This window comes from Schistocerca nitens, chromosome 9 (assembly GCF_023898315.1).
Source record: "Schistocerca nitens isolate TAMUIC-IGC-003100 chromosome 9, iqSchNite1.1, whole genome shotgun sequence".
Classification (NCBI taxonomy): domain Eukaryota; kingdom Metazoa; phylum Arthropoda; class Insecta; order Orthoptera; family Acrididae; genus Schistocerca; species Schistocerca nitens.
The window spans coordinates 262,684,649-262,828,827 of NC_064622.1; the positions used below are offsets into that span (position 1 = coordinate 262,684,649).

At 43.9% G+C, this 144,179-nt stretch overlaps 1 protein-coding gene and 1 pseudogene across 1 annotated transcript; both read left to right on the top strand.

The window, feature by feature from the left end:
* The first annotated feature begins 10,528 nt into the window (after nucleotides 1-10,528).
* On the top strand, nucleotides 10,529-76,022 carry LOC126203633 (uncharacterized). Its single transcript, XM_049938006.1, has 3 exons — nucleotides 10,529-10,690; nucleotides 58,466-58,705; nucleotides 72,381-76,022. Exons 1-3 carry the CDS (start codon nucleotides 10,529-10,531, stop codon nucleotides 73,071-73,073), a joined length of 1,095 nt encoding a protein of 364 aa, XP_049793963.1. The 3' UTR covers nucleotides 73,074-76,022.
* A 60,140-nt stretch (nucleotides 76,023-136,162) lies between these two features.
* On the top strand, nucleotides 136,163-136,280 carry LOC126204499 (5S ribosomal RNA; annotated as a pseudogene).
* Nucleotides 136,281-144,179: the final 7,899 nt, after the last annotated feature.

Below are 144,179 nucleotides of genomic sequence, written 5' to 3' on the forward strand. Positions count from 1 at the left end.
CATGGGGATGGGGTACAGTGTCCCAATAACGTTGACCAGTGAGCTTACCGTCTTCAAAAATATGGAGATCAATACGCCCTTGCAACATTATGCCTCCGCACACCATAACACCTGGACATGAAAACGATCATGTTCGACAATGTACCTGTTCCCACCTCTCGCCATATGAGGGCACGTCCAGCATCTTTGAACATGATGGTTTCGGTTGGCCAGGTGTTATGGTATGTGGAGGCATAATTTTACATGGGAGCGTTGACCTCCATAATCTTCGAACACGGTACACTCACTGCTCAACGTTGTTGTGACGATGTACTCCTTCCCCATAAGGGACTTCTCAGGACTGCATTCGGCCCTGACTTCATTTTTATGGATGACACAGCGCAGGTTGTGAGGAGCTCTTGGAACGAGAGTATGTTCGGTGAATGGACTGGCTTGGCTTGCCCATTCTCCGGACTTAAGTCTCTTCGTGAACATTTGGGGTGCGCTGAGGAGACGTATTGCAGTACATCGACAGACACCAATGAGCGTCCTGCAGTTGTGAATCGTCCTGGTGGAGCAATGGAACGTCCTGCCACAAGAACTCCTTGCCAACGTCGTAGCCACCATAGGAGCAAGCTGCAGAGCATGCATTGCCGTCCCTATTAAGAACCATGTTCCGCCTTTTCTAATGTCCAGATGCCCATGATAAATCACGATGACTTCAGCGCAATTGTTGCCTTTGAATAAAAGTTTCATTTATGTTCGTCTCATTGCGTATTTATTTCAGTTATCCGCTGTATCATGCTTTAGCAGTTCTTTCGGTACACATGCAGAAACATGCGCCGTTTGTTTTTTCAGAACTCATACCTCGGGTTCTGTTGGTGATAGGTAGGACCAGATGGTTTAGATAGCCTTTGGACTCGCACAGTTCGTATGCCCAACAGAAGGATCTTCTTACTGTAACCATCCCACAGAAAAGACTAAAACTATGAATATTACACACTTCCTGCAGCTTATGCATATGGTGCAAATCGGGTGGTTCTTTTTGCCTTATATGCGGTCTATGTTGCGCTTTAAGGGACTAATGGAGGCACCATTTAGTTCATGGGCGATTACTGAAAAAACACGAAAAACATGGGTTTTCGTTACCAAAACTCAACCGAGGTTACAAAAACGGCTACGCACAGAAAATAACTATAATTTTTACAATATTTTTCTAAGATTCCGATCTCGAATAAAGTTGAAAATTTTCTTGATATATTTATCCGTTTCCGACGTACAGAGATGCGCAGTAACCTTACTTGCACACGTAAAATACGTACCTAATACCCGGTGTGGAGCGAAATGTTGATAAACTGACGTGGCACGGAGAAATAAGCTGTAAAGTGTTGTGCTGAAGCACGTGAAAAATTTTTATGCATGTAAAATCCAATCTTAGGCGTAAAATTAATTTTGTGATATTTCAATTTGACATAAGAAAAGTATCAAAATTTTACTGACCCATACATTTCTTTTGATAAGAGTGACATGCCCTGCTGTGGAAAAGACAGGAGTCAGCGGTAAAGTGCTCCTATCGAAGCACAAAAAAGGTGAATGTGGTCCTGTTTAAAAGGTTGATTGAAAAGTGGGGTACCAGCTGCCTCATTTGCCCTTCTCAGCGCCTTTAAAAAATTTCCCAAAAAATCTGCCATGCGAACATATTCGCGCTTTTTTATGCTGAGACAGAAGGACACAGTGGCAGTGGGGAAGAGACGGAAAAATAATAAATATTGGAAAATAATAGACATTGGCTGAGGTATAGAAAGAGGATGAGACGATAGCAGACTGAGAGAAAGACGGTGACACAGTGGCAGTCGGAAATAGTTTATAGAGAGAGAACAGTGCTCGGAAAAAAGCAGAAGACAGTGACAGTGGGAAGGGAATAAGGAGAAAGTGGAAGAGGGTGAGGGCCAGTAACAATGAGGGACAGAGTCTGTGGCAATGACAAGGTGGAAGAGAGAGATAGTGACAATGAGCAGAGCCAGAAGCAGTGACAAGGAATGAATGAAATAAAAGCAGTAAGAGAGAGCAAGAGGGAGACAGCGACAGTGAGAGGAGACTGTAGTATAGGACAGAACGAAGGAGACTGTGGCTGAGTGACAGGAGATAGTGACAGTTACACCTACATCTACATGATTACGCTGCAATTCACAATTAAGTGCTTGGCAGAGGGTTCGTCGAACCACCTTTAAGCTACTTCTCTACCGTTCCACACTCGAACAGAGCGCCGGAAAAACGAACGCGTTCCTTTCCGTACGAGCTCTGATTTCTCTTATTTTATTATGATGATCATTTCTCCCTGTGTAGGTGGGCGCCAACAAAATATTTTCACACTCTGAGGAGAAAGTTGGTGATAGGTCTTGCCACAGCAAAAAACGCCTTTGTTTTAGTGACAGCCACCCCAGTTCGTGTACCACAAACAACGACAATTAAGAATAGCTTAAATTGGAACGATCACATAAATAGTATTGTGGGGAAGGCAAACCAAAAAGTGCCGTTTATTGACAGAACACTTAGAAAATAAGATATGTTTACTAAGGAGACTGCTTCCACTACGCTCTTCTGGAGTATTATTGCTGTGCGGTGTGGGATCGTCATCAGATAGGATTGACGGAAGACATCGAAAATGTTAAGAGAGGGGCAGCTCGTTTTATATTATCGCGAAGTAAGTGAGAGAGTGCCACGGATATGATACACTAATTTTAGTGGCAATCATTAAAACAAAGGCGGGTTTCGTTATGGCAGAGGCTTTTCATGAAATTGCAATCGCCAATTTTCTCCCCAGAGTGTGGAAATGTTGTGTTGGCTGCAATCTACATAGAGAGAAATGATCATCATAATAAAATAAGAGAAATCATAGCTCGTACGGTAAAATTGAAGCGTTCGTTCTTCCTGCGCGCTGTGGAACGGTAGAGAAGTAGCTTCAAAGTGGTTCGATGAACCCTCTGTCAGGCGCTTAGTTGTGACTTGCAATGTAATCATGTAGATTACACAGCCACAGTCTCCTTCGTTCGGTCGTACCACTACTTCTACTACTACTACTACTACTACTACTACTACTGTCTCCCTTCACTGTCGCTGTCTCCCACTTCGTCTCTCTTACTGCTACCCTTTCATTCATTCCTTCTCACTGCTTCTATCTCTTCTCATTTTCATTATCTCTCTCTTCCACCTTGTCATTGTCATAGGTTCTGTCTCATTATTAGTGGCTCTCACCCACGTTTACTTTTACCTTCTCCTCATTGCTCTCCCACTGCCACCATCTTCATTTTTTTCCCTAGCTCTCTTCTGTATCTGTCAACTATTTTCCACTGCCAGTGCGTCCTTTTCTTTCTCTCAGTCTCCTATCGTCCACTTCTCTTTCTACACTGAAGAGCCCAAGAAACTGGTACACCTACGTAATATCGTGTATGGCTCCCACGAGCATGCAGAAGTGCCGCAACACGACGTGGCATGGACTCGACTAACGTCTGAAATACTGCTCAAGTGAATTAAGTCCATGAATCCTGCAGGGCTGCCTATAAATCCGTAAGGGTACGAGGGGATGGAGAGCTCTTTTGAACAGCACGTTGCAAGGCATCCCAGACATGCTGAATAATGTTCATGTCTGGGGACTTTGGTGGCCAGTGGAACTGTTTAAACTAAGAACAATGTTCCTGGAGCCAGTCTGTAGCAATTCTGGATGTGTGGGGTGTCGCATTGCCCTGCTGGAACTGCCCAAGTCCGCTGGAATGCACAATGAACATGAATGGATGCAGGTTATCAGACAGGATGCTTACGTACGTGTTATCTGTCAGTCATATTTAGACACATCAGGGGTCAACTATACACGCCTCACATCATTACAGAGCCTCCACCAGCTTTAACAGTCCACTCCTGACATGCAGGATCCATAGATTCATGAGGTTGTCTCCATACCCGTACATGACCATCCGCTTGCTTCAATATGCATCGAGACTCGTCCGACCAGGAATTATGTTTCCAGTGATCAACAGTCCAATGTCGGCGGTGACAGTCCCAGGCGAGGCGTAAAGCTTTGTGTCGTGCTGTCATCAAGGACACACGAGTGAGCCCTCGGCTCGAAAAGCCCATATCGATGATGTTTCGTTGAATTTTCTGATATTGCCTGTTAGATGTAGAATTGAGCAGTTTCAAACAACGACTGTAATTCGTATAAAATGGTACTGGGTGAAATGAGAGCAGAGAAATACAGCGGTACGTACCGGGTGCTGCTGGGAGCAGCTGCAGCTGACGACTGACTGACGCAGCATTTTTGATGGCCCATTATTGAAATCTGCAGAAATTTGCCGGAGGGTTACACTTCTGTCACGTTGAACGATTCTCTTCAGTCGCCGTTGGTCTCGTTCTTGCAGGTTGTTTTTCCGGCCGCAGCGATGTCGGAGATTTGATGTTTTACCGGATTCCTGAGATTCACGGTACACTCGTGAAATGGTCGTATGGGAAATTCCCCACTTCATCGCTGCCTTGGAGCTGCTGTGTCGCATCGCTCGTGCGCCGACTGTAACACCACGTTCAAATTCACTTGAATTCTGGGAACGTGCCATTGTAGCAGCAGCAACCGATCTAACAACTGTGCCAGACACTTGTTTTATATAGGCGTTGCCGACCGCATCGCCGTATTCTGCCTGTTTACGATTCTCTGTATTTTAATACGCATGCCTATACCAGTTTCTTTGACACTTCATTGTATATCGCAGCCAGTGTCTACTATTTTCCAGTATTTATTACTTTTCCACCACTCTTCCATTGGCACTGTGTCCTTGTGTGTCAGAATAAAAAAGCGCGAATGTGTTCGTATGGCAAAATTTTTGAGAAAAAGTTTAAAGGTAATGAGAAAGGCAAATGAGGCAGCTGGTAGCCCACTTTTCAGTCAGAGTCTTTTAAAACTGCAGTATTTTCGTCTTTTTTGTGCTCCGACAGGAGCATTATTCCTATGGCGTATACAGGGTGGTCCATTCATAGTGACCGGACCAAATACCTCACGAAATAAGCATCAAACGGAAAAACTACAAAGAACGAAACTCGTCTAGCTTGCAGGGGGAAACCAGATGGCGCTAAGGTTGGCACGCTAGATGGTGCTGCCATAGGTCAAACAGATATCAACTGCGTTTTTTTTTTAAATAGGAACCCCGTTTTTTTACATATTCGTGTAGTACGTAAAGAAATATGAATGTTTTAGTTGGACCACTTTTTCCGCTTTGTGAAAGATGGCGCTGTAATAGCCACAAATGTATAAGTACTGTACGTGGTATCACGTAACATTCCGCCAGTGCGGACGGTATTTGCTTCGTGATACATTACCCGTGTTAAAATGGACCGTTTACCAATTGCGGAAAAGGTCGATATCGTGTTGATGTATGGCTATTGTGATCAAAATGCCCAACTGGCGAGTGCTATGTATGCTGCTCGGTATCCTGGACGACATCATCCAAGTGTCCGGACCGTTCGCCATATAGTTACATTATTTAAGGAAGCAGGAGGTGTTCAGCCACATGTGAAACGTCAACCACGACCTGCAACAAATGATGATGCCCAAGTAGGTGTTTTAGCTGCTGTCGCGGATAATCCGCACATCAGTAGCAGACAAATTGCGCGAGAATCGGGAATCTCAAAAACGTTGGTGTTGAAAATGCTACATAAACATCGATTGCACCCGTACCATATTTCTATGCACCAGAAATTGCATGGCGACGACTTTGAACGTCGTGTACAGTTCTGCCACTGGGCACATGAGAAATTACGGGACGATGACAGATTAGTTGCACGCGTTCTATTTAGCGACGAAGCGTCATTCACCAACAGCGGTAACGTAAACCGGCATAATATGCACTATTGGGCAACGGAAAATCCACGATGGCTGCGGCAAGTGGAACATCAGCGACCTTGGCGGGTTAATGTATGGTACGGCATTATGGGAGGAAGGATAATTGGCCCCCATTTTATCGATGGCAATCTAAATGGTGCAGTGTATGCTGATTTCCTACGTAATGTTCTACCGATGTATCACTGCATGAAAGAATGGCGATGTACGTCCAACATGATGGATGTCCGGCACATAGCTCGCGAGCGGTTGAAGCGGTATTGAATAGCATATTTCATGACAGGTGGATTGGTCGTCGAAGCACCATACCATGGCCTGCACGTTCACCGGATCTGACGTCTCCGGATTTCTTTCTGTGGGGAAAGTTGAAGGATATTTCCTATCGTGATCCAACGACAACGCCTGACAACATGCGTCAGCGAATTCTCAATGCATGTGCGAACATTACGAAAGGCGAATTACTCGCTGTTGAGAGGAATGTCGTTACACGTATTGCCAAATCCATTGAGGTTGACGGACATCATTTTGAGCATTTATTGCAGTAATGTGGCATTTACAGGTAATCACGCTGTAACAACACGTGTTCTCAGAAATGACAGGTTCAAAAAGGTACATTTATCACATTGAAACAACCGAAATAAAATGTTCAAACGTACGTACGTTCTGTATTTTTAATTTAAAAAACCTACCTGTTACCAACTGTTCGTCTAAAATTGTGAGCCATATGTTTGTGAGTATTACAGCGCCATCTATCACATAGCGAAAAAAGTGGTCCAACTAAAACATTCATATTTCTTTACGTACTACACGAATATGTAATAAAAAATGGGGGTTCCTTTTAAAAAAAACACAGTTGATATCCGTTTGAACTATGGCAGCGCCATCTAGCGGGCCAACTATAGCGCCATCTGGTTTCCCCCTTCAATCTAGACAAGTTTCGTTCTGTGTAGTTTTTTTGTTTGACCCTTATTTCGTGATATATTTGGCCCGGTCCCTATCAATGAACCGCCCTGTATAAGGCCCTTGTTTCACAGTGCTATGGTATCTGGCAGCGCCACATGAAGCGAAAGTTACTTTCGTCCTTACGTTTTGCACACAAGTGTACTACTTTAGCCATGTTATCTGGTCGCAGCTGATACACTGATCGGCCAGAACACCGTCTACTATCCATACCCGTCCATGTGATAGCAGGCTCAGCTGGCGAGGAATGACTGCTTCTCAGACACACACACAGGGATCGTGATGTCCGTGTGATGAATAGGGAAGGCGCGCTATCTATTTGAGTTTGACCGAGGACATATTGTGATGGCCCGAGGCTCGGCACGAGGATTTCGGAAACTGCACGACTTGTCTGGAGTTCGAGGATTGCTGTGGTGAGTGTCTTCAACACGTGGCGAAACCAAGGTGATACCACATCTAGACGTCGTCCGGTTGGGTGGCCACCCCTCATTAGAGATGTCGGACGCCGTAGGCTGTTCAGACTGGTAGAACAGGAGAGGTGGCGAACTGTACCGGAACTAACACCAGACTTTAATGCTGGGCAGAGTACAAGCTGGTCCAAACACACAGTGCACCGAACACTCCTAAAGATGGGCCTCCGCAGCCGATGACCCATGCATGTGCCAGTGTTAATAGTACGACATCGGCATCTACGACTGAAATGGGCAGGTTGCGAGGTGCTGGGGTGGAGAAGAGTTTGTACCTCTTTAATTCAGACGAATTTTGCATGAGAACGGGACATCCACTCGACCCCATCCTTATCTACCACATAATAATCATGCACACAAAGGTAACATACGGAAATTATGGTAGACCTGCTAGTTGGTAAAATAAGGAGTGCACACTCGCAATAATTTAATAAAAATCTTAATCTACTCAGAAAAAAAGAGAACTTTATCTTAATAAACAACAGGAAATGGGTTTCCTTTACTTTACGTCTATGGTCACAAACTTTTTGTTAACAGATTACCGGTTTCGGTCTTTAAAGACCATCATAAGATCTGCAGCAAAAATGGGAAAAACATAAATACACTCGTTAACTGTCTACAGCTTAAGAACAATACATAGACCATAATGAATAGTAGTCCAGACAAAATTTACATTTGTGTGCTTTAAATATGAAGAGGCATACCTGTTTCATAAAAACAAAGTCCTAATGTACTGCAGCCATAGTGGCATCGTCAAATGTTAAATGCGGAATCAGCACCAGCATCATCAAATACAAATAAATAACATCAAATGCACGTGTCATGTTGTCAGTAGCACTACTAGAATGAGATTTTCACTCTGCAGCGGAGTGTGCGCTGATATGAAACATCCTGGCAGATTAAAACTGTGTGCCCCACCGAGACTTGAAATCGGGACCTTTGCCTTTCGCGGGCAAGTGCTCTACCATTCTTTCTTTTTCTTTTTTTCTTTTTTTTAATCTCATTTTGTTCGTTTTAGTTCGTTATATCTGCTCGGGGCGGACGTCACAAGACACCCGTTTCAGTTCGTTGTTGATCCATTAACTCAATTTTTTTATTACAGAGGGCAGCTAACCCTCTGACCGAACACGCTGAGTTACCGAGCCGATATCCATCTGAGCTACCGAAGCACGACCCACGCCCGGCCCTCATAGCTCTACTTTTGCCAGTATCTCGTCTCCTACCTTCCAAACTTTCCAGAAGCTCTCCTGCGAACCTTGCAGAACTAGCACTCCTGAAAGAAAGGATACTGTGGAGACATGGCTTAGCCACAGCCTGGGGGATGTTTCCAGAATGAGATTTTCACTCTGCAGCGGAGTGTGCGCTGATATGAAAATTCCTGGCACATTATAACTGTGAGCCCGACCGAGACTCGTACTCGGGACCTTTACATTTAGCGGGCAAGTGCTCTACCATCTGAGCTACCGAAGCACAACTCACGCCTGGTCCTCACAGCTCTACTTCTGCCAGTATCTCGTCTCCTACCTTCCAAACTTTCCAGAAGCTCTCCTGCAAACCTTGCAGAACAAGCACTCCTGAAAGAAAGGATACTGCGGAGACATGGCTTAGCCACAGCCTGGGGGATGTTTCCAGAATGAGATTTTCACACTGCAGGGGAGTGTGCTCTGATATGAAACTTCCTGGCAGATTAAAATTATGTGCCCGACCAAGACTCGAACTCGGGACCTATGCCTTTCGCGGGCTAGTGCTCTACCATCTGAGCTACCAAAGCACGACTCACGCCCGCTCCTTACAGCTCTACTTCCACCAGTATCTTGTCTCTTACCTTCCAAACTATACTGAAACTCCTGCGAATCTTGCAGAACTAGCACTCCTGAAAGAAAGGATACTGCGGAGACATGGCTTAGCCACAGCCTGTAGGATGTTTCCAGAATGAGATTTTCACCCTGCAGCGGAGTGTGCGCTGATATGAAACTTCCTGGCAGATTAAAACTGTGTGCCCGACCGAAACTCGAACTCGAGACCTTTGGTTTTCGCGGGCAAGTGCTCTATCATCTGAGCTACCAAAGCACGACTCACGCCCGCTCCTCATAGCTCTACTTCTGCCAGTATCTTGTCTCTCACCTTCCAAACTTTACAGAAGCTCTCCTGCGAGCCTTGCAGAACCAGCACTCCTGAATGAAGGGATACTGCGGAGACATGGCTTAGCCACAGCCTGGGGGATGTTTCCAGACTGAGATTTTCACTCTTCTGCGGAGTGTGCGCTGATATGATACTTCCTGGCAGATTAAAACTGTGTGCCCCACCTCTCAAGGTGACCATCGGCACTGGACGTTGGCACAGGGGCAGAGTGTTGCACGGTCTGATGTATCCCAATACCTTCTTCATCATGCCATTGAGACTGCGTGAATGCTTCGTCTTCTAAGCCAATGCTCCTTGACACCTTTACTGCAGGACAGAGACAAGCTCGGAGCGGCTCCAATATGCCCTGGGGAATATTGTGTTGCTACATGTGGGTTCAGCGGAGCTCGTGCAAGGCACCCTGATGGCCAAGGAGTATCGCACATAGGCTGCAGTCCATGTACACCGTTTCATGAGGATCAAGTTTCCCAACGGCAGTGGCATTTTGAAACAAGATAATACAGCATGTCACAAGGCCAGGAGTGTGATGGAGTGGTTCGAGGAAAAGCAGTAGCGAGTTCCAGTTGTTGTGCTGGCCCCCCAACTCGCCAGATCTGAACCCGCTCGAACACATTTAGGATGTGATTGAATTTGGCGTCAGCGCTCATCGCCCCCCTCACCAGAACTTACGGGAGTTAGTTGACTTGTGAGTGCAGATATGGTGCTATCTCCCATCAGCGACCTGTCAAGGCCTCATTGCTTCCGGGGCACGACGCGTCACAGCTGTTATTTATGCCAAAGGTGGTCATAATGTTCTGGCTCAATAGCGAATGTTGTGGCAAGAAATCGCCCTGCGTTGCCAGCGGGACATGTTCGCAGAGTGACGAGGAAAGCCTCTGCCTTTGTGCTCACGTGCCACAGGTAGTCGACTGAGACGAGACAGTCGCCCTTTGAAAAGGGGCTTCACAGAGCGGACGTAGACGCGGTAGGCTGGCGCGCGCCGTGTGGTTCCCAGGGAGTGGTGACGAAAGGGGGCCGGAGATGGCGCGCAGGAAGCGGCGGGCGGCAGTGGAACGGCTATCTGGCCGCGGTGGTGCCTGCTGCGTCAGTCGTGTTGAGGATGCGCCGCCCGCAGCAGCAGGTGCCGGGGACCGCGCCGCTGGCCGTGCTTCTGGCGGCCGCTGGTTGCGTCGCCCTGGCCGCCGCTGAGCCGCCCAGGCTGCAGGATGTCTGCTCCCGCCAGCAGGGCAACGTCAGCTGCACCTGCTCCCAGCAGCACCCGGTACGTACCGTTGTATTTCTCTGCTCTCATTTCACCCACTGCCATTTCAGAGGAATTACAGTCGTTGTGTTTGAAACTGCCCAGTTCTACATCTAAGAGATAAGATTCGAAAACAGCGCACTATAATTTTACTAGCAAAAAGTTTAGAAGCTAATAAAACAAAAGAAGTCACAAATGAACATACATCTTTTACCGGCTTTTATACCCAGTCACCAACGTTCTCTACACGTTTCTGCCATCACGGAACCAGTTTACTGTGCCCTATTCGTAGAAGTCAGTTTGGTTGAAGTACAGCCATCTGCGGACTGCTGATTTCACTTCCGTACCTGTCGCAAAGCATTGGCTGGCCGGGAATTTCTTCGTGGGACCGAAGAGAAGAAAGTCCGACGGTGTAAGGTCCAGACAGTATGGTGGATTCTGAGGCACCTCTCACCCAAAATTGTCCATTTTCTCAAGAACAGGAGTAGCAACATGGGGGCGAGCATTGTCATGAAGACGCAACTTAATTCAAGTTTTAATATAGGCTGCAGAATTCACAGTGGTCCTGTGCTCAGCAAAGTCCACCACACACCATGCATATCCCAGAACACTGTCACAAACACTTTCTTAGCAGACTGAGTGAAATGGTTCAAATGGCTCTGAACACTATGGGACTTAACATCTGAGGTCATCAGTCCCCTAGAACTTAGAACTACTTAAAACTAGCTAACCTAAGGACATACAAATCCATGCCCGAGGCAGGATCACAAATCCATGCCCGAGGCACGATCCGAACCTGCGACCGTAGCGGTCGCGCGTTTCCAGACTGAAGCGCCTAGAACCGCTCGGCCACACCGGCCGGCAGACGGAGTGACTTTTAATTTTTTTCGTATTGGATAATCAGCATGTTTCCCCTCCTTAGAGGCCTGTTTGATTTGGGGCGTGCCATGGTAGGACCACGACTCATCATTAGTGACGATTGCTTTCAGAAAGTCATGCCCTTCTACGGCGTAAAGCGTTAAGTGATCGAACCTTGTTGTCATTTGTTGGCCCTTGTGGTTGTCTGTCAAGTTCTCAGGCACCCAATGAGCACTAACTTTATGAAATTTCGACGTGTCACGAACATTATCGAACACCGCACCACAGGAAACGTTGAACTGCTGCGAAAAGGTTCGCAGTTGCACACGCCAATCGATCAAAATTGCTGCTTCAATGGCTCCGACATTGTACGGGATTGCTGCTGTTACAGGCCGCCCGGAACGTGGCAAATCGCTATGGTACACTTGGAAGAATGCACACGAACTGGAGACATTGCTACGGTCCATATAGTCATCAGCATACACGCCACGCATGTCCCTGTGAATTTCACTCGATTTATGCCCTTTGCCCCACAATTATCGAACTATACTTCGCTGCTCTTCACAAGTTGACGACAGTAACATGCGCGCTGTGTTTGGTTTTGTGGTTCGGGCTTCTCTCGCTAGAGTTGCACACGAAAACAAAATACCCTCTGCAGCGCAATCTTCAAACTTTATCGTCGTGAAATTTTGGAATTTCAGCAGCAATCTGTCCAGAAAAAATTATTGTGCGTTACTTTCCAATACTCACTAGTACATCTACATCAATATTCCGCAAGCCACCTGTCCGTCTGTGGCACAGGGTACTTCTGTTACCACCAACTCATTCCCCTTCCACGTTCCACCAGCGAATATAGCGTGGGAAAACTGACTGTCGGTAAGCCTCTGTATTAGTTCTAATTTTTCAAATGTTTTCATCGTGGTTGTTCGCGAGAATTATGTTACGGGAAGTACACTACTGGCCATTAAAATTGCTACACCACGAAGATGACGTGCTACAGACACGAAATTTAACCGACAGGAAGAACATGGTATGATAAGCAAATGATTAGCTTTTCAGAGCACTCACACTAGGTTGGCGCCGGTGGCGACATCTATAATGTGCTGACATGAGGAAAGTTTCCAATCGATTTCTCATACACAAACAGCAGTTGACCAGCGTTTGCCTGGTGAAACGTTGTTGTGATGCCTCGTGTAAGGAGGGGAAATGCGTACCATCACGTTTCCGACTTTGATAAAGGTCGGATTGTAGCCTATCGCGATTGCGGTTTATCGTATCACGACATTGCTGCTCGCGTTGGTCGAGATTCAATGACTGTTAGCAGAATATGGAATCGATGGGTTCAGGAAGGTAATACGGAACGCCGTGCTGTATCCCAACGGCCTCGTATCACTAGCAGTCGAGATGACAGGCACCTTATCCGCATGACTGTAACGGATCGTGCAGCCACGTGTCGATCTCTGAGTTAACAGATGGGGACGTTTGCAAGACAACAACCATCTGCACGAACAGTTCGACGACGTTTGCAGCACCATTGACTATCAGCTCGGAGACCATGGCGGCGGTTACCCTTGACGCTGCATCACAGACAGGAGCGCCTGTCATGGTGTACTCAACGACGGACCTGGGTGCACGAATGGCAAAACGTCATTTTTTCGGATGAATACACGTTCTTTTTACAGCATCATGATGATCGCATCCGTGTTTGGCGACATCGCGGTGAACGCACATTGGAAGCGTTTATTCGTCATCGCCATACTGGCGTATCACCTGGCGTGATGGTACGGGGTGCCATTGGTTACACGTCTCGATTACCTGTTGTTCGCATGACGGCACTTTGAACAGTGGACGTTACATTTCAGATGTGTTACGACCCGTGCCTCTACCCTTCATTCGATCCCTGCGAAACCCTACATTTCAGCAGGAGACTGCACGACCGCTATTTGCAGGTCCTGTACGGGCCTTTCTGGATACAGAAAATGTTCGACTGATGCCCTGGCCAGCACATTCCCCAGATCTCTCACCAATTGAAAACGTCTGGTCAATGGTGGCCGAGCAACTGGCTCGTCACGATAGGCCAGTCACTATTGTTTATGAACTGTGGTATCGTGTTGAAGCAGCATGGGCAGCTGTACCTGTACACGCCATCCAAGCTCTGTTTGACTCAATGCCCAGTCGTATCAAGGCCGTTATTACGGCCAGAGGTGGTTGTTCTGGGTACGGTACTGATTTCTCAGGATCTATGCACCCAAATTGCGTGAAAATGTAATCACATGTCAGTTCTAGTATAATATATCTGTCCAATGAATACCCGTTTATCATCTGTATTTCTTCTTGGTGTAGCAATTTTAATGGCCATTAGTGTATTTATTTTATATGGTCATTCCACTTAAGCTCGCACTAGATAGTTACTCCCAGATACTTTATGGCAGATACCGTTTCCAGAAATTTCTCATCAACAGCATAGTTGCACAGTAGTAGATTTTTTCCCCTATGTATGCGCAATATGTTACATTTATTTACGTTCAGGGTCGGCTACCAGAGACTGTACCATTCATCAATCTTCTGCTGGTCATTTTTCGAATCGATACCGCCTTCTGCTGATGCAGCCTTCTTATACACAACCGCATCATCTGCGAACAGCCTTAAATAGCTTCCAACGCTTTCTTCTAGATCATTTACATACATTGTAAGCAGTATCGGTCCTATCACACTTCCATGGGGAACTCCGGAAACTACCTTTACAGAAATGGTTCAAATGGCTCTGGGCACTATGGGACTTAACAGCTGAGGTCATCAGTCCCCTAGAACTTGGAACTACTTAAACCTAACTAACCTAAGGACAGCACACACATCCATGCCTTTGGCAGGATTCGAACCTGCGACCGTAGCGGTCGCGCGTTTCCAGACTGGAGTGCCTAGAACCGCTCGGCCACACCAAACTACCTTTACACCTGTCGATTTTATCCCGCTAAGAGCGACGTGTTTGGTTCTGTCTACAAGGAAGTTCTGAATCCATTTGCAAATGTGGTCCGAAAATCGGTAAGATCGTAATTTTTTCAGTAGACGGCAGCACGGGACGGAGTCAAATGTCTTCCTGAAGTCAAGGAACACGGCGTCACCTGATTTCCGTTGTCTACATTGCTGTGGATATCGTGAAAGAGCAGAAGGAGCTGTCTTTCGCAAGATTTCTGTTTTTGGAATCCATGATGATTTTTAGAGACGAGATTTTCGTTCTCGAAAAACGTCATAATTTTTGAACACTAAATATATTCCTTAATTCTACAACAGATTGACGTCAACGATGTAGGCCTACAATTACGAGGGTTGGAACTTTAATAGTGGCAACTAAGTGTTTCAAAGTTTTCCTGACCTTCAAAGTAGTCACCAGCATTGTGTATAACCCGTTGACAGCGATGTGGAAGTCGTAGGATACTCTTAGCAGTGCCAGTTGTGTTGACAGCTAGCGGCGCGGTCTATTGGCCGACGAATTTGTAGCAGTTCTGAAGCGAATGCCGTGAAGTGTTTCCTTCAGTTTAGAAACCGAGTGGAACTTACGAGGGCTTAAGTCAGGGGAGTGCAGTAGGTGGTATAGAACTTAGCAGCCCCGTCAGTCAAACAAATCAGTAACAGCTTGCACTGTACGTGCTTCAGCATTGTCCTGCAAAATGGTGGTCAGGCCCTGCAGAAAGTGTCATCACTTCTGTCTATATGCTGTTCAGTTTTGGAACACAATATACGACCAGCTTAGAGCAGAAGTGATATCCCAAAGCTCATTTTAACTACGTTCAGCTTTTGTTTGTCTGCCAGCTTTTGACTTCTCTTGAATGTGTGGCGAAGATGGCCCTGTTCCCATAGCAGCTTCCTAACACGGATATTACGTGACGGTGGGTCTTTCCCAAACCTTAAGATCTTGCTCGGAATATATTGTCTAAGGCATACTGAACGATGCTTTTGAATTTTTTCCATTTGCAATTTGTATTCCCATTTGCTCCTCAGAACAGTTTCCAGGTGTTGCATTTCTCGTTTGAGGTGTTGCGGCTCACATATTCGCCCTGCTGTCGTTACGAGCGTACTAATCATACCTCTTTTCTGGCTCGGGTGGTGGTTTGACAGTTTGTGCAGGTATCGGTGCGTGTGTGTCGGTTTTCGATACAAGCTGTGTCCCAGGTTTTCGCCGTCCCTTGTGACCAGCACATCTAGAAATGGCAGTTTCTTGTCCTTTTCTACTTCCATGGTAAATGTTATGTTGGCATGGAGGCTGTTCAAGTGTCTTAGGAAGTCACCGACCTGTTCTTCACCATGGCTCCACACCACGAAAGTATCATCGACGTACCTGTACCACACCTTAGGTTTGCAAGTCGCCACGTCCAGTGCCTGTGCTTCGAATTGTTCCATGAAGAGGTTGGCCACCACTGGACTAAGAGGACTACCCATGGCGACGCCTTCCAGCTGTTCATAGAAATCGCCATTCCACGTGAAATAGTTCGTGGTGAGACTTGCATGGAAGAGCTTTTTGATGTCTTGCGGGAAAATGGAACCGATGTGCTCCAGAGCGTCACTGAGTGGCACTTTCGTAAATAATGAAACAACATCAAAGCTGACCAGGATGTCGTTTGGTGCAAGTTTCAGTTTCTTCAGCTTCTCAATGAAATGTCCTGAGTCCTTAATGTATGTGTCGGTCTTCCCATGGGTAACAGCTAGTAAAACACGCGCGCGCGCACACACACACACACACACACACACACACACACACACACACACACACACATATATATATATATATATATATATATATATATATATATATATATATATATATATATATCGTTTGTACCTGTAACAGTCAAGCGATATAAAAATTACATGGATATTCATAGGATTCTTTGTAAGGTTGGTTGTCTCTCTTGGTCAGACGGTCAATAAAGAATCTCATCTAAGACGTTTAAAGGAGGACATGATGAGAAAACGTCCACTGACGTGGTGTGGGAATGAAATGGGTACTCCACCATTTCAACACACAATAGCATACAGCCTACATTATTTAGGAATTTTTGACTAAAACCAAGATGGCAGTTGTTCCCCACCCGCCGCACTCACCATACTAAACTCCGTATGACCTCTTCCTATTACTTGAAATACAAATTGAGTTCAATGGGCAAATATTTGATACCCTGGAGGAGATAAAAGCGGAAACTCGGAGAGTACTAAACACCCCAACGAAGACAGACTTCAAGGATTCACGTATCAAAAGTGGCAGAAATACTGAGATCTGTTTATTCTCTCCCATGAGCAATACTCTGAAGGTGACGGTGCAGTAAAGATCTAGGTAAGACGTAATAATTTTAATTAATATACGTGGGAAGCGTTTGAATGCCACCTCATTATTACCTGGGAAGCGTTGTGAGAAAGTGAATCTTTAATATACGGTCATGTGAGAGCATGGCCTGAGTTCTCTTTTGTACAGGGTGATTTTTCCGCATTGCACAAACTCTAGGGATTGATTGATGAAAGGATACGGAACAAAGAGGATCTAATGAACTTATGTCCGGAAATGTATCGATTCCACGCTAGAGACCATTTATTCAATCATACATTTTTACAGAGACTGGGGTCTAATTCGCGCTGTACTAGGCAGCCACAGTTGGCGTATGTGTTGAAAATGGTTTCCATGTTCCTACACGCACGCGTGTACGCGCCATAGCATGTTCTGTCTCACACGTTCACATCGGCCAAGCTGCGTCTGAACAGTGTCACAAACAGCATGAATACGCTGCTCCAGTGTCCCCATATCTGGAATGGGCTCTGCTTACGCGATACATTTGAGACGGGCCCATAACCAGAAATCGCACGGGTTGAGATCCGGTGAACGAGCAGGCTATGCAACTGGACCCCCTCGTCCGATCCATCGACCAGGGAGGACACTATTGAGATGCGTCCGGACGTTAACGGCGAAGCGGGATGGAGCATCATCACGTAGCAGCCACATAACCCTCTGAATCATCAGTGGCACTTCTCCTACATGGGAGGCAAAGTCATCCGCAAGAAACGCCGATTCTTCCGGCCTGTTAGGCGACGTGGAAGGATGGCCGGTCCCAAAATACTGTCGCCAATTATCCCAGCCTACACATTCCGGCTACACCGATGTTGGTGATTCGCTGTCACCATACCATAGGGGTTCTTCGTACTATCCCATAGATGACTGCCATGAAGACTGGAGATACCACTTCGCGTAAAGGTGGCCTCATCTGTGAATAGGATGGATGACACAAATCCCGGAATTGTGGTTGCCTGGTGAAGAAACCAGTGACAAAACTGCTCCCGACGTGGAAAGCCTGTCTCTAGTAAGCCCTGCACACGGTATAAGTGATAAGAATAGCAACAATTGTGAGGGAGAGTGTTGCACACGGTCGTCTGGCTTACCCTATACTGGCGGGCCAACTGCCTGTTACTGACACGGCGGTCACTTTCCACAATGTTAATCACATTTGTCTCAACACTTCGGGTACGTCCTACACGATTTCCTGCTTCCTGAAACGACCCTGACTCAGACAAACGGCAAAACCTTGCTGCCAGCCGCCCATTGCCGTTTGCCTTCCGTAAGTAAACACCATGTCGGCAAGCTCTCGATTCGAATATTGTGTACAATGCTGTATCACATCGACTACAAGGTGAGTGAGAAGTGATTCGGGCGCAACATTACCAATTACTATGACGGGAGAGGGTGATAGGGCATGACGTATGAGGAACAGTACCACACTCTAGGAGGAAACTATGCATACTGTAACTGCGATTGCATGGTATAGCGGGCGTTAGACCGCTGACTCTGTAACACAGTATGATTGAATAAATGGTCTGTTGGATGGAAAGCATGCCCATCATGACATAAGTTCACTAGATCTTTTCTGTTACTTATTCGCTCATCGATCTGTCTCTAGAGTTCGCACACGGTGGAAAAAATCACCCTGCAAATTACCGTTGTGTGTGTTATGATGCGGCTTGTTTCTTCCTGTCGACGCACATGTTATTGTTCTGTCATGCTGCGTGGTCTATACGGCTTCACTGGCATGAAAGAGAAGTAATGAAACATTCGAACGGAAGCAAATTGTCATCGTTCAAGGTGTGAAGCGTTGAGTCACAGAGATGTTGCTCAATATACTAAGAAGTAAGGTTAGAGATATAATAAGACGATTTTAAGAGGAGGATCGCATAGAATCTGTCTCTCACGAAGGACAGCAAAGGAAAACTAAATAAATAGAATGACTTGTAACCATTAGAACGATTAAGCGTAGTCACTGATTAAGCGCACTCAAAATTACAATACACCTGCAGCAAAAATGTAAGGTGGAAGTAAGTGACTCAGCTGTTCTTAAGGTTACCAGAGAAGAAGGGTATAACGGAAGAATCTAAAGGAAAAAGCCATAAATTAGAAAGTGGATCGAGGCAAAACCCTCCAGTTCGCAAGGGACCACTTTCACATAGGGTCAAAGTGATAGCATAATGATATATTAGCTGATGAGAACAAATTCAGCATTTTTTTATCGAACGAAATGCTATACTGTTGCGAAAGTCAAACGACGAACTGTAGGCTACACATTTGCAACCTGTCGTAAAATAGGACGGTGAGAGTGTTCTGGAATTTTGGAATGGGGCTGTATTTTGCCATCTGGTGTGTGAGATATTATTTTCATTGGCAGCACATTAAACAACGATGGAACTCTGAGAATCCTGAAGCAAAATTTGCACATGAGTGCAGAAAGGTTGGGAATTAAATCTACACTCAAAATTTTCCAAGACAATGGCGAGAAACACAGACCATACCTTGTAAAAGAACTGCTTCTTTTGAACCATCCTGTCATTCAGACACTACCTTAGTTGCTACACGTTAACTCCGTAGAGAATTAACGGGACGTACTCAACAGAAGGGTCAGAAGAAATGCAATCAACGTGAGGAAAAGAAACTCACCAGGGACGTATTTTGAATCTATAAACCTGTAAACTAAAGCTATGGTGCAAATCCTACAAGGGATTTTTTTTGGCAACAAAGTCGCGCATACAGCATTTTAGAGCAACTTTTCAATTAAAAGCTGATAACGCTGCATTTAAGGTCTAGTATTTAATTCTGTAAGATTTTACTACACAATTTATGATTTTATATGTTACAGACATTCTGGAATATTTGAAGAAACACTTCAGAGCCAAGATCGTATTTAAATATTTATTTTGAATTTATGAACAGTTTCAACAATATTTTGCTGTTATCTTCGGATCTGCGGTACGACACAGACGCACACTGTATTTGTAAACATATTTTCTATAGTAGTAGTAATGAAATACGTAAGTATAATATTTTACATTTTGGTAACATACCTCATCTTTTTCAAAATTGTGGCATATATTTTGACATTGTGAAGAGTTAAATAGTTTGGTAATGCAGCCCCTACCAGCAGATAAATCACAACCAATCTCAGCCATGTCTTCCAAGCCAAGATGTTAGCATCTGGAAATGCTTCAAGGCCACCATAATATGCTTGGTTGCCCCATACAACTTTCACCGATCACGCGCACCCACACACGTGCTCGTCTGGACCTGTGTTGAGTCGGTCGCTGTAACAAGCAAGCTATCTCCTATGTCCGCTAGGTGGCATCATGGTAACAGATGTTATAATTCGAATTTGCGTTAGATAACTATACAAAACGCTTATAAGGAACATGTACAGAAGTCCAAATCTGAAGTTAAAGAAACTTACAGACATTTAGTAAAGACTACACAGTAATAATAGTTGTCAATATGCAACCTTTCATAAAGAAGCAATATCGTCATTTAAGTAATGCATTGCTAAAAAATTTTGTTCTGCAACGTACATGCCACATTCATTGGAATTAAAAGCAATCCAGTTAAAGTTTTTTTTAAAATGTTTTAATATTTAAAATTTTATTTTCATTGCACATCGCAACATCGCAAGTTCTGTGCGAAAACATTTAAAAAATGATGAGCACTATTGTATAAGGCACGAAATATTTATTCTCACGATTTCTTAGTTTTATTTCTAAAGCAATATTTTCAGGACAATTAACTAATTTATGGGTAACGTATTTGATTGTGAAATCACTATTTTTTATCACGCTACCTGGCGTCACAAACTTACAAATCACCAACGTAGTAACATCAGTGTACAATAACAACAACCTGACGTAACATTTCAACTTATAAAATATGCGCGGTTACCTTGGAACAACCTCCAAGATTACACATCACATAGTGTCTAGATGGCATCATACAATCCGTAAAAAAAAAAATCTTAGTATGACCTTGCCATAGGATTTTACATGAATGTCATGTTTTCTCGTTTATCTGTATATTTATTTTAAAAACTGCTGTCACCTAACAGGCATAAAAGGTAGCTTACCTGTCACAGTACCTGACTCAGTACAGCTACAGATGAGCACGTGTGTGGTCGCAAGTAATTGGCGAAAGTTGCATGGCAACATGATTACATAATAAATAGTATTTTTATTAATGACATAATAATTGATAGTGGTTTACCTGCTGATAGGTCTCGCATTTCCAAGCTATTTAACTTTTTAACAATGCCAAAGTATACACCACAATTTTGAAAAAGGTGATGCACGTTACAAATATGTAAAATATCATACTTGCGTATTTCATTGTTGCTGACATAGAAAACATGTTTAAATATGTAATGTGCGTCCATGTCATATATCAGTTCAAAGACGACAGCAAAGTACTGTTGAAACTGATCATCAATTCAGATTAAATATTTAAAAGCGATGTGGCTCTGAAGTATTTCAAATGACATCATTTATAATTTTATAAATTGATAGGATTAAAAAATGAAAAGAATTAAAATTATTAAGACATTTTCTACGATTTATCAACATCATTATGAACAACTATATTTGTTTGTAATGAAAAAGCATTTGAGATTCGTATCCAAACAAAAAGCAATATTTTAGTTTTATAAATTGTAAGCTGTGTGAAAATTCCTAGCAGATTAAAAATGTGTGCCGGACTGAGATCCGAACTCGGGACCTTTGCCTTTCGCGGGCAAGTGCTCTACCATCTGAGCTATCCAAGCACGACCCACGACCCGTCTTCACAGCTTCAATTTTGCCAGTACCTTGTCTCCTACCTAACCAAATTCACAGAAGCTCTTCTGCGAACCTTGCACAACTAGAACTCCTGGAAGAAAGGATATTACGGAGACATGGCTTAGCCACAGCCTGGGGGATGTTTCCAGAATGAGATTTTCACTCTGCATCGGAGTGTGCGCCGATATGAAACTTCCTGGCAGATTAAAACTGTGTGCCGGACCGAGACTCTAACTCGGGACCTTTGCCTTTCGCGGGAAAGTGCTCTACCATCTGAGCTACCCAAGCACGACTCACGAGCAGTTCTCACAGCTTCAGTTCTGCCAGTACCTCGTCTCCTACCTTCCCAACTTCACAGAAGCACATAAGTAATGTGCAACGTTGGGTTGCTCGTGCTCGTAATGGATGAAACGGTGTTGCTAACCTCAACGTGCTTAACTGAGCTCGGAATGGACGATCACATATGGCTACCGACAAGGCTCATCGAAATCGGACTGATCAACTCATCAGAGACAATCGCCGCATAACAGCTCTCAGATACGTGATGCATCTCTCGAGAGCATGTACAGGCCATCATTGCAGAAATGCGGCACAGGAAACTGTGTCCACTGTGGGTGCCTCGAATGCTCACTTCTGACATGAATCGAACGAGACTGGACTAAGTCAAATGCTTGAAGATGACGGGTTCCTTAACAACTTCACGTCGGCTGATAAAAGCTGGGTGCACCATTTTGACGGCGAAAACAAGAGAGCGTCAATGACGTTCCGTCACGAAGGAACATCAACGCCAAAAAAGTTCAGGACAGCATGCATGGTCATGCTCGCGGAGTTCTGGATCTTGAAGTTGTGGTGCATTTGAAATTCAAGCCTAAAGGCACCAACGTAAACTCCGCAAGGTACTGCGAGACCCTCAGAAAACTGAAAGCTCGTCCACACATGGGGCACCCTTTCCTTCAGCACTGCAATGTCATACCACACGCCAGCGCTGCGACGTCTGTAATGATCTGACCCTTTGCGTTCACTGTTATCGATTGATCCTCAATACAGTCCCGACATGGCGCCATCCGATTTTCGTCTGTCTCCAAAATTTAAAAAAACGCGGTCCAGGACTACACTTTGATAGTGATGGGGCGGAGCAAGCAGAGATGAGGGTGAAGCTCCGCCAACGAAGAAAAACATTCTACAGTGACGGTATCAGCAAACTATTCTATCGTTGGGAGAAATGTGTTGATCGCCAGGGTGAGTATGTTGAGAAATAAAAAGGATGTAGAAGAATGTTAATGACTATTGTTTTGCTTAAAAAGCATTAAGGGCTTTCACATAAAGAATTCGGAGGCATCACTTTTCAGCATGCCCTCGTATTAAACACGCGAACAAAAGTTACGTGCCTCATCCATATTATCAATATATATACACTGTGATCAAAAGTATCCGAACACCAGGCTGAAAATGACTAACGAGTTTTTGGCGCCCTCCATTGGTAACGCTGTAATTCAATATGGTGTTGGCCCACCTTTAGCCTTGATAACAGCATCCACACTCTCAGGCATACGTTTAAGTAGGTGCTGGAACGTTTCTTGGGGAATGGCAGCCCGTTCTTCACGAAGTGCTGCCCTGAGGAGAGGTATCAATATCGTTCGGTGAGGTCTGGCAGGAAGTCGGCGTTCCAAAACATCCCAGATTTTTCCTATAGGATTCAGGTCAGGACTCTGTGCAGGCCAGTCCATTACAGGGATGTTATTGTCATGTAGCCACTCCGCCACAGGCCGTGCGTTATGAACAGGTGCTCGATCGTGTTGCTCTTCAACAGTGGGAAGCAAGAAGGTGCTTAAAACATCAATGTAGGCCTGTGCTGTGATAGTGCCACGCAGAACAACAAGGGGTGCTCCATGAAAAACACGACCACACCAAAACACCACCGCCTCCGAATTTTATTGTTGGCACTACACACGCTAGCAGATGACGTTCACCGGGCATTCGCCATAATCACACGCTGCCATCGGTTTGCCACATTGTGTACCGCGATTCGTCACTCCATTCAACGGTTTTCCACTGTTCAATAGTTCAATGTTTACGCTCCTTACAACAAGCGAGGCGTCGTTTGGCATTTACCGGCGTGATGTGTGGCGTATGAGCAGCTGCTCGACCATGAAATTCAAGTTTTCTCACCTCTTGCCTAACTGTAGTAGTACTTGCAGTGGATCCTGGTGCAGTTTGGAATTCCTGTGTGATGGTCTGGATAGATGTCTGCCTATTACACATTACGACTCTCATCAATTGTCGGCGGTCTCTGTCAGTCAACAGACGAGGTCGGCCTGTACGCTTTTGTGCTGTACGTGCCGTTTCTCGTTTCTACTTCACTATCACATCAGAAACAGTGGACCTAGGGATGGTTAGGGGTTTGGAAATCTCGCTTACAGACATATGACACAAGTGGCACCCAATCACCTGACCACGTTCGAAGTCCGAGAGTTCCGTGGAACACCCTATTCGGCTCTCTCACGATGTGAGGCCGCTGATATGGAGTACCTGGCAGTAGGTGGCAGCACAATGCACTCATTATGGGGGTGTCCGGATACTTTTGATCACATTGTCTACACACACACACGCACACACACACACACACACACACACACACACACACACACACACACACACACACACACACACACACACACACACACACACATTGGTGTGCAAAGCTAAGAGAAAAAAAGTAGCTTTCACATGATGTGTCACTGCCGGGTAACATTGCTCGAAACTTGGACCACATATAGAAAGAGCTGCTACAGTATAGTACAGAAGGTAAGTGAAAGGAAACGCAATGAGATGATCAGAAATGACACTTTTATTCAAAGACAATAGTTACACCGAAGCTAGGGTATGTTACCACCATGGACGGCAATAAATGCTGAGCAGCTTTCTGGCCACAAGGTTAGGTGTTCTTGTGGCAGGGCGTTCCGGTCCTCCACCAGCGCGGCTGACGACTGCTGGATGCTTTTTTTTTTTTTAAATCTCATTCTGTTCGCTCTTTTTCGTTGCATCTGCTCGGGGCGGACGTCGTAAGACACCCGTTGAATTTCGTTGTTGATCGATTAGCTCAGTTTTTTTATTACAGAGGGCTGCTAACCCTCTGACCGAACGCGCTGAGCTACCGTGCCGGCTTACTCATTGATGCATGTGGACGTGCCGCAATATCTCTCCGCAACGTATTCCACACGTGCTCGACGGGATTATAGTCGGGGGAACGGACAGGCCAGTTCATTCGCCGAACTCGTTCAAAGAGTTCCGCCACCTGCGTAGTCCGACGCGGTCACGCATTGTCACCCACGACAATGAAGAGAGGGTCGACTGCACCTTTCAGATGTTCAATGTCAAAATAACGTTGGCCGGCGAGTGTGCTGTTTTCACAGATTTGGAGGTCAGTACTCCTTGCAACAGTATATCCTCAACGAAACTCGGAAAACGAACTGAAATCGGCGTAACACACCATAAACTACGTACCAAGCACCCGGATATAATTGTACTCAGTTCCTTTGGAACTTAAACACATTAAGTTACAAATAATTTCTCGTTTTAAATGATTTCAATCGTACGATTACGACTTTGCTACGATTAATCGTATATACCGCGAAGGAGGATTGGGGGGGGGGGGGAATTATCATTAAAGTGTAGTTACCCACAGGGGTCCATTGTGGGCTGTAGTTATCGTATGGCAGAGAATCTTGGTAGATATTCTAATGCTTTAATGCGAAGGCGATTTACATTTTTAAAAAATTAGTTCCAATTTTGCTCACCAGGTGTAAATCTAATGCTGTACAGCATCTTCTCGACATCTCTGGTGCTCATACTGAACAAACTGTTAAAGCAGAGGTTAATAATATCACCTTTATCACTTGTTTTATCTTTTCTGGCCATGTCCTGTTCCTAATCTGTTACATACACAAATATTTCTATACGTCTTTCTTGTATTCACAGCACCATATTTGTACCTGGTGGCTAAAACTGGAACTAATTTTTTTCTTACGTTAAACGGTTCTGCATTAATGCATTCGAATATCTACGAAATTTCGCATCCATACGATAATTGCAGCCCACATTGGACCTCTGCAAGAAGGTGCACATCACTTGGTGTTACATTTCACTGAGACTTTATAATTGTAGCCTATGTGGACATTAATACTTTAATCATGTTTTCCTATTCGTATTAGAAGAATCACCTCCATGTTTCGTGACTGGGATGTCTGGAAGCTACAGCATTAAAAATAAAAAGTTCTCAGTTTGCCACGTCATTATTCTGTTAATAAATATCAGCCTCTTGGAGCGCTAGTTTCATTTCAGCTGTCAACAGGTTCCTTTTTATTTTGGCCTGTAGAGTTCCACGACTTTTTATGGTAGACTTTGGTACTTCTTGGAAAGTGGATGAGAAGCGAAGCAGCAATGGGCCGGACAGCACGGAGTCTCTAGATGCTGTTGCCGAGTTAAAAGACATGTTTGAACTTCTGCAACGGCAGCCATTGTCTTATGCTCATTACTGACTGACGTCAATCTCTTATTGCGCCAGGTCAGATTACTGAATACTGTCTGGTTTTTGTGAACGGTAGGTAAAGGGACATGGCATATTGAATGTGTTTATGGAATATATTCAAGATTTGCTCTTGTAGAGTACTTTAGTATTTTTCTTTCACGTGATGAGAGGATTTGTGTGGTAGTGTGATGAATTTATTCCAAAATGAAGGCAGTTCAATTTTTCTTTTCATTAAATGCTTGATACGCCAACGGCCTTGTCGCAGTGGTAACACCAGTTCGCCGCGCGGGATTAGCCGAACGGTCTCGGGCAATGCAGTCATGGACTGTGCTGCTGGTCCCGGCGGAGGTTCGAGTCCTTCCTTGGGGATGGGTGTGTGTGTTTGTTCTTAAGATAATTTAGGTTAAGTAGTGTGTAAGCTTAGGGACAGATGACCTTAAGCCGGCCGCGGTGGTCTAGCGGTTCTGGCGCTGCAGTCCGGAACCGCGGGACTGCTGCGGTCGCAGGTTCGAATCCTGCCTCGGGCATGGGTGTGTGTGATGTCCTTAGGTTAGTTAGGTTTAAGTAGTTCTAAGTTCTAGGGGACTTATGACCTAAGATGTTGAGTCCCATAGTGCTCAGAGCCATTTGATGACCTTAGCAGTTAAGTCCCATAAGATTTCTCACACATTTGAACATTTTTGAACACCGGTTCCCGTCAGAAAACAGAAGTGAAACGCTGCCGGGCTTGGCTAGCACCAGGATGGATGATCGTCGATATCTGCCAAGGGCTGTCGGCAAGCGGGGTGCACTGAGCCCTTGTGAGACCAATTGAGGAGCTACTTGTTTGAGAAGTTGCGGCTCCGGTCGCGAAAACTGGCAACGATCAGGAGAGCAGTGTGTTGAGTACATGCTAGTCCATATCTGCATCCTCTGGCGCTTGTCAACTGAGGATGACTCGGCGGCCGGTTGTTAGCGTTGGGCCTCCCGAGGCCTGTTTGTACGGAATTTGATACGTTTTTTTAGGCAAAACTGTTTATTCCTTGGATTTACGCTGTCTACTCTTTGGAACTCTCTTGCGCCCGGAACGGCAGAAATTTAACTGTCGGAAGAAGTTGGATGTAACGGTCAGAGCGCAACTTTTAAGGCCCCAGTAGGACTTTATGTTCTCAATAAGTTACGATAGTCAGGAATTTTTACGTTAGGCCTCTATTGCATACGAGCCAACTTAGCAGAACTGATATTATTAAGAGACTAGCACTCGGGAACTGAATGCTACATTTCTGTCAGTTAAATCTCATCTTTAACCATATAAACGTGAACAGCGGCAAACTATTGGGAGTCTTTTTTCTCGCCGAATTGAGGTTGTTGTCAGGGCGGTGTTACGTGGTATGATCGTGTTGTATCCTGCGTGTAGCTAATTTTTTGCCCCATTTGCTTATGTAGAGCTACCATTATATTTCAGCCAGTTAAGAACAATGTTTTGAAACGAACTGTAGTTGTAGTCTCAGTCAGCCGACAGTGGTGCTGATTGTAGATCAACTAACAGTAGAACTTCGCCGCTCCGTGACAAATATTTGTCAGATGAGTTACAAGCTGGTGAAGCACATTGTTCGTGAGATAAATGAAATATTTATCTGTCGCCGGCCGAAGTGGCGGAGCGGTTCTACGCGCTTCAGTCTGGAACCGCGCGACCGCTACGGTTGCAGGTTCGAATCCTTAGGTTAGTGATGTGATGTCCTTAGGTTAGTTAGGTTTAAGTAGTTCTACGTTCTAGGGGACTGATGACCTCCGCTGTTAAGTCCCATAGTGCTCAGAGCCATTTGAACAATTTTTGTCATTCAGCACTCCGCAAGGGGTAGGTTATAGTTTTGTGTAGAAATATATTATTAAGGAATAGTGTAACTTGTTTTTTGACTGCAGTGAAACAAAAAGACGAAAACAGTAGTAAGTAATGCTCTTCCAGTAATGGAGCGGCTCTCATAACATTTTGATTACATTACTTTTTACGTTATAACGTGGCATATTCCGTCTGTAGGCCTAAATTATTCGGTGTGCGAACATACATTTCTTGCTCGTACTTACCACGCAGCGACACTTTCGTCTAGTGATTACGCCACGAGTAGCAGCTTTTTCTAGCGGGATGATTCAGATGCTTGCTAATGGACCTGGGCTCTCTCTCGTGTTGCGTGGCCGGAAGGTCCATATATGAAAAACAGGACGGTTTGACATTAGGACCGCTATTTAGTCTTCCAGCTCTGACGCATATGCCTGACCATCACGGAATATTCCGTAATCTCAAGGGAATTTTGACACTAGCATGTACTGTGGCGTCATCTCGAACAGGGAGCTGTCAAAACTGAGAAGCTGGTCAGTAAAGAAGACGTTTACTATTTCCATCTTAATCTATTCCCTGGAAGGACATATAAATTCATTACTCGTATGTAGAATATGGGAACATTTTTGGCCACTTGATAGGCCATCTGCAGCGGCTATATCAGTGTGGATGACTCACGTGCGTGGCTGTGGGCCTGGTTTCACCAAATTGGTAGCCGGAAGGCTCTCACATGGAAGAAACGACAGTAATTTTGGTACTTTCAACATTGCAGCTCAGTCAGCAATCGTGATACTCTAGTATATAAGAAACTATCACCCTCGATTGCGGTAAAGAAACCAACCTTTACCTGGGTTGCAACCCAAGTAATATAGCCTTCTTCAGAAGATATACCTGATTCTATAATATGTCTACGAGGGCATGGTCTAGAAATAAAACTAAAACAGCTTGAACCTATGTACCCCATTTTTAAAATGTGACTACGCCTATACAAGCTGTTTTAGTTTTATTTCTAGACCATGCCCTCGTAGACATATTATAGAATCAGCTATATCTTCTGAAGAAGGCTCAATTACTTGGGCTGAAACGTAGGTAAAGGATGGTTTCAATACCGCAATCGAGGCTGACAGTTTCTTATATAACGAGAATAATGTTTGCTTCTGTGTATTCATTCGCCACTGGCTCTTCTCTTCTTCCATGAGGCTCTGATATATGGGTTTAACCGTTATGGAATATTCTGTTTTGTCAATCAACATATGACACCAGTCAGTTTTTAAAATTGTAGGAAAGGCAGAAGAATAAACTAAATAATGTTTTGGATGTGTCCCACTTTGTTCGGTCTTCTGTCAACTAAAGCAAGACGTGCGTGATCGTAAGAGTAAAATGGTTTCTAGAATCCAGAAGGCAGTGACACCTTAAGTCCGGTAACTTTCGCAGTTATTTAAAATTTTCCACTGGTACAGTTACCACTTTATGAGGATATCAACAACGTAGGATCTGAAGTTACCTCCATGACTCCAGTGAGGACTTGTGCTGCAACGACGGCGAGTGCCCAGTCTTCTGTGTTCCTTTTGTCGCTGTATTGCAACATACCGCGGACTACCGCCCCAGGATCGACAGTACTGACTGTTGGCAGTCCTCAATGTTTACCAACCCGCCACATGCAGCTAATAGATGTCTGCATCAGGATCTTATTTCTCTGTGAAGAATAAAAGTTATTCCTCTCTTGCCTTTAAAGATAACTTTCCAGCTATCTTCCGGATCCCTTTTCGGCTATTTTGTTTAACTTAAGTCGTTTCGATTCGTCTCTTATGATTTTAAGTACTTTTTCTCTCTTTTGGGCCGGCCGCTGTGGCCGAGCGGTTCTAGGCGCTTCAGTCCGGAACCACGCGACTGCTACGGTCGCAGGTTCGAATCTTGCCTCGGGCATGGATGTGTGTGATGTCCTTAGGTTACTTAGGTTTCAGTAGTTCTAAGTTCTAGGTGACTGATGACCTCAGATGTTAAGTCCCATAGTGCTCAGATCCATTTTTTCTCTCTCTTTCGGATTGAGCGACGTCTCTGAACTGAATACAGTGCCTAGTAATATGGGCCGGCGTCCCAATTTCTCCTCAGTCACAATCACCGTTAAGTCGACGCCCTGTTCTCTTCAGATAGGTGGACTGAGGTCTACGTCCTGCAAGAGAATGGATCAAACTAGTCAAGAGTAGAACACACTTCATTTGAAGTGTTTCCCAAACATTTGGAAAGAACTCGTAGACGAATCGTCCTGTTGTTCTTTTAAACAAGTCTCCTGCGACTTTCGCATTATGCATGCAGTGAGTTGCTGCTTGGTGTTTGCTTTTTATCATAATATCTCTCTGAATGTACCATCATCACCTCCTATTAATCAATACTGTCTGCCTTTTTTCTGATTACTAGGTCTAGGGGATGTATTTCTAATATTACGAGAAGAGCTTTTGGCGTACACGGTTTAGTCACCTTAATGTGGCCACCTATAAAAACCAGAATAATCACCATTTTGCAACGTGGACGTGCAGGAAAAGAGTCAGTGAGGTTCTGGAAGGTACCGACAGGGATGTGGAACCATGCCGACTTCAGAGCTGTGGCCAGATGCGCTAGGTTTCACCAATGCGGATCCATGCCGCAAACAGCCCGATGGAGGCTCAAAAATGGCTCTGAGCACTATGGGACTTAACATCTATGGTCATCAGTCCCCTAGAACTTAGAACTACTTAAACCTAACTAACCTAAGGACGTCACACAACACCCAGTCATCACAAGGCAGAGAAAATCCCTGACCCCGATGGAGGTGATCCACCACATTTTCTATTGGGTTTAAATTCTAGGAGTTTGATGTGCAGGAGATATGGTGAACTCATCCTGGTGCTCTTCGAACCATGCACATACTGAGTTGCGTGAGACGTTGCATTATCCTGCTGATAGATGCCATCGTGGAAAAACAAACTGCATATAGGGGAGGACATGGTCCCAACGGTAGATGCACACTTGTGTAGATCCACTGTGTTTCCAGATTGCCCCCAGACCATAATTCTCCCTCCTGTGGCCCGTAACCTTCCTATGATCTACAAGACTGTACATGACAAAGGTCATCTGTCCTTTGTTTTTTCTTTCTTTCACTGGTGCCATGTCCCGCGCTGACGCAGGGTCGGCATTGTTAGGAACGAATTTGGCAAGCTTAGTGGAAAGGGGTGGCCGGATGCCCTTCCTGCCGCCACCCCATACCCCCCGGGATGGAATTAGTGTACCCCTGCTGTCTGCGTCTAGTGTTATTCATGCAATAGTGCGAACGTGTTCAGATGTCTGCGAGTCGTGTAACTGAGGCGGAACTTGGGGACCAGCCCGGTATTCACCTAGTGGGATGTGGAAAACCGCCTAAAAGCCACATCCAGGCTGGCCGGCACACCGACCGACGGCGGTAATCTGCCGGGCGGATTCGATCCGGGGCCGGTGCGCCTACCTGAGTCCAGGAAGCAGCGCATTAGCGCCCTCGGCTAACCTGGTGGGTCGACAAAGGTCATCTGTCCGATGGAGTATAAACTGTGAGTCATCTGAAAAGGTCATCTGTCGTCACTCAGTGGACGTCCATTTGTGGAACTGGTGTGCAGATTCCGGCCTTCGTCGCTGATAAAAATGTAGTCAGCACGAGTGTGTGAACCAGGCGCCTGCTGCGGAGACGCATATGCAGCAACGTTCGCTGAACGGCCGTTGAGAAGACACTGTTGATATCTCTTTGGTTCATCTGGGCTGTCAGTTCAACAACTGCAAACGTCGTCGTCCTCTGTGATATATGGTTCGTCGTGCACCACAGCTACCTCGGGGCCTGTTTTGGACAGTGCCATTTTGCCACGCACGGCATACTTTAACCACGGCAGCACGCGGACATTTTACAAACTTAGCCGTTTCGGAAATGCTTCCATCCTTAGACCGAAAGCCAATGATCGTGCCGTCTTGGGTGTCGGACGACTGCAGTGTTTTCCCACGTCCTCCCGAAATGCTTTACATGCCGTCCAATGCTAGTGCTGCCACCTGCCGTCTGCGAGTGCTTATTGCATGTTGATGTCAACATAGGCGCTGGGCACATTAATGTGTCTGGACCCTGTAGAAATTATATTTTATCAAGAGCGGCTCGTAGTAAAATTGCGTGCTTATGGAATATCGTCTCAGTTATGTGACTGGATTTGCGATTTCCTGTCAGAGAGGCCACAGTTCGTAGTAATTGAGGGAAAGTCATCGAATAAAACAGAAGTGATTTCTGGCGGTCCCCGAGGTAGTGTTATAGGCCCTTTGCTGTTCCTTATCTATATAAACGATTTGGGAGACAATATGAGCAGCCGTCTTCGGTTGTTTGCAGATGACGCTGTCGTTTGTCAACTAATAAAGTAATCAGAAGATCAAAACAAACTGCAAAACGATTTAGAAAAAACATCTGAATGGTGCGAAAAGTGGCAGTTGACCCTAAATAACGAAAAGTGTGAGGTCATCCACATGAGTGCGAAAAGGAACTCGTTAAACTTGGGTTACACGATAAATCAGTCTAATCTAAAAGCCGTAAATTCAACTAAATACCTAGGTATTACACTTACGAACAACTTAAATTGGAAAGAAGACATAAAGAATGTTGTGGGGAAGGCTAACCAAAGGCTGCGTTTTATTGGCAGGACACTTAGAAAATGTAACAGACCTACTAAGGAGACTGCCTACACTACGCTTGTCCGTTCTCTTTTAGAATACTGCTGCGCGGTGTGGGATCCTTACCATGTAGGACTGACGGAGTACATCGAAAAAGTTCAAAGAAAGGCAGCGCGTTTTGTATTATCGCGAAATGGGGGAGAGAGTGTCACAGAAATGATACAGGATTTGGGCTGGACATCATTAAAAAGAAAGGCGTTTTTCGTTGCGACGGGTCTTCTCACGAAATTCCAATCACCAACTTTCTCCTCCGAATGCAAAAATATTTTGTTGACACCGACCTACATAGGGATTAACGATCACCACGATAAAATAAGGGAAATCAGAGCTCGTACGGAAAGATATAGGTGTTCGTTCTTTCCGCGCGCTGTACGAGACTGGAATAATAGAAAATTGTGAAGGTGGTTCGATGAACCCTCTGCCAGGCACTTAAATGTGATTTGCAAGGTATCCGTGTAGACGTAGATGTAGATGTAGATGTAGAAGAGCGCCGCCTTGAGGAGAACGTTTCAAAACAGAACCACAGTAGTTCGATGATGGTGATGATGATTGGTTTGTGGGGCGCTTAACTGCGCGGTTATCAGCGCCCGTACAAATTCCCAACCTTTGCTCAGTCCAAAATCGCCACTTTCATGAATGATGATGAAATGACGAGGACAACACAAACAGTAGTTCGAGGCAGAGCTGTTGTTCGCTCCTGTAGCCGCCCGCTAAGGTCGGTCGCGAGCAGGAAGGAGGAAGGATGTGGCAGACCGCCGACACTTTGCCTTGCGGAGGGAAGCGGGGCGGCCACAGCGTCGGTAGGCGCTGTCTTTGTGGGCTGTTCAACAAACAGGCAGATGGAGTTTAAATTTGCCACCTTTCCGCCACATCGGAACTTAGGAATTCCTCGTTGCATTTACACTGATACACGCTGATGAACGTTACCACTGTGTTTCGTGTAGATGATCATCGCTGCTCGAGCGTACTGCTGTATAGGTCTATTATCTTAGTATTCGATTTTTCACGGTATGCCAAACCAGACGTTCTCTGATTTTTATTTTCTTGGTCACCCATAAGCGTTTCTTTCCCCTGAAGGGTGCTCTGTAGTTTGCCAGCGACTTTGCATGTATTATAGAGAATCAGATGAATACTGTTTCACATTTGGGAGAAGTATTCATAGGACAGAGAGGAAGAAAAGGATGATTAAAGTTTAAGGACCTGTCGACGGCGAGTTCATCGGAGACAGAGCGTAAACTTCGATTCGACATGGATGTTGAACGAAAGTGGGCCCGTCTTTTTCAAAGGAACCATCAGGAATTATGGTTAAGTGGTTTAGGGAATAAACAGTAACCCTCCCTCCACACTCCCACTCGATTCTTTAAAAGATCGAACTCGCGTGTATAAGACGCCATGTCTCCCGAGATATGTGTCGTACAATGACATAATTTTGCAAATGGTTCAAATGGCTCTGAGCACTATGCGACTTAACTTATAAGGTCATCAGTCGCCTAGAACTTAGAACTACTTAAACCTAACTAACCTAAGGACATCACACACATCCATGCCCGAGGCAGGCTTCGAACCTGCGACCGTAGCGGCCGCTCGGCTCCAGACTGTAACGCCTAGAACCGCACGGCCACTCCGGCCGGCCCATAATTTTGCAGCTACGTTCGGTGGTATAAATGGTAAGTCAGGAGGAAAAAAATGGTTCAAATGGCTCTGAACACTATGGGACTCAACTGCTGTGGTCATCAGTCCCCTAGAACTTAGAACTACTTAAACCTAACTAACCTAAGAACATCACACACATCCATGCCCGAGGCAGTCAGGAGGAAAGGTGTATGCTTTAATATCTGAAAGTATTACTGGTTCTGCGCAAAGAACTTCGTACGGACATATGCCCTCTTCCGAATGCTTTCCGCGATTACACATCTAATATTAGTTTTGTACGTTTGTCTTGAATAACTCGTAAACCGCACATTTCAGCGTAGACATGTCACAGTACGAAATTGAACTATATTAAATTTCCTACAAAGAAGGGTTATTAATTTTTTCTCTGGAACTAATAGTTTGCGCTAAGAGAGAGCGAGAATACTGGATATCTCGCTCTCTCTTCGCGTTGTAGCTTATGTAGCTTTTGTAGGCCAGTCTGAGATACCGTAACTCCCCGACTTTATAGGCCGCAAGTATCCTGTATCAAGTAATCATCCTGGGGTTGAAGCTCTTTTTTTCCGTGTTTGCTTTAACAATGTTTTTGGATAGGGTCCGCCTTTAGCAAAACATAGTTTTGTTTTTTAACCCAAACATGTTTCACTGCAGTTGCAGCATCTTCAGTGGGCGTTTATTTTTCATCTGTTAAAGATAAAGAATGTTATTTACTGTTTGTATACATGTAACTATTAGTTTTTAAATCGTAATTACAGATATTTGAAAAAAAAAAAACAAATTATAAATTAATACCTTTTTATCACATGATGTGGTTTTTCTGATGTGTTGATGTTTCTATAGTGACTGTTTTGTTCCACAGTTTGTCATCTGCAACCACTTACACCTTAAAGTAGATAAATTGCTTAAGCCAAAATTACGATTTGAAAATTGTTATTTCTATGCCTGAAATTAAGAAATTCTATGTGTGTGTGTGTGTGTTTGTGTGTATTTACACAATGTTTCACATACGTTTTCTTTTTCCTCATCTGCAGCACTGTCAAACACGATATATTGAGTTGCCACTGTCACTGTCACTATTTTTTTTTTTTTTTTTTTTTTTTTTTTTGAGTCACCGGTAGTTTTAGTGTTAAGTACTGAAGGTCATTTTATCTTCTGGTGTAGCAGCTGCGGATATGACAGTTCTGTTCACATCGTAATGGATCATTTATGTTGTATTTTATTGGCGATGCACTGTGCTGCCTGTCGGTAGCGGCAGGAGGCCAGCAGCCTTGTCACCGACTGAGGTTTGCAGACAGGAGCGAAACAGTGAAAAGGGATCAGCGCAATGCTGGCACCATACCACGCTTTTTGCTTATAGAAATGACACTCGCCAAAATAATGACAGCGCTATGAGCCAAATGAATATCTCCCAATTAGCGCCAAGTTTTTTCCGCTACTGGTAGCAATTTGTCCTGGACAAACAGCTGTGGCATCCGGCGGCATTAGGATTGAAATCGTCATCTGGTCCTCTACATTTGGATATTCCGTGGTTTCGCTACCGCCTACAGCTCCCTATAGTACCATGGACTTTATTCCCGGATGCTTTAACACTATTACCAACATCCTGTCTCTTCTTATTGTCAGTGTTTTCTATATGTTTCTTTCTTCGCAGATTCGGCGGATAATATCCTCATTCCTTATCTTATCATTCTGCTTAATTTTCTACGTACTTCCGCAGTACCACGCTTTGATTCTCTTCTGTTCCCGTTGGAACGTGCTATTTGGGTCGAATAATACGACAGAAAGCGGCAGGGCCAAACATGCATAATTTGTGTTAAACAATGTTTATTAGCTTGCCAATTTAAATACAATAAAACAGATAAATTTAACAACCTCACAGGAGCACAATAAAATTTTTTCTTAAACCCCTGATGAAATCTGTACAACAAATGCACAAAACATTAACAAAATTTCTGTTGGTGTAAATAATTAACACAACCAAAACTTGCCAAACACTGAATCCGCAGGACTATCTTGTACAATGACCTCTCTTTTGCAATATAAATTCATACTAAGGTATAACATTAAGGCATAATATAAGGCATACAAATAGCGATCAGGCAACTTGTAAAACTTCAGCGCTCGGCAGTGGAGACACCGGGGACACTAACTTCTGACTAAGGAACAATCCAGTTGATGCCAGTAATTAAATAAGAAACAATTAATAAAAAACAGCGCCTCAGCATCTAAACATTCTCTGAGAACACGCGCACATGGAACCCTCCTTTATAAAATTAAACTTCACAATCAGCGTACAAGGAAAAAATACACACATCAAAAAGAGTTTTGCATCACTTCGGTTCCGAGAGTTCCGGAACCTGTACAGAAAATTGGAGTAGAGATCAACATAAACATCATTTCCGCTCTTTATATTGCTCATGAAAACCACACATTGCATGTTGTACCATCATACAGCGAGACCTTCAGTGGTAGTAGTCCAGATTGCTGTACACACCAGTACCTCTAATACCCAGTAGCACGTCCTCTTGCATTGATGCATGCCTGTATTCGTCGTGGCGTACTATCCACAAGTTCATCAAGGCACTCTTGGTCCAACGGCGACTCGGCTTAGATCCCTCAGAGTGGTTGGTGGGTCACGTCGTCCATAAACAGTCCTTTTGAGTCCATCTCATGCATGTTTGATAGGGTTCATGTCTGGTGAACATGCTGACCACTTTATTCGAGCGATGTCGTTATCCTGAAGGAAGTCACTCAAAAGATGTGCACAATGGGGGCGCGAATTGTCGTCCATGAAGACGAGTGCCTCACCGATTGCTTCTGATATGGTTGCACTATCGGTCGGAGGATGGCATTCACGTATCGTACAGTCGATACGGCGCCTTCCATCACCACCAGAGGCGTACGTCGGCCCCACATAATGCCATCCCAAAACAGCAGGGAACCTCCGCTTTGCTGCACTCGCTGTACAGTGTGTCTAAGGCGTTCAGCTTGACCGGGTTAACTCCAAACACGTCTTCGACGATTGTCTGGTTGAAGGCATATGCGACACTCATCGGTGAGGAGAACATGATGCTAGTCCTGAGCGATCCATTCAGCATGTTGTTAGGCGCATCTGTACCGCGCTGCAAGATGTCGCGGTTACACAGATGGACCTCGCCATGGACGTCGGGAGTGAAGATGCGCACAGTTTGAGTCGTAACATGACGAAAAGCATTATCCAACATGTTGGCGTTGCTGTCAGGGTTCCTTCGAGCCATAATCCGTAGGTAGCGGTCATCCACTGCAGTAGTAGTCCTCGGGCGGCCTGAGTGAGGCATGTCATCGAAGATTCCTTTCTCTCAGTGTGGTGTCACCGCCAGACACCACACTTGCTAGGTGGTAGCTTAAATCGGCCGCGGTCCATTAGTACATGTCGGACCCGCGTGTCGCCACTGTCAGGATCGCAGACCGAGCGCCACCACAAGGCAGGTCTCGAGAGACGGACTAGCACTCGCCCCAGTTGTACGACGACTTTGCTAGCGACTACACTGACGAAGCCTTTCTCTCATTTGCCGAGAGACAGTTAGAATAGCCTTCAGCTAAGTCCATGTCTACGACCTAGCAAGGCGCCATTAGCCTTAGATAGCTTATATCTAAAGAGTCTCACTTGTATCGCCACAATCTCCAGATGTCTCATCAAGAACGATGTATACAAGGATGTATTAAAAGTTAAGTATTCAAAGAGCTACGTACTTTTCTTTATAACATTCATTACGTATCCTGTTTCAGACCTCACTCCATCCTTCGTGAGTTAGCGCCTGCATCTTGGCCGCCTCTTTCAATTAGTGTGCGTAGTGTTGGCAAGTCTGCCGACACTACACTCAGTATCTCCTACATGTTCGAACAACATCGCATTGGTGCACTCTGAGACGCCTGGACATTTCCCTTGTTGAGAGCCCTTCCTGGCACAAAGTAACAATGCGGACGCGATCGAACCGAGGTATTGACCATCTAGGCATGGTTGTACTACAGACAACACGGGCCGTGTTCCCCCATCGTGATGGAATGACTGTAACTGATCATCTGTCGGACCACCTCCGTCTAATAGGCGCTGGTCACGGATAGTTGTTTACATCTTTGGGCGGGTTTAGTGACATCTATGAACAGTCAAAGGGACTGTGTCTGTGATACAATATCCACAGTCAACGTCTGTCCTCAGGAGTTCTGAGAACCAGGGTGATGCAAAACTTTTTTTGATGTGTGTATGATACAAATGACTAATAAGAGAATACAAGATTAATAAGGCGGAGCCTCCAGCAATCTGATCGAGCACTAATTTCAGAGTGACCCAGTTTTACAGGTTTATATTCATATTTAGAGCAAAATATGCATCCTCTAAGGCGACGGAGGAACGAACTACAAAGCCTAACGTCCTGACAGAGCCAGGAACAAAGAGGACAGCAATACTCAACTTGAGGACGAGATCGGTACAGAAGGCGATGAACCTGGAGCCTGGTCTAACGAATCACAGTTCCACTGGCAACGGCCAAGTCGTCAAGCCACACTGCCACGTCTCACTGTTCCAGAAGAAATACACTGCGCTCCACACGACTGAAACATAAATCAACTACAACAGCACACTTGCGACTGCAATTCAAATTACATAGAAGAATAAAGCATAACATAAAAACACGAAGGCTCCCACAATTTCGTTTTAACCCAGCACTAAAGAATTCATTTAAGCACTGCAATACACGCGTAAATAAGATTGTTCCTTGAAAGGTAATGGCAACAGCTGAGTATTACTTTAAACTGGCAAGATCCCACCGGAACTGCACTTTCATAGAATCTGATGTAGTTTTATGAGACAACATAGTATTTCATTAAGGTGCAAATTTTGGTACTTACTGACCAAGATTATAACAATTTTATATATACCATCGCTCAATAAGGAGCTCACCGCATTTCCTTACATATAGCTGCATGTTCTTCCTCAAGTTTTAGGAAACTAAGGTGGAAAGCCCAAGCTCCGTTATCCTATCATGTGTGGCATAACCTTGACATATCAGGCTCGCCACTGAAGACAACATTAGTTAAACATTTACCTGTTTAAATCAAACACACACCATATGACCAGGCGAACGGTTAATGCCAGGCAACGCTCCGCCGAGCTCTTCATCTCAACATGCGCTGCGTGTCGAGAAAAGCCAAATACCACGCCATGTGCCGAAACCAAAATCCTTTCCTCCGTTTCCGGCCGCAGCACTCCAGTAATACCACGCGCAATGAGCATGCGCACCAAGTAAGGGCCTACCTCCCGACCGTGCTGTAACCATAACCGACAGACTACACTTGTGACCTGTGCTGCCTCGAGGTTCCAGACTTAAACAGCCGAACCCGCGATGAACAAGTGACTCGCGGCCGGCCAAAGCGAAATCGATGGCAAGGATGACACTACAAGAAAGGGGTACTGGCGCCAGCCCCGCGACGTATCATCCGTTGTCCCACTGTCCATGATTCAAGACTACACAGCGCTGTGTTATAAACGTACTTTCTCAAATATTTCTTCCTCAAATTAAGTTCTACTGGCTCTGAGCACCATGGGACTTAACTTCTGAGGTCATCAGTCCCCTAGAACTTAGAACTACTAAGGACATCACACACATCCATGCCCGAGGCAGGATTCGAACCTGCGACCGTAGCGGTCTCGCGATTCCAGACTGTAGCGCCTAGAACCGCTCGGCCTCCGTGGCCGGCTAAGTTCTACTATATTGATACCAGTAGATTTCTCTTGGCAAGGAATACGTTATTTCCCTGTGCTAATCTACTTTTTATGCCGTCCTTGCTTCGTTCGTCATGGGTTGTTTTGCTTCCAAGGCATCAGAATTCCTTAACTTCAACTACATCACGAAAACCAATTTTGATGTTAAGTTTCTCGCTGTTCTCGTTTCTACTACTCCTTATTACTTTTGCCGACTTATCCTCAATTCATATTCTGTCTAATCAGACCGTTCAATCCATTCAACAGATACTGTAATTCTTCTTCACTTTCACCGAGGAAAAGAAACGTCATCAGCCAATCTTATCATTGATATCTTTTACCTTGAATTTTAACCCCACTGTTGAATATTTATTTTATTTGCGTCATTGCTTCTCCGATGTATATATTGAACAGTAGGGGCGGAAGAGTACTCCCCTGTTTTACACCCTTTTTACTCCGAGCATTTTGTTCTTGGTCTTCCCTTCTTATTGTTCCCTCTACATCTACATCTACATCTACATTCATACTCCGCAAGCCACCCAACGGTGTGTGGCGGAGGGCACTTTACGTGCCACTGTCATTACCTCCCTTTCCTGTTCCAGTCGCGTATGGTTCGCGGGAAGAACGACTGTCGGAAAGCCTCCGTGCGCGCTCTAATCTCTCTAATTTTACATTCGTGATCTCCTCGGGAGGTATAAGTAGGGGGAAGCAATATACTCGATACCTCATCCAGAAACGCACCCTCTCGAAACCTGGCGAGCAAGCTACACCGCGATGCAGAGCGCCTCTCTTGCAGAGTCTGCCACTTGAGTTTATTAAACATCTCCGTAACGCTATCACGGTTACCAAATAACCCTGTGACGAAACGCGCCGCTCTTCTTTGGATCTTCTCTATCTCCTCCGTCAACCCGATCTGGTACGGATCCCACACTGATGAGCAATACTCAAGTATAGGTCGAACGAGTGTTTTGTAAGCCACCTCCTTTGTTGATGGACTACATTTTCTAAGCACTCTCCCAATGAATCTCAACCTGGTACCCGCCTTACCAACAATTAATTTTATATGATCATTCCACTTCAAATCGTTCCGCACGCATACTCCCAGATATTTTACAGAAGTAACTGCTACCAGTGTTTGTTCCGCTATCATATAATCATACAATAAAGGATCCTTCTTTCTATGAATTCGCAATACATTACATTTGTCTATGTTAAGGGACAGTTGCCACTCCCTGCACCAAGTGCCTATCCGCTGCAGATCTTCCTGCATTTCGCTACAATTTTCTAATGCTGCAACTTCTCTGTATACTACAGCATCATCCGCGAAAAGCCGCATGGAACTTCCGACACTATCTACTAGGTCTCTATTGCTTACTCCTATTTTTCTCAGAATTTCAAACATCTTGCACCACACATTGTCTAACCGATTTTGCAGGTCGACAGATCATATGAACGTGTCTTGGTTTTTCTTCATGCTTGCTTCCATTATCAACCACAATGTCATAACTACCTCTCTCGTGCCTTTACCTTCCATAAAGCCGAACTCATCGCCACCTAACAAATCCTCAATGTTCTTTTCCATTTTTCTGTACATTATTCCTGTCAGCAGCTTGAATGCAAGAGCTGTTACGCTGATTGTGCGATAATTGTCACACTTACCTGCTCTTTCTATCTTCGGAATTGTGTCGACATTTTTCCTAAAATGTGATGATACGTCGCCAGTCTCATATATTCTACACACAAACTTAGATAGTTTTTTGGTTGCCTCTTCCTCCAATCATTTCAGTAATTCCGATGGAATGTTATTTATCCCTTCTTCCTTATTTGATCTCAAGTCTTCCAGAGCTCTTTTAAACGATGTCTTTAGTACTAGATCCCCTATGTCTTTCACATCGACTCCAATTTCTTCTAACGCGTTATCAGACAAGTCTTCCCCTCTCGTAGTCGCCTTTAATGTACTCTTTCCATCTATTCGCGCCTATTCTGGCTCTGATGACATCGTTGTCACCGGGCGATAAACACCAGTGTTTCTTTCTTTTCTCTCGAAAATTGAGCCTTGAAAACTGGATTCGAGATTTGCCCCCTATCACTGGAATGATATCGTTTTCCTGTATTGTTTGTTAGAGATGTTTCATGCTATTTTCTTCGAACGTTATTAATTTAATTGATTTTAGGCATATCCATGGGAGATGCCCCTTTTGAAACCGTTTCCTATGGGACGACCCAATTGGTTCTCCCTGCCATGCCGCCTGCCCCAACATTAATTTTGTCACCTATGGTTTTGTTAAATAATGTGTCCTCCTTGCACGTTTCTGTGTGTAACTAAGCAGAGGAACATGTGCTTGGGAGATGTTAAGACACTCTGATGTAAGGAAATATTATTATTATTATTATATTATTATTATTATTATCAAGCATCAGATTGAGATGGGGAAGCAACATATACCAGCGTGGCTCCCTTTCCCGTTTAGAAAGTGACGCGTACCATTGTGGAACATTGAGGCTTCGTGCGAGCGATGTACGACTTGAGAAGTGAAGTGTGCTAAGAAATTCCAGGACGTCACTCGCACTGAAAATGTACCTAAGGGCCATTTAAAAACTAAGTTTGAAGAATATTACAACGGGGGGGAGGGGGGGGGGAGGGAATAAAAATAGTATGTTAACGTCGGCCTCGTCTGTTCTGTCCACACAATGACACATCGGACACGGATTGGCTCTGTGAAAAAACTTGGCGCATAGAAAGTGAATGATTAAGGTTGTCCATCTACCAGAGCAAACTCAAATTTAGAGTAATTGACATTATAATTAAGAGCTTGGATTTAACATACATATAACATGTTTACACTTACGTCAATAACAATGACCTTAGCCTGAGTGATTTGAAAAGTTTAGAAATCACGCAGAAATGTCCATTCATTAATCACTCTGTATTTTTTACACATACTAGTCCCACATGCAACAAAATGACAGTATATCTCTGTAGGTTTTAACAAATTACAAATCTTATAATGGCGCCTATGTAATGGTGCGTCCGTATTATACAGGAGATAAAAAGAGAGTGATATCGTCCGGCAGTGGACGATAGGTTGCGCGCTTGCTTCTTCATTTTTTTTTAATATTCAAATGTCTTCAGAGTCGATGTTTTTACACGCGCGTTGAATTAGTCTATAGTTTCTCGGGCGCGTCAGTGGCGCTGGATTCATTTCTCCGTGTAAATCGTCAAAATACATCATTACAATGCGTAGTTAAATATTATACCATGACAAATAAATGGTTCTTGGCCTCTTTCGTTACTCAAGTCAGTGTTTTATGTGACGAATGTGGCGGTGTGAAAATACAACATCTCAAGACTAATTTGAACTAGGGGTAATAGTATTCAACTTCAGCGTTCCTACGCAACCGCGTCGAAACGTAAGCGTAAATTTGCGAATGCACCGTGTGATTACGACACCAGGATGCGTGGCTTCCACTGCATATCAGAAGGTCAGTGAGTTGCGCATTAACGGAATTCTGAAACACAGTTGTGACGTGACACTGGCACGGGGGTTTATCGTTAAGGCAGGAAGGAACAGAGACATACTTCCGTGTTGGGCAAGATGGTCTCACTTCCCTGCGGTATCTGCGAGATGGGGCATCCGAATAGCACTACGGTAGTCTCCAAGTACGCGCGGATAGTGAAAAAATCAGTACCACTAAAAGACAGTACCACTAAAGACTTGACGTACAATCACCACACAAACTTGAAGCACTGGCGGAGAACAGTCAACACAACGATTAGGAGCACTGAGCAGGTATCAGAAATTGGCATGAGAGTTCTGAGCCTGGAGCTACAGAACAGCCCAAATAAGACTGGCTCATAAAATGATTGTATAACATCTGCATCTAGATCTTTACTCCACAAACCCCCTTATGGTGTGTGGCGGAGGTGTTTAGTTTACCTCTCTCACTATCCCTGTTTCCTGTCCAACAGCGAATAGTGAGCGGGAAGAACGATTGTTAGTAAGAATCCGTGTAAGCTCGAAACACTCTAATTTTACCGTCATGGCCTTTCCACGAGATGTACGTAGGAATAAACAACATATTGATTGACTCTTCTGCTAACGTACGCTCTCGCAATTTTAACGGTGACGTCCACCTCTCTTCTTACGTCTGACACTCGAGTTGGAGGAGCGTCTCCATAACGCTTTCGTGTTACTAAATACATTTGTGACGAAATATGGTACTCTTTGGGCTTTCTCTATTTCCTCTATCAAATGTTGCTGGCACGTGTCGCAGACTGACGATTCAAGTATCAGTCGAACAAAGCTTTTGTAAGTTTCCTCCTTCGTCAGTGGAATACACTTGCTGACAATTATTCCAATGAAACTCAAGTCAATGAATATGTCTGGTCCTACGACATTCCCTTTGGGGTACGTCAGAAGTTACTTTTCACGTCTGAAACTTTCTCTCCGTTAAGAATAAGTCTCACACAGGGTAAGTTACCTTAGTTAATGAACAGAAGGACTTCACAGGCGATTCTAGAAAAGGCTACCATTGATATCGATGCAACGCTGTGTGCGATTTATGAAACTGTGGAACGCACTTAACGTCTTCACCTGAGAGGCGGCCACCTTATGATTTTCAGTGTTCCGCTGTAGCTCTTCCAGCGTGTAGAGATCATTACATTACATTTAATCTTTCAACTTGCTGAGCAGTTATATATCACATTGAGAGAAGTATGGCGATATTGTAGTTATGGAGATTTCTTTGCTCTCCTCATTGAAATCGTCAGGAACAATAGACGCTGTTGCTCCATCTTGGTGAAAACATCCATATTATAGTTTGTCTTATCAGATGGTCAAAACAATGGATTAAACAGATTGTATTGTCACGAAGTAGCGGCAACAGTTTTCAGCACAATTTAATATTGGTCATACAGTATACGAGATCAACTTTGTAACTGAACTGAATAGTTTCTATCGAATAGAACACAAAGTGACATTCTAAGCAGAGAGAAATCTTCAGACGTAGAAGTACCTTCGTGTGAACGACGGCGGAGTCTTTGTGTGACAGTCGCTTGTTACAATACAGAGGATGTAATCAACAACTGTTTATACCTGCTTAAAAGTACCACAATGGTGTAGAGGAAGTCAAGACGAACAATTTGAAAACAAGACCCTTGAGGTCTATCAAGTCGGGAAACGGCCTCAAACTAGCGTACAAAAACCACTTAAGCTATAGCGCGTGCTCTCCATGCGAGATTTGGAATATCCTCTCGCCTTCTTTGCCGGTGTTAACTGTCTGAAGTTCATTTCTTTTTCTCGCTAAAATTTTAACAGCATAAAGTTAAGAACTGGGTCGTTTTTTTCTGTGGCCTTCTAGCTAAGTGGGTATTGTGCGTGTAAGAACTAAGTTTAGGCCGAATTAGTAACATGTGTAGTTATGTCTGGTTTTGGAATGACGTTTGTAAAAGTCTCTTTTCTTTCATTATCCTTATACGAAAGTACAAGTTACGAGGAGTGTTCAATAAGTAGTGCAACACTTTTTTGTCTCGCCAAATTTCGGTTGAAAAAACTAAGACCATGTTGTAGGACATGGTGGAAGATTCCCTCTTCAGCCCCTATAGATTCGTGAAGTTACAATTTGTGGCGTATTGTACGTAGCCTGCAAAATGACGTCTGTAACGGAGGTGCGTTCAATTGGCTCTAAGCACTATGGGACCTAATATCTGAGGTCATCAGTCCCTAGACTTAGAACTACTTAAACCTAACTAAGGACAACACACACATCCATGCCCGAGGCAGGATTCGAACCTGCGACCGTAGCAGCAATGCGACTCCAGACTGAAGCGCCTAGAACCGCTCGGCCACTGATCTGCAAACAAAGCGATCGAAATGAAGGAGTACCCGATAGGTATGCTATACACGTAACGTACATGTCATTGTGTTGGAATCTTAACTGACCAAAGCTACAAGGAAAACCTCCATAGTCTACGCTTACTTACAATATCTACCGCAGCCTACAGTAGTTCAACGGCTCTATTGATAGGCCAATTTGAGGTTCATCCCCAGATTGATGGACCAAATGATTCGTCTTGACTTTACACTAGTGTGGTATGTTGTAAATGGTTACCGTTTACACAGTGTATATGAAGAAGTGGCAACATCGGAAGCTCCGTGACGCTCTTTGCGACTAGTGAAGTGCTATACAGAGTAAACGCAACGCTAGAAAACTGTAGTGAAATGCAGGAATACCTGTCGAGAATCGACGCTCGGCGCAGCGTCTGTCAGTTTGACGCACAAACATAAAGAAATGTAATGTATTGCGCGTAAACTGGTGGGAAGACATGTTATTGTTTGATTACACGATTGGCAAAAAATTAGCGGAAGCAGTCATCCATTAAATATCTGGTAGTATGATTATGGAGCGATATGAAGTGGAAAGGACCTGGAAGAGCAGCTGAACAGAATGGACAATATCTTTAGAGGAGGATATAAGATGAACATCAACAAAAGTAAAACGAGGATAATCGAATGTAGTCGAATTAAATCGGATGATGCTGAGGGAATTAGATTACTAAATGAGACACTTAAAGTAGTAAAGGAGTTTTGCTATTTGGGGAGCAAAATAACTGATGAAGGTCGAAGTAGAGAGGATATAAAATGTAGACTGGCAATGGCAAGGAAAGCGTTTCTGAAGAAGATAAATTTGTTAACCTCGAGTATAGATTTAAGTGTCGGGAAGCCGTTTCTGAAAGTATTTGTATGGAGTGTAGCCATGTATGGAAGTGAAACGTGGACGATAAATAGTTTAGACAAGAAGAGAATAGAAGCTTTCGAAATGTAGTGCTATAGAAGAATGCTGAGGATTAGATGGGTAGATTACATAACTAATGAGGAGGTATTGAATAGAATTGGGGAGAAGAGAAATTTGTGGCACAACTTGACTAGAAGAAGGGATCGGTTATTAGAGGATATTCTAAGGCATCAAGGGATCACCAATTTAGTATTGGAGGGCAGCGTGGGGGGTAAAAATCGTAGAGGGAGACTAAAAGATGAATACACTAAACAGATCAGAAGGACGTAGGGTGCAGTAGGTACTGGGAGATGAAGAAGCTTGCACAGGATAGAGTAGCATGGAGAGCTGTATGAAACCAGTCTCTGGACTGAAGACCACAACAACAACAGCATGAAGTGGAACTCACATAAAACTAATCACAGGAAGGGCGGGTGGCAGACCGAGGTGCATTAGAAGGCTCCTCAGGAACAGTAGGCCATTGAGGAGGAGCTAGCTTTCAAAACACACATCCGACAGATGTCTAAGTATTGGTCCTTAGCCTGGGACTCTTAACAAGGAAGTTTGACAGAGGAAATAGATACAATCCGAAAAAGGATAGTTGGTTTCGTAGCCGGTTCGTTTAAATGAGAAGAACACGGAGGCACTCGTCAAACTATATTTACATCTACATAAATTCTTCGCAAATCAGAACACGGTGGATGGTGGAGTGTCCCTTATACAACTGCTGGTGGTTCGCTTTCCTGTTCCGCTCGCAAATGGAGTGAGGGAAAATATCTGTCTATGTGCGTCCTTATGAGTCCTGATTTCTCCTATCTCGTCTTCGCGGTCTGTACGCGAATGTGTGTTGGTGGCAGTAGATCATTCTGCGGTCTGTCGGAAATGACGGTTCTCTAAACTTCCTCAACAGTGTTTCGTGGAAAGAACGACTACTTCCCTTCAGGGATTCGCACTTGTGTTCACGTAGTATTTCGGTAACACTCGCGCGTTGATCGGATGTACCGGAAACATATCTAGCGACCAAGTAGCAGACACCGCACTGTTAAAATTGCGAGAGCATACTTTCTCCTATATACACTGTAGGACACAGAACGCAATCCCCAAGGACTGTGTTCAGTGGCGCCAGGGTATAACGTGTGTATACTATAACCGCTCTTTTAACTGGGAACAATGTTATCAGTCTTATTCTCATATAGGGAAGAGGTGATCGATAATATCGTAAATAATTAGTGGCGTTGAAAAAGTTTTAATTAAAATTATCGATATATACTCTTTCATCAGAATAACGCCTGCAGCAAAGTAGCGTCTCGGGGAAATCCACTTCATAAACCATGCACAGGTTTCCTGCGCTCTGAATAAGTCTACGGTAGCTGCGGCGTGCGATTAGCTGGCATTTCCGTTGATATGTTACGGAAGGGATCAGGGCAACTCTGTCAGACTACAAGGAAAGTGACTACAGTTAATTTATATGGAACAGCCTTACGTGAAACTTATACTGAGGCCTAGGTAGATCTTTGCTGTACGGTCACGAACTAAAAATATTTGAGGAATTGTTTGCGCGAGAGAAAGTATCGCTCAGTATTGAACCCTATTACATGCCGAAAAACCGATAGTAGGATCTGTGGACTATACGAAGGGGCGTTAAACTGAACATAAGAACGGAATTGGACACTTAGCCTTGTGTAAGTAAAAACGTACGAAGTCTGAATGACTCTATCGAAGTATAGTCATGGACCATAGTCCTTGCTATAATATCTTTGAGTGACGAACTATAAAAGTCATGGACATTTTGGTTGCCGTCATTGCTGAGTGTAATTGTAGGATCAACCCTCCTTTTCTCTATATAAAAAACACAATCATTGATGGTCATTTAATTATTATTAAATGTTGTTAGTAAAAAACTAAAGTGATTTCGACAACAGCGTGTATATTAGTCAACGGTAATAATAGGAAAGCTGCAAACTGTATCTCCGGATAACGGAAGGTTCGATTATGAAATATTACGAAGCGTTGTGACTTCAAAGCCATTTAATGTTTCATTTCCAATCATACAGAAATACTACAAAACCAGAAGCAGTGCAGATAAGAAGTAACGCCAGAAATAGGAAGCTGAAATGATAAACTATCAGCCAAAGACGTTATTAACTATCTTCCCTTCGGTAATGCAGCAACAGGTGAGGGGTGATCTACTGCGCAAAAAGTCAACATTAATTATTATTATCAGAACCCGATATTTAATCGCCGTAGAGTGAAGATGTTTGTGGCTGCTCCATCTGATGTGTAAATATAAAGAGAAGTCGGGCATATACAGTAGATAACAACATCAATATCTTACATCAGGGAAGTCGACGACAGCAGATCGTCGGAGGGCGTCTACAATACTGAGGGATCAAAGTACTGGTGGATCATTTGTCACCGTCATCGACGATCAGAAGGCGCTCAGTAGGCCTGTCTATGTGCGCTCTGTTTGGACTCTGCAGGCAGTGACTGTGCGTGAATTTAGAGGTGAACAGTGTTTACAGTTTTCATTCTAGGATACAACCATGCCCCACCAGGGAGTCAAGTCATGTTGAACAACTTCAGCCATTTGAATGGAGTCGCACTGTTGGCCTGTGGGAAGGTGGATGGGCGTATCGACGGATTCCTGCACATGTTGCGCACGTAGTGGGCGTGGTGAGTCGGTGCTTTTGACAGTGGTCTGCGCAATATACACACATATGTAGACCAGGTTCTGGACGTCCACGCAGTACAGACGCCCTTGTAGATCGACGCATTGTACGGGCAGCGGAGGCCGACCGAACGGCATCCAGGAAAGAGCTCCGGTTGTCTGCTGCAACTACTCTGTCATCAGAGACCGTTAAGAACCGTCTGGTAGCACCAGTAGTAAGATCATGTACGTCTCTGGCCAGGCCACCACTGACACCACGACAACGCCAGACATGGCTACGATGGTGTCTTGAAAGAAATGACTGAAAAGTGGAATGACGCTCGGTTGTCTTCAGTGATGACAGTAGGTTGTGTTTGTATCCGAGTGATGGACGTTCACGCGTACGGCGTGGACCTGATGAGATGTCTATTCCAGGGTGCATTCGCGCACGACACGCAAGTCCCATCCCAGGCTTGATGGTGAAGCGGCCATCAGCAAGAACTCACGGCTACAATAGGTGTTTTGGCAGCGTACAATAATCAGTGCCCGCAACGTTGAACAGGCTGTTATCGTCGAGCTATTGCCATTTCTTCGACAGGAAGGTGTTGTGTTTTTTTTTTTTTTGTGGCCGAGCGGTTCTAGGCGCTTCAGTCCGGAACCGCGCTGCTGCTACGGTCGCAGGTTCAAATCCTGCCTCGGGCATGGATGTGTGTGATGTCCTTAGGTTAGTTAGGTTTAAGTAGTTCTAAGTCTAGGGGACTGATGACCTCAGATGTTAAGTCCCAAAGTGCTTAGAGCCATTTGAACCATTTTTATGTGCTCTTTCAGCACGACAATGCACATCCACATAGAGTTGCTGCATGTAACGTGCTTTTCGTGGTGTAAAGCAACTGCCCTGGCCAGTAAAGTCACCAGATCTGTCGCCAGCTGAACAAGTGTGCTACATGACGATGCAGGAGCTTTCTCGCTCTCGAGGACCTGCAAAAGCCATTGCCGAATTGCAACAAAAGGCGCAAAAGCGTGGGATGGTCAATCGCAGGATGCCGTTCACCTCCTTTATGGACATTTGCATGCGAGAAAACGCGCCTGCGTTGTCACAGATGTGTTTATTGACGTGACTGTTTGGATATCATTTACTGTGACTAGAGTGTTTCATTTGGTCTGTATTTGTTGTCATATACTCCTACAACGTTGAACTGCCTATCACGTCACTTGTCAATAAAGCGACCTAGTCCTTAAGGGCGTTGCAGTGCTTTTTCCGGCAGTATGCTAGTCAAGGAAAGACCATGCAGATAAATTCAGAAAGATAAGAGGTCGTACTGACGCTCACCAACGGTTGTTCTTCAGGTACACCATTCGCGGGAATCGGAATAGGAGAAAGCTGTGAGGGGAAGCGACAGTGATACATCAGCCACAAATTGATACTAAAGCGAACGTGTTGCCTTGCTTTCTTGATCGCTCGAGAATTAGCATCTTACTGTATGTCGTTATCTCGGCAATTAATTGCCAACGGCTTTGCCTCGTGTATACAGCGGTTCCCATCAGAACATCAAAGCTAAGCTACGCCGGGCATTACCGGTACTCGGTACTCTAATGGGTGACCGACCGGGTGTGTAGCGCGCTGTTGGCAATTTTTCTTTAAAGGGGAGGAGGGGAGGTGGCATAAAGTTCTCGGTCACCAGATTTTGCACCAATGTCTTCGATAGAGTTCCAGACTTCTCCGCAGCGTATGGAGTGAGGACATGTGCCACGGCTGATCGTGATCCGTCTGTTGGATGGGGACGTTGAGGTCGGCGGACCCCTTGGTGCTATTCGAGAGGAGCAGGTGAATGAGGAGTATGTGACAGCACCTAGTTTACCCTCTCGTCGTCATACAAAGCAAAGAGGACACCACACCACACCACACCACACCACCCACACACATTACAGTCATCTACATATATCAAATACACTTAACATACTAATCTTATACTTCGCAAATCAGTGATTCCAGTGGCGTGAAGGAGAAGAAAATTGAAACTTCCTAGCAGATTAAAACTGTGTGCCGGACCGAGACTCGAACTCGGGACCTTGGTCGTAGAGCACTTGCTCGCGAAAGGCAAAGGTCCCGAGTTCGAGTCTCGGTCCGGCATACAGTTTTAATCTGTCAGGAAGTTTCATATCAGCGCACACTCCGCTGCAGAGTGAAAATCTCATTCTGATAGGAACATTTTTTCCAACTAGGTAACTGAACCTGTCCCTCGTGGTCTCCCAGCCAGTCATATCATCTGCTTTAGTTTATTTGCCAGTTTATTATTCCACTCTGGTGAGGTGGATGTATACTAAGTAAAAACAGATAGTTTGAAAAAAGAAAGGAGTACGGGTCAAGACTAGAAAAATACTGCCCTATGAATTCGAGCACTTAAACAGGAGAATGGAGCTACCGTGATACTGGACCTAGTCGTCCAATCCAAGGCTTATTAAACGTCTGTGTTAGGCAGTGTCGTAGGAGGCGCAGAAAACAAGGTGGTACTCCGTCGTGCATCAATCTCATTGGTGCTTTCTTTGCAATAGGAACGTTCTCAAATGTTGCGGGTAATTTTTAGCACAGAAATTGTTGTTTAACATAACCTGCTAATTTGTCCTGTATAGCCATATGGATCTCTCACTAATAATTTCTGGTCATACATTATGGTGTCTTACTTTCTTGATCGTTCCATGGTCTGGATCTGTCCACGCGGGGTTACTGTGATAAATTGCGAGGGGCGTTCAATAAGTAATGCAACACATTTTTTTCTGACAGCAAGTTGTTTGTCCAGGATTCTAATACGCGGTATTATTCTCCACTCCTCTGGCTACAAAAGCAGATTTTTCAACATAATTCACGTTCATTGCGAAACCTTAGTTGGAGAGCCTGTATGGCCGCATGGTACTACTCTTCTGGTCAACGTCAGAGCCATTCTCCCCATTATCCACGTACTGCTTCCCGCGGAGTGTATCCTTCATAGGGCCATACAGGTGGAAGTCGGAAGGAGCGAGATCCAGGTTGCAGGGTGGATGAGGAAGAACAGTGCAATGAAATTTTGTGAGGTCCTCTCGGATGCGCAGACCTGTGTGAGGCCTTGCGTTGTCGTGGAGAATTCCGCACATATGGTCTCGTTGCTCTTTATGGTCTTCTTTTAGACAGCGAGGTACCCAGACGGCATACATCTTTCAGTATCCCAGTTGGCGTATGTGTGTGTCAGCTCTACCAACGGAGACGTCCAGTTCTCCAGCGAGGTGTTTGATTTGATCCGTCGGTCACCTTGAGTGTGAATGTCCGCAAGTTCCAACATTGCAGCGCGGCGGGCACGTGGGAGATCAGATAGGTTTGCGCGACGTTATTGTGATGTTGGCAGACGCCTCGCCCAACGACTCAGCGTGATTTTGTCCACGGCCGAGTTTCCGTAGACATTGTGCAAGCTCCTATGAATATCTGCGATGTTATGATTTTCGGCCGAAAGAAATTCAATGACAAGTCACTACTTGGAACGCACCGCCGTTGCAGACGACATTTTGAAGGTCATGTATAGCGCCGCTACCTATCGAAATTTCATGAAAGTATAGGAGCTGGAGCGGAAACATTCCACGATGTCTCACAACAAATACTGCAGTTTTTTCAACCGAAATTGGCTGGGAAAAAATTGTTGCATTACTTACTGAACGCCCCTCGTACTTTCCCACTCACGCGTCATCAAAAAACTGCAAGATGTGAACTGTGCGTCTGGAGCTCTACGTCTTAGAATCCACTGGCAGGACTGCAATCTGGCACGGCAGTTTTGTGGTGTGACAATTTGTACATGCTGTTAGTGATATGAATTAAGTTCAAATTCAAATGGCACTGAGAACTATGGGACTTAACATCTTAGGTCATCAGTCCCCTAGAACATAGAACTACTTAAACCTAACTAACCTAAGGACAGCACACACATCTATGCCCGAGGCAGGATTCGAACCTGCGACCGTAGTGGTCGCGCGGTTCCAGACTGAAGCGCCTAGAACCGCTCGGCCTTACCGGCTTGCATGATTTAAGTAATGGCATATGCAGAACTGACTACACTACATGGTTATTTACCGCTAGAGCAGGTGTGATTCTTCGAATACTTGTTTCTGGGTCATCTTCTATTCACTGCATCACTAGCTCCTCCATATTTAATGTGCGAAATGCGCAAATTTAACGGAGTTTCTTGCCCTTGTTGAGAATAATCATGTGTCTGCAAGACTATTGGAGCTTCATGCTGAGCACTTTTTTATGAGTTTCATACCACAGTCGGCACCCTTACGGGATCGCTTTCATGTCCGCCTGTCTTTCTGTCTGTCTGTCTGACTGTTAAGACTCACTTTCTCAGGAACGGATAGAGGTATCAAGCTGAAATCCATCTGATATAGTGACGCCTACGGTGCCTTGGCAGTGTAAAAAATTTAAGCTTCTAAATCAATGCAACCAAAAGCTAAGGCCATTTACATCACATATTTTAACACTCGGAAACTCACTCATCAAAAACCAGCGGGACACTTCCCGTTGTGCGTACATTACGGAAGGCGAACTACTCGCTGTTGAGAGGAATGTCGTTACACGTATTGCCAAATCCATTGAGGTTGACGAGCATCATTTTGAGCATTTATTGCATTAATGTGGTATTTACAGGTAATCACGCAGTGACAGCATGCGTTCTCAAAAATGATAAGTTCACAAAGGTACCTGTATCATATTGAAACAACCGAAATAAAATGTTCAAACGTACCTACGTTCTGTATTTTAATTTAAAAAACCTAGCTGTTACCAACTGTTCGTCTAAAATTGTGAGCCATCTGTTTGTGACTATTACAGTGCCATCTATCACAAAGCGAAAAAAGTGGTCCAACTAAAACATTCATATTTCTTTACGTACTACACGAATATGTAATAAAAATGGGGGTTCCTATTTTAAAAAACGCAGTTGATACCCGTTTGACCTATGGCAGCGACATCTAGCGAACCAACCATAGCGCCATCTGGTTTCCCCCTTCAAGCTAGACGAGTTTCGTTCTTTGTAGTTTTTTTCGTTTGATGCTTATTTCGTGATATATTTGGCCCGGTCGCTATCAATGGACCACCCTGTATAGGGGGAAATATAGCGTTCTTAAAACTTTTTTTGGGCTCGGAGGCCTACTTGAATAGCGTGAGTCTAAGGTGGCTGCTCCTGAAAACCAAGAGATAATTGTTCGATAGGGAAAAAAAGGGAGATTAGGGTTAACGTGTTGTCGACACCGAGGTCGTTAGAGACGGAGCACAAGTTCGGATTGTTTCAGGAATGGAGAAGGAAATCGACCGTGCCCTTCCAAAGGAATCATCCCGGTATTTGTCTGGAGCGAATTAGGAAAATCGCGGAGAAACAAAATGAGGATGCCCGGACGCGGGTTTGAACTATGTGAGTCCATAGTGCTAACCACTGCGCCACCTCGTTCGATATAATTGTTCAACCCCAGGCAATTGTCACTTCAGATGAGAACTTTATGATTGGAAAATATTTGACAAAGGGCTGATTTTGAAAGTACAGTGACTGGGCATAAATGTCAGGGAAATAGAACGGTTCTTCTATTGTTTATGTGCTATCGCCATTGCCATTTATTGAAATTGGACTAACGACAATGCAGCCACTAATTGGCGACAAGGCGTTGTGTGTCCACCACTTTTCAAAACTGTGAGAAATTAACGTCTTTCCCTTTCATAAAGCACAATAGGTTGTTATCTGTGGTGCATTTTACGTTTCGCAAATGACGAGCTGTGCTCGTGTGATTGTTGACGCAACGACGTCCTCAGTTGCTACGTCTGCTGTAGGCAATCGCTATTGCATCATGGAAAAGTGGAAACGAGTTGCCAAATCACATGAACAACGCTTTCTGTCACGTCACATCAATGGTTGCCGTCTAGCACCAGGGCGTCCGCTCGAAACATACACCGTGGAACGTGTGCAGCCATTTATCGCAGCGTAAACAATAGAGAACGATCATTTGCGTACCTAAGTTACCAGTACTTTTGACTGCTTGCATGCCCTGGAATACCCTGTCTGCAACAGGACGTCTGTCCGCGCTCCTAGGACAGTCATCTAAGTAGCTTGGCGGCCTCTTGATGTTCTGGTCACAGTTTGAGCACTTTGTTGATAATTCGGCTCGTCCTTCTCGATTTTTGGTTGTTTCTTAATTGCGATCGTATGATGATCTGTTAAGTGGGATTCATTAAGCACCATTGAGTGGAATGTCACAATTAGTTATTATATCCTTTAGCGTACTCGATTATTAAATTGAGGCACTGAGAACCATGCAGGCCCACAAAACAGAAACAAAGTTTTGAGAAAAACAGACGTTTGTGAAAATCAGATTCATAGAGAAACGACCAGTCTGATAGGTCGAAACTGTTTTTTAACCAAGTCTCAACATCCTATACTCAATATGAAAAATAATTTAACCACTTTGTTATGAAATATGAATGAATAATTAAGATTATATTTATTGTTAATGTTAATTCATAAAATTTCCATATTAGTGACAATAGTGTCTTTTGCCTGTTATAAAGTTCATAATTACTATGACATTAGAATCAGAACATTCGCTACGTGAAATATTCTCAAAAATTACTAATAAATAGATACTAAATGCACCACACATACTGTTATCATCATTGCCATTAAGCACATTCTGTGGCTTGAGGTTCAGGTAAAATTTACGATACATCCCTGATTATGAAGTATTACTACAACGTAATAAATTAATTGGTTCAAATCGCTCTGAGCACTATGGGACTTAACAGCTGAGGTCATCAGTCCCCTAGAACTTAGAGCTACTTAAACCTAACTAACCTAAGGACATCACACATATCCATGCCCGAGGCAGGATTCGAACCTGCGACCGTAGCGGTCCCGCGGTTCCAGACTGTAGCGCCTAGAACCGCACGGCCACACCGGCCGGCGTACTAAATTATGTTCACAAATGGTTCAAATGGCTCTAAGCACTATCTAAGCACTATCTGAGGTCATCAGTCCCCTAGACTTAGAATTAATTAAACCTAACTATCCTAAGGACATCACACATATCCATGCCCGAGGCAGGATTCGAACCTGCGACCGTAGCAGCAGCGTGGTTCCGGACTGAAGCTCCTAGAACCGGTCGGCCACAGTTGCCGGCAAATTATGTCGTCAACTCTAGACAACAATTAAGTAATGCACAGAAACAAAATTATGCTTTATGCTTTGTGCTTTGGACTCTTATGGACATGAATATCCGAGAACTCGGCGAGACAACTTTTCGTGAAAGTTCATATACCCGTATGTGACTACAGATGCCGATAAATTAGCTGGTTCACCATAAAATCAACAGACGTCGGGAGCTTGCATATGTGCTACAATCTCGAAATCGATGATGATTTGCTTTAGACCCCTATGGTTCTCAGCCCCTCAATTATGGTAACAAAAAGTTTAGGAAAGCATTTCCACAGCAAGTAAAATGTTAACGTGTGTAATCACAGCGGAGCCTTCACTATTGCTGTGTAATCGAACACGAGTCGAGTAGTGAGAACACCAGATGGTTATAAATAACCATGGATGCTTGTATGCGTTACATCTGCAAGATATCACTGCTTCGTGCACCCATTAGATTGGTTCTGTTCAGACAAGTTCCGTGGTTGTGTGTAAGCCATCTGCTCCTCAGTTCACGCACACCACGGTACCTTGCATCAGAAATTAAGTGACTTTCATCTCATCGTAAATAAATAAACAAATATTATACTGATATGTTCATGATAAACGCAGTAATAAGGGCATTGTCAATTCGGTAATTTCAGTTTAGGTGAGATGCTTCAGAACGAAGGCTGTTTATCTTATTACACTATTTTCGTTAGTTTCTTCATGCCTGAATCCATAGCCTCGATTTAATTCCTGACTGACAAAACTATTTTAAACATCCACCTAGGATACCAAATACTTTATACAAGATTACCTTTATTTAATTATGTATTACGTTATTGCCGCGCGGTCTGAGGCGTCTTGTCACGGTCCGCGCCGCTCTCCCCGTCGGAGGTTCGAGTCCTCCCGCGGGCATGGGTGTGTGTGTCGTCCTTAGCTTAAGTTTAAGCTAGATTAAGTAGTGTGTAAACTTAGGGACCGATGACCTCAGCAGTTTGGTCCCATAAGACCTTACCACACATTTCCAAGTTACGTTATTGGCTAGTTTAGACCAGTACGCCTGTAATAATAATAATAATAATAATAATAATAATAATAATAATAATAATAATAATTACGGCTCTAATAAGAAAACAACTGTAATAATAATATCAACAAAGTAAAAAAGTAAACTATTCATTTAACATCGCGTAAACTTCCCTTCTCAAGCACTGCAGATAACTATCCTATGAGGTAAAGGTTCTGAGCACTATGGGACTCAACTTCTGAGGTCATCAGTCCCCTAGAACTTAGAACTACTTAAACCTAACTAACCTAAGGACATCACACGCATCCATGCCCGAGGCAGGATTCGAGCCTGCGACCGTAGCGGTCTCGCGGTTCCAGACTGTAGCGCCTAGAACCGCTCGGCCACTCCGGCGGCATGAGGTGGAGGATCATGCACAATCTCGTTTTTGTGATACTCGCAATTGAACTTCATTGTACTATGTTTTACGTTTAAATTGTTTTAGTACAGTAAAAATAAGCCACAGAAACATCAAATGCTGGTTGTTTTGGGTTACTTATTATGAATGTGTGAAAATAATAATTTTTGCTTAAGTGCGCACTATTTCCCTGCTTCACTGTACTCTTGTGAAATCGGATGTAGTTTTCTGAAACACAATGTAGCATCCACTTAATACGTTTCTGTGCTTTTAATGCCTCTTGTATTCATATACAAGTTACCAATACATTTCACCACATACATTCTCGGCTGATATCATTGTATATTTGTTTTTTCAGGAGATCGACGTGGTGTCTAACGATACGGGTTTCCTGTCGGGTGCGTATATGATCACGATCGAGAACTGCTCTTTGGTGAAACTTGGGGCGCACACACTGGAGAAGGCAGCTGGACTCCAGAAGCTCAGGGTGCTGAATGTGTCACACCTGGAGCTGGAATCGATACTCCCCAAATCGCTCAGGGAGCTCGTCCTCTCAGGCATCGACGAGCTCGCCTCCATCCCAGTGGCCATATTCCAGGTAACTCCAGTGACGCTGACCCCATTACTGCATGTGCCCGATCTCTGTCAGCTCCAGTTCGTCCTTCTACTGGGGCGAGTCCGACCAGGGTTACGTAGAAATTTCTTTGTCCGCCAGTGAAAGATAGAAAGTAAATTAATGCGCAACGTTGACAACGTGGCCGTCTTTTAGATGAAATCATACAGCTCAACATACACTATCTGATTACGACTTCTAGACAGCGCTATGCTATGTGGAATTGGCCACTAGATATGATGAAAGCTGGACACCCGCCAGTAGAAGAGGAGGCGGGGAATACTGTACAGTCAGTGCAGAAGAAGTAACAGCACAATCCCCCCAACAGGGATTCGAGTCCTCCCTCGGCCATGGGTGTGTGTGTTGTCCTTAGTGTAAGTTGTTTAAGCTAGATTAAGTAGTGTGTAAGCGTAGGGACCGATGGCCTCAGTAGTTTGGTCCCATAGGTACTTACCACAAATTTCCAAAACTTCCATCTGCCAGGAGAACTCGAACATGGACTATAAGTTGTACGTCACGTGAGTAATCTGATTCCTCGCGAACATTTCAGCCCTTCTAAAGCTGCCCAAGTAGACCGTTGGTAATGTGACTATGAAGTGGAAACGCGAAGGGACGGTCACAGCTATATCAGGACCAGGCCGACCTCATCTACATCTCTACATCTACGTCCATGCTCCGCAAGCCACCCAACAGTGTGTGGCGGAGAGTACTTTGAGTTCCTCTATCGGTTCTCCCTTCTGTTCCAGTCTCGTATTGTCCGTGGAAAGAAAGATTGTCGGTATGCCTCTGTGTGGGCTCTAATCTCTCTGATTTTATCCTCATGGTCTCTTCGCGAGATACACGTAGGAGGGAGCAATATACTGCTTGACTCCTCGGTGAAGGTATGTTCTCGAAACTTCAACAAAAGCCCGTATCGAGCTACTGAGCGTCTCTCCTGCAGAGTCTTCCACTGGAGTTTATCTATCATCTCCGTAACACTTTCGCTATTACTAAATGATCCTGTAACGAAGCGCGCTTCTCTCCGTTGGATTTTCTCTATCTCTTCTATCAACCCTATCTGGTACAGACCCCACACTGGTGAGCAGTATTCAAGCAGTGGGCGAACAAGCGTACTGTAACCTACTTCCTTTGTTTTCGGATTGCATTTCCTTAGGATTCTTCCAATGAATCTCAGTCTGGCATCTGCTTTACCGACGATTAATTTTATATGATCATTCCATTTTAAATCACTCCTAATGCGTACTCCCAGATAATTTATGGAATTAACTGCTTCCAGTTGCTGACGTGCTATATTGTAGCTAAATGATGAAGGATCTTTCATTCTATGTATTCGCAGCACATTACTCATGTATTGACGGACAACGACAGTAGAGCATTGCGGAGGTTGGTTTACAAAATAGCACGGAATCAGTGGAAGAAATCACTAGTGCGTTTGAAAGCGCTACCGGCAGTCAAACTACCACAATACCTGTGCGTAGGGAGTTAAAAATAATCGGACACAATGGTCGAACAGCTCCTCATAAGCCATTGGTAGGAAACACGTGTCATGGTGTAAACTAGGACTGTTGATATTTACAAAAAATCGTAATGCGGTATATCGATATTTAAAAATACCATAATAGGCTCACAGCATATCGATAACAGCAAAGATACATCGATTAAACGACACAAAATTATCGACGTGCCGGCCTGTAAAAATAATCACTGCATATTGTAAATATACAGACGGGTTTAGAGCTTTATATTTAAGTATTGATTTATTATTATGTATTCTGTACACCAACAAGCTAGCAGCCTACCTACCCCTCTTAGAGCAAGAATTGAAAGGAAAACGATGCACGTTCACGCTTGGCGATAACCACTTTGCTACTAATCGTAATGCATGTAAGTGGCACAATAAAAGTTGACTGATGGGTCCGTCTTCGGTGTGTCACATATCGAATTTGTCTGGAACACTTCGTATCTACTTCCCAGTTTCTCAATTTTGTTTCTTTTTTTACAACGTCAGCGACCTAGCATCTATAGTATCGAAATCGCTGGGTGAAGTTAAACGTTGCAGTTTCTGTAAGGAGCGCCGAGCGCTGATTACGTCAGCATTTCCCCTTAGTCGTCTCCGCCCGCCCCAAAGACAAGTCTCGTCATTTAAATTTTTGTTCATCATTTTCAGCTACTATCTTTGAAGAATGCCGATGTGAAGAAATAACACTCTAGTTGCGTTAAAAATTGTTTATTAACGTGACTGGTGCGCTATTTCTTCACATCTTGTTACTCCATTCACACCGACACTCACCAGTGGAATCGGACTTCTTTTTTTGTGCCACATATACTTGCTGCACACAGTCAAAGAGAAATGTTGGACATGATGAAGCTCAAAAAGTAGTAAGGCACCTTCACACATTGAAAGTAAAATTATCTTCAAAAGAACAGCTTCAAATACTTACCGAAAATAGCGAAAAAAATATAATATAAAATATCGGCACTCGACATTGCCATTTTGATATCGATATATTATAGGAAAAGATACCGCCCGATGTATGTTTATACTCTTGGGAAAAAATCGATAGATCGATATTTTGTCATTAGTCCTAGTGTAAAGAGCACAGTGGACGACTGGAAATGAGTGATTTGTCGTAATAAATTCCACTGTCCTCTGTGCCAATCCAATAGAAGGGTTTGTGTTTGGCTAATGCCTGAAGAACGTTACCTGCCATCAGGTGAGGTACAGGGGAGGTGGCCTTATGGTATGGGGTTGTTTTTTGGTGTTTAGGGTGTGGTACCCTTATTATGCTTAACAAAGAGCTAAATGCCGGACAATACGAATACATTTTACAGCTTGGCGTACTACGCCCAAGACAGTTCGGAGGCGATGATTGCTTGTACCGGCATAACGATGCATCTTGTCATAAAACAGGAAGTGGTTTGTGAACAACAGCGTCCCTGAAACGGACTATTCATTGAGTTGCATTTCTGCAAGCACGAACCAATTTGATGTGACAAAGCAGACCGGATAATTCGTCTGCAGGTTCTGATACACCCAAGTCGTACACGCTTCGTCAAAGTGTTATGAATCGAAACTTGGAGACATGCTTTCTCCACTGATATATATGGCCATTCTGCATGTCACTGAGGTTTTACACAGTCGTCTTTTGAAACCCTAGAGGTAGTTATGAATATCGCTGTAGTATCACTCGTCATCTATGAGTCTGTCTCCGAATCGCCAGATTGGTGGGCTGTTAGGCATACTCAACCCATAACAATAAGTATAAAAACACTAAATAATAAGTATAAATACACATTTCATGCTCTGTAACCGGTTCGAGGGAGACAGTGGCAAACTACATCCAAATCATGGAGCTGTATGCACTCCACCTCAATTTCTGAATCCAACTACACTGTCCAGTCTTATTAATGTGGCCACCTGTCACAAGCCTGAATAGTCCCTTTTGCAGGGAGACGTGCAGGAAGAGAATCAATGAAGTTCTGGAAGGTACCGACCGAGCTGTATAGCCATGCCGCTCCAATGCTGCGATAAGCTGTGCTGGAATTTTCGGTTGAGGATTCATGCTGCAAACAGTCAGATAGACGTGGTTCCACAGATTCTCGATTAGGTTTAAATAGAGAAACAATTCGGAGACGATTGTTGCTTGTGTCATAACGACGATGCACCCTGTCATAAAGCAGCAACTGTGAGACAGTGGTTTGTGGACAACACAACCCTTGAAATGGACTGGCCTGCGCAGAGTCCCGACCACAATCCAGTGGAATGAGTTAGAACATCGACTTCACTCCATACACCAGTAACCAACATCATTATCTTCTCTGGTTTCGGTTCTTGAGGAAGAATGGGCTGCCACTCCTCCACAGACATTCAGAAACCTCACTGTAACTGTCCCCAAATGGCTGGAAGCCACCATAACGCCGAAGGATGGACACATAACGTATTAATGTCCCCTAATATGTGGGTAGATCTGATTAGGTAGTATAATTAACAAGAAGACTCCCATTTTCACCATCGAAAACACTGCTCACAATCTTTCTGAAAGAAGAAATGAACTTCCAATTTTTTTGTTTGAGCTCCATTATTGTATTCTTGTTTCGTTTTTGTTTTAAAGTGGTGGTCCCATGATCTATCTACAAGGAGCTGCATTCGTTTTGAAATTGTTGCCGTGAAACTCGTTTTCTCATTTGCCTATGGTTGGCACTCAACAAATCTTAAATAAAGATTTCTCACAGTTAATTATCTATGTAAAATGTTTCGTACCCTTTCTTCTAATGTTCATTTGGCGTCAGCTATTTCCTACACATTTAATATTCTATGATCCACTACCATATCATACACTTTTTAAAAAAAATTATTTTATTTTGTCTTTTAAGCCCTACGGCCATCTTCTGAATAAAAAGACGCCCAGTGACTCCGGAAAGCGTCAGATGACACTTTAACATAAATTTTTGCTCATGACGTAATCTATCACCCATGGATGTTTGATGCAAATACTTTGAAACATCCTCTATATAGCATCTTTCCAACTTTTCAACTCACATTATACTTGCTCAATATGAGCATTGTTTCTGACGTGGTAAACGTCAATATGAGTAGCATATGCATGCGACTGCCTGCTTTGTAAATCTGTTCATAGAATTACATATCTGCAGGCACGAACTAATTTTATGTGACAATACAGACCGAATGATACGTCTACAGGTTCTGATATACCTGCCCCTAGTGGTACACGCTTCGAGTCTGTCTCCAAATCGCCAGATTGGTGGGGTGTTAGGTATGCTCAATCCACAACAATAAGTAAAAATACACTAAACAATAAGTATAAATACGTTTTTGATTCTCTGTATACAGGTCGGTGGAGGTAGTGTAAAACTACCTCCAAATCATGGATCTGTATCTACTCCAGCTTAATTTCCGCATCCAACTACACTATCCATCTTATTAACGTGGCCACCTGTCAAAAGCGTGAATAACCCCTTCTGCAGGGAGATGTTAAGGAAGAGAGTCAATGAGGTTCTGGAACGAACCGACAGAGTTGTGGATCTATGCCAACTCTAGTCCACTTGCAAGCTTCGCTAGGATTCTCAGTTGAGGGTCCATGCCACAAACAGCCCGATCGAGGTGGTCCCACAGATTCTCGACTGGGTTTTAATCCTGAGAGTTTGGTGCTCACGGCAGTAGAGTTAACTCCCCTGGTGCTCTTCAGACTGCACACTTGTACTGCAAAGTGGGTGACACGTTCCATTGTCTTGCTGGTAGATTCCATCATTCCGAGGAGTTGGATTGATTTTGGGGAAGAGACCAGACAGAGAGGTCATCGGATTAGGGAAGGATGGGGAAGTAAGTCGGCCGCGTCCTGTCAAAGGAACCAGCCTGCCATTTGCCTGAAGTGATTTAGGGAAACTACGGAAAACTTAAATCAGGATGGTCGGACACGGGATTGAACCGTCGTCCTTCCGAACGCGAGTCCAGTGTGCTAACCACTGCGCCACTTCGCTCGGTAGATGCCGAGGGAAAACAAACTGCATGTAGGGGCGAGCATTGGCTCCAAGAGTGGATGAATACTTGTGTTGATCCATTGTGCCTTCCAGAATCACAAGATCACCCAGGGAATGCTACAAAAATATTACCCAGACCAACACGCTCCTTCCTCCGACCTGGACCCTTCCGACAATTGCTGCAAGGCCGTACACGCCAGCGGCAGCCTGTCCGATGGAGCATACAACGCGATTCATCTTAAAAGGCCACCTCTCGCCACTCAGTGGGCTCCCACTGGCAGTCCTGGCGTGCAAAGTCTAGCCTTTGTCGCCAATGAACAGCAGTCAGCTTGGGTGCATGAACTAGGCGCCTGCTGAGGAGGCCCACACGCAGCAACGTGCGCTGAACAGTCATTGAGGAGACATTGTTGGTAACCCTTGTTTCATCTGGGCTGTCAGTTGCTCAACAGTTGCACCTCTATTCGTCCGTACACATCTCCAAAGCTGTCGTTCACTCCTGTCATCTATTGTCCATACTGCACCGCAGTTGCCTCGGCTACAGGTTTGGATAGTGCCATTTTGCCATATACAATACACTTTAAACGAAGCGGCAGGCGAACAGTTCACAAAACTAGCCATTTCGGGAATATTTCCACCCTTGGCTCGAAAGTCAATCATCATGCCCTCTTGAACGCCAGATAATCACTCTGTTTCTGCATTAAATCAATGACTGCACTGTGTTTTTCTCGTGTCCCCGACTCGGTTTATATACACTCCACTGCTAGTCATGTCTCCTGCCACCTGTGGGTGGTTATTGCACGTTGACGTCGAGCGTAGATAGTAATCCCGTTAATGTGGCTGGACCGTGTGTCTTCTCCCGATCGTGTTCTCTACCAGTTATACAGTTTCCACACCACTTTTAACTCCTAGAACACTTCCAGTTCTCCTACATCTCTCCCATGATCCTATAGTTCTTCCCATCCTTGAGAATCTTGTTCTGCTACCATGCCTCTACCAACATACCTACCATTCATGTCCATCTACTGGACACTGTAATGTACTTTTCCTTCCAACCGTAGCTTACCCTCGTCATCCTGAATGAAGGCTGCAATCAAACTTTTCCTGCCCTGTTGTCTTTCCACGCATCTTCTAACATGTACATCGCATCTATCAGTTCTCTCCCACATAGATTGCATACGCTCCTTTCCATATAACATCCACTCCAATTCGTCCCATACTGCAGTCCATACACACAGTTTCGAGGAACCCCCATTACATTAACCTCATAACGAAAAAAGTGCACAACGTATCACCACCATCTAAATCTGCATCTGCACCTACAGCTACAACCACATTTACATCTACCTCTACATCTGTACTCTGGAGGCCAGACGGTACCAATTATGGTATCACATGTTAGGCTGAGGTCAGAGTGCCACCGACGACGGTCGCCGGACGCCATCGACAGAGGCTCAAAATGGTTCAAATGGCTCTGAGCACTATGGGACTTAACTTCTGAGGTCGTCAGTCCCCTAGAACTTAGAACTACTTAAACCTAACTAACCTAAGGACAACACACACATCCATGCCCTAGGCAGGATTCGAACCTGCGACCGTAGCGGTCACGCGGTTCCAGACTGAAGCGCCTAGAACCGCACGGCCACACCGGCCGGCCGACAGAGGCTGCCCAATAACATCACCCGACTGTTTAGTATTTTGTCCGTCATAAGCGACTGTAGTCGTGTATAGTGAATTAATAAGCAAACAGTTTGCATAAAAGAAATTTAGTATCTTGACCGGATCCGGGCACTTAGCGCCCTTCTTCAGAAGTGTATGCACTTTATTATTAGCACTCGCAAATAATGCGATAAGCATAATAACCTTCTGAAGAAGGGCACTAAGTACCCGAAACCGGTCAAGAAATTAAATTTCTTTTATGCAGTTGGTTGCTTATTATTTCATTATATCGCCCGACTGATGGTTTGCAGTGCGTCCGATCTCCATGGTCGGTTTTTGGTGGGATGAATACCGTCACACATACGTGCTTGGAGACGAATCCTGCGTTACTATTAAAACGACGCCGACTGCAAGTGAATGAGCTAAGCTTGCCTCGAGAAGCCCTTGTCAGTTATTGGAACAAAAAGGCGTTTTACGATTATCTGAGCACGAAGAAAGAGACGTTCTGTCACATATTTAGTTGTAAGCACATGGTATCTTTTTCATTATTAATTCTATTTGAATACTTTGGCAATAAGTGCTGTTGCTCTATATCTGGTATTAACTCCAATTGTGCCAGAGTAATATTCAGTAGAGCATCTCACACTAAGGCTTTTGAAGTAGTATAACGAGCAGGACACAATTTTTTAACTGTATTTGCTCGCTGATCATCTTTGTCCTTCAGTTTGTGCAATCAGTTAACTGGAAGTGAATAATTTTATTTCTCCTTTGGTTAACATATACTTCATAGTTAATAATTAGTGTAGCAGTTTTGAAATATCAACAGAACGAAAACAATTTTATTGCAAAAATGTCGCAGAGGAAATTACTTTTACATTAGGTAGCTTAAATTGATGTGCTTTCCTCAGTTATACTCCAAACTAGAAGCTGTTAGTCATAAGCTATTTCTATGGATGTTGAGAGAAACCTGCCATAGTTCCTGTGGAATCATAGGCATGGTGCCATTATCTGAGGCACCAACTGGGTGACAGACCTCTCCACATCTATAGAAACGTCTTAAGTCTCACAACTTTTAGTTTGGAGTACAACCGAGGAAACGACAATATAGGAGCTGTGAGGCATAAGATATTTTTATGGACATTGAAGGAAGTATGCCACAGTTTAAGTGATATCACATCCATGATGCCCCGGAAAACGGTATCGAAAACTAATGGTCCTTTCGAAAGTTTTCTAATAGAGCAATTGTTGTGATAATTAAACTATCAAAGTTAAATAAATATAATTTCGAATACTGCTATACTCAATGTTATGCAGTACTGATATATTCATGTTACACACTTCTGGAGGTAGTATGGGGGACTTAGTAGATCAAGTTTTATGTAGAAACACATGTCCAGGAACGTCATCCAACGGCGTTACAGAGCATCCAAGTTATGGGCGCCGGCTCCTATAAATTTATGTACATTGATCAGCCATAACATTATAACCACCTGCCTAATAGCCAGTACGTCCACCTTTGTCGCGGACAACGGTGGCGACACGTCGTGGTACGGAACCAACGAGGGCTAAGAAGTTAGCTGCAGGGAGTTGGCACCACATCTGCATACACAAGTCACATAATTTCCGTAAATACTGGGGAAGGGGGCGATGAGCTCTGATCCTACGTTCAATCACTTCCCGGATGTGTTAGATCGGGTGAGGGGGGAGGGGGTCAGTAGATTAATTGGATCTCGTCACTGTGTTCCTCGAACCTTCCATCACACTCCTCGCCTGATGACGTGTCGCATTATCTTGTTGAAAAATGTCACTGCCTTCGGGAAACATGGGCGTTATGAAGTGGTGTACGTGGTCTGCAACCAGTGTACGATACTGTTTGGCCGTCATGGTGCCCCGGACGAGCTCCATTGGACCCATGGATGTCCACGTGAATGTTCTCCAGAGTATAATGGAGCCACCGCCACCTTGTCTCCGTCCCGCAGTACAGGTGTCAAGGAGCTGTTCCTCTGGAAGACGACGGATTTGCGCCCTTCCATCGACATGATGAAGAAGGTATTGGGATTCATCCGACCATGCAACGTTCTGCCGTTGCGCCAATGTCCAGTGCCGATGGACACGTGCCCATTTCAGTCGTAGTTGCCGATGTTGTGGTGTTAACGTTATTGCATACATGGGCCGTCGGTTGCGGAGTGTTCGGTGGACTGAGTGTTCATACACACTTGTACCCTGCCCAGCATGAAAGTCTGATGTTAGTCTCGCCACAGTTCGTCGCCTGTCCCGTTTTACCAGTCTGCCAAGCCATCGATGCCGTACATATGTAATGAGGAGCGACCGCCCAACCCCACGACGTATGGACGCTGATTCACCTTGGTTTCGCCCCGTGATGAGGACACTCACCATAGTACTCCTCGAACACTCGACGGGTTCTGCATTTTGCGAAATGATCGTGTCGAGCCTCCGGGCCATCACAATCTGATCTCGGTCAAACTCAGATAGATCGCGCGCCTTCCCCATTCCACACACGGACAGCACGATCATTGATAATACTACATCGTGTGTGTGTCTGACTACAGTCATTCCTCCCCAGTTGACCCTGCTATAGTCTGGACGGGTTTATATCGATAGTAGCTCGGTGGTCATAATATTGTGGCTGATCGGTGTATATACGGGGTGGTTCCGTGATGAAGTTACAAACTTGGTAGGATGTGGAGACGGATAGGTGTATCAATCAGAGGTAAGGGTCGCTCTCTGGAAACGAAAGAATCGAAAGTTACAAATCATTCTGATACCTATGACAGCGTAATACTTGTACCAGTACTGTTGATGCCAAGAATGTAGGGTATGCAGCTTTCAGAGGTGGTAGTATGGACCAGGACAAGAAAAATATCTAGGGAACATGGGTTCTAAAATGCATACCTCAAGAGCTATGAGCACTTGTTCATCTTCGCTAGTGTGAAAAACATCTCCCCTATTGATCAAGAGTTCAAAGCTCTTAGCGTATGCATTTTAGAGCCCATGTTTACTAGACATTTTTCTTGATCCGGTCCATACTACCACCTCTGAAAGTTGCCTACCTACAATCCTAGCAACAACTGTATCAGTAGATGTATTCCACTGTCAGAGGTATCATAACGGTTTTCGCTTGTAAATTTCGACTCGTTCGTTTTCGTTACAGGGACCGTGACCTAAAAGTGATACATTTATCCTCCTACATCGTGCTAGAAGGTCTCTAACAGCATCGTGGAGTCACGCTATATATATATATATATATATATATATATATATATATATATATATATATATATATATATATATATATATATAAAAGGCGTTTAAAAAGTTTTGCACAGTCGTCTCTAATTTTTTTATTTTTTACAGGAGGAGAATGAAATTTTTTGTGAACATTCTTGGAACATTTAGCTATTCATTGAGCCTACTCAGTGTAGCCTCCATCGGCTGTGACGCATCTGGCCCAACGTTCTTTCCTTGATGTAAATGCACTTTGATAAAATTCTGGGTATTGACTTTTACACCATCACTTGACACACGAAATAAGGTCTTTCTCACTGTCAAATGTTTTGCGACGCAGGTGCGCCTTCAGACGACCAAAGAGGTAAAAATCAGACGGAGCCAAGTCCGGACTATAGGGAGGATGAGGAAAAATTTTCCAACCCATTTTCCTGCTTTTCTCCTGCGTCATAAGTGCTGTATGGGGTTTGGCGTTGTCATGGTGTAGTCTGATAAGCTGACCCTAAAGCTGTGGTCTGTGGGTCTTGATGGCACGTCGCAGCTTGTCCGATGTCAAACAGTAATGGTCCCGGTTAATTTTGGAGCCAAGTTCCAAAAAGTCAATGAAAATGACACCATACTGATCCTAGAAGAAGGAGGCCATCACCTTTCAGCCTGCTGCTCGTGAAAGCCTTGGTTTCTTCTTCGGAAGGAAACCCGTATGACGCCACTCCATGGACTGGGTTTTGCTCTCAGGTTCGGACGAGGACAACCTTGTTTCATTCTGGGTAATGACTCCGTCAAAATACTGTTTCCACTCTCCAGTAAAGGCTTTCGTGAAACCCTCGCACACATTCTGCCTCATCGTTTTCATTCCTCTTGTCAGTAATCTACGCACCCAACGTGCACAGTTTTGCTCTGTACCCTAGTGACTGTACCAGTGATACCACACTACTCGATGACAAATGAGTCATTTCAGCAAGCTGTCGTGTCGTCACGCATCTGTCATTGTGGATGATCTGATCAATGGTCTGTTTATTCACATCACTCCCTGCTGTCGATGGTCTTCCGCACCGTGGATTGTCCAGAGAGAGAATTCACCTTCCTTAAACTTTTGCACTTACCGCTGGATACTGCTGCGATCCACTGTGTCCTCCCCATAAACAGGGAGCAACTTCCTATGAATCGATGTCTCAGAATCATCGCCAGCCTTGAAGAGGAACTCCATCATCGACCGTTGTCGCAAGCTGACATCTACTTCACGGTCCATTGTGGCTCACCTGTAAATAAAAGAAAATACTTTTAGATACCAACTTATGGTTAAATTTTCCAAGTATATTCACAAAACATTTCATTCTCCTGCTGCAAAAAATAGAAAAAAATTAGTGACGACTGTGCAAAACTTCTTGAAACCACTTTGTACATACATTTACAGGCGCCGGGGCTATAGCTCTGACTCTCTGTAACGTCGCTGGATGACGTTACTACGTAAAACTTGATCTACTAAGTCCCATCTACAACCTCTAGGAGTGTGTAAGATGTACTGTGAAGCCGGCCGGAGTGGCCGTGCGGTTCTGGGCGCTACAGTCTGGAGCCGAGCGACCGCTACGGTCGCAGGTTCGAATCCTGCCTCGGGCATGGATGTGTGTGATGTCCTTAGGTTAGTTAGGTTTAATTAGTTCTAAGTTCTAGGCGACTGATGACCATAGCAGTTAATCGCATAGTGCTCAGAGCCATTTGTACTGTGAAACACTCTGTATACACTACTGGGTATTAAAATTGCTACACCAAGAAATAATGCAGATGATAAACGGGTATTCATTGGACAAATATATTATACTACAACTGACATGTGATTACATTTTCACGCCATTTGGGTGCATAGATCCTGAGAAATCAGTACTCAGAACAACCACCTATGGCCGTAATAACGGCCTTGATACGCCTGGGCATTGAGTCAAACAGAGCTTGGATGGCGTGTACAGGTACAGCTGCCCATGCAGCTTCAACACGATACCACAGTTCATCAAGAGTAGTGACTGTGGCGTATTGTGACGAGCTAGTTGCTCGGCCACCATTGACCAGACATTTTCAGTTGGTGAGAGATCTGGAGAATGTGCTGGCCAGGGCAGCAGTCGAACATTTTCTATATCCAGAAAGGCCCGTACAGGACCTGCAACATGCGGTCGTGCATTATCCTGATGAAATGTAGGGTTTCGCAGGGATCGAATGAAGGGTAGAGGCACGGGTCGTAACACATCTGAAATGTAACGTCCACTGTTCAAAGTGCCGTCAATGCGAACAAGAGGTGATCGAGACGTGTAACCAATGGCACCCCATACCATCACGCCGGGTGATACACCACTATGGCGATGATGAATACACGCTTCCAATGTGCGTTCATCCCGATGTCGCCAAACACGGATGCGACCATCATGATGCTGTAAACAGAACCTGGAATCATCCGGAAAAATGACGTTTTGCCATTCGTGCACCCAGGTCCGTCGTTGAGTACACCATCGCAGGCACTCCTGTTTGTGGCGCAGCGTCAAGGGTTACCGCTGATAGTCAAAGCTGCTGCAAACGTCGTCGAACTGTTCGTGCAGATCGTGGTTGTCTTGCAAACGTCCCCATCTGTTGACGCAGGGATTGGAACGTGGCTGCACGATCCGTTACAGCCATGCGGATAAGATGCCTGTCATCTCGACTGCTACTGATACAAGGCCGTTGGGATCCAGCACGGCGTTCCGTATTACCCTCCTGAACCCACCGATTCCATATTCTGCTAACAGTTACTTGACCTCGATCAACGCCAGCAGCAATGTCGCGATACGATAAACTGCAATCGCTATAGGCTACAATCCGACCTTTATCAAAGTCGGAAACGTGATGGTACGCATTTCTCCTCCTTACACGAAGCATCACAACAATGTTTCACCAGGCAACGCCGGTCAACTGCTGTTTGTGTATGAAACTTTCCTCATGTCAGCACGTTGTAGGTGTCGCCACCGGCGCCAACCTTGTGTGAATGCTCTGAAAAGCTAATCATTTGCATATCACAGCATCTTCTTCCTGTCGGTTAAATTTCGTCTCTGTAGCACGTCGTCTTCATGGTGTAGCAATTTTAATGGCCAGTAGTGTAAATGTAACGTTCTAAGAGTTACAGATGAGGAGTAATGGTTTCTTAAAACTTAGGGTGATAAAGCTTCCTGTTTACGTTCAGGCCCCCTTAAAAATAGTGTATGTTTCTACAACGTAATAATTACTTTCTCTTTTGCAGGAAATTGAGAACATGGAGACGTTAATCACACAAGACGTCGCATTTAAAGAGCTGGAATCTCATTTCCTTAATGGGATAACACTGAATTATACGGAAATAGCAGGATGCCGGTTTCCGAACCTCAGCAGCGATTCGTTGTACATTGAGAGCCTGCAGGTGGTGGTGAAGAGCAACAAATTCGCCAGCCTGGGCGCACGCGCCCTCACGGTGCAGTCAGAGGACGCTACCGTGTCGGATAACACCTTCGCGGCCCTGGCCAGCGGCAGCATACGGTGGCACCACTGGTCCCAGGGAGGAAAGTCGAGGCTGTCGTTTCAGAGGAACACCATCCAGGCGCTGGAGGCGGGCGCGCTGTCCGGACTGGGAGCCAGCGAGAGCTCGACGTCGATCTCCGACAACGTGCTGCTGTGCCTTGCTGAAGAGTACGAGAGCTGCAGGGAGCTGGCCGTCTCCGACGACCTGCGAGTGTGTGACGCCGAGGACGTGTGTCCCTACCGGAAGAGGACCGGCGTGGCGGAGGCGCTGGCCAAGGCGCGCGGCTGCGCTGCAGGCAGCCCGCTGTCTGCAGAGCAGTGCGCCGTGCTCGCGGTGGGCAAGAAACCCTCTGGGGCGGCCTGGCTGCACGCTCCATCCTCCGTGGTCGGCGTCGCCGCTGCCATCGCTCTGCTGGCGACCACCTGGTTCACCGTCTAGCAGCCTGTGCTCGATGCACGCCCGGAAGGCCAACTATACTAACAGACGCACAGTGTCTCGCTTTAACCGTGAAGGACGGTACAACAAGTAACGATGATTTGACGTTAATAAATTTATTGAGACCAAGACGACTTTACCATGAAGTAAAAGGTGCACATTCCAATAATTGTTTTCTGAATAACACAATTCAAAACGTGGGCCAAAACCGTCATTTTTCCTTACGTTGGGTTTCACAACCGTTAGGAATTTGGCTGAGGTTGAAACCATTTTTGTGCCAGGGCTTTCGTCAGAGGTTTAGAATATATTATTGATCTCTTTCGGCTGTTGCGCTATTGTCAAGTGATATCTGAAATATGAGAAACAGACCTCGACTGTATTCAGATGCAGACTATCATGTACATTAAAATGTTATAACCATAAAAATTTTCGAGACGTAAGAGGAAACAAATCGTGAGGTAAACATTAATATATATTTGAAGAAATTCATGTTACCGGCGTAAGCAGCTTTTAGTGACTACTGCTTTATTGAAGTCTGGTTTCGGTAGGAAAGTCTATTTCTAAGTCAAAGTCAAAATGTGTTAAAATAAAAACAACTTTACTAAAAAGAGCAGAAACAACCCTGGACAGTCTTCTGGGACAGTCATTTTGGTGAATATCGAAGTGGTTGTAGGAAGGGCAGATCATGTTCCGAACAAGTATTTAATGCGAAGTCAGTCACGCACCATAGATTACTGAACTCAAGAGATATTGCAGTAATGGTTGCCGATCTGAGAAAGGCCTTTCATTTCGTTCACAAACTGTAACTAAAATAGTTCAAGAATTTGGCGCAAAGTCTGAATTAGCAAATCTAATTTGTGAAACACTCACAGACACAATATTTAAAGAGAAAATGTATGGGAGGAATATCATAATCCTTCGAAACAAACACAAGTGTACGACAAGGTGATGGGCTATCCCCAATTCTTTGTAACTGTATAACTGTATTCTAAAAAAAAAAAAAAAAAACCAGTGGGAATTTGGATTGAAGAACTGAATGAGTATAAGATTTCTAGAATAAGGCTGGGAAGAGAAAACGAAAATACTGGAATAAACTATCTTGAATTTTGTAGATGTCTTTCTGAAAATGTGGCATCTGCTGTCACACAAAATAATCTTTTCGAGGAAATAGCCAGGAGATTTGGCTTATGATTTATTTAAGAAAAATGAATTTTTTTACAAACATTAAAAAAATGCAAGCTGAGCATTACGTAAAAAGTATGTAGAAAAAAATAACATAGGTGCTGAAGAAACAACTGACAGAGAGGCGTTTGGGGAAAAAATACTGGATGTGGAAGGATTCCAAGGTAAAAGAGTGAAAAAAACTGGTCTGTTATGGTCGGAAGACACGATCAAAAAACATAGTCAACAGATCAAGGAGTACTGAAAGAAAAGGATAGAATAAAAATAAATAAGGTACTGAAATTGGCACGTGGTTCTTAGTTGGGCATTCCAAGAAGGAGAAAGAAAGAAACATCCTGGTAGGAGAGCTTCACACTTAAAATGTCATCAAGAAAATTTACATCAAAATCATCTGTACTACTGTCACATATATTGCAGTATTTCTTAATGTTAGAGTTGTTGAGGGATAAGTCGTACTGTTGTGACAGACCTGTGCGGATACGCAATGTGCAGAATATTTGACGGCATTACCGAAGGTCTTTGTACGTCATGCAATTGTGGTGGAGAATATATGACAACAGTACGGAAGATTTTGGTATAAATGTTCTTGACCAAGACGAGTGTTAATTAGAATATGACGTTTCACGTCAGAACCTTCGCTATCCTACGTTTTTATTACAGTGTATTCTTATTTCGACTAGAAAATGGTATTTCTGGGTAAATTAGCTGCCAACAAAGCATTATCAATTTTTAAAAAACCTTAGATTATAAGATAGATTACTTCAAATGTTAGGCCATGTAATTAAAACTTTACTTACATTTAAATGCGCATCAAAGACATTTCAGTACAGTCCACTTACTTGTTTAGCCAAAATGAATACGTGAATTGTACCGAAACGCCTTTGAGGCGCATCTAAATGTAACTTTAATTACACGTCGTGAGTTTCATTTAACCTTACGACCCGAAAATTCTTCGTATTTATTTAAACGACACTTCTACGACCTCAAGTATGTAAAATATTGGTTCCATTGTAATACGTGGGAACACGTCTACGAATATTAAATTATATCATAAACTTCAATATAACGATCAGTAGGACGACAGCAGTAATATTCCTAAATACATTGTTTAAAAATTGTGCATAAACATATACATAAAGCCATCAGTATAGTGCAGATATGACACGAATGACTGCATGTATACTAGTATGTTACTCACAGATTCTATTAGAGACAAGTTCAGCATGTTATTACGATCTTGTACTGAGCAGAACGTGGTCACTTTGTACTGACGTGACCAGTAAAAGACTGTTTATGTAGTGATGGCTGTGCGTGCATTACTCGAAACACATATTTTCATAAGGTGAACGGCAGGTAATAGTGTTCGACATATTTTCGACCAAAAGGAAATCTATTACATTCTGTTATGAAAGCCTTGGAATTCTTAAAGTGAAGTTTTATTTAACTTGTAGTTCAAAGTTCAAAATTTGCAAAATGAACATTTGTCTAAAATATGTTACAGAAAACTTTCATTCCCACTATTATGTGAAAAAAATGTTTCCTACAATTTATAGATACACTGTGCTCACGGAATACAAGAAGGAAAGTTATTGCATTTTTATTTCGTGTGAGTTGGGACTATTTATTTGTTATTAGAAAGGTGCTTGTATGTTAAAGTGATGAGGACGTATTATCTTTGTTATGTCATGTTTGTTTTTGTATTGTTTTTGTTATATAGTTCTGATTTGTAATGAAATGTCTAGAAGGACCAATGAAGTACCGAAAAATTAACATTTCTTTTGTTTCATTCATAACTTTGAGAGACATATTTATAAACTCATATTACATAAAAATGGTGTGTGTACCATACTTTCCACATCAACAGACCTAATAAGGACATGTACAAATGTTTGAGGCTACTGAATAAGAAATACAAGTCTAAAACATAATATTTAATTCCAATGTTAATTAATTTAAAATAATGACATCCATAATGTTATTTTCTTTATAGTACATTCTTCGTTTATGAAGCCATGGTATCCATAAATATTGCATAAATACTATATTGGTATTGATACATTCTATGCAGTTACTAAATCTATTTTTTCGTCACTAAAGCGTTTCGTCTCAGTCTGTTGAAACATCGTCAGATGCCTGAAAACTGCACACATTTTACAAATTGTTTCTACTGGAGGCTAGAAATCAGAGCATTTATCAAGGTACTGAAGTGAGGTTCATTTCCTCCTCTGTTCCTGCTCAATGATGGAAGTCTTCTTTTGTTTTCAATACTAAACACTCGCATGGTGCAAACGTTTAAATACCGTCTCACGCCGAGACTCCGAAGTTCTTTTTGTTGATTTTTTTATTTTATTATTTTTTATGTTTAGTCTGGCGTTTGTAGTTTCGTCATGTTATCTGATATGGGGGATAAGGTGATAGGAAAGAAGCAGCAAATCTCGGAGATTGAGTGACAGTTATGTTATGAAGGGATGTCCACTCTGACGAGGTGCTTTGAATCACTATCAGGATCTGATGACCGCCAAGTCTCTCCCCAGTCCAACATATCAGCGTACCATTACCCATACACAAATTACTTTTCACTATCAACGAAGATGTAATCAGTATTGCAATCACCGCTCACTTGAATATCCATCTCTTTGTGCCATTCCATGACCCCAACAAATCACACCATTTGGCTGTTCCACATTCCACTTAAATGCCACAACCACATACTTACAAATCCACAATCTTCTATCTTGATACCCTATTAAGCTTATTTCACACAGAATGTATATTCTTAGTTTCCACAGCAGAAAAGAAAGCGAGTGGCAGGAATGCGGCTGCAGGTCGTTACAGGATCTGCAGATGCACAATACATGTCATTTTAAAAATATCGTTAGTGTCATACAATAAATCTCATCACAACAAGGCTAACAATGGAGCGTAGTGGTAGGACAATATTTTTGGGGTGGCCAATCCACTGACCATAGGCAGCCACAGGCAGAAAGGAGCTGGTGGAAAGGCTTTGTCCTGCTCTCCACCTTACCTCTCGCAGGTATTCTTCTGAGCTACCTACTGTACTGCATAAAGTTCTCACCACAAGCACACCCAGACCCTTCTCCTTTGCCACAACTCCTGTAATGCTCTCCTGATAAATATCTTTTCCATACTATGTGATCTCGTGAGGTACTCACCTGTGTCCCATCTCCACTTAGATTGCCATACTACCACGCATACGCCATTTGCACATTTTAAACACTCTTGTCAGTCATCACCTATGTCCCGTTTCCCACATTACCAGTCCTATGCCATTTGTACATTTTAGCCCAGTCACACCACATACAGTGGAATGACAGCTGCTCCTGTGACAAGATACCAGCAGGATATCACAACCTACCATCAACAGTCTTTCAGCGTTTCATCAGTATCACCATACGAAACTAATGAAATCTGCATTTTGTAATCATACTTTAATTCACGGTTTTGTTTATTATAAAATAGTATTTACTCGTACTGCTCATGACTTTTCTTTATTTTCTCCATGCCACGTTATCAACATGCATTTTTCAAGTCTTATAGTTTTCGTTATAAAGCCACACTGACCCCTTGCCTACCTGCCGGCGCTTATTTACCCGCATCAGAGTCACGTTGGGTTGCATATACGCTGCAATGGAAACTTCTGCATTGATCCTTGTATTTTTCTCTATAGATAATTTGGAATAATCTTTATTTATGGACTTCCCACTGCCCTCTTGTGCAGAAACCTACAATATAATATATCATTTACACAGCTGACAACCCACTGTACACTTCAGAAGCAGAACCACACAGTAACAAAGAGAGAAAGGTATTTACATATTGTCAACAGAGGTATGATTTTACGTATCGTTCACAGAATACGTACACTATTCCATTTATGCAGTTGTAAGATGCCCCATAGCTTGTGAACTGGCACTTCAATATTAATATAAGTTTAGAAGGGTTATTTAAGCCCTGAAATGCACCATCAAATATAAGACACAATTTTAAAAGATAACAGATTCTGTTAAGAATAGGGACAGGGAAAGCAACTTACTTTTCAATCAAAATCAATTAATAGTGACGCATTATTGAATATTAAACATGGATTGTGAGTTGTGAGATCCTAGTTTCATTACTACAAGCATGATGAAAAACACGTGAGGCAATTCCTATAAACTCTCAAACACCCTTAATAGCGGTTGTTCATTACTGTTTGATGACCTAGAAATCTCTGTCTTTTGGTCGCTATTGATAAGTGAAAGCTTTTCGTCTCCCCAGCTGAAAGATCATGAAGAAACTGCAACGGCATCATACGTGCCTTACGATGTGAAACGTACTTACAAAAAATAAGTTCCGAGGGAGCTTGCAAGTGCAATCTATCCAGATTCTACACGTCATAACAGCTCGCTGCGCAGTTTAATTCACAATTCTAATATGGACGCCATAACACACAGCAAGTTGATGATTCATGAAGAGGGGAAATACAATTAATCAATGCTCTTCAGTAAGTAAAACTGCTTGAAGCTGTAACTCAAAAATAAAATCAAGGATGTAGTTCAGCCATATTGGCTGTGCTCATACACCATCAGGCACAGAAGTCATTACAGGAAAATGGAAAAGTTTGTGACATAAGGCCATGTTAATGTTTAATTTCAATGCAATAAAATGATTTGTATGATAATAACAGTAATAAATGGACTTCGTAATGAACATTAGGTTTCAGACTCGACTAAAAATGCGAATAAAAATGCATAAATGATAGTGCATTGATGACACTCGATGATTGGATCACCAAAGCACTCACCTCCAACTAATTAACAGTCTGAAAATACATAAAATCTTTCTGGATTAGTGGAACTTGTTGGTAACTGCAGTATTTTAAATATAATATAATCCTTATTTTAAGCATTTATTATTTAATTAGTAATTATAATAACAATAATCAATACAAAACCGTGATGTATGGAAGCTCTAACAGGAAGGACAATGGTGAGTTGTGCAGTTGTACATCGCTTTTCCAGTTTTTAAACAGTAGAAGAACAAAAATTCCAAAGACAGCTGAAAATGCACGAGGGATATATACTTTTTTTACAGTAAAGTTCAGCTTTTTCATATAGAGACATAATGATTTTTTATAAAATGCATCTTCACAATTCGAAGGTTGCACTAACAAGCAACACTTCACCAATCTATAGTTTACACAGAGTTGATAAGAACACTATCAGAAAAAAATTCTGGTGGCATGGAAATTATTCATAAGTTACACGTGATAGAATTTTATGTAAAATGATTGAAGTTCCCATTTCCACTGAAGTTGGGAACTGCGTTAATTATCCATGAGCAGATTTCAAAAATAAGATCCTAGCAGCGTCGCGAATTGTAAGTTGCCTTCTACCCTGTGTACTGGAACATGCGTATACATATAACTTCAGAATAATTATTTATGCCCTGAAATACATCCCCTCCAAATATAAGAAACGATTTTAAAGAATAACTGGATGTGACTAGAACGAGCAAAACTTATGCAAAAGCGCAACAAACAGCGGGAAAATTATTTGATGCTGATTCCTTATTGAACACAAAACATAAATTATGAATTGTGAGCTCTTTCTTTGATTATTGCAAAGTGTGATACAAAAAATTTATGCCAGTACTGTAAACTCCATAAATGTCCCTTAATAGCAGTTGTTCATTACTGTTTGATGACCTGAAAATCTCTGCCTGTGGATCAAAATTATCAAGTGAAAGTTTTTTTCCTACCCAGCTGACATCTCGAAGAAAGTTGTATCCACTTCACACATACCTTATGATATGAAAGTTACTTATAAAGGATTGTGTCGAAGGTAGTATGGTAGTGAAATATGCTCATGTAATACCAGATTCTACAGAACGCATGATCTCAATGAGTAGTTTCTTCAAGTAGCAATCGTAACCATTTTATTATGTTTTTTTTCATTTCCTTTTCGAAGCTGGCATTGCTCTCGCATTCACTTGGCACTGGACTTTGAAAGCTTTTAGGATTCTATTTGACGCGACCTTTCCTCTGAGTTGGGTTTTGTAGAATTCCGAGCACATTTACGAGTCGTATGTGATTACATATTTCGTTATTTTGTAATTTCCATAACATACCAATTATAATTTCCTTCTTTCGCCGATTTACAGATGTGCTTAGAAATGGCATAATACAGGGAGAGTAAGTGGAATTTGTAGCAGAAGCAACAGAACTTTAATATAAGCACTAGATATAGTAGTGGGAGTACGTCACATGTGTGGGTTCTAACAGTGGAAGACACGAAATTCTAGAGACACGGTGTCAAAACGAAACTGCCATTTTCTCCTACACATGGGCAATACCGTTTCATCAAGATGAATTTATTCGGGAAAACTGGCAAGGAACTGATGGAAATATAAAAGAACCTGTAGCTGTGTCATATAACGTGGAGCTGGTCGACGTTAAAATGGACTATTGGAATAGATTTGTGTAGATGACAATTAGCACATGGATTTGGATATAATGCAAGATTTAGTTAATCACTTTTTTAAACAACGGGGTTGTGTGACTACCTAACATCAAAGCACGACTTCTGTTTGCAAGAGAAAGACTTCCAGGGAGACAGCAATGTGAACAATGATAATATTTTTTGTTGAAATAATCAGCAACCAGTTGTTCCATTGCCGATTTCAGGCTCCTAGTGCTCTTCTTCAGAAAGTGGTAACTATCGCATTATTCGTGTTTGTGAAACGTAAGTAGATGTACGCAGCATACTGCTGTGGCCGTGCGCTCGCAAATAATGAGATATTGTAACCTTATAAAAAAAGGGCACAAGGCGTCTGAAACCGGTAAAGGGATAAAATTTTTTCTGTACAACTGATTGTTGACTATTTTAACAAACAGAAATACGATACTACTGTTACACCTTACTTGGCTAATGATTGTGGTATTACCACACTATAAGCTACAGTTTTTGACTATGGAATCGCTGTGTGTGTGGCCTTTTGGAAGCCTGTGTAAATATATTAAATGCTAAAAACGGTATTTTTATTTGTAAAGTCATGTTCCCGGTAGTCTGCACCCATCACACTCCCTCCCCCACCTTCCCCAAAAAATGGTTCAAATGGCTCTGAGCACTATGGGACTTAACTGCTGAGGTCATCAGTCCCCTAGAACTTAGAACTACTTAAACCTAACTAACCTAAGGACATCACACAACACCCAGTCATTACGAGGCAGAGAAAATCCCTGACCCCGCCGGGAATCGAACCCGGGAACCTGGGCGTGGGACGCGAGAACGCTACCGCACGACCACGAGCTGCGGACCCACCTTCCCCATTTCACAGTGTAAATTATAATGTAGACTCCAACAAAGAAGGCACGAGTGCTACACGTAAATGTCATATTTAAGCTGGAGACATCCATTTTCTTTTCAATCTAGGACGTTGTTCATCACGACACCGTCAAATATAGACATTATCGGTTCAGGACTGGATCGTTCAGACAATGTTATTCCATAGAAGTTCATAACATTTGTCAACCAACCAATTCCCTATGGGAAACATATTTTTTTCTCATTACAGGTTTAAGATGATATACACACATCAATGCTGTATCTCGTAAGGGATAATACTAAAGGAATCAAAGTGTTGAGCAGACTTAAATCACTCCCTATAACGCAACTTGCAGGATATTCTATTGAAAATAAGGCGACTGACAGGTGGTGCAGGCCAAGTATGGACTGTAGCCAGAAGCAAATCGTCTGCACACCTGAACATATTACCTTTTTCCACGTACGCCTTGCGACCTGACCGCAATTGGAAAATCCGGGAAATTGTAGATAATATATATGGTTACCGACAATCACTCTCTATGTTCGCTGTCAAGCTTTTTAAACGTAACTTTAATGGAACATTCGGCAATGGCGAGTGGGTGTAATAAACAGCAATACTGCACTAAGTAAAGGGACTGTCAGGTGAGCTGTAGACGATCTCTTGGTGGAAATATATGTTACGCATTTTCAATGTCTACTGGGGCAGTTCTCTATCTGCCTATAGTTTTAATCATTTGCCTATAAACTAGGAGGACGTTACTGACACAGGCGAGTGGTTATTGTATATATGTGCTATATTTTATCCAGAGAAACATTTTTTTCCCTCAATCCAGGATCCTGTTAAGGTGATATAACAGATATCAAACTTCTATATCGAGACGTATAATACCAACATGCCCCCCCATGAACCATGGACCTTGCCGTTGGTGGGGAGGCTTGCGTGCCTCAGCGATACAGATGGCCGTACCGTAGGTGCAACCACAACGGAGGGGTATCTGTTGAGAGGCCAGACAAACATGTGGTTCCTGAAGAGGGGCAGCAGCCTTTTCAGTAGTTGCAGGGGCAACAGTCTGGATGATTGACTGATCTGGCCTTGTAACATTAACCAAAACGGCCTTGCTGTGCTGGTACTGCGAACGGCTGAAAGCAAGGGGAAACTACAGCCGTAATTTTTCCCGAGGACATGCAGCTCTACTGTATGATTAAATGATGATGACGTCCTCTTGGGTAAAATATTCCGGAGGTAAAATAGTCCCCCATTCGGATCTCCGGGCGGGGACTACTCAGGAGGACGTCGTTATCAGGAGAAAGAAAACTGGCGTTCTACGAATCGGAGCGTGGAATGTCAGATCCCTTAATCGGGCAGGTAGGTTAGAAAATTTAAAAAGGGAAATGGATAGGTTAAAGTTAGATATAGTGGGAATTAGTGAAGTTCGGTGGCAGGAGGAACAAGACTTTTGGTCAGGTGATTACAGGGTTATAAATACAAAATCAAATAGGGGTAATGCAGGAGTAGGTTTAATAATGAATAAAAAAATAGGAGTGCGGGTTAGCTACTACAAACAGCATAGTGAACGCATTATTGTGGCCAAGATAGACACAAATCCCATGCCTACTACAGTAGTACAAGTTTATATGCCAACTAGCTCTGCAGATGATGAAGAAATAGATGAAATGTATGACGAGATAAAAGAAATTATTCAGGTAGTGAAGGGAGACGAAAATTTAATAGTCATGGGTGACTGGAAATCGTCGGTAGGAAAAGGGAGAGAAGGAAACATAGTAGGTGAATATGGATTTGGGGGACGGAATGAAAGAGGAAGCCGCCTCGTAGAATTTTGCACAGAGCATAACTTAATCATAGCTAACACTTGGTTCAAGAATCATAAAAGAAGGTTGTATACCTGGAAGAATCCTGGAGGAGATACTAAAAGGTATCAGATAGATTATATAATGGTAACACAGAGATTTAGGAACCAGGTTTTAAATTGTAAGACATTTCCAGGGGCAGATGTGGATTCTGACCACAATCTATTGGTTATGAACTGCAGATTGAAACTGAAGAAACTGCAAAAAGGTGGGAATTTAAGGAGATGGGACCTGGATAAACTGAAAGAACCAGAGGTTGTAGAGAGTTTCAGGGCGAGCATAAGGGAACAATTGACAGGAATGGGGGAAAGAAATACAGTAGAAGAAGAATGGGTAACTCTGAGGGATGAAGTAGTGAAGGCAGCAGACGATCAAGTAGGTAAAAAGACGAGGGCTAATAGAAATCCTTGGGTAACAGAAGAAATATTGAATTTAATTGATGAAAGGAGAAAATATAAAAATGCAGTAAATGAAGCAGGCAAAAAGGAATACAAACGTCTCAAAAATGATATCGACAGGAAGTGCAATATGGCTAAGCAGGGATGGCTAGAGGACAAATGTAAGGATGTAGAGGCTTGTCTCACTAGGGGTAAGATAGATACTGCCTACAGGAAAATTAAAGAGACCTTTGGAGAGAAGAGAACCACTTGTATGAATATCAAGAGCTCAGATGGCAACCCAGTTCTAAGCAAAGAAGGGAAGGCAGAAAGGTGGAAGGAGTATATAGAGGGTTTATACAAGGGCGATGTACTTGAGGACAGTATTTTGGAAATGGAAGAGGATGTAGATGAAGACGAAATGGGAGATAAGATACTGCGTGAAGAGTTGTGGTGTCACAGCCAGACACCACACTTGCTAGGTGGTAGCTTAAATCGGCCGCGGTCCATTAGTACATGTCGGACCCGCGTGTTGCCACTGTGTGATCGCAGACCGAGCGCCACCACACGGCAGGTCTCGAGCGACGTACGAGAACTCGCCCCAGTTGTACGACGACGTTGCTAGCGACTATACGGACGAAGCCTTTGCTCTCATTTGCCGAGAGACAGTTAGAATAGCCTTCCGCTAAGTCCATGTCTACTACCTAGCAAGGCGCCATTAGCCTTAGATAGCTTGTATCTAAAGAGTCGCACTTGTATCGCCACAATCTCCAGATGTCTCATCAAGAACGATGTATACAAAGGAAGGATTAAAAGTTAAGTAGTCCAGAAGTTACGTATTTTCTTTATAGCATTCATTAAGTCTCCTGTTTCAGACCTCACTCCATCCTTCGTGAGTTAGCGCGTGCATCTTGGCCGCCTCTTTCAATTAGTGTGCGTAGTGTTGGCAAGTCTGCCGACACTACAAGAGTTTGACAGAGCACTGAAAGACCTGAGTCGAAACAAGGCCCCGGGAGTAGACAACATTCCATTAGAACTACTGATGGCCTCGGGAGAGCCAGTCCTGACCAAACTCTACCATCTGGTGAGCACGATGTATGAGACAGGCGAAATACCCTCAGACTTCAAGAAGAATATAATAATTCCAATCCCAAAGAAAGCAGGTGTTGACAGATGTGAAAATTACCGAACTATCAGTTTAATAAGTCACAGCTGCAAAATACTAGCGCGAATTCTTTACAGACGAATGGAAAAACTGGTAGAAGCCGACCTCGGGGAAGATCAGTTTGGATTCCGTAGAAATGTTGGAACACGTGAGGCAATACTGACCTTACGACTTATCTTAGAAGAAAGATTAAGAAAAGGCAAACCTACGTTTCTAGCATTTGTAGACTTAGAGAAAGCTTTTGAAAATGTTAACTGGAATACTCTCTTTCAAATCCTGAAGGTGGCAGGGGTAAAATACAGGGAGCGAAAGGCTATTTACAAATTGTACAGAAACCAGATGGCAGTTGTAAGAGTCGAGGGGCATGATAGGGAAGCAGTGGTTAGGAAGGGAGTGAGACAGGGTTGTAGCCTCTCCCCGATGTTATTCAATCTGTATATTGAGCAAGCAGTAAAGGAAACAAAAAAAATTCGGAGTAGATATTAAAATCCATGGAGAAGAAATAAAAACTTTGAGGTTCGCCGATGACATTGGAAACAGCAAAGGACTTGGAAGAGCAGTTGAACGGAATGGACAGTGTCTTGAAAGGAGGATATAAGATGAACATCAACAAAAGCAAAACGAGGATAATGGAATGTAGTCGAATTAAGTCGTGTGATGCTGAGGGAATTAGATTAGGAAATGAGACACTTAAAGTAGTAAAGGAGTATTGCTATTTAGGGAGTAAAATAACCGATGATGGTCAAAGTAGAGAGGATATAAAATGTAGATTGGCAATGGCAAGGAAAGCGTTTCTCAAGAAGAGAAATTTGTTAACATCGAGTACAGATTTAAGTGTCAGGAAGTCGTTTCTGAAAGTATTTGTATGGAGTGTAGCCATGTATGGAAGTGAAACATGGACGATAACTAGTTTGGACAAGAAGAGAATAGAAGCTTTCGAAATGTGGTGCTACAGAAGAATGCTGAAGATAAGGTGGGTAGATCACGTAACTAATGAGGAGGTACTGAATAGGATTGGGGAGAAGAGAAGTTTGTGGCACAACTTGACTAGAAGAAGGGATCGGTTGGTAGGACATGTTTTGAGGCATCAAGGGATCACAAATTTAGCATTGGAGGGCAGCGTGGAGGGTAAAAATCGTAGAGGGAGACCAAGAGATGAATACACTAAGCAGATTCAGAAGGATGTAGGTTGCAGTAGGTACTGGGAGATGAAGAAGCTTGCACAGGATAGAGTAGCATGGAGAGCTGCATCAAACCAGTCTCAGGACTGAAGACCACAACAACAACAACAATACCAACATTGCCTTTTAGAGACGACAGATACAAAATCCACCTCCCATCTGCGGCAGGAGGTCTGAGCCTGAAGTACGTGGGTGATCGACTCGGCGTTCCGCATATGTTTCGGCAGTAGCGGCATCAAGGCTTGGTAGGCTCTATTACCACAACGGGAATTGATGTGCAAGGTTATGACGTCATCCATATCACCTTCTCCATCCACCACACTGTAATCATTAAAGTAAGAAAAGTTCTACCTCGTCAGAATTAATTGGCGGAATATAGTATGGGTGCTCATCACCAGTCCTGGTCACCCTGAGACATTTCTTTCGTGACACTGTTGATTGGCGTGAAACGTGGTGTCCATAAATTATGTAACCTTTAGGCTAAATGACAACAGGAGAAAGAATTTCGAATATTACTAGCTTATAACTCGCGGACGGCAAGTAAAAGTAGATAACGGAGTGGTAGATCGGGCAAGTATTTTTTTTTTTTTTTAAGTTTAGAGTTGCAGAAAAGCAAACTAGAAGAGAAATTCACCACATTCAAGGTTTACGACCACCAGCTATTTCAGAAATGGAGTTCTTACCGCCTTACACACACACACACACACACACAAAAGATATGAACAGGTATATATAGGTAAGAAGGGAGACGAACTTGAAGGCGTTATTGTAGAAAGGGAAGACGACGTTTGATGGTGGGATGGTAGATATGATGCTGCGAGAAGATTTTGACAGAGCACTGAAAGACTTAAGTCGAAACAAGGCCCCTGGAGCTGACGACATTCCGTCAGAACTACTGATAGCTTTGGGAGAGCCATCAATGACAAGACTATTCCATATAGTGTGCAAGGTGTATGAGACAGGAAAAATACCCTCAGACTTCCAGAAAAATGTAATAATTACAGTTACGAAGAAATCAGATGCTGAAAGGTGTGAAAATTACCGAACTACAGGTTTAATAACTAATAGGTGCAAAATACTAACACGAAATCTTTACAGAAGAATGGGAAAACAGGTAGAAGCCGACCTTGGAGAAGATCAGTTTGAATTCCAGAGAAATGTGGGAGCACACGAAGCAATACTGACCCTACGACTTCTCTTAGAAGATAGGTTAATGAAAGGCAAGCCTACGTTTATAGCATTTTTAGACTTAGAGAAAACTTTTGAAAACGTTGAAGGGAATACTCTCTTTGAAATTCTAAAGTTAACATCGGTAAAACACAGGAAGCCAAAGACTATTTACCAAAGACTATTTACAATCTCTACAGAAACTGGACCGCTATTATGAGAGTCGAGGGGCATCGAAGGGAAGCATTGATTGAGAAGGCAGTGAGACAGGGTTGTAGCCTATCCCAGATGTAATTCAATCTGTATGTTGAGAAATCTGTAAGGAAAACCACAGAAAAATTTGAAGCAGGAATTAAAGTTCAAGGAGAAGAAATAAGAACTTTGAGGATTGCGGATGACAATGTAATTCTGTCAGAGACAGCAGAAGCCTTGGGAGAACAGTTCAACGGAATGCACAGTGTCTTGAAACGAGGATATAATATGTTCATCAACATAAACAAAACAAGAATAATGGAATGTAATCGAATTAAATCAGCTGGCATAGTGAGAATTAGATTAGAAAAAGAGACAGTAAAAGTAATAGATGAGTTTTGTTATTTGGGCAGCAAAATAAGTGAGGATGTCCGAAGTAGAGAGGATATAAAATGTATACAGACAATAGGAAGAAAACCATTTCTGAAGAAGATAAATTTGTTAACATCGAATATACATCTAAGCGTTAGGAAATTTTTTCTGAAGTAATTTGTTTGGACTGTAGCCAAGTACGTAAGAACAGTTTAGGCAAAAAGAAAATAGAGGCTTTCGAAACACGGTACTACAAAAGGACACTGAAGATTAGATGGGCAGATGATGTAACTAATGAGGAGGTACTGAACGAATCTGGGGAGACAAGAAATTTGTGGCACAACTTGACTAAAAGAAGGGATCTGTTGATAGAAGACATTCAGAGACATCAAGAGAGCACCAGTTTACTACAGTATGAAAGTGTGGAGGGGGGTGGGTGGGTAAAAATCGTAGAGGGAGATCATGAGATGAATACAGCAAGCAGATTCAGAAGGATGTAGACTGCAGTAGTTATTCGGAGATGAAGGGGATCGCAAGGGGTAGAGTAGCATGGAGAGCTGCGTCAAACCAGTCCTCAGACTGCAAATCATAACAACAGGATTTCATTCTGTCTGCAGGTGGGTATGAACATGCTTTGCTAAGAAAGAGTAAAAGAACATTTCCAGAGGCTGTATGGAGAACGACCTTCATGTTACGTGGAACTGCTTAAGTATGAGAATGTTGTCACTTGTGGTTATGTCTCGAAAACTATAGAACACAACTATTTCTACATCTACACTGCGCGAGGTGGTGAGGTGGTTATGCATTGGACTCACATTCGGGAAGACGATGGTTCAAATCCACGTGCGGCAATCCAGATTTAAATTTTTCGTGATTCCTCTAAATTGCTCCAGACAAATTGCGGTACGATTCCTCTGAAAGGACGTGGATGATTTCTTTCCCCATTCTTAAAAGAGCACGAGTTTATGCTCCGTATTTAATGATTCTGGTGTCGACGGTACGTTGAACCCTAATCTTCCTTCCTTCTACATTTGATTGTACATTTACATGCCTACTCTGCAAGCTATCGTATTGTGCACGGTGGAGAGGACAGTGCACCGCTATTTCTATTGACTCCCTTTCCTGTTCCACTCGGAAATAGAGTGAGGGGAAAGGAAACGACTGTCTATATGCTCTGTAGTGGACATATTTTTTATCTTGTGTTTGTGGTCGTTACATGAAATAAATGTCGGCGCCAGTGGAATCATTCCGCAAGCAGCTTCAAATGAAGGTTCTCTTATTTATCTCATTAGTATTTCACGAAAAGATAGTCATCTTCCCTCCAGGCATTCCATTTGAGTTCAGGGAGCAGTTCTGTATTACTAACATACCTACCAGTATCACATCTAGCTGACTACTCGTGAAATCGCGTTACTCGTTTGCTTGTTTCGTAGCGCAAGTTACGTGCTGCTTTCACCCGTATATCATAATCATTTTTGCTCTAACGACACAAAGCACACAGTAGTATGTGTCGGAGTTTCCACTCTGCTATTGGCAATAAACCACCGTAGATTACCTACGAATACCGATCTAAACTAGAATTATGTCGCGTGCTTGACACATTTCAGGAAATGAGTCCGATTTTCAGCTGCGTTTTCGTGTATGATTCGTGATATGTTACGCATGAAATACAGCAGCGCACTCACAATGGTACTACCTCAAACGTACGTCCCACTTCGAGTGGATGACACTCCTAATATTAATGTTACACACGTTCCCTAAATATTATCAGCAAAATACACGTCAAAAAGCTCACTGCTTGTAAGCTGATGCCCACATACATAGAGAGAAGTCATCATTGTAACTTAATAATAGAAAGATTTAAGTGTTCGATTTTTCTTCGCATTGTTCGGGAGTGGATATGTAGAAATATGATCTGCTGGTGGTTCGATTATTCTCATCTACCTAGCACTTAGTTATGAATTGGAGAGTAGTCATGTAGATATGGACTACTGAAAAAATCGAGTTTCGTGATTGGTTGATTCGTGCTGTCTTCTTCAGTATGTTAGAGCCTTACTGCTCTAACGATATACAGATACAAACATGTGTGTTTCTATCTTTCTTCTCTAATTTATTTTCTATTGGGCTGTGCCCATTCAGCCATCTCGGTAGTAGAACGTCAGTTTGGATGATATGAATAAGTTGCTTGAAGTGGTAGCAGCTGTAAAATTCCTAAACTGGAATTATTTTTCACCAGAATGATACGTTTCGGGAAATAATTTCCAGCTTCAAGTACTTTTTCCGATGTACTATGCGCTGTCTGCACCATATGCCAAAGTTCTTCGTACTGTTACGTTAATTTAGAGATAAATTTAGAAAAACGTCATTCTTGCACACTCTTGGAGTGTTTTGGGTAAAATATTAATTGTTCTGGTTGCACAGAAATACTGTATGTTACGAGAATGTGTTAAAAAGCAGGAACACTCAACTTAATCAGTAAATAATACCATGCAGCAGAGGTTGTGAGATTACAAATATACATAAGCATCAAGCTATTTTCCTCGCTCCCCAGTCGTCTAGATTTGGCTGTAATGCGACACTGTCTGGTATACTTTCGTATGTACGAGTATGTTCGAGAATTAACCATGAATGGACATGTGCACAGTCATCTATCTACATTCGCTATCTGATATATGGCACACACAAAGTTGTTTAGGAGTGGTTTAGCGATATTACAGAAATCAGGAATCATGCTGCTGTGTCACTGGTCGGTGGTGTAATTACGGAAAAACTGTCAAAATTGCTAAAATTTATAGCACTATCAACTGTGGTGCTTATTACAGTACGTCATCTCATATTGACGGAGTCTTTTCCATCCCATCTGTCCACTGGTATGCTGTTGATTACCACATTATGATTGACTGACACCACTTGTATGAGATGGAGAGACTCTTGATGGGAGCAACACATTCTAGGGATAGCCAGAACTGAAATAGTGATCTCATACTCGGCTGCAATATGAGGAATCAATGCTCTTGGTCTCTTCGAAATGGTACACCTAGACATCAGCTATCCCACGACTGTGAAAGATATTAAATGTAAAGCTGTTTTCCCACAGGATGCAGACGATGGTACATATAGCACTCTCTGACTTCCACTCAGTTGCGACTTAAATTGGAATGATCACATGTATAAAGCTGCAGGGATGGTGATGCAGAGACTGACCAACAGTTACAAGATGCAGAGAGATTGTCTAAAACCACGCTGGAGTTTTGCTGAATGGGGTCCTTAGCAGAGAGGATTAAAAAACTTGACTCATTTCGAGATATGAGAGCGTCACAAATATGATTCATCAGTGGCTGTTATCATTAAAAGACATCTCCAAGCATGTGGCTGAATGAAGAGATGTGATTCCAAATGGCAGACACCATTTCTACCAGAAAGCGTAACACCATAGATCTGAAAAGTCAGTGTCTTGGTCATAGGATTTTATATATTTTTCATGACTTCAGTCTAGCGTTACATTTTTAAGTGACTCCTAACATAGCACACCATCCTCTGTATGTGAACATTCTCAACTGACCATCATCCTACCTCGCTATAACCTTAAGGGAGAAGAAAGATTTAATGTGGTGTATTCTGTCCAGTCATAAGAAGGATATAGATTTTGATATTTCAATGTGAGATTCGTCCCAGAACCACAGCCATCAGGATTTCCAATATTTCACTCACTGTCAAATGTCACCGGATTGGGACTGCAATCATAATATTCAATTGTAATTACAGTGATAAATATGTAGCTGCTTTCCTAGGATGGCTCTGCCAGCTGTTCTGGTGTGTGGTGGAGATAGCCAGTGACCAGAGTGAATAACAGTTCCAGCTTAAGGCTGTCACAGGATAGGTACAAAGAAATGTTCCAGCTGGTTGTCTAGTTGGTTGTCGTCCACAGCAGTGGGGAAAAAATTTCAGCAGTAATCCTTGCGATGCTCTCTGAATGGCTGAATAGTGAACTAACATTCAATATGCGTGAGTTGGGCTGCCTTTGCGATCAAATGTGTTGTGAGTATCTTCCGATTTTTATGTGGACATTTGAAACAACTCAGTATGGTGACTGTTGACGTTGGGCATACTGATAACATCTGAATTTCAACCACTCGAGTCATCCTGAACACCGCCCATGACTGTACAGTCCTCTCCGGTGATCCAAGTCTGGCTGCAGACTAGCTGAGACAAGTGTCCCACAGTGGCAACTAGGGTTGTGCAACATCTGGCTGAGGCACTGGGTGTGGACATTGGGACATAAGATCGTGGGATGTGAGAGTGTTTCAGTGCTCTGTGACATCTAGCCATGACAACTATCACTACTATGGATTGGATCATGGTTTAACTGTGTCATGTTTAATTCTTCTCAATACATCATAGCGACTCTGTCTTGCAATGGTATTGTTATTGTCTGTGTCCTATCACACAGAGGGCCCTTTCTCCTCCCTCCAAACGTAGTGGAGAGAAGCAATTTAGGAATTCTATAGTGCTTTAAAAACCCAATCACAACATCAAATTCCCAACTGATCAGTTTATTATTTACGATAGTGGTACTGTGAGTACACATCTGTCCAGCCTCTCCTGCAAATTGTTAAAGGACATAGCATGCGACTGAGCTGAAATCTGAAATTTCCAGCTACCTCTAATTTAGTGGATTTCCTACCAAATGACCTAACTTGTCAGTATCCACCAATAGGAGGCAAGGGGAAAAATTCCATAAGGGGGAAGAGTAGGGGTTCAAAACCAGGCAGTTGTGGCATCAAATCCCACCAAATATATGAGTCCTAGTATCCACCAATAGGATGCAAGGAAAAACTGGCTGCACACAAGGAGTATCGAATTAATTACTCAGACAAGCAATCTGATACAGTGAGGAAATGTTACCAAGACATCCCCAACAGGGGGAGGGGGGTTATCAGGTATCCAGTACTTTGTTCAGGACAAGGTGGGGTTAGTGTGGCACATGACAGATGCTACCTACTTCGTCTCCAACGTATTTTTCCATCCACTACAGGTTTCCATAGCAGTGGAAGTGTGAGAACAAAAGGATGTACTGATTTCTCAGAAGGAAGGAATATCCCCAGGGGGGTCATCAATCAATTAACAGAATAATAGGTTAAGGGGAGGGGGTTACAAATCAATCAAGTTTTCCCCTGAATGTATGCAACCCACACAAATAAAATGTGCTGGTACTGGCTTTGCCCTACTACTATCCTCTTCTGTACATTAGGGTCCTTACTGCTCTAACATAGGGGTATGTAAAAGTATGTGTGCCAATCCCATTACTCAACTGGTAATAAGTCCGTAGAAATAGTATCAGCCGATAAATAACTGAATTGTTTTTCAGTTGAATATTACTCTTCAAGAAATGATTTTGATATTCAGGTACTTTACTGTGTTGGAGACCTCTGTTGGTAGTGGTAGAGTGTCAATAAAGTTCCAGTTTCTGAAATTATCCTAGAGAATTAGTGTTTCATACAGCTTGCATCAAGTTGGTTGCTTCAACAGGTAGCATCCTGCCTCCCTTAGCGCCTACTTCACTTCTGGTGTGTGGAGGGTGGGCAGTGTCTGATGTGGGGATGGGGTGGGGGGAGGGGGTGTTCACAGCCAGTCTCTATGCAGCTGGCTTCACAGTCGGCCTTGTGTGTACACTGGGACTTCTACGCACTCATTTTTTCCCATAATAAAGTGTGTTCCCTCTACCATTCCTATTGTATACTATAGTGGAAAGAATGCGACTTATTGCTTGGGTGCTCCACAGCGGTAGGCTGACTGCTGCAGCAAGGCATGAGGCCCTGCTACAGGACAAGGTGGAGCTTAGCAGTTAAGCTGCGGCCTGTGAATGGTTAGCAGGGGCTGTTGGTGTGTTGGGCAATCTGGCAGTCGTGTCCTTGTGGCATTTCCTCTACCATTCCTCTCCTATGGTGGCGGTAATTACTAACAGTGTACCTGCAATGATGTGTGTGTGTGTGTGTGTGTGTGTGGTTATTTACGAGTCTACTGGGAACAATCTTATAGTTGCATCATAAGATGATAATGCAAGGTACATATTTTGTTACATTGTGGAGCTGTTGTACTTAGGATGTGGATGTATTTGTTAAAATATCGTACTGTGCTATTCGTTTATTGGTGTATTTTGCTAAAATAACGCACTGCAGTATAATTTTTTTAACATATAATCTTTTTTTAACGTATATCCTAGAGTTAAAAAGAAAAGTGGAATGATCTTTTGATGATGACCAAAGGCAGGAAAAAAGGGTGAGATGGTGTTTTTCCAATCTCCCAAATTATTGAAAAACACAGAGAATGCAATCATCCACATACATAGCCTTTATTGACGACGAGAAAGCTTTTGATAAAGTTAACAGAGCTATATTATGGGAAATTTTAAAAATGAATGGTATACCTCAGCATCTCATAACAGTAATTCAAAGTCCTACACAACAAAATCAAAGTACAAAAAGAAAGTCCATTTGCAAGAAACATCCCTCAACGAGTGAGACTAGGGTGTCCTTTATCGCCCACATTATTTAATATGTACGGAGACGACGATGTAAAGATGTGGCAGAACGAGGTAGTGCAACATTATGAGCTGAATCATAAAGTTACAAATACATTCCCGTCTGCTTATGATCAAATAATCTTAGTGGACTCAGAAGATAAACTACAGAGCACTGTACAAGGCAGCGAATGATTATAATATGTCAATACCTAAAGACAAAGCTAGGATAATGGCATTCCATGATAAGGAGCATTCGAGAAGAAAAATAATAATTGATGATAAACCGCTTTAATTACTTGGGATTTACGGTCTCTTATATCATACCCCATGAACCATGGACCTTACCGTTGGTGGGGAGGCTTGCGTGCCTCAGCGATACAGATAGCCGTACTGTAGGTGCAACCACAGTGGAGGGGTATCTGTTGAGAGGCCAGACAAACGAGTGGTTCCTGAAGAGAGGCAGCAGCCTTTTCAGTAGTTGCAGGGGCAACAGTCTGGATGATTGACCGATCTGCCCTTGTAACACCAACCAAATGGTTCAAATGGCTCTGAGCACTATGGGACTCAACTTCTGAGGTCATTAGTCCCCTAGAACTTAGAACTAGTTAAACCTAACTAACCTAAGGACATTACAAACATCCATGCCCGAGGCAGGATTCGAACCTGCGACCGTAGCGGTCTTGCGGTTCCAGACTGCAGCGCCTTTAACCGCACGGCCACTTCGGCCGGCTAACACCAAAGAAAACAGCCTTGCTGTGCTGGTACTGCGAACGGTTGAAAGCAAGGGGAAACTACAGCCGTAATTTTTCCCGAGGGCATGCAGCTCTACTGTATGGTTAATGATGATGGCGTCCTCTTGGGTAAAATATTCCGGAGGTAAAATAGTCCCCCATTCGGATCTCCGGGCGGGGACTACTCAAGAAGAAGTCGTTATCAGGAGAAAGAAAACTGGCGTTCTACGGATCGGAGCGTGGAATGTCAGATCCCTTAATCGGGCAGGTAGATTAGAAAATTTTAAAAGGGAAATGGATCGGTTAAAGTTAGATATAGCGGGAATTAGTGAAGTACGGTTGCAGGAGGAACAAGATTTTTGGTCAGCCGAATACAGGGTTATAAATACAAAATCAAATAGGGGTAATGCAGGAGTAGGTTTAATAATGAATAAAAAAATAGGAACACGGGTAAGCTATTACAAACAGCATAGTGAACTCATTATTGTGGCCAAGATAGACACGAAGCCCATGCCTACTACAGTAGTACAAGTTTATATGCCAACTAGCTCTGCAGATGACGAAGAAATTGAAGAAATATATGATGAAATAAAAGAAATTTTTCAGATAGTGAAGGGAGACGAAAATTTAATAGTCATGGGTGACTGGAATTCGGTAGTAGGAAAAGGGAGAGAAGGAAACATAGTATGTGAATATGGATTGGGGGTTAGAAATGAAAGAGGAAGCCGTCTGGTAGCATTTTGCACAGAGCACAACTTAATCATAGCTAACACTTGGTTCAAGAATCATAAAAGAAGGTTGTATACATGGAAGAAGCCTGGGGATACTGACAGGTTTCAGATAGATTATATAATGGTAAGACAGAGATTTAGGAACCAGGTTTTAAATTGTAAGACATTTCCAGGGGCAGATGTGGACTCTGACCACAATCTATTGGTTATGACCTGTAGATTAAAACTGAAGAAACTGCAAAAAGATGGTAATTTAAGGAGATGGGACCTGGATAAACTGACTAAACCAGAGGTTGTACAGAGTTTCAGGGAGAGCATAAGGGAACAATTGACAGGAATGGGGGAAAGGAATACAGTAGAAGAAGAATGGGTAGCTCTGAGGAATGAAGTAGTGAAGGCAGCAGAGGATCCAGTAGGTAAAATGACGAGGGCTAGTAGAAATCCTTGGGTAACAGAAGAAACATTGAATTTAATTGATGAAAGAAGAAAATATAAAAATGCAGTAAATGAAGCAAGCAAAAAGGAATACAACGAGAACCACTTGTATGATATCAAAAGCTCAGATGGAAACCCAGTTCTAAGCAAAGAAGGCAAAGCAGAAAGATGGAAGGAGTATATAAAGGGTCTATACAAGGGTGATGTATTTGAGGACAATATTATCGAAATGGAAGAGGATGTAGATTAAGATGAAATGGGAGATATGATACTGCGTGAAGAGTTTGATAGAGCACTGAAAGACCTGAGTCGAAACAAGGCCCCTGGAGTAGACGACATTCCATTAGAACTACTGGCAGCCTTGGGAGAGCCAGTCCTGACAAAACTCTACCATCTGGTGAGCAAGATGTATGAGACAGATGAAGTACCCTCAGACTTCAAGAAGAATATAATAATTCCAATCCCAAAGAAAGCAGGTGTTGACAGATGTGAAAATTACCGAACTATCAGCTTAATAAGTCACGGCTGCAAAATACTAACGCGCATTCTTTACAGACGAATGGAAAAACTAGTAGAAGCCGACCTCGGGGAAGATCAGTTTGGATTCCGTAGAAATATTGGAACACGTGAGGCAATACTGACCCTACGACTTCTCTTGGAAGCTAGATTAAGGAAAGGCAAACCTACTTTTCTAGCATTTGTAGACTTAGAGAAAGCTTTTGACAATGTTGACTGGAATACTCTCTTTCAGATTCTGAAGGTGGCAGGGGTAAAATACAGGGAGCGAAAGGCTATTTATAATTTGTACAGAAACCAGATGGCAGTTATAAGAGTTGAGGGGCATGAAAGGGAAGCAGCGGTTGGGAAGGGAGACAGGGTTGTAGCCTATCCCTGATTTTATTCAATCTGTATATTGAGCAAGCAGTGAAGGAAACAAAAGAAAAATTCGGAGTAGGTATTAAAATCCATGGAGAAGAAATAAAAACCTTGAGGTTCGCCGATGACATTGTAATTGTCAGAGACAGCAAAGGACTTGGAAGGGCAGTTGAACGGAATGGATAGCATGTTGAAAGGAGGATATAAGATGAGCATCAACAAAAGCAAAACAAGGATAATGGAATGTAGTCGAATTAAGTCGGGAGATGCTGAGGGTATCAGATTAGGAATTGAGACACTTAAAGTAGTAAAGGAATTTTGCTATTTGGGGAGCAAAATAACTGATGATGGTAGAAGTAGAGAGGATATAAAATGTAGACTGGCAATGGCAAGGAAAGCGTTTCTGAAGAAGAGAAATTTGTTAACATCGAGTATAGATTTAAGTGTCAGGAAGTTATTTCTGAAAGTATTTGTATGGAGTGTAGCCGTGTATGGAAATGAAACATGGACGATAAATAGTTTGGACAAGAAGAGAATAGAAGCTTTCGAAATGTGGCGCTACAGAAGAATGTTGAAGATTAGATGGGTAGAACACATCACTAATGAGGAGGTATTCAATAGGATTGGATGGAAAAGAGAAGTTTGTGGCACAACTTGACTAGAAGAAGGGATCGATTGGTAGGACATGTTCTGAGGCATCAAGGGATCACCAATTTAGCGTTGGAGGGCGGCGTGGAGGGTAAAAATCGTAGAGGGAGACCAAGAGATGAATACACCAAGCAGATTCAGAAGGATGTAGGTTGCAGTAGGTACTGGGAGATGAAGAAGCTTGCACAGGATAGAGTAGCATGGAGAGCTGCATCAAACCAGTCTCAGGACTGAAGACCACAACAACAACAGCATATCATACGCAGTGATCGAGAATACAAACTGCAAAAATTCCAAGTGTGGGTAGGTACCATAAACCGCACACTCCTTAAAAAAAATTACAAAAGAGACAGCACTTTAATTTTATGACTTGTTGGCAGTACCAGTTCTAATGTATAGGTCATAGATTTGGACTCTAACCACCAAAGAAGGAGGATTGAGGCAGCAGAGATGAGACTGCTAAGACTTCTAGCTGGTTGCAGATTCATAGACCAGATAACAAATAGTGAAATAAGGAATGAACTAAGAGTAAAAAGAATTCTTCAAAAACTAGAGGGGTAAAGTAAAAAATGGCATGGACACATTAAAAAGACGTCAGAAGAATGACTATCTAAATTAATATACAAATAGGGGAAAGAGATGTTTAGTGTCCTAAGAAGAGATGGAAAGACCAGCTGCATTTTACTTAAAATTGGAACATGCAAGGATGCCAAAACCAAAACTGGATATGACGGTGATGATCTTAAAATGGAGACTAGCGTATTTGGGGAAAATCGGTAAAATTATAGCAGCTACCAAAAGGAAGTGCGAGTGTTTAGGGTAAATGTGATAACGCCATTATTGTGTAGTAATTCAGTCAGTTAGGCTCAGTGGATTGTGGTAGTTTCTACGGCTACTGCTTCTGTGGCAGTACAGAATAGTCGAAGAGCAGATTAAATAAATCTGAAAAATCACCTAGCGGTTGCTGAAGAGGCAAGTGATGGAGAAGGGAGCATGGTTCCTATTGGATCTCGTCTTAGATCGTTAGCTGCGCTCATACTGGTACAGTGGTGGGTATCTTCATTTTCCTGCCAACCCTGGGAATTGATACCATTAATCCTGCAAGGCTGTCCGTAAACGTGTAAGAGTACGAGGGCGTGGACATCTCTTCTGAACAGCACGTTGCAAGGCATCCCTTATATGCTCAATAATGTTCATGTCTGGGGAGTTTGGTAGCAAACGGAAGTGTTTAAACTCAGAAGAGTGCACCTGGAGGCACTCTGTAGCAGTTCTGTGCGTGTGGGGTGTCGCATTGTCTTGCTGCAATTGCCCAAGTCTATCGGAATGCACAACGGACAGCCGGCCGAAGTGGCCGTGCGGTTAAAGGCGCTGCAGTCTGGAACCGCAAGACCGCTACGGTCGCAGGTTCGAATCCTGCCTCGGGCATGGATGTTTGTGATGTCCTTAGGTTAGTTAGGTTTAACTAGTTCTAAGTTCTAGGGGACTAATGACCTCAGCAGTTGAGTCCCATAGTGCTCAGAGCCATTTGAACCATTTGAGCCACAACGGACATGAATGGATGCAGGTGATCAGACAGGATGCTTACGTATGTGTCACCTATGAGGGTCGTACCTAGGCGTATCAGGGGTCCCTTATCACTCCAACTGCACATGCCCCACACAATTACAGAGTCTCCACCAGCTTGAACAGTCCCCTGGTGCGATGTAGGGTTGTCTCCACACCCGTACATGTTCATCCGATCGATACAATTTGAAACGAGACTCGTCCGAGCAGGCAACATGTTTCCAGTCATGAATAGCCCAGTGTCGGTGTTGACGTACCCAGTCCAGTCATAAAGCTTTGTGCCATACAGTCATCAAGAGTACCCCTATCGATGATGTTTTGTTGACTGGTTTGCACGCTGACACTTGTTGATGACCCAGCATTGAAATCTGCAGCAGTTTGCGGAAGGTTTGCAAGTCTGTCACGTTGAACGATTCTCCTCAGTCGTCGTTGGTCCCGTTCTTACAGGATCTTTTTCCGGCCACAGCGATGTCGGAGATTCGATGTTTCACCGGATTCTTGGTATTCCCAGTACACGCGTGAAATGGTCGTACGGGAAAATCCCCACTTCATAGCTACCTCGGAGATACTGTGTCCCATCGCTCGTGCGCCGACTATAGCACCACGTTCAAACTTACTTAAATCTTGATAATCTACCATTGTAGCAACAGTAAACGATCTGACAACTACTTCAGACACTTGTTGTCTATGATAGGCGTTGCCGACCGCATCGTATTCCACCTGTTTCCATGTCTCCGTGTTTGAATGCTCATGCCTATACCAGTTTCTTTGGCGCTACGGTGTATAATGGAAGTTAGCGGCGAGCTCCTTTCTGTTGTATTGCGTAATAGCTGAGTAATGCTAAAGCGCGAGTTCGGCTGCTCCATCATTTATGTGGTACCTTTTTTCAAATTACTAACGGCTAACAAGCATTAACTCATGCGTGTTCTGACGGATTTGACTGTGCCCGTAACTACTGCCTTGCTTGGGAGGTATTTTGCCATAAATGGCTTTTGTCACTCTCTGAAATGTGCACTCTTCGGCCAAAGGAGCCATGCAATTAACTGATTATTCACTGCTAAATTTATGCATCCTGTTAAGTGATGCTAAAGATACATAACTGTTTCTATACCTTAAATGATAAGTAACTGTCTTAAGATGCTACACGTGTGTGTTGTGACATTATTATTTTTCTGTTTTAGAGCTCTAAAATTTAACTGTTAAAAAGAAGGACTAGCTTCTCGGGTAAGAGGCTTTGGTTTCGTCAGTTACTGTCTGAGGATTTTGGTATAAGCATTATCAGTGAAGCCTCTTGGAATTAAGTTGGTCTTTGAGGCTTTTGAATGGATCTTTAATGTTAAATTAATCTGAGTAATTGTTGGCACCAGTAAAAGAAATTTTCATGCGTTAATGCTCAGTGGGGCCTTTGAACTGTTTGGTAATTTAATTATAGGCCCTTTTCTGTTTTGAAGTTCAGCGTGTTTCAACTGAATCGTTTGCGTCTTTATTTTTGGAAGTTCATATCTTTTCGCTTACTTGGGACGGCGCTTTTAAATGCCTTTTGATACGACCTCCTACAGCGGCAGAAAGCAATTTCTTGGACGTGCATAGTCTTTCACTTATTTTGGGTGGTGCTTTTAATGAGTGTTTTGTGACCTTATATAATTGTAGTATGAGTGTCTGACTTAAAGGTTAAATATGTTCAGGTTACCAGTGTGTGTGCCCTTTGTAAATTATTTTGTGATGCAAGAAATTTGTCAGTTTTTCTATTGAGTCTGAACTCACTCGTTTACCAACCGCGGATCCTTGCATTTTTCACCGTTTCAGTCCCTTTAAATCGAGTCTATTTAAGTCGAATCCTTTTGAATCTAGAACCCGTCCTACTATACTACTACGACCAAGGACTGCGTCACATGCTTTACGGGCCATTGGCCATAGGCGACAAGATTTCAATAATCACGACTGTTTATTGGCGTTATTTTATTGTAGTACATTTTTGGATTTTGAAACTCCTTCTATCGTCGAGAGGAAACACGTATGGGCGATAGGATAGTAGGAATAAAGTGTTTGGTAGTCACCGGAATTTTGTACGCTATGAAGTCGTGTACTTCTCGAAAGAAAAAAAACCCATAATGCTTTTTATTGCCATCACTATAGTGTTGCTTTATATAAGGGGCGATCAAAAAGTTCCTGTTCGAAGGCCGGACAGTCCAGAATCGTTCTGTCAATCAAGCAAAATTACCGTGAGCATCCAGGCAACCAGCCCACCGATGCACCAGGTGGAAGATGAAACAACGTGTCCAGTTGCGTGAAGAAGTCCGCAACTGCCTGCTGCACGTCGTCCTCCGACACGAATCGTCGACTCCTAAAAGCCTTTTTTATGGGACCGAAGGCATGACAATCGCTTGGGGAGAGATCAGGACTATTGGACGGGGACTCGAGGGCCTCCCAGCTCAGTGTAACTCCTGCGTTACGATATTTGCTGTATAGGAACGTTCGTTATCATGAAGCAACGGCACCCTTTGGCCCAGTTCTTCCGGACGTTTTGCCTTAATTACTGCGCCCATACGCATTCATCATTCTCCGATGGATGTCTATCGGTATTTGTCCTTCGGCAGCCAATAAAAAGTCGGCCGCGGTGGCCGAGCGGTTCTAGGCGCTTCTGTCCGGAACCGCGCGACTGTTACGGTCGCAGGTTCGAATCCTGCCTCGGGCATGGATGTGTGTGATGTCCTTAGGTTAGTTAGGTTTAAGTAGTTCTAAGTTCTAGGGGACTGATGACCTTAGATGTTAAGTCCCATAGTGCTCAGAGCCACTTGAACCATTTGAACCAGCCAAGAAAAGAATAACAGCACGGTGGTCCTGTTTTGACGCATTCTGTAATAACGGCACTGTTGTTCATGTTTCCTCATTTGAAACACGCACGTCGGAAAGACACGAATGTCGCACTTGTCCCTTGCCTATATACCGTTGCTTGTATACCCGCATCGAAGTTGCGCTAAGTTCCATATACGCTACAGCAACGCCCTCAAACGGAAACTTTTTGATCGCTCCTTACGCAATTCATTCTCCTGTTTTCCTCTTCTTTCAGAGGTCTCCGCCTTTCAGAGCTGTTTTATGAAACTTTACCTCAAATTTTATAGCTTAGTTTTTATTAAACAGTGGTCCACAATTAGAGCACTGTCTGCTACACTTTCCAGCTACTTCTGTACATAGACGCATCTCCGACGTGGACGTTTTTCGAAGCATTGTACTAACCTTGCAATACTCTCGTCATAGAACGCAGCCGCTTGTTCTTTCCACCACTTCTCTACTCTGGTCTGATGATAGTTGTCTGTGCCAAAATGTTGTCTTCATAGCCAGATAACCAGTGGTTCATGTGAACAGATATGAACATCACAGGGAGTCAGGTCTGGGCTGTATGGTAGGTGATGAATACCTCCCATCAAAAAAGGCTGCAGGGGGGTCCTCATTGACCGTGCAGTGTTCGGCGGCGAATTTTCATGTAGAAGGAAACGCATGGCATGGACGATATGTGGGATTGCATCACATCAGGCGCAACTTTGCAGCACGCACCCATATTTGATGGGGGACTCTATTGTTCTAGGTATCTTTACATGCTCACTGTGTTCTCAGAACTGAAAGGAGCAACGTGATGCGATCTATAGGCATTCTAGAGATACTGCTCAACATGTCTGTGCAAATCTTCATCAGATTTTCAGTGTCGTTTCCATGTTGTGACCTATCTGACCTTACTTTGCGAATAGGCCTCGTAACTTTTTCGATGTGGTGATGGACCCACTCATTTGCTATAATTACAACTAAAACTTTCTGGCATGTGAAAACCATGGAAAAACTCACAGTCTTCCTAGATGTGTCGGATGGCAGAAGTCCGCTCGGGTTTACCGGTTCAAAATGGTTCAAATGGCTCTGAGCACTATGGGACTTCTGAGGTCATCAGTCCCCTAGAACTTAGAACTAGTTAAACCTAACTAACCTAAGGACATAACACACATCCATGCCCAAGGCAGGATTCGAACCTGCGACCTTAGCGGTCGCGCGGTTCCAGTCTGTAGCGCGTAGAACCGCTCGGCCACCTCGGCCGGCCGAGTGTACCGCATCGTCGCTTCCGAGAACTGCAGGTAACGGTCTCCAGTAACATACAGGAAGGGTCTGTCGCTGAAATCTGCTCGTGTATGGCGATCTACAAACAAAATATTAACTGTGGCCTCCTCCCCCTCCCCCACCCCCAACAAACCAAAAAATAAGTTTTCTAGTTATTTCTTTCTTATGAAAAGTACTATTATTTTATTTAAACTGTCTATTACTCTTTATGAATGTTTCCAACTTATTTGGTTAATCATTCTTATGCTCACGATGAAATTACTGTAACTGGATACATATGGTTTTAGGATTATGTAATCTACAGTATTGCTGGTCATAACGAAATAAGCAAATAATAACAAATCAGAGCAGAGCACTGCACTTCACATGTGATAACGAAACATCTCCCCACTGCAATAAACACGCAGTACCGTCATGCTGTGTTGGCTGAAGATGACTCGTGCATGCTATTGCAGTGTTACAAGGTAGTCATTATTTCACGTGTAATTCCAGCTGCTAACATGTGCAGGATAAATTTTGTTACCAATTTTCGCATTTTTAATTTACAGAAATTCCCGCGAATTTTTCTTCGTTCAGAGTACAATTTGTTTTGCTGATGGTGAACTTCATGCATACTACTTATCTGAAACTGTTTATATCGCTTTTTCATGTAAACTTTCTAGGCATTTTAACCAATTGACAATGAAGGTAGGTGGTCGAAACTGGTAGTGAATATATTTGAGTTCCATATAACTGGTGCAACATCGTGTTAATCTTCACAGGATTTATTCAGTCGCAATGTTTAATTTCTAATTTTAGGTTCCGGAACGCACCTCTTTTTCCAAACAACACTCCTGCCCCTCCCAGTGCCTATTTTGGAAAACCTGTGATAAAAATTACAATGAGAAATCATTTTTTACAAAAGAACTATTCTTAATTCAGGTTTTTAAAATACAGTTTCTTACAATCGCAACAATTAAACTACAAGATTTAGTGTAAAGACTCGTGCTACCGTCTGTCCGCATAGCAGTGTCACTTTGCTCCCTACTAATGCTGGTTATACAGGGTGTTTCACTAAATGTGTTAGCCTCTGTAAGTTACGAAGTAATAGGTGACGGAAATATTTATTGCGGTAGGTCATCATAAGAAACGTTACACTGTCTGCGGAGCTATCAACATAGTTTATTGTGTTTTATCCAAAGAGTTACAGCAAAAAGATACAATTTTTTTAAATGCAACTATAGTTGTTTCTACCATGCACTGGAATCAGTAACACCAGCTGTGTATACATCAATTTAAATTACATTCCTATCACTTTTAGTTTGGGAGCTACAACCCTTCAAATTTTCAGGGGCAGATACCACACGCTGTACATAATACATGGTTGTGTGGCGGGTGACGCATGTTCTGACGGTGGGAACTTGATTTAAATGAGATGTTCAAATGTGTGTCCATGTTTCTGAATGCACAATGCAATGAGCCATTTAAAGGATCAAAAAATGTTCAAATGTGTGTGAAATCTTATGGGACCTAACTGCTAAGGCCATCAGTCCCTAAGCTTACACACTACTTAACCTAAATTATCCTAAGGACAAACACAGAACCATGCCTGAGGGAGGACTCGAACCTCAGCCGGGACCAGCCGCACACAGTGTAAAGGATCTGCGGACGAGATGTAACGTCGCAGGTGTCACGGAGCAACATGCGACCTCGATGCGCCGTTTTAGATCATCTGGGAGGTGGGCTCAGTGACATAAACACGATCCTTTAGATATCCCCACAAAAATAAATCTAATGGTGTTGAATCAGGCGACCTTGCGGGTCACGAATGAGGAACATGGCGCCACAACCACCTTCCTGCAAAACCTGTTGTTTAGTTCTTCCACAACAGCACGCGCAGAATGGGCTGGGTGAGCATCGTGCTGTATCCACATTTGGACTCTCGTGTGTAGACACACATGTTCAAGGAGACCACCCAAACTGTCGACTATAAACGCGTAATGTAACTCACCTGTCACTGTACCTGGGAAGTAGTGTGGACTGATGATTTCATCCCCAAGGATTCCACACCATACATTAATAGACCACGTACGTTGACGGTCGACAGGTTTTACCCACCGAGGATTGTCTGCGGCCCAATAGTACACATTATGGCGATTCCCTGCACCATAATTTGTGAACGTGGACTCATCAGAGAACATAACACCATGTAAAGACTCCAGCGTGAAATTACGCATGGCCCATTTACAGAATGTAACACTCGCACGGAAACCGTTCCCATGCAGCTACTGGGTCAGTGACAGGACGTACGGGTGAAACCTGTGGCCGTGTACTGTACGCCACACAGATGTGAGACCGACACCAGCGACTGCAGCAACAGCTCTTAAGCTGACATGAGGATCGTGGTGTACTGTAGCTAAAACAAACACCTCCGTCTCCTCACTTCTTGCAGTTCTTCGTCTGCTCCTGCGGCGCATTACCAAGCTGCCTATTTCCCGAAGTCGTTGTTTGGTACTTAAGAACGTATTGTCTGCCGGAGCTCTTCGCCTAGGATATCTCACGGCGTACGCCATGGCTGCTTCAGTGGCATCGTGTCGGCACTCGCCGAGCATCAGCAGCATGTCAACTTACTCGTTGTTCGTATATGCCATCTTCATCCAATGTCAGTAACTGTGGTATATTGAGCCCGGTTTGTTGTATGGTTCGAAATGTCGGATATACGGCAGTGTGCGGCGACAGTCGGCAGTCTAACAGCGCAACGAGGCAGCTTCTCGCTCCGTGACAGCTCGGCCGCACCACATTTAGAAGGCGCATTGCGTTATGCGCAGCGTGTGTGGTATCTGCCCCTGAAACATTGAAGGGTTGTAGCTCCCAAACTAAAAGTGAAAGGAATATAATTTAAATCGATGTATACACAGCTGCTGTTACTGATTCCAGTGCACGACAGAAACAACTATTGTTCCATTTAAAAATTGTATCTTTTCGCTGTAACTCTTTGGATAATAACACAATAAACTATGTTCATAGCTCCGCAGACAGTGTAACGTTTCTTATTGTGACCTACCGCAATAGATATTTCCGTCGCCCATTACTTCGTAACTTACAGAGGCAAACACATTTAGTGAAACAGCCTGTATACAGGGTGTTACAAAAAGGTACGGCCAAACTTTCAGGAAACATTCCTCACACACAAAGAAAGAAAATATGTTACGTGGACATGTGTCCGGAAACGCTTACTTTCCATGTTAGAGCTCATTTTATTACTTCTCTTCAAATCGCATTAATCATGGAATGGACACTCACAGCAACAGAACGTACCAGCGTGACTTCAAACACTTTGTTACAGGAAATGCTCAAAATGTCCTCCGTTAGCGAGGATACATGCATCCTCCCTCCGTCGCATGGAACCCCTGATGCGCTGATGCAGCCCTGGAGAATGGCGTATTGTATCACAGCCGTCCACAATACGAGCACGAAGAGTCTCTACATTTGGTACCGGGGTTGCGTAGACAAGAGCTTTCAAATGCCCCCATAAATGAAGGTCGACAGGGTTGAGGTCAGGAGAGCGTGGAGACCATGGAATTGGTCAGCCTCTACCAATCCATCGGTCACCGAATCTGTTGTTGAGAAGCGTACGAACACTTCGACTGAAATGTGCAGGAGCTCCATCGTGCATGAACCACATGTTGTGTCGTACTTGTAAAGGCACATATTCTAGCAGCACAGGTAGAGTATCCAGTATGAAATCACGATAACGTGCTCCATTGAGCGTAGGTGGAAGAACATGGGGCCCAATCAAGACATCACCAACAATGCCTGCCCAAACGTTCACAGAAAATCTGTGTTGATGACGTGATTGCACAATTGCGTGCGGATTCTCGTCAGCCCACACATGTTGATTGTGAAAATTTACAATTTGATCACGTTGGAATGAAGTCTCATCCGTAAAGAGAACATTTGCACTGAAATGAGGATTGACACATTGTTGGATGAACCATTCGCAGAAGTGTACCCGTGGAGGCCAATCAGCTGCTGATAGTGCCTGCACACGCTGTACATGGTACGGAAACAATTGGTTCTCCCGTAGCACTCTCCATACAGTGACGTGGTCAACGTTACCTTGCACAGCAGCAACTTCTCTGACGCTGACATTAGGGTTATCTTCAACTGCACGTAGAATTGCCTCGTCCATTGCAGGTGTCCTCGTCGTTCTAGGTCTTCCCCAGTCGCGAGTCATAGGCTGGAATGTTCCGTGCTCCCTAAGACGCCGATCAATTGCTTCGAACGTCTTCCTGTCGGGACACCTTCGTTCTGGACATCTGTCTCGATACAAACGTACCGCGCCACGGCTATTGCCCAGTGCTAATCCATATATCAAATGGGCATCTGCCAACTCCGCATTTGTAAACATTGCACTGACTGCAAAACCACGTTCGTGATGAACACTAACCTGTTGATGCTACGTACTGATGTGCTTGATGCTAGTACTGTAGAGCAATGAGTCGCATGTCAAGACAAGCACCGAAGTCAACATTACCTTCCTTCAATTGGGCCTACTGGCGGTGACTCGAGGAAGTACAGTACATACTGACGAAACTAAAATGAGCTCTAACATGGAAATTAAGCGTTTCCGGACACATGTCCACATAACATCTTTTCTTTATTTGTGTGTGAGGAATGTTTCCTGACAGTTTGGCCGTACCTTTTTGTAACACCCTGTATAGGCAGGAGCCGATAGTCTTCGTGATTATGACATCATGTTTTCAACTACTGCCAGCTGCAACGTGCAAAAAGTTGCACTGCAGCAGCTCGGTAATCTTGGATATACTGTACGCCCCACACCCCTGCCCATAGCATCGCGTCGCTCACCCATTACCACGTTCGCTGGTGCCATCACAGCAGCTAATGATAGTTACGTTGCAGTTTTAAATCTCCGGCACGGCACCCGCTTCTTCAATAAGTTCGTTAAAAGTCCCTGGAAGTTCCGGACGCTGTTCGGTCGAAATTAAGCTACGTTCAATCACGATCTCATGTGGTAGAGAATTATTTCATTTAATTCTTGTCACATACTAGCCGTCCTATAAGACTGCAAAGATTCACACAGTTGGAAACTTTGGACAGGTACAAAAAAGAACCTCTTGTTTCGTACTTCTCTCAGCTCAGGCTGCCATTATTGCTAGTAAATAAACAAACAAACGCCCGTCGCGGCGCGAACCTCTGCCTTCTCGAATCCGGCACTCTTCTTCGTTTATTTTTCTTTGTCTTGCCTACCCTCTCTTAGCGGTGGGGGACGATACTTCTCTCTCCTCTCTCTCTTTCTCTATCTGTCTATCTACGTGAGTGTGTGTGTGTGTGTGTGTGTGTGTGTGGAGAGAGAGGGAGAGAGAGAGAGAAGAATGTGCAGTCTCTTTCGCTTTGAGCTCCACTACTGGTGGATCAGTGCTTCTTTCTAGCTCTCCCTCTCGGCGTCGCCTTCCGGTAGAATCTGCCAGCAACTTCTCGCCATACATTTTTTAGCGAACTTCGAACAAAGGGTAGGATTCCTCCTTCCTCTCTTTTCAACTAGCCCATGACCGAGTTACTTTTTCTGCTGACGTCGCATCCTACAAGGGCAGGATAAAAACTCCTAGGCCTGACAAGAAAACAATGTGATTTTTAACTAAAAATACTATTATTTTTGTCCATATGTTTCTCCAGAGAGTAACCCGGCATAGCTTCCGTCCACTTCTTTCCTTCTGCCCAAGAGGAACCATTATCTGTGTCTCACTATAAGCTGTCCTTGCTGTTTTCGTCCTTTTCTGTTTTTGATTACTCTCTTCCATCTCATCTGTTAATTTCACCCTTCTGTTTCTCTCTGTTTTTCTGATCAGCCACTTAACTTCTTCTCTACACGATTCCATGTGCTCTACTGCCACACATGTCTGTTCGATTGCTTAACACAATGTTAGTAACACTGACATTTCTTAAATCCCACATGTTCGTTGCTATACAACTAGAAGGACGTTCAAAAAGTTTTGCACAGTCGTCTCTGATTTTTTATTTTCTGCAGGAGGAGAATGAAATTTTTTGTGAACATACTTGTAACATTTAGCTATAAGTTGGTATATAAAAGTATTTTCTTTTATTTACAGGTGTGCCATAATGGACCGTGAAGTAGATGTCTGGTTGCGACAACAGTCGCGTTCCTCTTCAAGACCAGTGATGACTCTGCCACCTCGATTCACAGGAAGTTGTTCCTTGTTTATGGGGAGGACACGGTGGATAGCAGCACTATCCAGCGGTGGTTGCAGAGGTTTAAACAAGGTGATTTCTCTCTACTGGGCAATCCATGATGCGGTAGACCATCGACGCAGGGAGTGATGTGAATAAGGAGACCATTGATCTAATCATCCAAAATGACACAGGAGAAAATCAGGAAAATGGTTTGGAAAATTGTTCCTCATCCTCCCTACAGTCCGGACTTGCCTCCATCTGATTTTTCCCTCTTTGTTCGACTGAAGGCCCCCCTTCGCGGTAAAGCATTTGATAGTGAGAAAGACCTTATTTCCTGTGTCGAGCGATGGTGTAAAAGTCAATCCCCAGAATTTTACCAAAGTGCATTTACACCATGGAAAGAAGTTGAGCCAGATGCGTCACAGCTGATAGAGGCTACCTTGAATAGGCTCAATACACAGCAAAATGTCCCAAGTATGTTCACAAAAAATTTCATTCTCCTTCTGCAAAGAATAAAAAAATATAGACGACTGTGCAAAACTTTTTGAACGCCTTTTGTTTTTTATTGTTATTATTAAATATTTTCCATGTAACGGAGAGTATTATACCTAGAGGATAGCGTACGTTGGAAAACGTGATGCGTTTTGATAGGTACTTCAGTATAGTGACTGAATTTAGACTCACACGAAGAAATGAGCACTAGAGACAGCTATGAGCGGTTTCCGCCATTTTCTACAGTTTTCGTTGTTGCTAGACCTGAGGCTCTGTTTTGCGCAGCATTTATAAATATTTCACGTTTTTTACATTTAAGTGCTGTGTAATATAACTGTTTAGAATTCATTGATAGTTGTTCCGTTACTGAGCTTTATGGTGAATAAAATGCCAGCTGTTTATATTACACGTGGAGAGTTAGGCCGTACTTCGTCGGCTGAACACCATCTTGTACCTTCAAACAGAAGAAGGTCTTTATCATGGAACATATGATACTCGCAAATGAACTGAGTTTCTTTAATATCTTAAGAATTTTAATTGCCTTGAAATTGGAAATTTCTGTTAGTTACCAATAGCCTCCATTCCAAAATTCACTCTCTAAGAACAAGAAGAAGAAGAAGAAAAAAGACGCAGTGTGAAGGAGTTATGGCTGAGCGGTTCTAGGCGCTTCAGTCTGGAACCGCGCGACTGCTACGGTCGCAGGTTCGAATCCTGCCTCGGGCATGGATGTGTGTGATGTCCTTAGGTTAGTTAGGTTTAAGTAGTTCTAAGTTCTAGGGGACTGATGACCTCAGATGTTAAGTCCCATAGTGCTCAGAGCCATTTTTGAAGGAGTTATGCGAACTGTCACAAATTTATATACAGGTATCAGCGAAAAATGCAAAATTGTAAATTTTGGCGGCCAATGGACGTGTAACGCTGTAGCGCAATTTCACCCCTCAGCTGGCCAAGTCAGTAAGCAGATCACAAGCCCGCCCGGTTAGCCGTTCGGTCTAACGCACTGCTTTCCGGGCGTGAAGGCGTGCCAGTCCCGGCACGAATCCGCCCGGCGGATCAGTGTCGAGGTCCGGTGTGCCGACCAGTCTGTGGATGGTTTTTAACGCGGTTTTCCATCTGCCTCAGTGAATGCGGGCTGGTTCCCCTTATTGCATCTCAGTTACACTACGTAGGCGATGGCTGCGCAAACACTTTCTCTGCATACGAGTACACCATCATTACTCTATTACTCTACCACGCAAACATTAGGGTTACACTCGTCGGTTGTGAGACAGACGTTCCCTGGGTGGGGGGGGGGGGGGGGGGCGGGGGCGGGGGGGGGGGTTGTCCACCACCGCGGCGTCGAACTGTACAATAACCCTGGGTTCGGTGTGAGGCAGCGATGGCGTGAGTGGACTGTTGTAGCCTGTTGTGGGGTTGTGAACCACTGAGGGCTACGGAAGGGACGAAGCTTCTCCGTCGTTTTTCTAGGTCCCCGTTTCCTTACAATACAATACAAGCAAAGGACATGTCGATAGCAGGGCATAAAGTCTTTGCGAATTTCATTCCATTGTATTCAGCTGGACAGTAGCTATACCTCGCTGACAAGCGCTTGAAGAATAGAAGCAGATATCAGCATTTGAGAGGGGACGTTTGGTGGTGCACGACGAAGCTGATTGGAATAATCGTCGAATCACTCGACATTTGAATAGGGCCGATGCAACTAAAAAAATGGTTCAAATGGCTCTGAGCACTATGGGACTTAACTGCTGTGGTCATCAGTCCCCTAGAACTGAGAACTACTTAAACCTGACTAACCTAAGGACATCACACACATCCAAGCCCGAGGCAGGATTGGAACCAGCGACCGTAGTAGTCGCGCGGTTCTGGACTGAAGCACCTAGAACCGCTCGGCCACCGCGGCCGGCTCCGATGCAACTGTTCGGCGATATTTGCAGGAATATGTGGAACACGGCCGTGAGACGTCCTGACGCCCTGCTAAGTCCACAGGACAGAACAGGTAGCTTAAGTTGTGGAAAGGGGCCAAAATAAGCAGCTGTCAGTTACACTCGAACATGAAACCTTTCATTTGATCAAACATTACAAGAGCCAAGAATTAAAAAAAAAAAAAAACTCAGCTTTAATTTTGGAACTTAATTAGCGGCTGAATGCGCCATCTAATCTCATGCCTTAAGCGCAAGACCACTAATTTAAAAACGGCTGAAAGCCAATAGCTTAAAGCTCAACCAAAACCAGAAATTTAAGAGACAAAGCATTTAGGCTGAAAGCCCAAAGAATCTGACACTTTAAGAGCAAACAACTTAAATTCAAAATCGGCTGAAGTCCAACACTTAGACTCAATAACATTAATTATAAAAATGCCAAAGGCTTTACGTAAAACAGTTCTTAAATAAGGCTGAAGGCCCAACCATCTGACGCCTTAAGGGCAAAACAACCTTAATCTAAAAAAATCGGCTAGAAGCCATACAAGTACAAGCAACAAGGACAAACAAGAAAAGGCAGTACTCCCGAGGGCGCTCAGAAGTTCTGAGGGTCGGCCTGGAATTCAAACACTAACGCTCGCTTAGGTGTGACAGGCAGTCGGCCCAACCATTGTCAATCCGACGACAACCCAACCGACAGACAGTCAACGGACCCAATCGTCAAGATAACCTCCACTACACGCGACCAGCACACAATAAGGAGTTCAATGGAACAACGTAGAAGGTATTGGCGCCCACAACCAACCATACATAGAGTGGTCAAACTACACACCATGCTAGACAGCGACAACATGACGAGGATAATACACGCTAACGGCCACAAGGCAGAAGATTCCGCTGGTAGACTTCAATTCAAATAACCAAGTACAGTTAAACTCCACCGGAGGGTGGTTAAAATTTGCCAACTTCAAAACACACGTTGTTACTCGTGGGAATATCCCAACAGCCGACAACGAACTCCAAACGACACAATGTGAACAGTCGTGACTTTCTGGTAGATTAAGTCAAAACTCAACTTTCATGTCTAGGATCGATGAGCCACAAACCTCGTAGCAATGGGAACAGCACCACAACTCCGACACCGCATAGAGGCCGCCAGCGGGCCCAGCCAAACTAGGCGCCACGGAGATTTCCTCGCTGTTTCGCGCCAACCGAACAACTGCCCGCACACAGCTCAGCTGGAAACTATAAGCGCTAGGCCAAAAATAGTCCAAGGTACGAATATCGGTACATAATCCTGCTGACAGCCGCAGGAAGAGAGAGGATAACAGCATAATGGCGATGACCACGGGAGACTAAACACAGAATAGCAACCAAGGTTTAATCCAACGCATAGCATGACCCAGCCACAGCTCAGGCCGAACACAACGTCAAGAAGGACGCGGTCGATCTAGAGAGACAAAAAGTGAGGAACGATCAATCGTCAGAGAGACACTCAGAGCCCCAGATTCGTCATCATCATCGATCCGGTGTGCGACTGGTGCTTCAGTGCCCACGAGGAACACTAATAGACGGCTCACAGAAAGGGGGCTTTGCACCGATTGTCGTTGACCTCTGTACACCAACATGCCTGTTTGAAGTGGTATCTGGCACATTCGGCCTGTAATCTCAATAACCGGAATATAATCGCCTTCAGTGACGACATCCGCTCCTAACTGAGCTCCGATGAACAGCACCAGCGAAAACGTGCCTGGAGACTCCTTGGACAAAGTGACTTCGTTCGTCGTATGGCCCGACACCCCATGTGGGGTGGTACTGCGACCACTGATTGGGGCAGCATTGTTCAAGACCTGTTGGCGGAGCTTTGTCTCTGCCTCTTCAACACTGGAGCTCCGACACGCTTTAGTGTGGCACACAGCATGTACTCGGCCATTCAAAAAATGGTTCAAATGGCTCTGAGCACTATGGGACTCAACTGCTGTGGTCATCAGTCCCCTAGAACTTAGAACTACTTAAACCTAACTAACCTAAGGACATCACACACATCCATGCCCGTGGCAGGATTCGAACCTGCGACCGTAGCAGTCGCACGGTTCCGGACTGCGCGCCTAGAACTACTCGGCCATTGATCTATCCATTTGCATCCCTGGATACCTCCCCTCCATTCAGTGGGTAGTTTGCGATAATTTGTGCAACAGCGATCGTTTTTCTGTTGCCTTATCGTTTATTCAGCGTCAATCACCTCCCCCCCTCCCCCCCCCCCCCCCCGCCCGCAGCTCGTGGTCGTGCGGTAGCGTTCTCGCTTCCCACGCCCGGGTTCCCGGGTTCGATTCCCGGCGGGGTCAGGGATTTTCTCTGCCTCGTGATGGCTGGGTGTTGTGTGGTGTCCTTAGGTTAGTTAGGTTTAAGTAGTTCTAAGTTCTAGGGGACTGATGACTATAGATGTTGAGTCCCATAGTGCTCAGAGCCATTTTGAATCCCCCCCCCCCCCCCACCCTCCCATGGGGGCCTTGCTGAAGAGTCCCACGTTTCAGGCGTCCAATTTTCCAGAGCTGATAAGTGTGTTCTATGTGTACGATGACGCTTCCCACAACAACCAAAGTAGCAGGCGGAAACCAAAGATCGGCACTAAAAATGCAAAGAGTGTATTTTGTGCTGGGAGTTCAGGACCATGGTTTTTCTGTATATCAGAAAATTGTTGTCGTTAACTACCTTTCAGAGGCTAAAACAGTAACTCGTGGACTCGACGCAAGCCAGTCGGACTGACTGGAAAAACAATCCTGCGAAAAGAGGCTTGAACAGCTGCCAAAACGAATTATTTTTGAGCAGAATAATGTATCTGTCCTCAAAGAAGCTTTGACTGTGAGGAACTTAAGGTATTTGGAGGACTTTTTTTACAATCTTCACTGTATCCAATAGATTTGACAGCCTCAGACTTGCCTCTGTTTTTGTAGTTTATGGACTGTAAACGTATCATCTTTAATGAAGTGTTTATAACAGCTGTACTCGCATATTTTGAAGAACCTGTAGAATCGTTGTTTAGTAGTCGAATCTGCTTATTTATTTATTTATGCATCTATTTCTCTTAACAAGAATGGGGACTTCACGCCGTCTCTTATATCTAACCAGGGACTCTTAATTGAGTCAAAATTACAATTTTTCTGATATTACAAAAATTACTCAAGAAAATTAAGTTTTTTTGCAAATGTGGAAACATGTTCCAAGATACAACTTGGTCATGTATCTAGGAACAAATATTCGATTGAAATTTAAAAGCGTTGCTGTCGAGAAGATCTTGTCAATACTGTATTTAATAATGTGTTTCATTATTACTTTATTACTTACCAATAGCTAGAAAGTGAAATCACATTAAGCAGTAGTATTGTCAAAAACAGTTATAAGTTAAATATATGATAAGGAAAAAAAAGATGCACCACAAAGGTATTATCTACATGAGACGGAAATCGGTATATATGATGTACATACACAGAAAAATAAATTATTACAGTTTCAGAAAAATTGAATGATTTAATCAAGAGAAAGAACTTCACAAGTTGAGCAAGTCAGCAATTCGTGGTCCACTTCTGGCTCTTATGAAAGGTGTTATTCGCTCTTTTATTGATTAACAGAGTTATTTGACGTCCTCCACAGTGATATGGTGCCAAATTCTGTCAGACTGACAAATTAGATCGTCAAAAACCCGAGCTGGTTGGAGGACCCTGCCCATAATGTTCGAAATCTTTTCAACTGGGGAGAGATCTAGCGACTTTGCTGATCAAGCTAGGGTTTGGTAAGCACGAAGACAATCAGTAGAAACTCTCGCTATGTGCAAGCGGGCGTTATCTTCCTGACGTGTAAATCCTGGATGGCTTGCCATGAAGGGCAACAAAACGGAGCCTAGAATATCGTCGCCGTACCGCTGCTTTGTAATAATGCCGCGGATGACAACCAAAGGGGTCCTGCCCTGAAATGAAATAGCACCCCAGACCATCACTAATGGCTGTCGGGCCGTACGGTGGACAAAGTCACGTTGTCCAAGTCCTCTCCAGGCACGTTCTCAGTGGTCATCGAGGCTCAGTTCGAAGCGGACGTCGTCACTGAAGACGATTATACTCTGGTTGTTGAGATTACAGGCCGAATGTGCCCGACACCACTGCAGATGGAGATGTTGGTGTACAGAGATCAACGGCAATCGGTGCAAATGGGTGCCTTGAGCTGAGCCCCCTTTCTGTGAGCCATCTATTAATGGTCCTCGTGGGCCCTGAAGTACCAGTTGCAAGTCGGATTGACGACGGGCGCTAAATTTCCCAAGGAGAATGAAGTGAATAGGGAGCTGTCGAAGAAGGGCAAGAATAGCAGGAAGTGTAGAACGCCGGTCTGGAGGGAGATAAAATGTCCATGTTATCTAAATCGATCCGAACGGCTACCGCTTCCAGTGGAATTTGAAGAAGAACTAAGGATGTCTGAGTGGATCAAAATACAGAAACTACCAGAGGCTCGCCATAGGCCAACTGGGTTGTGGCAGAAGGCTTGGAAACCACGAAGAGTTGGTGAATGAGTATCCACGAGATGAGATTCCTGCAATACAACACAAGCTACAGAGTAGAGAGAAAGAAGAGATGGCAGTTCCAGAAGGTGACGACAGTACCCATTACAGTTCCATTGGAGGAGAGTGATATGAGATGGATGTTGAATGGGTCAGAATCGATCATTGTACAGAGTCAGTATCTGTCACTGATAAGGATGGAGTGGCTTCCATGAACGTAAGATCGGACCCTGATTGAGAGGGAGGAGACAACACCATCTGGGATGTTGGGAGGGGAGGGGGGACCCCGCCTCTCGACTTACACATCTTCTTCTTCTTTGGAGGACTTGAGGAGGAGTAGTTGGGAACAGTAAGATGGAACAATATCCGGATCCGGAAAGAATGAGCGGGCATGAGACCACAGAACACGGGTCCCACATCAGACTTCAGGTAACAAGCTGCTTGCCCTGGAGACACCAGAGAGGCGGACCCCTCTAAGGTTCCCTATTCCTTTTGGGTGTCAGAAAAGAGGGTTTCTTCTCTGGCTGAGGAGGCGGATCAGTTCAGTGAGGGGAGGGAACAGAAACTGCTCGGGAAGAGGGATGGGATGGAGGTAAGAAGAAAGGAGGAGGAGGAGGAAAGGACTCAACAGAAGCGAAGATCGACATTAAAGATATTGGGTGGAGATGGTTGAATTTCTCTCGGACCTGAATGACAGACGGTCAAGTGCTTTGTAATTGCTGAATCTGGTGAGCGAGGAGAGTGTGAGCTGGAATGGTTTACGCACTTGGGCAGTGGAGTCCAAGAACTCCTCAAGTAGAGAGGGCGGCCGCAGTCGCCACAGATAGGATTCACATCACATTGTGGAGACATGTAGCCAAAACGAAGAAACACTGGAAATGGTGGTTGGGAAGTGGGATATAAGGCTTCACGCCGCATATATAAATCATAACCCTACTTTTTTCGGGAGGATATCCTTCTCATAAGCGAGAATCAAAACGTCAGTATCAACGCAATTGTCTTTGGGACCTGTCTTGACTAGCCAGATGAAATGAATGTTGTGCCGTGACGGATTAGTTCCTCGTGAAATTGAAGGAGAAGATCCCTATGGATGATAATGCCCTGGGTCATATTTAAGGAATGATGAGGAGTGATGCTCACTGGGATGTCTCCTACATGGTCGCAAGCAAAAATAGAGGCCGACTGACTGGCAGAAGAGGTTTTGATCAATAGGGAACAATATCACATCTTACTGAGTGAGTCTAGATCGCCAAACATATATTATTTGCGTTCGACAGAAAGGAGCTGCTTTTTAGCAGCGAAAGTCTCCTCATCTCACCGGGAACAAACCAAGTAATGTGGGCAGTGTTTCGCTCCAATCTGGCAGAACTGGCTCTACTCTCAGGAGGGGCTATGGAGGGGAAGACCGAGGAAGTAAGAGCTGGAGCAGACAGAGAACCGATCCTTTCTGATGAGGTGGCTGCAGTAGAGTGGCCAGAATCGTGGAGCTTAGCACACTTTATGTGTAGTGTCCACCCTGGTACCACTGGCCAGGGGCTCATTCTTGGGGCGCCATACAGCTGCAGGAAGGGCTGCCTGGGATAGGTCGTTGGTGAGAGCTCCGCTGCCTCAAAAATATCAGCAACCACTACTAGGCTTAAACGAGTTGGTGACAGCTCAGTTATCAGAAGTGTGATCCCTGTGTTGTCAGGGGGCTCAGCCAGATGGGTCCATAACAACTCCAGCGCACAGACTGGCTATCGTGTTGGTGACCTTGAAGGGGGTAGGTATACGGCGAGGAAGGGATGGAGGAAGGACATGGGGAGAGGAAACCACGCTGGAGACGCAAATAGTTCACACTACAGAAACAATTTAGAAAGGGAAGTCAAGCGTTAAGGGGCATCAGAAAAAGCCGGAAAAAAGGGGGAGTGCAAACATAAGACGGACAAGAGCGAAAAGGAATAGTGGAACCAAGGGAATAGCAAGGTTTTACCTAGAACAAATTCGGAATAAGTTCATAAACTCTAAAACTAACATCATAGCCAGAATCTAATTTGAGAATTTTACTGCCAAGGAACATTAATAATATCAAAAAAGGACATGCACTTAATTAACACCCGACGACCATGTAAACAAGCTTTGCAACTGGTGGAGCTGCTTTACGATGTTCCTGGAAATTGGTGAAAGTAAAAGAAGTCCATAGGTAACTATACAACAGGTTGCGGCGTCATAGTGACCAAGTGAAGCATTAGCTTGAAAATATTCTGAATGACCCTCTTCGACGGTGTTTCTTAGATGTACTAAAAGGTTCAAAGACACGCTATTAAACCAACCACATATATATTGAATATCAACGCTAAATCTCTGGGACAGAAAACAATAGAAGTAACCCCTCAAATACACAATCAGAATAAGCAAAACCCAACGGGCAGTAGGCCAAAATAAACTATTGAAAATAAACAACAGAGGGCTAATTCAACAAAATAACAAATGGCAAGTAACACGGATTTAATGCACGCAGCAGGCCAGCTGCCTTACCAAAATTAGATTCCTTTTATGAGTTGTTTTGCAAAACTGTTTGGTGAATCTCAAGTGAATTCGCCGATAAACAATTCATTAAATAATGGCCAAACGCGTTTAAACGCTAATGAACTTGGGTGTAAGCCAATACACAAGCTTCGAAGCAGGCCAATATATAAAATCAAATGGACGAGCAGTAAGGGCTAATTAGTATTTAAATGAAAAGACAATAACTACTACAAACTATTTTCCTTAAAATGCAAAATAGTAAGTAGTAGGCAATGAAATACAATGAGCCAAAAAAAGTCCCCTAATTTCGTGTAGGGCCCCAGCGAGTACGCACAAGTGCTGCAACACGACGTGGCATGGACATGCCTAATGTCTGAAGTAGTGCTGGAGGCAATTGACACCATGAATCCTGCAGGACTGTCCATAAATCCGTAAGAGTACGAGGGGGTGGAGAACAGCACGTTGCAAGGCATCCCAGATATGCTCAATAATTTTCGTGTCCGGGGAGTTTTATGGCCAGCGGAAGTGTTTAAACTGAGAGGCGTGTTCCTGGAACCACTCTAGCAATTCTGGACGTATGGGGTGTGACATTGTCCTGCTGGAATTGCCAAAGTCCGGCGGAATGCTCAATGGACATGAATAGATGCAGGTGATCACACAGGATGCCTACGTACGTGTCACCTGTCAGAGTCGTATCTAGACTATCAGGGGTCCCTTATCACTCATACTGCACACACCCCACACCATTACAGAGCCTCCACCAGCTTAAACGGTCCCCTCCTGACGTGCAGGGTCCATGGATTCGTGAGGTTGCGTCCAGACCTGTACACGTCCATCACCTCGATACAATTTGAAACGAGACTCGTCCGAAAGGCAACATGTTTCCGCTCATCAACAGTCCAATGTCGGTGCTGACGAGCCCAGGCGAGGCGGAAAGCTTTGTGTCGTGCAGTCATCAAGCGTACACGAGTGGGCCTTCGGCTCCGAAAGCCCGTATCGATGATGTTTCGTTGAATGATGCGCACGCTGACACTTGTGGATGGCCCAGCATTGAAACCTGCAGCAATTTGCGGAAGGATTGCACTTCCGTCACTCTGAACGATTCTTTTCAGTCGTCGTTGGTCCCGTTCTTGCAGGGTGTTTTTCCGGCCGCAGAGATGTCGGAGATTTGATGTTTCACCGGATTCCTGATATTCACGGTACACTCGATGAATGGTCGCACGAAAACTTCCTACTTCATCGCTACCTCGGAGGTGCTGTGTCCCATCGTCACGCGCCGACTACAACACGACATTCAAACTCACTTAAATGTTGATAACCTGCCATTGTAGCGCCAGTAACCGATCTAACAACTGCGCCGCTGACGCTGAAAAGACGAGCCTGTCCTTGGCTCGAGATGGTGCAGCTTGGACTAAAATTTGTCATTCTTGCGGTTCCAAGGGGGGAGAGAATAGATCTTACCATTCTTGTTGATTTGTCCTTGCTGGTGGAGCCTGAAAAAGAGATAGACACACTTTGATGGGGGATTAGTAAAACTTAATCCCTCAGCAGGTCAGGCCAACGCGTGGTTGGCCTGTGATGAGGTTGTTGGCCCAGTCCACGGATGAGCCGGTTGCGGGAGTGGCCCGCTTTCTCGTAGAACTTCCTGGCGATGACGCGGAACCGGTCTCGGAGAGGCAGGATCCCGGGGTCCTCGTGGAGTTGGCGCGTCGAGTAGCGCCTCGGAAGATGCTTGGCAGTCTCCAGGGCGCGCTTCTGTATCCGCTGCAGGGTCACAATGTGAGCATCTGCTGCTTTCCCCCAGACCACGGCCGCATACTCTAACAGTGGGCGGACAAATGTTAGGTATAGCGTGATGCCGTGTTGCGGTGGCAATGACGACTGCGGGTTTAGCAGCGGATACAGGGCGCGAAGGCGTTCTATTGCTCTCCCTTTCACATCACGGATGTAATGCTTCCAGGTGAGCCTGCGGTCTAGGGTGACCGCTCCACTCCATGGGATAGGTTCTCCCAACAACTGCGCCAGACACCTGTTGTCTTATATAGGTGTTGCCGGCCGCAGCGCCGTGTTCTACCTGTTTACGTATCTGTGTAATTGAATATGCTTGCCTATACTAGTTTCTTTGGCGCTTCATTGTAAAAACGCCTTAGAGAGAACTGGATAGCGTGAGATTAAACAAAATTACAGAAAGAAATTTACAGTTTGAAAGTAAGTAAAACGCCGTAGAGACACTGCAAGCTGCTCGCGCGGTTCTGCTGTGTGGCGAGTACACAACAAATTTGGTGCACATTTGCTACAATTTACGAAAGCGTGCATTACGTGAATAACACCAACGGACGCCCTTGGCCCACAATACCTGACCGCATCAAAGACACAAATATCAACAGGGCGCGGAAGGATCGAGGACGCACAGTGTTAATGCTTGTTATCAAAGAACCTCACTATCATTCACAATACGGGCAGGCAACGGCTCCTCCGGTCAGACTTGTTTCCTTCAACTGTCGAGCAGCTGTCGGTTAAATTCCCAACCGGTATGATAACACCGAAAGCACTCCACAGAAGAGGCTGCAGCTTCCCAGAACGTTCAACCAAATTGAGGACCTCTCACGTCCCTGCTAAACAACGACCTCCAGCTCACATGGTTCAAATGGCTCTGAGCACTATGCGACTTAACTTCTGAGGTCATCAGTCGCCTATAGAACTTAGAACTACTTAAACCTAACTAACCTAAGGACATCACACACATCCATGCCCGAGGCAGGATTCGAACCTGCGACCGTAGCGGTCACTCGGTTCCAGACTGTAGCGCCTAGAACCGCACGGCCACTCCAGCCGGCGACCTCCAACTCACCTGCTCATCTGCTGCCAGTGTGTCGCCTCATCATTGCAAGCCGAATATGGGCACGTATCTCGTCTACGGCTGTTCAGCACGCACTATAGGGGCCCAGCGTCCTTTGGTCTCCCAACAACGGGCCAGAGGCAAACCTAAAGCAAATACGATCGATACCACTAAAAATATCATGCGAGCACGGCATATCTATACCAGATAATGAAAACTGTTTTTCAGAAAATTGCAAGATAAATCAAAAAGATTCTTTTTTTTACTTTCCAGGTACCACATATTTGACAAAAAACGTGGCCGCCCCAGAAGGAAACTGAGAGTGTATCCTCGGTCGTAGAGACGAGCTGAGGTATCCAAGCACAACAAAACTTTCGATACGGTATGGATGGGATCAATTCACCCAAATATCTGGGAATAATTACTCGTCATAAACACACCAAACCAAACATTAGTCACTCGTTAACAGAGCACACTGGTCAAACTGGAGCACTGCAGATTGTGTAGAACCGGTACCAGTCAGTCAAGTAACCCTCCTTCACTGTCGTGGTGTGTATGGTTTGTATCGACAAGTCCCTTGTTCGGAATCAGAGTAGTAAGATGAGTCGACGGGAAGGCATTAAAGCACGGCAGAAAGGAGCTATCGTGGTTGGACGTGCCCATTACCATACCGTGAATGAAACTCCCCGATCTCCTGGTCTATTGGTCTATCAATCTGGACTGTCCAACGTGTCTACATACACGGAACGGAGTACAACTCACAGCCATGTAACACGCATAGTAACAGAAGTCGTAAGAAGACCCTACCCATGCAAGTTCCCGACGAATATTGCGAGGGAACTTCATGCAATGAACATTTGGAGTCGGTATTTCGTAAAGGGTCATTGCTCACAGGACACATAATGCCGCACGTCTTTACTGGGTCAAACAACACAAAAACTTGACAATCACTAGAGGAAAAATTGAACTTGTGGAGACGGATGCTGGCTGGCTTCTTCGACACAGTCCTCCCACATTCTCCCAGGGTTATGAGCTAGCCGTAATCGGTAAGCAGTGATCAACAGCAAGTATTGTCGACTGACAGCGACCACTGTACTTTGTATCTCACTATACCGGGTTGAATGCCCGAATGAATCCTGTTTTTCGAGCATCCTTCCGGTGCTCTCAACCGTCGTTGCCTTAAGCTTATAATGCTGCCACTCCTTCTGAAATTATAAGCGATGGTTCATAGCCATAAGACTATGAACCTGGTTACTGCCCTGAAATATACTTCTACACACTAAATATGATCATAATAACGCAGTCTGATTTCAAATGTTAAGTTTCGGAGATGCCAAAAGCGCAGCGACAGGCAGGCGTGGAAGGGGGGGAGGAGAAGAGAGTGTGTGGGTGGTTGGGGGGAAGGGGAGGGGGCTTACTCGGAAGTAACATAGCTGACATTTGAACTAGAATATTGACTGCAAGCATCATACTATACCTCGATAAAGTATGTTAAAACTGTGCTTCACGGGCTCCATTTGTCCACGATAAATGTGTTTGTCACATGTTCCCTAAGCAACGTAATAACCCGAAAAGGGAGGGCTTGTGTTCTGGAATCTACGATTTACGATGATACCATCATTGCCACCGTATATCTCGAAGAACCACATTTGTGGCGCCCTGACTGAACCGATGGAAAGTTCTTACAGAAGGAAAATGCGGGTAATGTTAACGTACGTAGCGTAGCCACTGAACAAATTGCAATACGCTGGTTTTGTATGAAGCACTCCTTAAATACCCAAAAATGGAGTAAGGCAGAGGTTCGAGTCCTCCCTCGGGCATGGGTGTGTGTGTTTGTCCTTAGGCTAATTTAGGTTAAGTAATGTGTAAGCTTAGGGACTGATGACCTTAGCAGTTAAGTCCAATAAGATTTCACACACATTTTTTTGGAGTAAGGCACTCTTGGGGATTTTGCGAATAAAGGAAATATGTTAGGTAACGAATTCACAAAGACCAAAGGTTTGATAGATCCAGTGCAATCTACGAATAGTAAGACATACAAAATATACCGTCATTAACAAACACAAGAATCAGATTAGAGCATTTAACATCCCCTCCGAAGATCATAGTGGAAGTATAAATAAAAATAATTTACACACTTCCACAAAATAACCTTGCCAATGAGAGAATCTGCTTGTAAGTCACTCGAGTTTATGGAAGGTTAACTCAGGGACGAATACCAGTCACCAAATGTTTTGATGAGACCAGAACCGAGAACAAAGGCGTAACAAATATTATATTTTCTACTAAAGTCCGAATGCAAATTGCAACGCGAAAAGGAGACGATTTCGTGGTTTGCAGTCACGTAAATACAACCCGGATACTCGCAGCTTGTTGCAATCACACCATTATGCTAGTTGAATGCAGAATACAGAAGGGAAAAGTCTAAATGAAGTGTGATAGGAGCGTTCTTATTCCCTGTACACACATAAATAATACGATGGATAGGGTAAACGGCAATTTATGGCTGTTTACTGATGACGTTACGGTGAACGGGAAGTTGGCGCCGTTGAGTGACCAGGACGATACAAGATGACGTAGACACAATTTCTAATTGGTGTTATGAGTGATAGCTTGCTGTAAATGTAGAAAAATGTAGATTAATCCAGATGACAAGGAAAAACACTCCTGTAACATTCGAATACAGTATTAATAGGGTGCTGCTTGAAACAGTCACATCGATTAAATACCTAGGCGGAACGAAATGAAATGGAATGAGCACATCAGGCTGGTAGTAGGGAAGGTTAATGCTCCAATTCGTTTTATTCTGACCATTTTGGAAAAGTGTAGCTCATCTATTATAAAGACGAAGGCAAACAGAATGCTAGTGCGACCGTTTCTTGAGTACTGTTCGATTGTTTTGGACCCCCGCCAAATCGGTTTAAAGGAACACGTCGAAACAATTCAGAGGCGAGCTGCAAGATTTGTTGCCGATAGGTTCGAACAACACGTAAGTGTTACGGAGATGCTTAGTGGAAACGAATGGAAATCCCTGTAGGGAAGACGTGGCTGTTTTCGCGAGGCACTATTGCGGTAATTCAGAGAGGCGCCATTTGAGACCGACTGCAGAATGATTCTACTGCCGCCAACGTACATTTTGCGTAAGAATCACGAAGATAAGCTGCGAGAAATTAGGACTCGTACAGAGACTTTTAGACAGTTTCCTTCTTTTCCTATATTTGCCAGTGGAACAGGAGAGGAAATGACTAATGGTGGTAAGTGGTACCCTCCGCACACGCACAGCATAGTAGCTTTCGAAGTACACCGAAGAGCCAAAGAAACTGGTACACCTGCCTAATATCGTGTAGGGACCCTGCGAGCACGCACACGACGTGGCATGGACTCGACTAATGTCTGACGTAGAGCTGAACGGAACTGACACCATGAATCCTGCAGGGCTGTCCATAAATCCGTCGCGACTGCTACGGTCGCAGGTTCGAATCCTGCCTCGGGCATGGATGTGTGTGATGTCCTTAGGTTAGTTAGGTTTAAGTAGTTCTAAGTTCTAGGGGACTGATGACCACAGTAGTTAAGTCCCATAGTGCTCAGAGCCATTTGAACCATAAATCCGTAAGAGTACGAGAGGGTGGGCACGTTGCAAAGCATGCCAGACACGCTCAATAATGTTCATGCCTGAGGAGTCTGGTGGCCAGCGGAAATGTTTAAACACATAAGAGTGTTCCTGGAGCCACCCTGCAGCAATTCTGGACGTGTGGGGTGTTGCATTGTCCTACTGGAATTGTCCAAGTCCGTCAGAATTCACAATGGACATGAATGGATGCAGATGATCAAACAGGATGCTTAGGTACGTGTCACCCGTCAGAATCGTATCTAGACGTAGCAGGGGTCCATTATCACTCCAACTGCACACGCCCCCCACCATTAGAGATCCTCCACCATCTTGAACAGTCCCCTGCTGACATGCAGTGTCCAGGGTTTCATGAGGTTGTCTCATAACCGTACACGTCAATCACCTCGATGCAATTTGAAACGAGACTCGTCCGACAAGGCAACATGTTCTCAGTCATCAACAGTACAATGTCTGTGCTGATTAGTCCAGGTGAGGTGGAAAGTTTTGTGTCGTGCAGTCATCAAGGGTACGCGAGAGGGGCTTCCGCTCCGAGAGCCCATATCGTTGATGTTTCTTTGAATGGTTCGCACGCTGACAGTTGTTGATGGTCCAGCACTGAAACCTGCAGCTGTTTGCGGATGGGATGCACTTGTGTCATGCTGAACGATTCTCTTCAGTCGTCGTTTGTCTCGTTCTTGCAGGATCTTTTTCCGGCCTCAGCGATGTCGGAGATTTGATGTTTCAACGGATTCCTGATATTCACAGTACACTCGCGAAATGGTCGTACGGGAAACTCGTACTTCATCGCTACCTCGAAGCTGCTGTGTCCCATGGCTCGTGCGCCGACTGTAAGACCACGTTCAAACTCACTTAAATCTTGATAACCCACCATTGCAGCACCAGTAACCGATCTAACAACTGCGCCAGACGCTTGTCTTATATAGGCGTTGTCGACCGCAGCGCCGAATTCTGCCTCTTTACATATGTCTGTATTTGAAAATGCACGCCTATACCAGTTTCTTTGGCGCATAGTGTATGTACGTACATGTAGAAATCATGCTCGATGCGCTGGCCAGGAGGAAAGTGCTTTGTACGTCGAGCCGGAAGAGGTGCGCCGAGAGCTCTGATTGGCCGGCAACGGTCAAAGCTCTTGCGTTTCCACAAGGAATGCCTGTCCTTTCCTGTCTGCAGAGATGTACCGCCCCTCCGAACAGAGTCGGATAGTGACTGATCGTCTGTGAGTTGACAAGTTGCATACTTGTGGCGCGCGGGTGCGCGATTTATGAAGAAAGCTCTCGCGCGCGACGAAGCGGTCGCCTTTTAAAGGGACAGCGTACGCACGATGTAAGTTGGAAATGACCCTTCTAGACACTTAACGCAGACTTGAAAGTGTGCAGACGCTGCGTTGTCCTGCTCGCGACTGGAGGAGGTACGGCACGGTCTGCTGAACTGCACTACAAGGGAACTGCGTCTACTCGTTATCACCGATTTCGTCCAAACGTACGGCATGTGGTGGGCTTGTCCAGAAATGAATGTCACACTTGTGGAAGCTCCAGACGGTCAAGCATTAAAAAAATGAAAAATTGCGTTTCTGGTGAGGGTAGGGCGCGGCTTGAGCCGTGTGCTCGTAGACTATATCAAAATAATTTCGAGACAGTGGCTGCAGCAGCGGAAAGAGAAGAGAGTGATAATCCAAGGGTCGTGGGGTCGAGTCGCTGTGTAAAATCTTGTTTCCATTCCTTTTTTTATCCGCAGTTCTTACGTTACTTACACTACAAGTAAACCGAAAAAAATGTTCAATATGTTGCATTTATTAATATTTTCAGAACGGTCTTGAACAGGAAGCGCAATGGAAAATTTGCAATTGCAAATAAATTTCCAAGAAGAGAGGTTAGGGCGTACACGAGAACTTTATACGTAAAATTAGACGCTTTTGTTATTTTAGAGTTTACGGTCCCGGAATGGCATTCATTGTAAAAAACAGGGGTAGCTGTAGTTATTTCGGCCCCTCGCACACGTTATAAAATTCGCATTTTTACAATTAAATAGTGGTTTTAAGTTTCTATAGAAAAAACATCTTGGTTTATAATCATAAAAGGTTCTCACTCATCGCACAGTTTGGCAGAAAACCACATGTAACTCATAATTTCGCCAAATAACGGGGTAGATAGTTGATGCTGTACAATGGAGTGTGTTTCGAAGCAGTCATTTTGGGTTGCTATTTCTTTTTCTCTCCCGATGAGATAAGAGCAGTTTTGAGGCTTTTTGATTAAATTCTTTACCTGAAGACAGAAACAGACATCGCAGGGTTGCACTAACGGAGTGCATTTGAGGGGAGACATTTTAATACTGCATATCGCACTCATTCTCATCTTGGAGAACCTCATTGCTTGATTGTGGGTTTGTTTAGCCCCCCCCAAGAGTCAATTTACAGAATAAATTTATTCTCCTGTACGTAGGGCTTTATTTTCAATCTCAAATTTTCCTTTGCCATTCCATTTCGTGCCTTTTACGAAAATGCTAATAGATGCAATAAATCGAGTATTGTTTCGGTTTATTTGCATTTTTAATAACATAGAACTGAAAACAAAAATGTGGTTCCGTGTAGAAGCTTTACGTAAGTGGCTCATGTCTCGACCGAACCGAGCCCAAAACACGTTGTTATATGGAGCTTGCACTTCTGTCATTTTTGTTTCTGGGCAAGCCCTGCGTATACCATAAATATGGGCGAAATCGGTGATGACGCGTAGGCTCGGTGCCCTTGTGAGAATAAAAGTTTACTGCTATCTCCACTACACAGGCGAACATACGCAGCAATTTCCTGTTGTCAAAAGTGTATTGAAAACCCAGTTCACGCTAAAAAAGTAAACAAATAAATGAAAATATTTCTCTACAAATCATGAGGTTGGAGAAAAACTGTTTTTGAGCAGCTGTATTAATCTTTCGAGAGTTCCCATCACTGTTGCAATTCACTGGTAAGCCATTACACTGACAGTTAGCGATTACAGGGTGTGGCAGAAGAACGGATCGTGCTAATTAGTCTCTAAAAGCGGAATGATATTATTGGCAACACTCAATATCTGTAATTTGTTTAAAGTAGGTACGCCATTCGCTGAAATGGAGCACTAGAGTGGGGCTGAACGTGCTGTGGCTGTGAAGGACTTTTACAGAAACGTTGACCGTGTTGTTGCTGCTAGGCGGTAATATCGGCGCCATTTCAAACTTACAAGGGGAGGCTACGACGTTTGGGACGCGGATTTACTGCAAACTTCGTACACTCGTAGTACTCCATGAGGACAACAAAATCTGTAAGCAGTAGCGAGTACTTCTCAAGCGTTACGGTGAAAATCGCAAGATAATTTCGGTTGTCGAATATCTGTGCGTGGCCATTTTAACCATGAAGCGGGTGCAGCCGAATGGTGCCGGCACGGTAGCTCATCGTGTTCGGTCAGAGCGTTAGCTTCCCTTTCTAATAAAAAAAAAACTGAGCGAACGGATAAACGAACAAGGTGAACGGGTGTTATCGGACGTCCGCCCTGACAAAATTCAGTGAACAATACAGAACAAAATGCATATTTTTAAAAAGTATTTGGCGTTCAAGTCGCTGGATCGAGATCCGTTCGTTAGTTTCTTTTTATTTTCAACACAGTCATTTTCTTTACTATTTATATTACAGTTGATATAATGGGAAACTTTTATTAAATTTACAATGTTATTTGGCAGTCTACTAATTTTTATTATCACAAATAATGTAATATTCATAACTATCGACTAGTAAACGACCAAACGCATAAAGTCATCCTGAAACTGTATGATGTCCGTGTCTTCAAAACTGTTCGTATTTAATCGAAAGAGAACGAGAAGTTGCTTCTCGGAAGACGCTATTAAAATACACTCGAGACTGCATAACCAATTATCAGCGCCGATTTTTAAGGAAATGCTGCGTTATGCATGGTATGCTTCCAAACTAACGTCTGAAAGAGAGATTTCTGAAAATGTTAACGAAGTCTGTTTTTCCACGGAAAACGTCAAAAGACCTTGCATATGCGGAAACATAGTATTTATTCAACGCAGCTGGTGCCGTTTAACTTTATGTTTTCCATGTTTTTACGAAAAATACCATCCTGCAACTTGTAATGTCGAAAGTGACGAGTAATTGTACGTCTTTCGAAAGCCGTCTGTGCCGGTCAAAACTTGGAGGTAACAAGTCGTTTCGGGCTCCTTCCACGTATAAGGGATTTCTCAAATCACGGACAAGCATACATTTTCAGTATGACTTTATGCGTTTGGTCGTTTATTAGTCGATAGTTATGAATATTACATTATTTGTGATAATGAAAATTAGTAGACTGTCAAATAACATTGTAAATTTAATAATCCGTTCGCTCAGTTCTTTTTATTAGAAAGGGAAGCTAACGCTCTGACCGAACACGCTGAGCTACCGTGCCGGAACCATTCGGCTGCAGCCGCTTCATGGTTAAAATGGCCACGCACGTATATATATATCCGACAACCGACATTATCTTGCGATTTTCTCAATAACGCTTGAGAAGTACGTGCTACTGCTTACAGATTTTGTTGTCATCATGGAGTACTACGAGTGTACGAAGTTTACAGTAAATCCGCGTTCCAAATGTCGTGGCCTCCCCCTTGTTAGACGGAATGATCATATACCATCCGCACATGCAATCAGATTATGGGTGAAAAACTTTGAAGCAACAGGACATTCTCTTATGGTGAATTTGTCAGGAAGGTTCAGAAATTGTCGCTCACTGGATCGAATAGAGGAGGTGCAAAATGCTGTAACCAACAGTCCCAAGCGTTCTGTGATACAAATTGCGGCAGTAGTGAGAATGTCCAGTCGTAGTGAGCACAGAATTTTACGAAATGATTTATAGTTGCAGCCGTATAACACACAGGTTGTGTAACTGTTACACGAAAGTGATCATGAAAAGCGAGTGATTCGGTCTGTTGAACTGTTGATTAAAATTAGTGACAGTGAACACTTCTTAAATTTGCCGTTACTGGTGCGAGGATAATACTCACGAACTCCATCAACGCACCTTGCACAGCCAGAAACTCTGAGTGTGGTGCGCTGTCTCCTCAATGTGCATAATGGGCCCTTTTTTTGAGGCTTAACATGGAAGAGTAACCTCAGTCACATCTCAGCTGTGTGCTGCTATGGTTGACACATTCCTAGAACCTGAACTTTAACGATTTCCTACAAAAGAGTATTATTTTCAGCAAGATGCTGATCAAATTTCAATGGCAGCAGCTGCCAGAGTGTTTGGTAACCACATCATTTCATGGAATGGGGACATCTCGTGGCCTCCCAGATCACCATGCGAATCGGTCTATGATTACTTTCTTTGGTAGTTCCTGAAACACAGGGTGTATGCTAGACGTCTGCACACAACTGCGGAAGTAAAAGACACCAATCGTGTAGAAATCAGGATTATTCGTAGACAGATGTTTGATGGCGCCGTGAACGATTTACAGCCTCTCTATATACTACAGCATCATCCGTAAAAAGCCTCAGTGAACTTCCGATGTTATCAACAAGGTCATTTATACAGGGTGTTTCAAAAATGACCGGTATATTTGAAACGGCAATAAAAACTAAACGAGCAGCGATAGAAATACACCGTTTGTTGCAATATGCTTGGAACAACAGTACATTTTCAGGCGGACAAACTTTCGAAATTACAGTAGTTACAATTTTCAACAACAGATGGCGCTGCAAGTGATGTGAAAGATATAGAAGACAACGCAGTCTGTGGGTGCGCCATTCTGTACGTCGTCTTTCTGCTGTAAGCGTGCGCTGTTCACAACGTGCAAGTGTGCTGTAGACAACATGGTTTATTCCTTAGAACAGAGGATTTTTCTGGTGTTGGAATTCCACCGCCTAGAACACAGTGTTGTTGCAACAAGACGAAGTTTTCAACGGAGGTTTAATGTAACCCAAGGACCGAAAAGCGATACAATAAAGGATCTGTTTGAAAAATTTCAACGGACTGGGAACGTGACGAATGAACGTCTGGAAAGGTAGGGCGACCGCGTACGGCAACCACAGAGGGCAACGCGCAGCTAGTGCAGCAGGTGATCCAACAGCGGCCTCGGGTTTCCGTTCGCCGTGTTGCAGCTGCGGTCCAAATGACGCCAACGTCCACGTATCGTCTCATGCGCCAGAGTTTACACCTCTATCCATACAAAATTCAAACGCGGCAACCCTTCAGCGCCGCTACCATTGCTGCACGAGAGACATTCGCTAACGATATAGTGCACAGGATTGATGACGGCGATATGCATGTGGGCAGCATTTGGTTTACTGACGAAGCTTATTTTTACCTGGACGGCTTCGTCAATAAACAGAACTGGCGCATATGGGGAACCGAAAAGCCCCATGTTGCAGTCCCATCGTCCCTGCATCCTCAAAAAGTACTGGTCTGGGCCGCCATGTCTTCCAAAGGAATCATTGGCCCATTTTTCAGATCCGAAACGATTACTGCGTCACGCTATCTGGACATTCTTCGTGAATTTGTGGCGGTACAAACTGCCTTAGACGACACTGCGAACACCTCGTGGATTATGCAAGATGGTGCCCGGCCACATCGCACGGCCGACGTCTTTAATTTCCTGAATGAATATTTCGATGATCGTGTGATTGCTTTGGGCTATCCGAAACATACAGGAGGCGGCGTGGATTGGCCTCCCTATTCGCCAGACATGAACCCCTGTGACTTCTTTCTGTGGGGACACTTGAAAGACCAGGTGTACCGCCAGAATCCAGAAACAATTGAACAGCTGAAGCCGTACATCTCATCTGCATGTGAAGCCATTCCGCCAGACACGTTGTCAAAGGTTTCGGGTGATTTAATTCAGAGACTACGCCATATTATTGCTACGCATGGTGGATATGTGGAAAATATCGTACTATAGAGTTTCCCAGACCGCAGCGCCATCTGTTGTTGAAAATTGTAACTACTGTAATTTCGAAAGTTTGTCTGCCTGAAAATGTACTGTTGTCCCAAGCATATTGCAACAAACGGTGTATTTCTATCGCTGCTCGTTTAGTTTTTATTGCCGTTTCACATATACCGGTCATTTTGGAAACACCCTGTATATATTGTGAATAGCAACGGTCCTACGACACTCCCCTGCGGCGCACCTGAAATCACTCTTACTTTGGAAGACTTCTCTCCATTGAGAATGACAGTCTGCGTTCTGTTATCTAGGAACTCTTCAATCCAATCACACAATTGGTCTGATAGTCCATATGCTCTTACTTTGTTCATTAAACGACTGTGGGGAACTGTATCAAACGCCTTGCGGAAGTCAAGAAATACGGCATCTACCTAGGAACCCGTGTCTATGGCCCTCTGCGTCTCGTGGACGAATAGCGCGAGCTGGGTTTCACACGCTCGTCTTTTTCGAAACCCATGCTGATTCCTACAGAGTAGATTTCTAGTCTCCAGAAAAGTCATTATAATCGAACGTAATACGTGTTCCAAAATTCTACAACTGATCGACGTTAGAGATATAGGTCTACATTCTGCACATCTGTTCGACGTCCCTTCTTGAAAACGGGGATGACCTGTGCCCTTTTCCAATCTTTTGGAACGCTACGCTATTCTAGAGACCTACGGTACACCGCTGCAAGAAGGGGGCAAGTTCCTTCGCGTACTCTGGGCAAAATGCAACTGGTATCCCATCAGGCCCAGCGGCCTTTCCTCTTTTGAGAGATTTTAATTGTTTCTCTTCTGACTGCTTCACGCAAACGGCGCATAACTTCCAGGTAGTATTCCTTAATGACCGTACGACTCTGAAGCATTCTCCAATTGTAATCGAAGAAATCAATGAGAAGAACTTTCAGATGTGGTCGAACTTGTCGAATTTCTTTGGTCTTGACTCTTCAGGCAGTTTCCATTGGAATGATTGGGCCTTGGTTTCGACGTCATACCCGTATGCCAATGTTTCTTCACCCGTTATAACTTCGTTAAGCAGTTATGGATCCTTTTCAACTTCATTCAGCGATTTCTGAGTGATGTATATGCGACGTCATTTTTGGTCGAAAGTCAAGAATTTCGGAAGAGAGTTTGCTGCCATACGCTTTTGATGCCCAAAACACCAGAAAAAATTGCTTGGCGTGGGCCGAGGGATATGCCGACATCATCAGCAATCTCTCTTATAGTGTTTGGCGATTTTCCACAACTATTTTTTTTTTTTTTTGGCTTCTTCTACAGTATCGTAAGTAACTGATGTGTTAGGGCGTCCAGGGCGGTCGTCGCTTTGATCGTTTTCTCGAGCCTCTTTGAAACATTTATACCACTCATAAACTCTTGTCTTACTCACAGCAGATACATCAAAAGCCACAGTCAACATGTCGAATGCGGTGCTGCGCTTTATCTCATTTTTCAAGCAAAATTTAATGAAGATTCTTTGATCCCTCTTTTTCGAAATTAAAAATTCGCCGAACACTCGAAAACAGGTGTAACCTTGTGAGATGGCTATTTTTCGATGATGCTATTGGATGTGTTGATATTTGTAAAGGAAAATGATATATTTGAAGTACTGTGGTCAGAGAAAGAGTTGTTAGGCAACAGTATCTGTGTCTGCGATGGCAGCACCGTGGAGTCGTAGAATCTTTGACAGGCAGTAGTGGATAGCTGCGGTATGCAGCAGGCAAATTTTTTTCGTTGAGTGTACAGTGTAATGCATGGATGCATTTTTGGAACTATGTGAGCTGCAGATTTATTATAATTTATGTCTCAGAACATACTGACATAAAAAAGTTTTGAAGTGATAATGACGTATTATTTGATGAGATAAAAATTTATTTTTATTTTTTTAGTCTTGTGTTGTTGGTCCATTTCACCCTCGTCGTAGTTGAGTTTTTTATAATTATTCTGTCGATTGATCTTCTGAGTTAATTACTGTACCATGGAAGTTATTAGATTAAAAGAATTTTCATATTAAAATCTATAATTGTTTTCTTTCACAAATTACTTCCTAACTGAAATTTTGGAATTTAAAGGTCGAGTCATATATTCCGTTGACATTCTGTGTCAAACTTATGAATTCAATTACCCTAGACCAACATTAGTTAGTCCTTTTAGTAGTATTTCTTTAGCTGTTGCAAAGTCTTGCTGTGTTGCTGTTTCTGCGTTTTCATTTTACAGGTGAGGTTCATAATACTGGATTGTTTTGTTTCCTGTGCGCAATGTAGGTTCTGTCAGTTTCTTTATTTTGCCAGGGCTATAAGTCAGTGCAGAAATTTTCGTGTGTTTCGGGGTACATTCTTATACAGGTCGACATTACAGTTTTTTTATACAGTTACTTTTTTTCCAACAGTTCGCATTGACCCAGTCTACTTTGATTTGCTGATTTAATTTGCTTATAAGATCAGTTTTCGCACACACAAGGTTCTTTTCAGTTTCTTGAGAGTGATGTGGCTTTGAGCTCAGTAGGACATTTAGGTTGTCAGTTCACATTCCCAGATTTGTATTTAAGATAACACACACTCAAGTGAAGGCTACTCACTTACAACCCTTTCGACTGTCAACAATAAACTAAATATTCAAAACAGCTGAAAATGCAAACATACATCAAGACCATGTGTACGACCAAGATAAAAAATTGAAAATCAGGTGGTTCATACATCTGATTCATTAAAAAATTCCCGTTGCATTTCGATCAACACCTCGTATGTGTGAAGCTAGTGCTAAGTATTTATTTCAGTGGCTATTTTTCATCACATTACGTCCAAACAAGTGTAGAAGTCCTAAATTTAAGTAACTTACAAATCTTCGATAAAAAGTTTGTTGTCCAGTGCTGTCCCACCGCATGAGCGGCGCGGTCAACTCGGCGCGGGCCCTCAGGGTGTCACATGTGGTTGTGGCAGCTGCAACACAGCCGCAGGTGCCCCGTTAAGGCTGTGTTCACAGTGGCACCAACAACGCTCGCCAGAGGTCGCCCGATGATATCGACCGACAGTGGTCACAGTGAGGCCGATCTCCTTCGTCAGTTTCTGGCACGGTCAAAGAGGTTAGGTTAGGCTAGGATGTATTCTGTGTATGAAGAAGATTTTAACCTCTTACGGGGGGGGGGGGCGTTGGATGATACGGCGACTCCTCTGTGCTTGGGTAAGAGTGCTGCATGGCAGCTTCAGTTGTTAAAGAGACTGCCGAATGCATGTGAATGGCTTTTCTGTCTCGTAAAGAACGTGGCGAATACTATACACACTGTCCTCAGTTATCGGAATAATCAGACAAGTTTTACGAATATATGAGACGACGGCGGAAACGTTCTTTTACATGCTCGAGATACTTCGTTGTGACCTTGAAAAGCAAGTTATAAACACTTTGTTTCGCTGTATTTATTTAAAGTTGTGCAGACGTACATCAATTAACCTCAAATGGCTGCAATTTGACACACGAGTGAAAGACAAGCACAAAGTGTAGTATAAGATACTCTGAATACCTAAAGCGCTTAAAAGGGGAAATACGTACTGTACACCACATTTGCAAGCCACTTCATATTAAGAGAGGCAACGGCCTTGCCGCAGTGGATACACCGGTTCCCGTCAGGTCACCGAAGTTAAGCGCTGTCGGGCGTGGTCGGCACTTGGATGGGTGACCATCCGGGCCGCCATGCGCTGTTTCCATTTTTCGGGGTGCACTCAGCCTTGTGATGTCAACTGAGGACCTTCTCGACCGAATAGTAGCGGCTCCTGTCAAGGAAACCATCATAACGACCGGGAGCGTCGTGTGCTGACCACACGCCCCTTCTATCCGCATCCTCAGCTGAGAATCACACGGCGGTCGGACGGTCCCGATGAGCCACTTGTGGCCTGAAGACGGAGTGATGCTGCTGCTCATATTGACAGAATCGCTACCCTGTTGGCATAAAATAATTTGTAGACAACTAATGATAACCTCCCACAAAAAAGATGCAGTGCAGTAGCTATAAGCATGTAAAATACGCCACACATTTTGCGTAAACAAATTATATTTTGAGCTTATAATCTATGCCTAAAATTTCCGATAAGGATTGTGGCTTTTTGATATTTCGAATAAACCTGCGATTTCCGTCCATAGATTCCTAACTATATCTCCATTCTTCTTGGGCTAAACTTATGTTTCTCACGTGTCATATTTTGTGTGCGAAAACGTCGGACGATTTGACCGAAGAAAACAAAGCGATCTGAATTCCACCGATTGTCGTCCGAAGTTTGAAGTTCGGGAGATAAGATCGGCTATAGTGTGACCGCGCACGTAGTGGCGTACTGATTGAGAAGATCGGCCGTCTCCGACCGATGTCGTTGTTGGCGGTAAAGATGTTGGGGCCACTGTGACCGCATCTTAAGCGGTAGGTCACGTGGCTCCGCGGCGAAACAGCGGTAAAGAAGCGCCGCAAACGAGACGGAAGGCGCTGCCAGCGACGCGGTTGTTGCGGATGGTGGACGGGCTTCGGCACAGCTGCCAAACGGAGCGGCGCCGAGCAGCACAAAACAGCGGCGCCGCTTTTGGAAGAAGTTTCTATTGCCCAAGATCCGCGTCGCGGCGCTCCAGCGAATTCCCTATAGACACTACTGGCCGATAAGCGATCCGCCAGTGGCGCGCTGCTGTATCTTCGACAGTTGCATAAACGCTTGCTGTGGCCGCGAACGATCTTTTGTTTTCTGCGTTATTCCCTTGCCTTATTTCTAACCATATCGACAAGTTTGTAACCCCGTCTGCTAGCGATGCGTGGAAAGCAATCCATACATGTTTGTGAAATTAACTCTACGCACAAAAAATTTGTCCCCCCGGTGCGCACGCACATATGAATCGTTGAACCTTTACGGATGGCGCACCGCGTCACGTGCTCAATCGTGCTCTGCGCGAGCATAAGTAAGTAGCTACCGGTGAGAGATTTATGTTTCAGGTGGGCATTGTACGATGGACATTCAATAAGTAATGCAAAACATTTTCTTATAGTGTCCCGCTGCTTGCCTGGGTGGTAACGTGCTCGCCTCCCATGTAAGCGGGCCCGGGTTCGATTCCCGGCTGGCTTGGAGATTTTCTCCGCTCAGGGAGTGGGTGTTGTGTTGTCGTCATCATCATTTCATCCTCATCACCGGCGAGCAAGTCGCCCAATGAAATAAGACTTGCACTTGGGGCCGAACTTCCCCGAATAGGGGCCTCCCGGTCAACGATGCCATACGCTCCTTTCATTTTTTTTTAATAGTCCAGTTTCGGTTAAAATATGCAGAATTCGTTGTGAAACATTGTCAAATATTCCCGCTTTTGCCTCTATGATTTGATGAAGTTTCGACAGGTGGCAGCGCGATACGTAACATTCAAAAAGGCGTCTGTAACGGAGTTGCCTTCCAAGCAGAGAACTGTCATTGAGTTTCTTTTGGAGGAAAACGAGAGCATCGCCGTGAGGAAGTGTGTTGTGCTACCCTCAGGAAACTGAAGAAACGACTTCATAGTGTTCGTCGTCACAAAAATGCAAACCAACCTCTCCTCCGTGACAAAGCAAGTCCTCTCCCAAGCCTGCGGACCCGACAGGCGCTCACAAAACTTCACTGGACTGTTCTTCCTCACCCACCGTACAGCCCGGAACTCGCACCTTCCGACTTCCATTTGTGTGGCCCAATGAAGGATGCACTCCACTGGAAGCAAATGGGAGGCAAAAGAGGCAGTAGCAGTAACGTTTGGTCGTGCCCGATGTGTGAAGTTGCTGGATTTCTTGGTGTTTCGCGGTGGACTGTTGTTGTTGGTGGTGGTAAGTTCCTATGGGACCAAACTGAGGTCATCTTGCCCTAGGCTTATACCCTACTTAATCTAACTTAAACTACCTTACGTTAAGGACAACACACACACCCATACCCGACGGAGGACTCGGACCTCCAACGGGGGCGAACTCTCCAACGTACCTACACTCATGCTCATAAATTAAGGATAATTGCTGAATGTGGTGCCACACAATGTGGCACTACACAAAACTGGCGCTTAAAGCATAGGCACATAGGGAACACACACGACACAGATCTCTAATTCCAAGGTATTGGTGATAAGTTGAGAAAACTGTCCAGAACCACATGTGCTACAAAACGCCTGTTTCCTGCGCATGTACCCCGACATCAATATGGAATATGATCACCATGCACACGTACACAGGCAGCACAACGGGTTGGCATACTCTGGATCAGGTGGTCGAGCAGCTGCTGGGGTATAGCCTCCCACTCTTCCACCAGTGCCTGTCGGAGCTCCTGAAATGTCGTAGGGTTTGAAGACGTGCAGCGATACGTCGACCGAGAGCATCCCAGACGTGCTCGATGAGGTTTAGGTCTGGAGAACAGGCAGGCCACTCCATTCGCCTGATATCTTCTGTTTCAAGGTACTCCTCCACGATCGCAGCTCGGCAGGGCCGTGCATTATCATCCATCAGGAGGAAGGTGGGACCCACTGCACTCCTGAAAAGGCGGGCATACTGGTGCAAAAATGACGACCCGATACACCTGGCCTGTTACAGTTTCTCTGTCAAAGACATACAGGGGTGTACGTGCACCAATCATAATCCCACCCCACACCATCAAACACAGACTTTCAAGGACATTAAGGGGTTAGTATCTGGTTCCTGGTTCACCCCAGATGAAAACCCGGCGAGAGTCACTGTTCAGACTCTACCTGGACTCGTCCATCAATATAACCAGGGACCACTGTTCCAGTGCCCACGTACTGTGTTCTTGACACCAGATTTTACGGGCTCTCCTGTGACCAGGGGTCAGTGGTATGCACGTTGCAGTCCTCTGAGCGAATAAACCATGTCTGTTCAGTCATCTGTAGACAGTGTGTCTGGAGACAACTGTTCCAGTGGCTGCGCTAAGGTCCCAAGCAAGGCTACCTGCAGTACTCCGTGGCCGTCTGCGGGCACTGATGGTGAGATATCGGTCTTCTTGTGGTGTTGTACACTGTGTACGTTCCGTACGGTAGTGCCTGGACACGTTTCCTGTCTGCTGGAATCGTAGCCATAATCTTGAGATCACACTTTGTGGCACACGGAGGGCCCGTGCTACGACCTGCTGTGTTTGACCAGCCTCCAGTCTCCCTAGTATTCTACCCCTCATAACGTCATCAATATGTGTTCTTTGAGCCATTTTCAACGCACAGTCACCATTAGCACGTCTGAAAATGTCTGCACACTTACTCGCTGCACCGTACTCTGACATGCACCAATACACCTCTGCGTATGTGGACTGCTGCCAGCTCCACCATGCGACGACTGCAGGTCAAATGCACCGCATGGTCATACCCCGAGGTGATTTAAACCCGCAAACCGACCATAAGAGCGTTGTTTCACCATGTATCAGCATTATCCTTAATTTATGAGCATAAGTGTATAAGCAGTGGTGTAAAACACGTAGGCACGGAACAAGGCAGCAGAATTATGGTCGGAAAAAGATCCTAATTGAGAGCGACCAGAGACGTATTTAATGTTTTGTGAATCAAAATCGCTTCCAAACCCGACAGGAATAGCTGCAGGTAGTGAATGGAGGTCATCCCCACCTGATAGCGAGAGAACATTGCGACGGGATCTACAGGAAATCAGCGTTATGAGTCGGTCACCTCGCAAGAGGCTATTGCTCACACGGGCAGATAGAGCTGCGCATCTTTATTGGGCTATAATTCATCGAACGTGACCGTAGTTTGGTCTGAGGAATTTAGTTTTCCGCCTATCTTCAAGTGACGCACGTCGTCGAGCGCACCGAAGGCCAAATGAAGCATTTCAACCTCAGCGTGTGCAAGATAAGGTGCAAGCCGGAAGTGGGTCTGTGATTCCTTGGGGGCGCTTTTCTTGCCATGAATTAGGGCCCGCTCACTGAGGAGGGCACTTACATGAACCAGAATATTCATTTATACATTCTGAATGGTCAGCTGTGGCTCTTCAGTCAAAATCTGCGTGATGGGTATGCTACTGATACGCCTGTTTTTCAAGAGGATAACAACAAAGTTCATCGTGGTGGAGGAATATGTGACTGGTTTTCCTGTACACTCCGCTACCCTATTACCTCTCGATTGGCCTTCAAAATAACCTGACTTGCACCCCATAGGAAAACTGCGGGCCATTTGGGACAGCGGCTGAAACGCCACCGACTTCACTATCCTCCCACTTTGGTGGAACTGCGTGAGGAAATCCTCAGCGACTGGCTTAACCTGGATGCGACGTACCTGCACAACCCTGTAGACTCACTTCCTAACCGAATCCAGGAGCTCATCAAGTTCAAGGGCGGAATTACACAGTGTTAAGTGATGCATGTAATTGTTTCTCTAGGAGTGACTAATTTTTCCCGCGGTCGATCACGCCATAGCTATCGGTTTGGAGGGGCTGTAATTGGAAAACTGGTACTTTTCTCTCATTTATTGTGCTTGTCGACAATAACGGGTTTACTCTTGCAAAAAGTTCCCTAACCAGCATTCCATACGACAAATCAGCTGATGCATTACCTGATGTTGCTTGCACCTTAGGTGATTGAGCTATACATGGCTCTGTTTAAAATAAATAGCTCGACAACGTCGCAGGGTCGAGCCACAAATATCTGCTTATCTGCTTTCATGTATAGAAGCTAATTCGTTGCAAATAATAAGCTGTAGCTGTGATCCTGCAGTAAAATCTAATATACTAATGTCAGTAATTAATGTAGACGTCATCAGAGATTTGTGTTGCATAATGTTTATTCAGGAAGCGAATCTCAAATAAACGGAAAGTGGTCCTACGATACCAGTTGTAACACAGACTGAAAGAAAACTTTATAAGATGCAGTAAAGTTACATTGAGAGCGTTACGAGAATGCTAGAAGAGTATCAAAGCTAAATAGTCGTCCAACACTCACAAAAAACTGAGTCCGTTTCGAGATCACGATACACGAAACATTCGCCAGCCAAAATAATTGCCGCGCGCGGTAGCCACGCGGTTTATTGCGGCTTGTCACGGTCCGCGCTGCTCCGCCCCCCCCCTCCATCCCCCCTCCACCCCCCCCCCCTTCGTCGGAGGTTCAAGTCCTGCCTAGGGTATTGGTGTGTGTGTTGTCCTTAACGTAAGTTGTTTAAGTTAGATTAGGTAGTGCGTAAGCTTAGGGACCGATGACCTCAGCAGTTTGGTCCCATAAGACATTACCACAAATTTCCAAAATAATTCAGATTCCCGTAAGCCAATCTACACAACACTACACGAGATACCACAAGCTGGAATTCATACTCTGTCTATTCTTTGTTTCTTAATGTAAGCGGAAAAAGTTGAACTTCTGCAGTATAACATATTCAGATCGGGTGAAAACTAGAGTCCGTTCAAAAGTGAAAGTATTGTAGCGGCCTTATGCCCCCCAGAATCTGTCACCAACACGACTAAATAACACTCGTTACCACAGGCAGGTCTGCTATCTGCCTAATGAAACGTAAAAGTGTCCAGAATCGCTCCTTTGAGCGTACCACTCAAAAGGGTCTGTCTACACTTGACTCCAGCAATCTTCCCCCACTATCTACCTCTCATTAGGTGAAGGCCATCGGGATCAAAAATACTTCGTTGTTATGATCTACAGACATGATTTTCACTCAGCTTAACCGCTTTCTGCACTAAACTGATCTATTACAATAACCATACACAAAGAAAACACAGTCATTGGCTGCGAGCAAGCATTGTTTGAAAACAATGGGGAAAGTTACAAATTTGCAGCAGACCGGGATTTGAACCTGGGTCTCCGGCTTGCTAGGTGAATGCTCTGATCACTAAGCCATCCAGACACAGTGCTGCTGGATCAAAAATGGTGTCTGTCGGACATGTCTGAATGAAGAGACGAAACACACATACACACACACACACACATACACACACACACACAAATACAACAATATTTAAATAAAGAAATGTTATAAACATTCGGCTGACTCAGTTAATTTACAATAAACATAAAGAATCGTTTTTTCATACATTAATGAGATACTATTCTTATGCAAGTGCACTCACGTTAAATTACAACAGATTGTCGTTAAATATTGTTTACACAGTTATACAGGGTGTTTCAAAAAGGACTTTACAACTTTAAAAATTCATACAAATGTATTGAAAGAAGATATAGAACTGGGTTTAGTGTTTTTTGTAGGAAAGCACAACAAGTTTTTTTACCTTAAACTAAAGATGTTGTATGTGTTTTCAATTGGTTATCCTGCAGCCAATCCACTACCTGGAAAGCGGTCACTGAGAAAATGCTGGACGTCAGCCAGGTAGTGGGGTGGTGCACCATCTCGTCTGAAGTAAACATTTCGTTCTTCGTCATCCTCATCGATATGTGGTATCAAAATTTGTTGTAACATACTCAGGTACACTACCCTGTTGATGGTTTTCTCACGGAAAAAAGGGCCATACACTTTGCTCTTCCTCAATGCACAAAAAACGTTCAGTTTAGGGCTATCACTAATATGTTGCAATGTATGATGTGGATTTCACTGCCCCAGATCCCACAGTTATGTGTGTTAACCTTGCCACTGAAGTGAAAAGTCGACTCGTCAGAAAAGATGATTTTGTCCAAGAAATGTTCATCCTCATGTAATCGATTTAACATATCCACACAGAAGTTCTTGCGAACAATTTTATCACTGTATTTTATTGCTTGTACGATCGTCAATCTGTACGGTTTCAAATGCAAACGGTTTCTCAACACACACCAAACACTCGTACGTGGGATTTGCAGTTCACGAGATGCACGCCGGGTCGAATTCGTAGGGCTGTTGACAAAACGTTGTCTCACTCGCTCAACGACGTCGTCAGATACGCTTTTGTCCACAACCAGGTCCCAATAGACATTCTGCAAGTGCCCATGAATATCTGCGACGCTCTGGTTTTCCACCAAAATAAAATCAATGACAGCTCTCTGCCTGGAACGTACCTCCGTTACGGACGCCATTTTGAAGGTTACGTACAGCGTCACCACTAATTGGAACGTCTTGGAACTATAACGGCTGAAGTGGGAATATTTCACGACGCCGCGCACAAAATTCCGCATTATTTGAACCTAAACTGGCCGAGAAAAAGGTGTTGCATTATTTATTGAATTCCCCTTGTATAATGGAAGGCAAACGTTGATAACTGTTAATTGTGACTATACTTCTAAAGGTACCTGTTCACTATTGTATCAAATATGCTTAAATACAAAAAACTCTCCGAATAAACAAGCGTCAATGAAAACAGATTGCACATAAAGTAGTGACTCTGTATTGAAAGTAGGTAAATAATAAAAATTTTCTGAGGGCTTTTTCTCATGAAACACTGTGGTTAGTTACAGTTCTTAAAAAACAAAGAAGACAGTCTAAGAGTGACAACAGGTTTCGAAAGACGTTTGGAATTTCCCTCATTGTCTTGGAGAGCGCTTGTTGAAAGGAATGTTGTCATACAATTTTCACAAAATAGAGGGAGCCTTTTTATAATTATAAATGGACGCACATCATTGTTCATTTGGCTGTGGGAGATGCAAACGATGAATTCAATTAGGCTGACGTTTTTGCAACAGGCGGATATCAGA

What these genes read in the sequence shown, in the direction of transcription:
- LOC126203633 (XM_049938006.1), top strand. Translation starts at nt 10,529, where the DNA reads ATGCGCCGCCCGCAGCAGCAGGTGCCGGGGACCGCGCCGCTGGCCGTG. An exon ending in CCTGCTCCCAGCAGCACCCG is followed by an intron (nt 10,691 to 58,465) that starts GTACGTACCGTT and finishes TTGTTTTTTCAG; the next exon opens with GAGATCGACGTGGTGTCTAA. An exon ending in TCCCAGTGGCCATATTCCAG is followed by an intron (nt 58,706 to 72,380) that starts GTAACTCCAGTG and finishes TCTCTTTTGCAG; the next exon opens with GAAATTGAGAACATGGAGAC.